The 107,416-nt window shown below is 50.6% G+C and overlaps 2 protein-coding genes across 8 annotated transcripts; both read right to left on the bottom strand.

The window, feature by feature from the left end:
• Positions 1–16,152: 16,152 nt before the first annotated feature.
• On the bottom strand, positions 16,153–35,301 carry LOC137352880 (hepatic and glial cell adhesion molecule-like). Its single transcript, XM_068018731.1, has 6 exons — positions 34,988–35,301; positions 32,955–33,115; positions 29,536–29,880; positions 23,732–23,989; positions 18,888–19,009; positions 16,153–17,816 (listed from the first exon to the last, which is right to left on the bottom strand). Exons 1-6 carry the CDS (start codon positions 35,299–35,301, stop codon positions 17,811–17,813), a joined length of 1,206 nt encoding a protein of 401 aa, XP_067874832.1. The 3' UTR covers positions 16,153–17,810.
• Positions 35,302–37,868: 2,567 nt separating this feature from the next.
• On the bottom strand, positions 37,869–81,622 carry LOC137352728 (hepatic and glial cell adhesion molecule-like). Of its 7 annotated transcripts, none has more exons than XM_068018478.1 (6): positions 81,555–81,622; positions 49,554–49,701; positions 44,118–44,462; positions 42,858–43,127; positions 40,654–40,779; positions 37,869–40,557 (listed from the first exon to the last, which is right to left on the bottom strand). In XM_068018478.1, the coding sequence occupies exons 2-6, from the start codon at positions 49,609–49,611 to the stop codon at positions 40,520–40,522; spliced, it is 837 nt and encodes a 278-aa protein (XP_067874579.1). In that variant the 5' UTR covers positions 49,612–49,701; positions 81,555–81,622; the 3' UTR covers positions 37,869–40,519. The 7 variants fall into 7 exon arrangements, with proteins under 7 accessions (XP_067874579.1, XP_067874578.1, XP_067874577.1 ...); XM_068018477.1 differs by lacking the exon at positions 81,555–81,622 and adding an exon at positions 81,440–81,541; XM_068018476.1 differs by lacking the exon at positions 81,555–81,622 and adding an exon at positions 72,097–72,179.
• Between the last annotated feature and the right edge of the window lie 25,794 nt (positions 81,623–107,416).

The following is a 107,416-nucleotide window of genomic DNA, read 5'->3' as shown; positions in this document are numbered from 1 at the left end:
CTCTCTCTTCCTTTAAGATGCTCCTTAAAAACCAACCTCTTTGACCAAGGGTTTGGTCACTGACTTAATATGCACTTTTGTGGCTTGATGTCATACTTTGTTTCATAATTTTAGATTTAGATTTAGAGATACAGCACTGAAACAGGCCCTTCGGCCCACCGAGTCTGTGCCGAACATCAACCACCCATTTATACTAATCCTACACTAATCCCATATTCCTACCACATCCTCACCTGTCCCTCTATTTCCTACCACCTACCTATACTAGGGGCAATTTATAATGGCAAATTTACCTACCAACCTGCAAGTCTTTTGGGCTGTGGGAGGAAACCGGAGCACCCGGAGGAAACCCACGCAGACACAGGGAGAACTTGCAAACTCCACACAGGCAGTAGCCAGAATTGAACCCCGGGTCCCTGGAGCTGTGAGGCTGCGGTGCTAACCACTGTGCCGCCCCTGTAAAGCATCTTGGGAAGTTTTATGATGTTAAGGGTGCTACATAAATATAATTTGGTTGTTGTGACTGTCTATTGCAAGGTGAATTCTCTAAAACACTAACAGGTTTCGCCAGTCTCTGACTGTTTTAATGGCTCTTGTAACTTTATTACTGAGCCCTTCCTTTATCTCCCGATTAATTTATTATGTTCATCAAGGGATGGATAAGAGGAAATAAAAGGGGGCGGGGGTTGTGCTGTTATGTGTAGAAATTCACCTAATAATTTAATCCGGTTATTTACAAGGCCTGTTATTCCAGGATAGGATATAAAACAACATTTTAACCTGTGGATTATACCTGAAAAAATAAACAGTCTGGCAATAAGAGAGATAGCAGGAGGGATGTGAAATTAGACAGCAGTTCAGCACAGCTCTCTGGGGTAGAGAATTACAAAGATTCACAAGCCTTTGAGTGAAGTAATTTCTCCTCATCTCAGACCTGAATGATCGGCCCCTTATCCTGAGACTGTGTCCCCGTGTTCGAGATTCCCTAACCAGTGAGAACAATCTCTCAGCTTCTACCCTATCAAACCCTTTCACAATCTTGTATGTCTCAATTAGATCACCTCTCATTCTTCTAACTCCAGAGAATATCGGCCCAATTTACTCAGCCTCTCATCATAGGACAACCCCTTCATCCCAGGGAGCAATTTAGTAAATCTTCACTGCACTGCCTCCAGTGCAAATATATCAAAGAACAAAGAACAGTACAGCACAGGAAACAGGCCATTCGGCCCTCCAAGCCTGCGCCGATCTTGATGCCTGCCTAAACTAAACCTTCTGCGCTTCCGGGGACCGTATCCCTCTATTCCCATCCTATTCATGTATTTGTCACGATGCCTCTTAAACGTCATTATCGTACCTGCTTCCACCATCTCCCCCGGCAGCAAGTTCCAGGCACTCACCACCCTCTGTGTAAAGAACTTGCCTCGTACATCCCCTCTAAACTTTGCCCCTCTCCCCTTAAACCTATGTCCCCTAGTAACTGACTCTTCCACCTGGGAAAAAGCTTCTGACTATCCCACTCTGTCCGTGCCGCTCATAACTTTGTAAACCTCTATCATGTCGCCCTCCACCTCCGTCGTTCCAGTGAAAACAATCCGAGTTTATCCAACCTCTCCTCATAGCTAATGCCTCCAGACCAGGCAACATCCTGGTAACCTCTTCTGTACCCTCTCCAAAGCCTCCATGTCCTTCTGGTAGTGTGGCGACCAGAATTGCACGCAATATTCTAAGTATGGCCTAACTAAGGTTCTGTACAGCTGCAGCATGACTTGCCAATTTTTATACTCTTTGCCCCGACCGATGAAGGCAAGCATGCCGTATGCCTTCTTGACTACCTTATCCACCTGCGTTGCCACTCTTCAGTGACCTTGTGGACCTATACGCCCAGATCTCTCTGCCTGTCAATACTCCTAAGGTTCTGCCATTTACTGTATACTTCCCACCTGCATTAGATCTTCCAAAATGCATTACCTCACATTTGTCCGGATTAAACTCCATCTGCCATTTCTCCGCCCAAGTCTCCAACCAAACTATATCCTGCTGTATCCACGACACAAACCTCCCGTCTCTTTCACCCCATCGACATATCCTTCGATTCCTTTCCTCTCCCTGTGTTTTTTGTAGCTTCCTCTACGTGAAGACCCGTGCTATTCCGAATGAATCCATTCACACTCCTGTGCCAGTTCCGTCGCCTCACCTTGTACTCTTCCTTGGGCCATTTGTCAGAGCCGCTGGGTTTCCTCGACCTGAAGCTCCACTGTCGCAAGGAAAAAAATTTAAAATAAAATATCGGAGAGGGAAACTAGATTCGTCACAAAACGCTTCGGGACAAAATGAAAGTCGTTTACACTTTGCTCCTTCCTCTTGCTTGTTTTCAGTCTTCTGCAACTAAAATACAAGAAAACATGTTAAATAAACCTAGACTTCAAACAATATTGATACAGAAAGGATGTAATTGCACTAGAGAGGGTACAGAGGAGATTTACGAGGATGTTGCCAGGACTGGAAAAATGCAGCTATGAGGAAAGATTGGATAGGCTGGGGTTGTTCTCCTTGGAACAGAGAAGGCTGAGGGGAAATCTGATTGAAATGTACAAAATTTTGAGGGTCTTGGATAGAGTGGAGGTGAAGGACCTTAGCAGAGAGGTCAGTGACGAGGGGGCGTAGATTTAAAGTGATTGGTAGAAGGATTATCAGGGAGATGAGGAAAAAGTTTTTCACCCAGAGGGTGGTGGGGGTCTGGAACTCAATGCCTGCAAAGGTAGTTGAGGCAGAGACCCTCAACTCATTCAAAAGGAGTCTGGAAATGCACCTCAAGTGCCGTAAGCTGCAGAGCTACGGACCAAATGCCGGAAGGTAGGATTAGAACAGATGGATCGTTTCTTGGCTGGCACAGACACGATGGGCCAAATGGCCTCTTTCTGTGCCTTAAACTTTCTATGATGCTATGATAATTTTGCTTCACTTACCGTTTTGGAAGGTATTCACCTGAAGGATTTAAGACTTTTCAATCCTAGTTATAAAGGAATTAAAAGGATGCGTTCGAAACATTAGAATAATTGTCTCCTCAAGGAGCTGGATCGACTGGAAAATATTCATTCTGCAAAGGAACAGTTAAAACTGACTGGTCAATGCAACAGGCTGAAAAATGTGAACCTCATTCACGAAGAGGGAGAGGAGAGGGGGGGTGGAAGGAGAGGCCAGAGAGTGAGAGAGGGAGAGGAGAGTGAGGCAGGGAGAGGAGAGTGGGGAAGAGGTGGGTGAGGGGAAAGAGAGGTCACTGGGAGGGAGGGAGAGGAGAGTGGGGAAGAGAGAGGAGAGTGAGGGGAGAGAGGAGAGTGAGGGAAAGAGAGGTGAGCAGGAGGGAGGAAGAGGAGAGTGGGGACGAGAGAGGAGAGTGAGGGGAAAGAGAGCTGAGCTACAGGGAGGGAGAGGAGAGTGGGGAAGAGAGAGGAGAATAGGGGGGAGAGGAGAGTGAGGGAAAGAGAGGAGAATAGGGGGGAGAGGAGAGTGGGGGAGGGAGAGGTGAGTGAGGGAGAGGAGAGTAGTGGAGAGAGAGATGAGTAGGAGGGAGGGAGAGGAGATGGCAGATGTGGAAGAACACAGGAACATTGGAAATAGGAGCAAGAGTAGGCCATTCAGCCCCTCGAGCCTGCTCCGCCATTCAACTTGATCCTGAGTTATAAGAATGCTTCACGATCATGACCTTCCTTGAACAGCGGAGCAGGCCTAAAGGGCCGAATGGCCTTTGGCTGCTCCTGTTTTCTATGTTAATGTGGAACATGCTGGCACATGGATTGACTGAGATGGATAACGCAGATGAATGTAGGCGAATCTGGGTATCTTTATGAGTGAGACAGAAATGGAAGGGTGTGCTGATAGAGTGAGGTTAATTCAGCTGGTTGGAGACCAGCGTGCCGAATAAACATCGACGCAGGCCAGTTGGCGGAATAGTAATACCCTCCGAGGTGCCCCAGCAAGGGACTCGACTGGGATTCGAACTCGCCGACGAAGGAAAGGGAAGGGCAAGAGGGAGCAAACAGTGGGGGCTTAGATCATTTATGAGATCTGTAAATCAATAAAGCCGTGAGATAGAATCCCTGCGAAATACTTCCACAGTTCAGAGTTAGTTTGCAGTTCTGATGAAGGGTCACTGACCTGAAGCGTTAATTCTACTCCTCTCTCCCTCAGGCGCCCGACTGACCGAGTATATTCAACAGTTCCTGTTTCATCGCAGATTCTCTGTTCCCTGTTGATTAATACATCACAGTCAGAAAAGGAAGGAGAAGGGGGAAGAAAAATAGGAGGAGTGCGAGAGGGGCAGAGTCGGCGATGGAGCTTAAAAAGTGACTTGAGTGCAGGTGTCCCCAACGGGACACGTTGCTCTCTCTGAAAAACCACTTAATAATTTCAAACTACTCCGATCATTTATCAGAGCTGTAAAGTTAGGCTCAACAGCTCAGCGAATTGCTGTGACATTTGAGAGGTGAAAAAAAATCTATTAAAAGGTAGGTTTTCGAAGCAGATAGCTAAATGAATCACAGAACTGTTACAGTGCAGGAGGCGGCCATTCGGCCCATCGTGTTTGCACCGGCTCTCCCAATGAGCAATTCACGTAATGTCATTACCCCCGTCTTTCCCTTCTAACGCTGCACATTCTTCCTTTTCACATAACAGTCTAATTCCCTTTTGAGTGTTTCAATTGAACCTGCCTCCACCAACTAACTTAAGTGGGGCTGTACTCAGTTAAATCCAGTTTCCGATCCGCGTTACGTGTCATGGATGTTTACCCAAATATCACGGCAGCTATGACAAAAACTGCCAGAACACTCAACCCCACAACAATGTGTTTGCGATGTGCCCTGTCGTCTCCTCGACACCACGCGCAATTGTCGCCTGGGAAGCAGGTGGAAGATAATAAGCTTTGAATTGTCAAGGTGGGGCAAACAAAGCACAAACACTGCCTCCTTTTCAACGATGTGGTCGTTTATGAACGGGGGACACCGAGTGGAACTGTCTCCTATTCAGCTCTATAAAGAAACAGCAGAGCTGCAAGAAAGCATCAATAGCATAACGTCCTGACTGAAGGATGAGTTGGGTTTGTCCACCAATTGTTACTGCAACTTGCAGTGGTCAGTGTTACGACTTACATCAGTATCTAACAAACTAGCCACGGCGTTAGAGATAATTAATTTTAATCTAAAACTTTGCGGGGAGGACAGCACAAAGGCAAAATAGTGCGGGTGGTGGAAATAGGTGGGATTCAGAGCTCCTTCTGCAGCCGAGAGGGGAAGGTAGCTGAGGCGCTATAGCGCCCCCCACTGGAAGAAGGATGCCACTACACCGTGACATGTTGACATGGGCAATTACCATTATAAATGCAGAGAGGTATTGTGGAACTGCTTTTTTAGGAGTTGGGCAATCTTGAGTTTATTCTGGCAGTCGCGTTGCATTCAACAATTTCTCACCTGCAAGTGTTTCTTCCATTTGCTTATTACTTACCGGACAGATTAAACTCTCTCTGCAACTCAATAATGTCATCCTTAACAACACATTTGTACCATCCACAGTCAGAATCGTTTAGCTCAGTTATTCTCAGGACTGTGCCATCTTCGGATATTGACTGCCCGCTGCTGCTGATCAAACTCTCACTGTTCATTTTATGCTAAATTGTGGTTCAGCTCCCTTTTCAATCTTACATATTACGGGAAGATTAACGCCTCGTTCGATTTTATCTGGGTGTGATTCGATGCTGGCTATTGAAACAGCTTCTGCAAACAACAAAATGTCTCAATGAAAAGCACGGAACCTCTTTAATTTGCCAATGCATCGAGGAACGTTAAAAAACAATTCTCAGCCAACGCACCGAGAACAAAAGAGTCACTGAGATTCCCAACCCGACACCCGGGGGGTTTTTTTTTTTTTAAACCGGCTTGTTCCTGTTTTTTTTTGCTCTTGATTTTCGGTGCTGGTTCGGGAATGAATCAGGAACACATTCAGTATGTTCAGCAACAGAAAACTGGAACAGTGGGAGCAGCCTCTCAGATCCTCCAGAAACGGTGTTAGAGATAGAGTAGGGATTGAAAAACTGCAGTGGATGTTTCTTCAAAATATCACATTTGAAAAAGGTGCTCAGAAAGCGGATTAGAATGGGTTTAAGGGGAGATTACTTTGGGAAGACAACATCGATCTGATGGGCTCCATCTATGCTTGTGGTGCTGAAAAGTTTTATAACACTGAAAATCGAGATATAAAATTATAGCAAGTCTTCACACTGTATCTATCTCCCTGTCCTGGGAGTGTTTGATGGGGACAGTGTAGAGGGAGCTTTACTCTGTATCGAACCCCCATACTGTACCTGTCCAGTGTCGAGGGAGCGGTGTCTGTTGGATGTGCGGGGGGAGTGGGAGGAGGTGCTGTGGAACCACTCTGGGCCGCCGAGGTGAAGCTGGCGGCCGGGAGGTTGGGGCAGTTCTTACGAACATGCCCCACCCCCTTGCAGACGTGGCACCGCGCCCCGTCCGAGGTCCAAAAGACGCGGTAGGCCGTCCCCTGGAACTCCACATTAAATTGGCCCTCCGTGTCCTCCTCCCGCGCCAGCTGCATAAATAACTGGCGGCGGAAGGAGTAGACATGTTGGAGGCTGTGCTCCCGAAGACCAAGCCGGACTGGGGTGATCCCCGACCTCACCTCCCCCAGATGGTGCAGGTGGGGGAGGAGGAGCTCACTGGGAATGAAGGGTGGGACGTTGGACAACATTATCCGATGCGCAGTGGCCCCCAGAGGGTCCACTGGCAGAAAGGTCCCCCCCACAGTGAGCCCTTTACTCAGGGCCAGGGACACCGCCCGCTCAGTCTTCAAAAAGAACACAGCCTTCCCATACATCTTTGAGGCCGCAACAATGGCCGAGGGGCCGACAACCACGGCCATTGCCTTAACGCAGGCCTCAACAGACATGTTGGGGTGGGGATAGCTCTTCACCCCATGGCTGCATGTCAATAATTTAAAGGGTGACGGGGCCACGTGGGCAGCCACAGAAGCTGCAGCTGCGTAGGTAGTAGAGGGCCCCGCCACCGGTGATGAAGGGCTTGCCATGGGTCTAAGAGCTAAACCCACCCCAAATTGTGGACTTGCACACTAAATAACAGCGACTCACAGAAAAATTTGAAAAGACAAACAAACAAACAACAGGTTAGTGGAGAGGCTGAGGTAAGAGAGGAGAGGCAAAGGCAGGCTGGAAGGGATGACTTGCTTTCTGGAGGTGGTGCTCACAGTACACTTAAAACAAACAGTCTTTGAAGTTGGTCTTCCGGTCTTCTGGTTGGGGGAGTCGTCTTCACCTGGGTCAGCTGAAGCTGCCCAGGCACTATCTATCCCCTTCCGTCTGTTTAGCTGGGCAGCTTCAGCTGACCCAGGCTTGGCAATTGGGGTGGGGAGGGAGCTTCCCTGTGTGCTTTTGCAGCAGCACAGATTCCTGCTGAATTGGCCGCCCCACCCCTTGTTGTTCCAGCCACTTGTTCCTCCCCCAACAGTCCAAAGTAAATTACTGGTGTTCAGCACCCACCTCCAGACAAAGCCTTGTTTCCAAAAAATGTCTCTTTCTTCTCTTTAATGGAGACTGTTGTTGGAGTTTTCCTCTGCTTGTTGGTAGCTGCTCTCCCTTGCTCAGTGCAGCTCCTCTCTCCACCTCTGCAACCTCCAACTGCCACCAGCACTCTCAGCTGCACCTCGTTGAGGCTCTCAACACTCAGGCTTCCCAATCAGAGAATAGCCACCCCTGTTTTTTTTTTCAATTCAGCCTAGGTAGAGGCCTCTGACCTGATAGGGCACTGAGTGGGTTGAGCTGAACTCAGGCCCAGACTGATGAGCTGATTGTCATCTCTCTCTGCAGGCTCTGAGTGTCTAATATAAAGAAGCTGCTGACTAGCTTCAAATGTCGTCATTATTTTCTTTGTTTTTACACTGTAGAGAGAGTTTTACTCTGTATCTAACCCCGTTTTTTTTTTTTTTTTTTTTTTTTTCGTGTTGTACCTGTCCTGGGAGTGTTTGATGGGGACAGTGTAGAGGGAGCTTTACTCTGTATCTTACCCCCGTACTGTACCTGTCCTGGGAGTGTTTGATGGGGACAGTGTAGAGGGAGCTTTACTCTGTATCTAACCCCGTACTGTACCTGTCCTGGGAGTGTTTGATAGGGACAGTGTAGAGGGAGCTTTACTCTGTATCTTACCCCCGTACTGTACCTGTCCTGGGAGTGTTTGATGGGGACAGTGTCGAGGGAGCTTTACTCTGTATCTAACCCCGTTTTTTTTTTTTTCTTTTTTTTCTTTTTTTTTTGTGTTTGATGGGGGACAGTGTAGAGGGAGCTTTACTCTGTATCTAACCCATTACTGTACCTGTCCTGGGGAGTGTTTGATGTGGACAGTGTAGAGGGAGCTTTACTCTGTATCTAACCCTCGTGCTGTACCTGTCCTGGGAGTGTTTGATCGGACAGTGTAGAGGGAGCTTTACCCTGTATCTAACCCCAGACTTCCGTGTTTTCCATCAGTACTCCTTAATTCCCCTTCCCCCTCTCCTCCCTTCCTGTCTACTGGTAAACAGCAGGATCAAGCGGGAATTGTATCTAATCTGCCTGGCGGGGAAAACGGGAAAGTTTAGGCCTGATTTTAACTCCGTCTGGGTGAATGGTGTTGAGTGAGTTAAAATCACGCCCAAATATAAGAGGGTTTTACACTGCGTCCGATGATTACCCTCCAATTCAGCTGAGTTGTGAAACCAGCGCCACATCCGATCCTGTTAGTTTCCCAATGGACTGGTTCGGTTAAGACTGCACCTAAATATACAAAAGGCAAATAAGACTATCACCCAGTAGATCAAACAAGGCAAGTGTTGATTAATGACTCACTGTAGGATTTCACTGTCATCTGAGTACGTTCCGTCCAGCCACTGCTCTGGGTCAGAAGTAGATTATAAACCCCTACGTCCTTGGGGCTAAAGTTCCGTAGGGTCAGAGAAATTGTATCATTTTGCAGTATGCACTCCGTTTGCCCTTTATAAGCTCCACACCATTCAGCATTTTCCACGATACGTGTCTCCTTATTTCTGGTGCATGTGCCACTATCGATGGTGTCCAGTTGAAAGGTGGCATCGAAGATGACATCCTTCCCCTGCTCAGCAAATCCTTATCCTGTGGCACGTAAATCGGTGCCATCACGGTGCCAGGAGAACACAGAGGATCTGAGACCATTCAATCTCTTCTTCAACACCCACTCCCAGGAAACCATGCTATGCAAAATGAGGATTTTGAATTAATCTGTTGGAAACTTACACGGAACTTTCAAAATGAAAAGCCAGAATACTACAGTCAACTTTTACTAAGACCTTGCCCCAGCTAAACAAAATGGCCACCGCCATTCGCATTTGAGCACCTTGCACATTCCAAGGCATCAAAGTGGAGACGCATGTCTGATTAGTCTTTACCCAAAACAATGGCTTGCCCTGTTGTTGGAACTACCTGAGATTGCTTTCATTAGCAAGACATTCAGAACCATCCTGGGGCGTTAACATTTGAAATGGCCAACACCTCCAGGGGTAACCATGTAGGCCTGAGAGACTGAAACTCCTAAACTTGAATCTCATTAGAAGGTACCAGAGAATACACTGAAACAGTCATGTGACTGTCTGCCCCTCTCTGTGAGTTTCCCTTGTACAAGGCAAACAAGCCAGGACTCAAACTGTGCAGATGCCAGAAGGGCTGTCTCAGTCTCTTTCACCACTCCACCCCTTCTCTCTTTCCAGAGGGCCTGGTGGGGCATGCGAAGCTGGTTGCTAGACCCAAGACAAAGACACCGAGAAGGAAGCCCTCTGCTCTACTGCCTCCAAGAACAACTACCACCCCAGAACTTCAGGACCCCGAATTCAGCCAGAAGACAATGGAATCACCCAACCCCACAGACTGGGCATTAAATTTTACTTACCCACTGTTTTTTTCTGGTTTGCACTTGCTGCTGTTCAATATTCAGTATATTAATACCTAATCTGTACTAATGCTTTGTCTTTCAACACACCATTAACATATTGTTTGCCTTTGCTCCGTGACCTTTTGGTCAGCTATGTGGCCTGGTCCAATCTACACCTCCTTTGTTATCTCTTGCCCCACCCCCACCTCACTTGCTTATAACCTGTGACTTTTCTAATATTTGTCAGTTCCGAAGAAGGGTCACTGACCCGAAACGTTAACTCTGCTTCTCTTTTCACAGTTGCTGCCAGACCTGCTGAGTGGTTCCAGCATTTCTTGTTTTTATTTCAGATTTCCAGCATCCGCAGTATTTTGCTTTTATTATATATTATATTAAATTTTACTTGTTCTGGACTCTAATCCATAACAAACCAGTCCTCATTGCACTGTAATCTATTTGTGTGCATGTCATTCTCTTGTGTGTTTGTGTGTGCGAAAGTGTAGCGTAATTTTATTATTTCATCTAGATCTGTTTTGTTTTAAAGTACAATAAACTCACCTTTTTCTTGTTTAAACTAAAGAAAACCTGTCTGATTGGTTCTTCTACGATCTCAACAAAGGTAAAAGGTAAAACACTCACTGAAGTGATAAGCACATCCACTGTTTAAAAAGGAAACACACCTTGCTGCAGTCAAATAAGAGGAAGGACAAGACAGGAGCTTTGTGGGTAAAAACCTGGTCATCAGGTGCGAGGCGCTCACGTTGTTGCTGTATATGGTGCAGGTCTGGCCCATACCCCACTCCTCCGTTGTGGCGGTCACCCAAGCCATTTTCCGCTTTATCTGGACGTACAAAATGGACCTGGCTCGGAGAGACACGATGTTCAAACCTCTGGATAAGGGCGGGAAAAGTGTACCCAACATCTCCCTCATCCTGATGACCACCTTCGTGTGCGGCTGCATCAAGCTGTGTGTAGACCTTCAGTACGCAAACTCCAAGTGTCACTACGTGCTGAGGTTCTATCTGTCCCCAGTGTTGCGAAGGATGGACCTGGTCACATTGCCGCGGAACGCTCCATCCAGTTGGGCCGTGCCGTACCACCTATCCTTCGTGGAGCAGTTTCTACGGGAAAACACCTTTGACCACCGATCCATCAGGCAGTGGTCTGCACGGAATGTCTTCAAGGCCCTACGGGAAAAGGAGACGGTGGATCCTGTCGGATGGTTCCCCGAGCAGACCGCCAAAGTCATTTGGCGGAATGCCTCATCACCAGAACTTTCAAACAAGCACCAAGACGTGGCTTGGCTGGTGGTGAGAAGTGTCCTCCCTGTCAGATCCTTCCTGTAGGCCCGGAGTCTCGCCCCCTCCACACGCTGCCCTCGAGGTGGCTGTGGTGGGGAAGAGACGGTTGCCACCTCCTTCTGGAATGTGTCTTTGCAAAGCAGGTGTGGAAAGAGATGCAGTGGTTTTTGTCGAGGTTCATCCCAAGCAGCTCTGTAACACAGGAGTCTGTGCTCTACCGGCTGTTCCCAGGGACGCACACCGAGACAAACATCAACTGCTGCTGGAGGACCATCAATTCGGTGAAAGACGCCCTTTGGTCTGCCCGAAACTTGCTGGTCTTCCAGCGCAAAGAGTTGTCCACCACCGAATGTTGCAGACTGGCACATTCCAAGGTCCAGGACTACGTGCTGAGGGACGCACTAAAGCTTGGGGCAGCCGCAGCAAAGGCTCAATGGGGAAAGACCACAGTGTAAGGTCCTCCCACCAAGCTGGACTGAGGGGCTGGAACCCGTGAGAAACCCCTCGGGCTGTATACACCAAATATGGCTTTGCTGTTAAATGTACATGGCATGTAAAATAGAATGGAGGGGTTGTGAGGCAACTCACTCTTGTATTGAAGAAAACTGATTTCCTTTGCAATTTCTGAAATGTCAACTTGGTGATGTTTTGAACTGTTTTGTAATGCATTTATTTTACAGATTTTTATGAATAAAGTATACTTTTGAAAAAAAAGACAAGAGGGGAACTTTGCGACCCCCCCCCCCTCCTCGCCTGGCCGTAACACCCACCAATTCAAGGATTGAATCGGAAGACCTTGTGAGCCCGTTCAGAGACACACAAACTCTGACCAATTTGTGGCAAACTGTCCTGGTGTCACTGTGTAAAATGACTGGACCGGTTTTCTTTAAGCCAGCTGTTTTTAACTCTGCGTGCTCCATCTCCAGGGAATCCTGGGCACGGATGTAACTCTGGGAGGAACGGCCAGCAGTCAGCCTAGTGCCTGGACATACGAGCATACGTATTAGGAGCAGGAGTAGGCCACTCGGCCCCTCGATCCTGCTCCGCCATTCAACAAGATCATGGCTGATCTGATTGTAACCTCAGCTCCACATTCCCGTCTACCCCCGGATAACCTTTCACCCCCTTTGCTTATCAAGAATCTATCTACCTCTGCCTTAAAAGTATTCAAAGACTCTGCTTCCACTGCCTTTTGAGGAAGAGAGTTCCAAAGACTCACAACCCTCTGAGAGAAAGAAAATTCTCCTCATCTCTGTATTAAATGGACAACCCCTTATTTTTAAACAGTTCTAGATTCTCCCACAAGGGGAAACATCCTTTCCACATCCACCCTGTCAAGACCCCTCAGAATCTTATATGTTTCAATCAAGTTGCCTCTTACTCTTCAAAACTCCAGCGAATACAAGCCTAGTCTGTCCAATCTTTCCTCGTATGACAGCCCACCCATTCCAGATATTAGTCTAGTAAACCTTCTCTGATCTGCTTCCAACACATTTACATCCATCCTTAAATAAGGAGACCAGTACTGTACACAGTACTCTAGATGTGGTCTCACCAATGCCCTGTATAGCTGAAGCATAACCTCCCTACTTTTATATTCAGTTCCCCTCACAATAAACAACAACATTCTAATTAGCTTTCCTAATTAGGTGCTGTACCTGCATACTAACCTTTTGTGATTCATGCACTAGGACACCCAGATCCCTCTATTTGGTGTTTTCCTAGGGGTCGGGGGAGTTTTCAGTTGTTTACTCATTGACGTCATGCAACCTTTACACACTCATCCCTTGACACAGATGTCAACTTAGGCCTCTTTTTGAAATTAAAAATGCTACCCTACCAGTCCTGGCTGCATTCCTTTCACAGGCCGTGTCCTTTCCTCACTTTGACCGTTACATTGCACATTAGCACTGCTGATGGAGGTGGGCAAAGACAACAGGAAGTGACATCAGACAGCGATGGAGTGAGGTTAATGTGCGAGCTCAGGGTTCTTGATGCATCTTGGGATTTGGGACTGGCCGACACAAAGCAGTCAAGTTAATGGGGATTTATCTGACCGTGCCATCACCTCGGAAGGAGAGAGTAGACTGGGGAGGGGGGAGTGAAGAGAGAAGAGGAGAGAGAGGAGGGCATGGAGGGGGAGGTGAGTGGGGGAGGGAGAGGTGAGTGGGAGAGAGAAAGAGTAGGGGGGGAGCGAGAGAGGGGAGAGTGGAGACTTGGGAGGGAGAAGTGAGTGAGGGGGGGAAGAAGAGGTGAGTGGGAGGGTGAGAGAGACGAGAGTGGGCGGGGAGTTATCTGACTGCAACATCGATAGAGAGAGAGAAAGAAAGAGAAAAGACTGGGGAGAGGTGTGGGAGAGAGGGGGGGGGAGAGGCAGAGATAGAAGAGTGGGGTAGGGAGAGAAGTGCTGGGGGAGAGAGGAGAGTGGGGGAGAGAGAGGAGAGTGGGGAGGGGAGGAATGGAGGGAGAAAAGAGTAGGAGCGAAGGAGAGAGAGTGGGGGGGCGGAGGGATAGAGGGGAGAATGAGGGTGGAGGGATTGAGGGTGAGGAGAGTAGGAGTGAGGGAGAGGAGAATAGAGGGGGTGGAAGGAGAGAGAGGAGAATGAGGGGAAAGAGAGGAAGTGCGAGCAAAGAGAGGTGAGTGGGAGGGAGGGAGAGTGGGGAAGAGAGAGGAGAATGAGAGGTCACTGGCAGGGAGGGGAGGAGAGTGGGGGAGACAGAAAAGAGTGAGGGAGGGGAGAGTGGGATAGAGAGAGGAGAGTGAGGAAAGGAGAGGAGAGTGGGGATGGGAGAAAGGAGAGTGAGAGAGAGAGAGAGAGAGAGGCAAGTGAGGAAGGGAGGAGAGTAGGGGAGAGAGAGGTGATGGGAGGGAGAGGAGAGGACAGATGTGGAGGAACACAGGAACATTGGAAATAGGAGCAGGAGTAGGCCATTCGGCCCCTCGCGCCTACTCCACCATTCAACTAGATCATGGTTGATCTATCTCAACGCCATTTTCCCACATTATCCCCATATCCCTTGATATCTTTAATATCTCGAAATCTAACGAACTCTGTCTTGAATTTACTCAATGATTGAGCTTGCACAGCCCTCTGGGATAGAGAATTCCAAAGATTCACCACCCTCTGAGTGAGTGAAGAAATTCCTCCTCATCTCTGTCCAAAATGGCCTACCTCTTATTCTGAGACTGTGTCCCCTGGTTCTAGATCCCCCAAACCAGGGGAAACATCCTTCCTGCATCTACCCTGTCGAGCCCTGTAAGAATTCTGTATGATTCAATAAGATCACCTCTCATTCTAAACTCTAGAGAATACAGGCCCAGTCTCCTCAATCTCTCCTCATAGGACAGTCCCGTCATCCCAGGAATCAGTCTGGTGAACCTCCGCTGCACTCCCTCTATGGCAAGTATATCCTTCCTTAGATAAAGAGACCAAAACTGTACACATTACTCCAGGTGCAGTCTCACCAAGGCTTTATACAATTGCAGCAAGACTTCCTGTATTCCTGTACTCAAATCCTCTTGCAATGAAGGCCAACATACCATTTGCCTTCCTAATTGCTTGCTGCACCTGCGTGTTAGCTTTCAGTGACTCATTAACCAGGTCCCTTTGGGCATCAACACTTCCCAATCTCTCACCATTTAAGAAATACTCTGCATTTCTGTTTTTTTCCTACCAAAGTGGATAACTTCACATTTTTCCACATTATATTCCATCTGCCTTGTTCCTGCCCACCCACTTTGCCTGTCTAAATCCCCCCGAAGCCTCTTTGCATCCTCCTCACGGCTCACACTTCCATCTAGTTTTTCTGTCATCAGCAATGGATATATTACATTTGATCCCCACACCCAGATCACCAATTGTGAAGGGAGAGAGACATAGACAATAAATGGCAGCCTTGCCGGTCACATCCATCCTCCTGGATGAGTAAAAGTAGAATAAGCATGGACTTAAAAGGCAAATATCATCACAGCAGGAGGAGGCCACTCAGCCTCGCACATCCCCTCTAAACTTTGCCCCTCTCACCTTAAACCTATGTCCCCTAGTAACTGACTCTTCCACCCTGGGAAAAAGCTTCTGACTATCCACTCTGTCCGTGCCGCTCATAACTTTGTAAACCTCTATCATGTCGCCCCTCCACCTCCATCGTTCCAGTGAAAACAATTCGAGTTTATCCAACCTTTCCTCATAGCTAATGCCCTCCAGACCAGGCAACATCCTGGTAAACCTCCTCTGTACCCTCTCCAAAGCCTCCATGTCCTTCTGGTAGTGTGGCGACCAGAATTGCACGCAATATTCCAAGTGTGGCCTAACTAAAGTTCTGTACAGCTGCAGCATGACTTGCCAATTTTTATACTCTGTGCCCCGACCGATGAAGGCAAGCATGCCGTATGCCTTCTTGAGTACCTTATCCACCTGCATTGCCACTTTCAGTGACCTGTGGCCCTGTACGCCCAGATCTCTCTGTCTGTCAATACTCCTAAGGGTTCTGCCATTTACTGTACTTCCCACCTGCATTAGACATTCCAAAATGCATTACCTCACATTTGTCCGAATTAAACTCCATCTGCCATTTCTTTGCCCAAGTCTCCAACCGATCTATATCCTTTTTTTGCATTCATTTCTGCTGTTGTGTTTTATATATCTTAAAGATTCAATGTTGGGCTCGGAATCCGTCAGGTAAATCTTGTTTCTTATCCTGAAACGTGTTCACAATTGAATTGGGAAACATGTCAAGAGTCGTTTCCATTCTAACATTCCTGCCTGGTGGAAACTTTGCTGACACAGGAAATTGATGTTTTGAATGGGTTTGCAGGTTTGAATTGGGTAAGAATTAGATTTATGTGTTTTTTTCAAAAAAATATACTTTAATCATAAAATTTGTCAAAGTCCATTACATAAAGTGCAGTACAGACCAGTTTCTTTCAGGACATGAGGTGCTCCATTACATTTGTCATTATAGGTTATATTTACAAAATACATTTAAACACTCTCTGGTGTATACAGCCCGAAGGGTTTTATATGGGTTCCAGCCCCTTGGTTCACTATGGCGGGAGAACCTTACACAGTGGTCTTTCCCCATTGAGCCTTTTACAGCGGCTGCCCCAAGCTTCCTTCCGTCCCTCAGCACGTAGTCCTAGACCTTGGAATGTACCAGTCTGCAACACTCGGTCGTGGTCAGGTCTTTGCACTGGAAGACCAGCAGGTTTCGGGCAGACCAAAGAGCGTCTTTCACCGAGTTGATGGTCCTCCAGCGGACGCACTCCCTTCCAGTTGCGGACGCACTCACTTCCTGCAGTGTCACACTTCTTGTTGCAGTCACACTCACTTCCTGTAGTGTCACACTCACTTCCTGCAGTGTCACACTTCTTGTTGCTGTCACACTCACTTCCTGTAGTGTCACACTCACTTCCTGTCACATGTTCCTCGTCATGCTTTGCTGCCAACTTCCTGATTTTTTAGGAATTAAGATGTCCTCTGACGAATGATGATTATTTAATGAAGGATTAATTATTGGTATATAAATAAATATCTGACATACACATATCAAAAATAAATAATTTATAGATGCTCGAGTTCAGTGTTCAAAAATCCATTGTTGATGGGAGTGTTTTCAACTCCATCCCATAACATCCAGTCAGAGACCAGCTCGGAACTGCCCCAATGCCTATAGAAGAGATGAAAGTCACTATACAAATGAAGAACAAATCACTAGGTGATGGAATCCACAATGAAATCTTTGAGCACAGAGGAGAAGAACTAACATTATCGATCCAAACCCTCATCCTACAGATCGGGAATGAAGAGGAAATCCCGAATGATCTCAAGGATGCTCTGACTGTGACAATCTTCAAGAAGGGGGACAAATCCAACTGTGGGAATTACAGAGACATCTGGCTGCTCTCCATTGCAGGGAAAGATCACTACAAGAAGCCTTCTGAACCGACTCGTTACACTGACCGCAGAGCTACTCCCCGAATCTCAATGTGGGTTTAGGCCATCAAGCGGAACTGCTGACATTGACCTCAGCTCCCCAAGGCCCGGGCCGAACCAGACGGAGGCAGGGTCTGCGGGAAGGGCCCCAGCATTGGAAAGAACAAGCCAGGACCCGAACTAATAATCCACGACCAGACATCCCACAAGACAACAAATGCTCTGCGTGCCATAAAGTCTGTCGATCCCAAACTGGCCTCATCTTTGGATTCACGGAAGACAATCACCCTCGCTTGCGAGGGATAGCCAATTATATGCGACACGTCCACATGACGGTGGGTTGTTCGTGGCAGCCTGCACCATTTGGTACGTCCCTCAACCAGTCCTCTCAAAATCGATCTCGTCCCCCCCCCCCACCTCTTGCAGCAGGCTGCCTTCTGTCCCTGTTTGTCCCTCTTGTTCCATCATTCTTTCTACTGGGCTTTGAGAAGATACTGTGGGTGATGCTGGCTGACCCGCTGAGACGTGTGACACGTGACGGTCAACGTCCTCGAGTCTTCCTGCGGTAACTTGCCCGGCTGCGGTCCGTCCTCAAGTCAAAGGCCTTTCGATTGCTTTGCCTATAGCTGCACAAGGGATAATGGCGGTTAGTTCATGTCTGAGTGATAAAATTCTACCCTAATGTCAAACCGCTTCTATCTATTCCAGTCCTATAACTCGCCCAAGTTGGAATGCCTGAGTGTCAGGGGGCAAGTTATAAACAGTGCAAAACTGCTCAAGATTAACATTGCTTTATTGTTGGACAACTTCAGATCACCAACGCTCCCATATTTATTTTTGGACGGTAGCTGTTGCGAATGTCAATCTCTTAGGCGAGGCGGTGGTGCAGTGGTATTGTCACTGGACTTGTAACCCAGAGACCCAGGATATTGCTCTGGGGACATGGGTCCGAATCCCACCACAGCAGAGAGCGGAATTTGAATTCAATTAATAAATCTGGAGTTTAAAAGCGAACAGCTAGTCTAATGATGGCCATGAAACCACTGTTGTAAAAACCCATCTGGTTCACTAATGCCCTTTAGGTGAGGAAATCTGCTGTCCTTACCCGGTCTGGCCTACATGTGACTCCAGACCCACAGTCAATGTGGTTGACTCTTAAATGCCCTCTGAAATGGCCGGGCAAGTTACTCAGTTGCATCCAACTGCTACGACGCCAATAAGAATCCTCTTTCCATTCAGGAATGGGGAATCTGGGCTGCTTTGCTTGGATCGAACATCAGCGGTGACACTTCCAGTGCTACCCTGCCTGAGAGCTGGCAATTCCACACGGAGCGGGGCTTGGATCCAAAAGAATGCCCTCGCATTTTTATTGTGTCTTTCAGAACACCCCGAAAACGCTTTGCGGTCAAAGGACGTAATTCTTCAGCCCTTGTTGCCTCGTCAGGAGAAGGCCGCAGAGATAGCAATAGAGAAATAACCAATCTGCTTTATCGTCACAACCTCTGACCTCCAGGTCCCAATGGCTCAGTCGTCGCCCATCCCCCAACAACCCATCCCCCTTCCATTCCAGGACAGGCCTTTTTCCCAAGTGATCCATGCAGGGAAAGGTGAGCTCCTGTAGATTTAGTCTCAGAGATTCACTAGTCTCTCTGGACATTATTTCCATGTGTACAATGATGGTTGTAAAAGATACTCACCTTCAGATAAATACAGAGACTGAACAACAGAACAGCAATAATCCCAATCACTATCAGACACGTGTAAAAGTATCTTCCTCGAGGATGGCCTTGTGTTCTGCAAGAAAGCATCCCATCAGCCTCTGAAACCATAAGAAGAAATCACCTTTAGAATTCCTCTGTGAGGGACACCAGAACAAGGGGGGCCATCAATATAAGTATATATGTGAGTGACAGCGGGCTTCCACTCTTTGATTGACAGCTATCCTGTACACCTACACCTAAGGGGAGGGTGGGGGGGGGGGAAAGAGCAGGAAGCGGGTTAACACACAGCCAGCAGTGCAGCACAACAGGGAGGGTGCACGGGGAGGGAGAGAGGGGGAGAGAGAGAGAGAGAGGAACATGGGGCAGGTCATACAACTAGTGTGGAAGAGAAAAATCTTTACTCACTAAAATCAACACTTTGGACAGAAAGGAAATTGAAACTTGTCAAGAACTACAATCTTTCTTTGCGAGTCGTGGAAAGACTTGTACATAATAGAGAAAGGTTTAACAGCTTCCTGAGATAAGCACATTAGGCACAAAAATCAAAACTTCTCAGAAACAAATCCAACTTTTATGGGCATTCATAAAATCAGTTGTACATTAGAGAAAATTTACAACTTACTGAGACAAACATTTCAGCAGGGAGCGAGAGAGACAGAGAGAGAGAGAGCAGAGAGAGAGAGACAGAGAGAGAGAGAGAGCAGAGAGAGAGAGCAGGGAGTGAGAGTGAGAGAGAGAACAGGGAGTGAGAGAGAGTGAGAGAGAGAGAGAGCAGGGAGCGAGAGAGACAGAGAGAGAGAGAGAGCAGAGAGAGAGAGCAGGGAGTGAGAGTGAGAGAGAGAACAGGGAGTGAGAGAGAGTGAGAGAGAGAGAGAGCAGGGAGTGAGAGAGACAGAGAGAGAGAGCAGGGAGTGAGAGAGACAGAGAGAGAGAGAGAGCAGGAAGTGAGAGAGACAGAGAGAGAGAGAGAGCAGGGAGTGAGAGAGACAGAGAGAGAGAGCAGGGAGTGAGAGAGACAGAGAGAGAGAGAGAGCAGGAAGTGAGAGAGACAGAGAGAGAGAGAGAGCAGGGAGTGAGAGAGACAGAGAGAGAGAGAGCAGAGAGAGAGAGCAGGGAGTGTGAGAGACAGAGAGAGAGAGAGACAGAGAGAGAGAGAGAGAGAGAGCAGGGAGTGTGAGAGACAGAGAGAGAGAGAGACAGAGAGAGAGAGAGAGCAGGGAGTGAGAGAGACAGAGAGAGAGAGCAGGGAGTGAGAGAGACAGAGAGAGAGAGAGAGCAGGGAGAGAGAGAGACAGAGAGAGAGAGAGAGCAGGGAGAGAGAGAGACAGAGAGAGAGAGAGCAGAGAGAGAGAGCAGGGAGTGTGAGAGACAGAGAGAGAGAGAGACAGAGAGAGAGAGAGAGCAGGGAGTGAGAGAGACAGAGAGAGAGAGCAGGGAGTGAGAGAGACAGAGAGAGAGAGAGAGCAGGGAGAGAGAGAGACAGAGAGAGAGAGAGAGCAGGGAGAGAGAGAGACAGAGAGAGAGAGAGAGCAGGAAGTCAGAGAGACAGAGAGAGAGAGAGAGAGAGAGCAGGGAGTGAGAGAGACAGAGAGAGAGAGCAGGGAGTGAGAGAGACAGAGAGAGAGAGAGAGCAGGGAGGGAGAGAGACAGAGAGAGAGAGAGAGCAGGGAGAGAGAGAGACAGAGAGAGAGAGAGAGCAGGGAGCGAGAGAGACAGAGAGAGAGAGAGAGAGCAGGAAGTCAGAGAGACAGAGAGAGAGAGAGAGAGAGCAGGAAGTGAGAGAGACAGAGAGAGAGAGAGAGCAGAGAGAGAGAGCAGGGAGTGAGAGAGACAGAGAGAGAGAGAGCAGGGAGTGAGAGAGACAGAGAGAGAGAGAGCAGGGAGAGAGAGAGACAGAGAGAGAGAGAGCAGGGAGTGAGAGTGAGAGAGAGAACAGGGAGTGAGAGAGAGAGAGAGAGAGAGCAGGGAGTGAGAGAGACAGAGAGAGAGCAGGGAGTGAGAGAGAGAGAGAGAGAGAGCAGGGAGTGAGAGAGAAACAGAGAGCGCAGAGACAGAGAGACACAGAGAGAGCAGGGAGTGAGAGAGAAACAGAGGGCGCAGAGAGAGAGAGACAGAGAAAGCAGGGAGTGAGAAAAACAGGGCGAGAGAGAGCAGGGAGTGAGAGAAACAGAAAGAGCAACGAGCGAGAGAGAGACAGAGAGAGAGAGTAGGGAGTGAGAGAAACAGAAAGAGCAGCGAGCGAGAGAGAGACAGAGAGAGAGTAGGGAGTGAGAGAAACAGAGAGAGCAGAGAGAGAGGGACAGAGAGAGAGCAGAGAGAGCGAGGGAGAGAGAGAGAGCAGGGAGTGAGAGAAACAGAGAGAGCAAGGAGAGAGAGGGACAGAGAGAGAGAGCACAGAGTGAGAGACACGCAGAGAGAGCACGGAGTGAGAGAGACACACAGAGAGCAGAGAGAGCAGAGAGAGACACACAGAGAGCACAGGGAGTGAGAGAAACAGAGAGAGCAGGGAGTAAGAGAGACACAGAGAGAGAGAGCAGGGCGTGAGAGAGAAATAGAGGGCGCAGAGAGAGAAGGACAGAGAGAGAGCAGGGAGAGAGAAAGACACAAAGAGAGAGCAGGGAGTGAGAGAGACAGAGAGAGAGAGCAGGGAGTGAGAGAGAAACAGAGAGCGCAGGGAGTGAGAAAGACAGAGAGAAAGAGTAGGGAGTGAGACACAGAGAGAGAGAGAGAGAGCAGGGAGTGAGAGAGAGAGAGAGAGAGCAGGGAGTGAGAGAGACAGAGAGAGAGTAGGGAGTGAGAGAGACAGAGAGAGAGAGAGCAGAGAGTGAGAGAGACAGAGAGAGAGAGAGCAGGGAGTGAGAGAGACACAGAGAGGGAGGGCAGGGAGTGAGGGAGACACAGAGAGAGAGCAGAGAGTGAGAGAGACACACAGAGAGAGCAGGGAGAGAGAGACACACAGAGAGAGCAGGGAGTGAGAGAGAAACAGAGAGCGCGCAGAGGGGCACAGAGAGAGAGGGGTGAGAGACAGAATGAGGGTGAGAGATACAGAGAGAGAACAGAGAGAGAGAGAAACAGAGATTACAGAGAGAGAGGGACACAGAATGAGGGGGAGAGAGACAGTGAGAGGTGGGGAGGGGAGAGACAGAGAGGGAGAGAGGGGAGAGACAGAGAGGGAGAGGGCAGGGAGAGAGAGCGAGATGTGGGAGAGACACAGAGGGAGGGTGTTAGGTATAGAGAGAGGGGGGGAGACACAGAGACAGGGAGAGATTTGGGGGGAGAGAGAGAGAGAGTGGGGAGGAGAGAGACAGACAGAGAGGGAGAGATAGAGTGGCGGGAGACACAGAAAGAGAGGGGGGAGAGAAGCACAGAGAGAGGGGCGAGAGAAACACCGAGAGAGGGGGGGGAGAGAGACAGAGAGGGAGGGAGGGAGAGAGACACAGGGGGGAGAAACAGAGTGAAGGAGAGAGACAGAGAGAGGGGCGAGAGAAACACAGAGAGAGGGGAGGAGAGAGACACAGAGAGAGGGGAGGAGAGAGACACAGGGGGGAGAAACAGGGAGCGAAGGAGAGAGACAGAGAGAGACAGAGAGAGACACAGAGAGAGGGGAGGAGAGACACAGAGAGAGGGGAGGAGAGACACAGAGAGAGGGGCGAGAGAAACACCGAGAGAGGCGGGGGGGGGAGAGAGACAGAGAGAGAGGGCGGGAGAGAGACACAGGGGGGAGAAACAGAGAGTGAAGGAGAGAGACAGAGAGAGGGGCGAGAGAAACACAGAGAGAGGGGAGGAGAGAGACACAGAGAGAGGGGAGGAGAGAGACACAGGGGGGAGAAACAGGGAGCGAAGGAAAGAGACACAGAGAGACAGAGAGAGACACAGAGAGAGGGGAGGAGAGAGATAGAACGAGGGAGGGAGAGAGACAGAACGAGGGAGGGAGAGAGACATGGCCTGGGGGGAGAAACAGAGAGAGGAGAGAGAGAGGGAGGGAGCGACAGAGACACACAGAGAGGGGAAAGAAAGAGAGGGGGAGAGAAATAGATACAGATAGGGAAGGGAGAAAACAAGTCAATAAACTAATCTCATTTAAAGCTTCTTCAGAAAAATGCACATCAGTTGTTTTGATTATTAGTAAGATACATTTTTAATACCTTTAACTTTCTGAAATTGTCTCACTGGCCCCGATGTAGGATAAAAATTGTAATGTGTCCCCCCCACGTACGTAGGTTGGACAACCCTCAAATAGAAGGATATGTTGAGTGTGATGGAAGAGGAGAGTTGTGTGCAGCAGAAACTGAGTTGAATGGGATGTGTCTGCATCGCAAATTCAACTGAATGCAACGTAATCATATCTCCAAATATCTCAACACAGAAACACATGACCGAAAATGATCAGAAATAGATAAGCCTACTGAGGGATTGTACGTGAGGAGGAGGGCAGCAAAGTGGAGTAGAGAAGGAGGCAAGGCGAGGGGAGTGACGAATTGGGTGCGACTAAGATTGAGTTTGCAGACCCCCTCAGCTGGGAGGGAAGAGGAAGGCGGAGGCTAGGTATAGTGTCAGTGTTACAGTCCTGGGAAAGAGTGAGTTAAAGTGAGAGGAACTCACTGTGAGTCAATCGATTACAATGTGTAGGATGACGAGAGAGAGAGCAATGTATGAACTAACTTTTTATTTGACAGTACAGTCAGCGAAGCCTGACCTTGTTTCAAACTCTCTCGCTAGATAATTCTTACAGCTTTCAGCTGATATGAAACCAACAGTCTGGAGTGTCGCAAAACACTTTGCAAAGATTTCGATCAGTCACGATAACTGACGCTCCTTACCCGTTATCGAACGGATCACTGATTCTTGGTTGAGCTTGTTTGACACGAGACAGGTGTAAACCCCACAGAGTGCTGTGTCCTGTGACAGGAGGGACAGATCCTGACCGTCGTCTGACACCACAGACACGTCTGTTTCAGGAAGCTGCTTGCCGTCTTTTAACCAGTGGTAACTGCGCTCGGTCCCATTTCCCGCTGAGCAGCTTAAAGTCACATTGAGGGGCGTTCGGAATGTTGTGATACTGGGCCTCGAGACCTCTTCTGCAGAATAAGGAGAGGGAAATGTTTACAAACTGTGAATGTCCGTTGTAACCACTGGCTGCAGTGATACAGCTCACCCCGGCCAAACCTGCTACAAAACTCTGCTGTCTGTGTGCTAACTCACACCGCGTCCCGTTCACCCTATCAACCCCCTTACTCACTGACCTACACTGGCTCCCGTTCCGGTAACACCTCCATTTAAAAATTCTCATCCTGCTTTTCAAATCCCTCCATGGCCTCCTCACCCCCTCCCTATCGCCGTAACCTCCTCCAGCCCCTACATCCCTATCTATCTCTGTACCCTCCTCCAGCCCCTACAACCCTCCCTATCTCTGTACCCTCCTCCAGCCCCTACAACCCTACCTATCTCTGTACCCTCCTCCAGCCCCTACAACCCTCCCTATCTCTGTACCCTCCTCCAGCCCCTACAACCCTCCCTATCTCCGTAACCTCCTCCAGCCCCTACAACCCTCCCTATCTCTGTACCCTCCTCCAGCCCCTACAACCCTCCCTATCTCCGTAACCTCCTCCAGCCCCTACAACTCTCCCTATCTCTGTACCCTCCTCCAGCCCCTACATCCCTCCCGATCTCTGTAACCTCCTCCAGCCCCTACAACTCTCCCTATCTCTGTACCCTCCTCCAGCCCCTACATCCCTCCCGATCTCTGTACCCTCCTCCAGCCCCTACATCCCTCCCTATCTCTGTACCCTCCTCCAGCCCCTACATCCCTTCCTATCTCTGTACCCTCCTCCAGCCCCGACATCCCTCCCTATCTCCGTAACCTCCTCCAGCCACTGCAACCCTCCCTATCTCTGTACCCTCCTCCAGCCCCTACAACCCTCCCTATCTCTGTACCCTCCTCCAGCCCCGACAACCCTCCCTATCTCTGAACCCTCCTCCAGCCCCTACAGCCCTCCCTATCTCTGTAACCTCCTCCAGCCCCTACAACCCTCCCTATCTCTGTAACCTCCTCCAGCGCCTACAACCCTCCCTATCCCTGTAACCTCCTCCAGCCCCTACAACCCTCCCTATCTCCGTAACCTCCTCCAGCCACAACAACCCTCCCTATCTCTGTAACCTCCTCCAGCCCCTACAACCCTCCCTATCTCTGTAACCTCCTCCAGCCCCTACAACCCTCCCTATCTCCATAACCTCCTCCAGCCCCTACAACCCTCCCTATCTCCGTAACCTCCTCCAGCCCCTACAACCCTCCCTATCTCTGTAACCTCCTCCAACCCCTACACCCCTCCCTATCTCTGTAACCTCCTCCAGCCCCGACAACCCTCCCTATCTCTGTAACCTCCTCCAGCCCCTACAACCCTCCCTATCTCTGGAACCTCCTCCAGCCCCTACACCCCTCCCTATCTCTGTAACCTCCTCCAGCCCCTACATCCCTCCCTATCTCTGTAACGTCCTCCAAACCCTACAACCCTCCCTATCTCTGTAGCCTCCTCCAGCCCCTACAACACTCCCAATCTCTGTAACCTCCTCCAGCCCCTACAACCCTCCCTATCTCTGTAACCTCCTCCAGCCCCTACACCCCTCCCTATCTCTGTAACCTCCTCCAGCCCCTACACCCCTCCCTATCTCTGTACCCTCCTCCAGCCCCTACAACCCTCCCTATCTCTGTAACCTCCTCCAGCCCCTACAACCCTCCCTATCTCTGTACCCACCTCCAGCCCCTACACCCCTCCCTATCTCTGTACCCTCCTCCAGCCCCTACAACCCTCCCTATCTCTGTAACCTCCTCCAGCACCTACAACACTCTCTATCTCTGTAACCTTCTCCAGCCCGTACAACCCTCCCTATCTCTGTAACCTCCTCCAGCCCCTACAACTCTCCCTATCTCTGTAACCTCCTCCAGCCCCTACAACCCTCCCTATCTCTGTAACCTCCTCCAAACCCTACAACCCTCCCTATCTCTGTACCCTCCTCCAGCCAATACAACCCTCCCTATCTCTGTAACCTGCTCCAGCCCCTACAACCCTCCGTATCTCCGTAACCTCCTCCAGTCCCTACACCCTCCCTATCTCTGCAACCTCCTCCAGCCCCTTCACCCCTCCCTGTCTCTGTAACCTCCTCCAGCCACTACACCCCTCCCTATCTCTGTAGCCTCCTCCAGCCCCTACAACTCTCCCAATCTCTGTAATCTCCTCCAAACCCTACAAACCTCCCTATCTCTGTAGCCTCCTCCAGCCCCTACAACTCTCCCAATCTCTGTAACCTCCTCCAGCCCCTACACCCCTCCCTATCTCTGTACCCTCCTCCAGCCAATACAACCCTCCCTATCTCTGTAACCTCCTCCAGCCCCTACAACCCTCCCTATCTCTGTAACCTCTTCCAGCCCCTACACCCCTCCCTATCTCTGTAACCTCCTCCAGCCCCTACAACCCACCCTATCTCTGTAACCTCCTCCAGCCCCTATAACTCTCCCTATCTCTGTAACCTCCTCCAGCCCCTACACCCCTCCCTATCTCTGTACCCTCCTCCAGCCCCTACAACCCTCCCTATCTCTGTAACCTCCTCCAGCCCCTACAACCCTCCCTATCTCTGTAACCTCCTCCAGCCCCTACACCCCTCCCTATCTCTGTAACCTCCTCCAGCACCTACAACCCTCCCTATCTCTGTAACCTCCTCCAGCCCCTGCAACTCTCCCTATCTCTGTAACCTCCTCCAGCCCCTACAACTCTCCCTATCTCTGTAACCTCCTCCAGCCCCTACAACTCTCCCTATCTCTGTAACCTCCTCCAGCCCCTACAACCCTCCCTATCTCTGTAACCTCCTCCAAACCCTACAACCCTCCCTATCTCTAACCTCCTCCAGCCCCTACAACCCTCCGTATCTCTGTAACCTCCTCCAGCCCGTACAACCCTCCCTATCTCTGTAACCTCCTCCAGTCCCTACAACCCACCGTATCGCTGTAACCTCCTCCAGCCCCTACAACCCTCCGTATCTCTGTAACCTCCTACAGCCCGTACAACCCTCCCTATCTCTGTAACCTCCTCCAGTCCCTACAACCCTCCATATCTGTGTAACCTCCTCCAGCCCCTACACCCCTCCCTATCTCTGTAACCTCCTCCAGCCCCTACACCCCTCCCTATCTCTGTAACCTCCTCCAGCCCCTGCAACCCTCCCTATCTCCGTAACCTCCTCCAGCCCCTACACCCCTCCCTATCTCTGTAACTTCCTCCAGCTGCTACACCCCTCCCTATCTCTGTAACCTCCTCCAGCCCCTGCATCCCTCCCTATCTCTGTACCCTCCTCCAGCCCCTACAACCCTCCCTATCTCTGTAACCTCCTCCAGCACCTACCACCCTCCCTATCTCTGTCACCTCCTCCAGCCCCTACAACCCTCCCTATCTCTGTAACCTCCTCCAGCACCTACAACCCTCCCTATCACTGTAACCTCCTCCAGCCCCTACAACCCTCCCTATCTCTGTAACCTCCTCCAGCCCCTATAACTCTCCCTATCTCTGTAACCTCCTCCAGCCCCTATAACTCTCCCTATCTCTGTAACCTCCTCCAGCCCCTATAACTCTCCCTACCTCTGTAACCTCCTCCAACCCCTATAACTCTCCCTATCTCTGTAACCTCCTACAGCCCCTACAACCCTCGCTATCTCTGTAACCTCCTCCAAACTCTACTACCCTCCCTATCTCTGTAACCTCCTCAAGCCCCTACAACCCTCCCTATCTCTTGTAACCACCTCCAAACTATACTATCCTCCCTATCTCTGTAACCTCCTCCAGCCACTACAACCCTCCCGATCTCCATAACCTCCTCCAGCCCCTACAACCCTCCCTATCTCTGTAACCTCCTCCAGCCTCGACAACCCTCCCTATCTCTGTAACCTGCTCCAAACTATACTATCCTCCCTATCTCTGTAACCTCCTCCAGCCACTACAACCCTCCCGATCTCCATAACCTCCTCCAGCCCCTACAACCCTCCCTATCTCTGTAACCTCCTCCAGCCACTACAGCCCACCGAGATCTCTGCCCTCCTCCAATTCCGGCCTCTCACCCATCCCCCGATTCCCATCGCTCCACCATTGGCGGCCGTGTCTTCAGCTGCCTGGGGCCCTAAGCTCTGGAATTCCCTCCCTAAACCTCTCCGCCTCTCTCCCTCTCCTTGATAAGTAAAGCTTATAACTTGGAAGATAAGAATGCAAGTAGGGCAAAGGAACAAAGAGATGTCGGGATACAGAAACCGAAAAGTAGCAAGGCCGCTGAACAAAACCATTCAAAATAAAACAAACAAAGCTCTTGGGCCTATTTCTGGGAGGATACGATTCAAAAGCCGAGAAGTTAAACTCACCTTTTGCTGCAACTTGTTTGGAGCACAGATGCAGGACCCTGTGTTGTTCTGCTCTCCGGATTACAAAATGGAAAGAGAGACAGCGGAGAAAGTTCAAAAAAAGATTTCCCAGGATGATCGCGGAATTGCGTGGATATCGGGAATGGCTGAACAGGTTGGGCTTTTATGGAAAAGAGAAGGCTGAGTGGTGACTTTAAAATCATGTCAGAGTTTTGTAAGACAGAGTGACTCCTGACCGCGCAGCGGCCTGCCGCATCATCAGAGTGCGCCAAGCTGCCCACATGCACAGCTGCATCTTTTCAGGACTTAGTGGCGCAGGCGCAGGGTGACGTCATCACGCTCTCCCCCCCCCCCCCCCCTAGTGCTCCGCCATTAATAAGACCATGGCTGATCTGATTGTGGCCTCAACTCCACTTTTTCTCCTTCCCCATCCCCCCCCATAACCCTTTACTCTCTTGTCGATCAAAAATCTATCTAACTCAGCCTTGAGTATATTCACTGACCCAGCCTCCACTGCTGTCTGGGGAGAGAATTCCAAAAGTTAACAACCCTCAGAGAGAGGAAATTCCTCCTCATCTCCGTCTTGAAAGGGAGAGCCCTTATTCTGAAACTGTGCCCCCCCCCCCCTCGTTCTAGATTCCCCCACGAGGGGAAACATCCTCTCAGCATCTACCCTGTCAAAGCCCCCTCAGAATCTTCTACCTTTCAATAAGATCACCTCTCATTCTTCTAAACTCCAATGAGTGTAGACCCAACCTGCTCAACCTCTCCTCGTCAAACAACCCCTTCATCCCAGGGATCTGCCCAGTGAACCTTCTCTGAACTGCCCCCAATGCAAGTACATCCCTCCTTAAATAAGGAGACCAAAACTGTATGCAGTACTCTAGGCGTGGTCTCACCAACGCCCTGCACAGTTGTAACAAGACTGGCGTGAATAGCAAGAAAGACATATCCTGTATTGAACCAGACGAGGAACAGCAGCTCAAGATTGAACCACAGTGTGGCAGGTGGATTCTCGTCACTGAGCCAGTCCTGAACTGTGCACAATACAGTCCCGGAAAGCGATGACCCACGTACCTTAAATGAAAGTTGGACAATTCAATGTGGGCATGACAGTCACAGGCTGAAACTGAGAGCCATTGGGAGGCCAAAGGTGCCGGGACATAGGCAGGCGAAACGAAAGAAGAACCGGGGGAAATCAGAGGCAGGCACAGCAAGATCCCAACTCACCATAGACCCGCACCCGCGCGGCTGCCGTCTGCTCGGAGCCCTCGTTGTCGGTCACTATGATGCGATACATCCCCCTATCCTGGGCAGTGAAGTTGAGCAGGGTCAAGGAGCCATTCTCCCTGTGGAATTGGATCCTTTTCTCGTAAGCAGGGGACAGGTATATCTTGCTGCTCTCCATGATGTACTGGAGTATCCTGAGAGAGACCCCATTCTGCACCTTCCAGGTCACACTGTGGATGTCAAGCCAAGTCCCCATGGTGTAGTGAGCATCAAACTGGAGGGCACGTCCGATGAATCCGTAGAGCTGTCCATCTTTCAACTTCACCTGCAAACCATCGGCGGCTCCTGGAGACCAAGTGAAACAACCGATTTAGAGCGAATGGCAAAAGAACCAAAGGTGACATGAGAAAATTAATTCTTTTTTACACGGCAAGTGGTTGGGATCTGGAATGGACTGCCTGGGAGCGTGCAGGAATGGACTGCCTGGGAGCGTGCAGGAATGGGCTGCCTGGGAGCGTGCTGGAATGGGCCGCCTGGGAGCCTGCAGGAATGGGCTGCCTGGGAGTGTGCAGGAATGGGCCGCCTGGGAGCCTGCAGGAATGGGCCGACTGGGAGTGTGCAGGAATGGGCTGCCTGGGAGTGTGCAGGAATTGGCTGCCTGGGAGTGTGCAGGAATGGGCTGCCTGGGAGCCTGCAGGAATGGGCTGCCTGGGAGCGTGCAGTAATGGGCCGCCTGGGAGTGTGCTGGAATGGGCTGCCTGGGAGTGTGCAGGAATGGGCTGCCTGGGAGTGTGCAGGAATGGGCTGCCTGGGAGTGTGCAGGAATGGACTGCCTGGGAGTGTGCAGGAATGGGCTGCCTGGGAGTGTGCAGGAATGGGCTGCCTGGGAGCATGCAGTAATGGGCTGCCTGGGAGTGTGCAGGAATGGGCTGCCTGGGAGTGTGCAGGAATGGGCTGCCTGGGAGTGTGCAGGAATGGACTGCCTGGGAGTGTGCAGGAATGGGCCTCCTGGGAGTGTGCAGGAATGGGCTGCCTGGGAGTGTGCAGGAATGGGCTGCCTGGGAGTGTGCTGGAATGGGCTGCCTGGGAGTGTGCAGGAATGGACTGCCTGGGAGCCTGCAGAAATGGGCTGCCTGGGAATGTGCAGGAATGGGCTGCCTGGGAGTGTGCAGGAATGGGCTGCCTGGGAGTGTGCAGGAATGGGCTGCCTGGGAGTGTGCAGGAATGGACTGCCTGGGAGCCTGCAGGAATGGACTGCCTGGGAGCCTGCAGGAATGGACTGCCTGGGAGCCTGCAGGAATGGGCCGCCTGGGAGTGTGCAGGAATGGGCCGCCTGGGAGTGTGCAGGAATGGGCTGCCTGGGAGCGTGCAGGAATGGGCTGCCTGGGAGCGTGCAGGAATGGGCTGCCTGGGAGCGTGCAGGAATGGGCCGCCTGGGAGTGTGCTGGAATGGACTGCCTGGGAGCGTGCAGGAATGGGCTGCCTGGGAGCGTGCAGGAATGGGCTGCCTGGGAGCGTGCAGGAATGGGCTGCCTGGGAGCGTGCAGGAATGGGCTGCCTGGGAGCGTGCTGGAATGGGCTGCCTGGGAGCGTGCAGGAATGGGCCTCCTGGGAGCCTGCAGGAATGGGCCACCTGGGAGTGTGCTGGAATGGGCTGCCTGGGAGTGTGCTGGAATGGGCTGCCTGGGAGCCTGCAGGAATGGGCCGCCTGGGAGTGTGCTGGAATGGGCCTCCTGGGAGCCTGCAGGAATGGGCTGCCTGGGAGCGTGCAGGAATGGGCCGCCTGGGAGTGTGCTGGAATGGACTGCCTGGGAGCGTGCAGGAATGGGCTGCCTGGGAGCGTGCAGGAATGGGCTGCCTGGGAGCGTGCAGGAATGGGCTGCCTGGGAGCATGCTGGAATGGGCTGCCTGGGAGCGTGCAGGAATGGGCCTCCTAGGAGCCTGCAGGAATGGGCCGCCTGGGAGTGTGCTGGAATGGGCTGCCTGGGAGTGTGCTGGAATGGGCTGCCTGGGAGCCTGCAGGAATGGGCCGCCTGGGAGTGTGCTGGAATGGGCCTCCTGGGAGCCTGCAGGAATGGGCCGCCTGGGAGTGTGCTGGAATGGGCTGCCTTGGAGTGTGCTGGAATGGGCCTCCTGGGAGTGTGCTGGAATGGGCCTCCTGGGAGCGTGCAGGAATGGGCCTCCTGGGAGCCTGCAGGAATGGGCCGCCTGGGAGTGTGCTGGAATGGGCCTCCTGGGAGCCTGCAGGATTGGGCCTCCTGGGAGCGTGCAGGAATGGGCCTCCTGGGAGCCTGCAGGAATGGGCCGCCTGGGAGTGTGCTGGAATGGGCCTCCTGGGAGCCTGCAGGAATGGGCCGCCTGGGAGTGTGCTGGAATGGGCCTCCTGGGAGTGTGCTGGAATGGGCCTCCTGGGAGCCTGCTGGAATGGGCCTCCTGGGAGTGTGCTGGAATGGGCCTCCTGGGAGTGTGCTGGAATGGGCCTCCTGGGAGCCTGCAGGAATGGGCCGCCTGGGAGCCTGCAGGAATGGGCCGCCTGGGAGCGTGCTGGAATGGGCCTCCTGGGAGCCTGCAGGAATGGGCCGCCTGGGAATGTGCTGGAGGCAGGTTCAATGAAGGCTTTCAAAAGGGAATTGGCCGATGACCTGAAGAGAAAACATTTTACAGGGCTGGGGCAAAAGGGGGAGTGAGACTAGCTGAGTTGCTATTTCAGAGAGTCAGCATGGATCCGATTGCCGAATGGCCTCCTCCGGTTTGGTAACCATTCTCTGACTCGGTGTTATTAAAGGGACCGGTGGATTGATTAATTTTGAAGCATTTTTAATGGGATGTAGAGGAATGGCGACAGGCCAGGAGTTGATGCCCATCCCCGGGGTCTGCCTGGGAGTATTAAAGGGTGGCCAGCACAGGGTAGACGGGCCGAATGGGTGAAAATTGCCTGCTGTGCGCTTCGCCCGTCTTCCATCTCTGTTGGATTCACTCTCGCCAGTTTTGCGATGCCGCCCCCAGTCGAATTTCACCCAATATCTGTCGCCCACCGATAACAGTGGGGCTGGAGTTGGGACTGATAAAATTTGATGGGTGCCACAATCTGGACTTTGGGAGGGCGGTATCTGTCCCGTGTATACACCCCATGTCACCCGATGTCAGCCTCTGAGTCAGACAGTGATAACTGACAAGGCTGCCTCGCTGCAATTTAGAGTGATCTTTGAGTTTGATCCGACCTCCAGCTGAGAGAATCCCTCACCGAAACCCAGCATTAAATCCACGCACAGAAAAGTTATTGAAAGCAAGAGGGGAGAGGAGACATAACTGCAGTGCAACATTGCAGTTCAGGGCACCCTGACAGAAGCAGGGCAGAAAAAAGTCACCAGTCACCCAAAAGGAAAATGCCTGGCCCTTTTCCAAGTCTCACAACATACCTGCCAAGAGGAACAGCAGCACCACATCACCTTGTCTGAGCAGCATTGTGGAAATTCCCAATGCCTCCAACTCCCACCAGCAGCGAAACGGCAGCTCTTCGACCTTGGGTGGCTCACAGGGGGAAGAATCGATCCCTCTCTCACCACACCGGGGTTGCAGACTGGGAGAATTCAGGGTGTTACTCAGAAGCTAAACTGCATCTTGATTGCTTAATGCATTTGTTGCGTGTCATAAAACGATGAAGCTGTCACCATAATTGAACTAAAGTACAGAGAGCAGACAGTGGTTGTGGGGGAGGTGTTTGGATGGCATGCCAGTCTGGGATAATTACATCTCCCACGGGATTCCTCACGCGATTTCCAATTCAGCCTCCCTGACGTTTGGTATGCAGGATCAGTTGTCTCTTGCTTTTTCCCGAATGACACGTTTGGATTTGAAACGCTGCTTCTGTTTTACTTGTATTATGTAATTCGCCCCTCCAGACAGGGCCTCCCTTCCTGGATCCAGACAGTTTAAATAACCCTGAGAAATCTTCATCCATCTCTCATCACAGATAAGCCGTCAAGTGCTTCACCCCCAGATTCCCAGAGACTGGTGCGCCACTGTTGTTGTGTTATATTGAGGGACCTGTTACACTGAGGGTCCTACACTGAGTGATGCTATATTGAGGGACCTGTTACACTGAGGGTCCTACACTGAGTGATGTTATATTGAGGGACCTGTTACACTGAGGGTCCGACACTGAGTGATGTTATATTGAGGGACCTGTTACACTGAGGGTCCTACACTAAGTGATGTTATATTGAGGGACCTGTTACACTGAGGGTCCTACACTGAGTGATGTTATATTGAGGGACCTGTTACATTGAGGGTCTGACACTGAGTGATGTTATATTGAGGGACCTGTTACACTGTGGGTCCTACACTGAGTGATGTTATATTGAGGGACCTGTTACACTGAGGGTCCGACACTGAGTGATGTTATATTGAGGCACCTGTTACACTGTGGGTCCGACACTGAGTGTTGTTATATTGAGGGACCTGTTACATTGAGGGCCTGACAGAGTGATGTTATATTGAGGGACCTGTTACACTGAGGGTCCGACACTGAGCGATGTTATATTGAGGGACCTGTTACACTGAGGGTCCTACACTGAGTGTTGTTATATTGAGGCACCTGTTCCACTGAGGGTCCTACACTGAGTGTTGTTATCTTGAGGGACCTGTTACACTGAGAGTCCTACACTGAGTGATGTTCTATTGAGGGACCTGTTACACTGAGGGTCCGACACTGAGCGATGTTATATTGAGGGACCTGTTACACTGTGGGTCTGACACTGAGTGTTGTTATATTGAGGGACCTGTTACACTGTGGGTCCGACACTGAGTGTTGTTATATTGAGGGACCTGTTACACTGAGGGTCCTACACTGAGTGATGTTATATTGAGGCACCTGTTGCACTGAGAGTCCTACACTGAGTGATGTTATATTGAGGCACCTGTTGCACTGAGAGTCCTACACTGAGTGATGTTATATTGAGGGACCTGTTGCACTGAGGGTCCTACACTGAGTGATGTTATATTGAGGGACCTGTTACACTGAGGGTCCTATACTGAGGGGTGTGTAATGCAAGGTCTCAGGGAGGTGTTGTGTTGGTTCTATTCCTGGGTGGGACATTATAGAGACTGTTATTATCAGTGTATTTTATGCCCGGTATATTGTGTGCTTTCTGTGTCATTGGAACAATCACAAATTGCAGAGAGGAATCCGATTTCAGTCTGTCGACGTGTTTGAAAAGGTGTGGTACAAATATCTTTCTCATTATCCTGCATGTATCGGCAAACATTTTCCAGGGATAAGGATAAGTTAATGTCTAAGCAGGAGTGACACGCATTCCTTTCGTGTTTACATATCTTTTCAATCTTATCTGCTATCGTTAAAAGGCATTCAGTTTCAGTTTCTTGCTGATCAGCGTCAACGTTTGGTTATTTGCACTCTGACCTCTGCGTCACGGGGGGGGTCATGGTTCACATTCCACTGCAGGGCCTGACAGATAACCGAGGCCGAGGCTCCCCGGAGGCGTCGGGTGGCATGCGACATTGACAGAGGTGCTGCCTTTTGGGAGAGGAGGCGAAGCCCCCTCTGCCTCTTAAATACCCCACGGCCAACACTCGTCCCTCCATCACAACGTTTCCCCCGGAGCTGGGAAGGCAAGGGAACGGACCGCGTTCCTCCTCCTCATCGGTCATGTCCCTGGGGAAAGCGTGTTTAAGTTCATCGATAACAGACCCATGAAAGCCTTGGGAGATGTTTTGCTGTGACACGGGCACTACATTATTGCTCATTGTTGCTGCCACTTAGGAGACTACACATCTGAGGCAGGTCCTGATACACAGACTGCCTTGTTCAAAGACAGCCAGCTGATAAATCTCGATCCTGTAAAGGACTGCAGCTGAGGAGAATTGGAGGGGCTTGATTTCCGAGGCTCTCTCTCGAATACAAGGTGGCATGGTTTCCTGGACTGATGTGAACCCACCATCAGCTCTTGGAGTTGGATACCAGACTAAAACAACAACAACTTACATTTAGGTAACGGCTTTAACGCACTAAAGCATATCAAGGCTCCTTATGGGAGTGATTAGCAAACATATCGTGATATTAGAACAGATGCTCACTCAAAGAGGTCGGTTTTTAAGGAGCGTCACAAAGGAGGGGAGAGAGAGGCGAAGAGGTTTAGGGAGGGAATTTCAGGGCTTAGGGCCCCAGGCAGCTGAAGGCACGGCCGCCAATGGTGGAGCGATGGGAATCGGGGGATGGGCAAGAGGCCGGAACTTTTCCTCGGATGGTGATGGCAAACACGAGGGGACATAGCTTTAAGTTGAGGGGTGATAGATATAGGACAGATGTCAGAGGTAGTTTCTTTACTCAGAGAGTAGTCGGGGCGTGGAACGCCCTGCCTGCAACAGTAGTAGACGCGCCAACTTTAAGGGCATTTAAGTGGTCATTGGATAGACATATGGATGAAAATGGAATAGTGCAGGTCAGATGGTTTCACAGGTCGGCGCAACATCGAGGGCCGAAGGGCCTGTACTGCGCTGTAATGTTCTAAATTGTTCTAGAATGCAGGGATCTGGGAGGGTTGTAGGGGCTGAAGGAGGGGACAGAGATAGGGAGGGTTGTCGGGGCTGGAGGAGGTGACAGAGATAGGGAGGGGTTGTAGGGGCTGGAGGAGGGTACAGAGATAGGGAGGGTTGTAGGAGGTTACGGAGATAGGGACGGTTGTAGGAGGTTACGGAGATAGGGATGATTGGAGGAGGTTACAGAGATAGGGAGGGTTGTAGGAGGTTACGGAGATAGGGATGATTGTAGCAGGTTACAGAGATAGGGAGGGTTGTAGGAGGTTACGGAGATAGGGAGGGTTGTAGGAGGTTACGGAGTTATGGGATGATTGTAGGGACTGGAGGAGGTTACAGAGATAGGGAGGGTTGTAGGAGGTTACAGAGATAGGGAGGGTTGTAGGAGGTTACAGAGATAGGGAGGTTGTAGGAGGTTACGGAGATAGGGAGGGTTGTAGGAGGTTACGGAGATAGGGATGATTGTAGCAGGTTACAGAGATAGGGAGGGTTGTAGGAGGTTACGGAGGTAGGGAGGGTTGTAGGAGGTTACGGAGTTATGGGATGATTGTAGGGACTGGAGGAGGTTACAGAGATAGGGAGGGTTGTAGGAGGTTACGGAGATAGGGAGGGTTGTAGGAGGTTACGGAGTTATGGGATGATTGTAGGGACTGGAGGATGTTACGGAGATAGGGAGGGTTGTAGGAGGTTACGGAGATAGGGAGGGTTGTAGGAGGTTACAGAGATAGGGAGGGTTGTAGGGTTTCAGCAGCAGATGACTTGAGGCAGGGGTGGAGTCTGGTGATGTTACGGAGGTGGAAATTGCCGTCTTTATTCATGGAGCGGATTTCGAGTCAGCAGCTCATCTCAGCGTCAATGAGCACACTGAGTTTGTTTACAGTCTGGTTCTCAGGCAGTTACCAGAGTGGGAGATGAGGTTTGTGGCACAGTGTCAAACCCACATTCAGCCCTGGAGTGACTCAGGTTTCTGCAAGAATCACAAGTTCAGGCAGCAGAAGCTATGAAGAACCAGTCCCTTTGTATCAGGCTTGGCTCAGTGGGTACAGCAGACTTGCCTCTGAGTTCGATAATTGTCGGGTTGTGCCCCCAACCTGGACACTTCTCGTTCATTCTCGGGGCATCGCTGGCATGGCCTGTACGAGGACAGGCTATCACAGCTCAGCTGGGTGCCAGCTGGACTCAGTGGGTAACCCCACTTTGGAAACTTAACCACATGAAGCCACGGCTGACACCGCATTGTCAGTGCTGAGGGAGTGTTGTGCAGTCTTTCAGACGAGATGTTAAACTCAGGCCTCACCTGCCCGCTGTGGTGCGTATCAAAGATCCCACGGCCAGGACTTAACAAAAGAGCAGGGGGGGGGCTCCCCCCTCGTGTCCTGGCCCTTTCATCAAAACCAGATTATCTGGCCATTATCACATTGCTGTTTGTGGGATCTTGCTGTGTGAAAACTGACTGCTGCCCTTCCTCAATTACAGCAGTGACTGCGCTTTAAAAACTACCTCATTGGCTGTAAAGCGCTTTGATACACCCAGGGGTTGTAAAAGGTGCTATAAAAATGCAAGCCTTTGTTTTTTGTTCTCTTCCTCATGTGCAGAAGGTTAAAGCTCAATCGATTTAGAATTTTAAAGCGATTAAAGGCCATCAGTCCTTGAACTCACTGCAGCCCATCTTCGGGAGGTGCTAGTTTATTGGCCGTTTGATATATCCAAGAAACTGCAAGGACAGGATACCAGCATCTGCATAAAACTGAATATTAAATATTGACGCTATAACAACACAACGTCATTCACATAATTTATAATAACATATACATGATAGGCATACAGAAGTTAAAGTGCAGTGGCTTCAGATTACAAAACAGCAATATCATTAAAGAAATCCATTTCTGTGCAAAAACAAACACATCCTGAGATAATCAGCACACTCAGTCCCCTCCCACCTGCCTTACTACTGGAAACAAAGCTGCTCGGACTCTGCTTGTATCAGTTTCCTGTTGGATCTGAAGTGTTGGCACAGTGTCGTGTGGGACCGGAGACACAGGCCGTCCCTCAAGAGGTTAAAAGAGCTAACAACCTCTCTTCCCAAGGGCCCTTGGAGAAGTGACTGTGCTGTTCCCACAATCCATCAACTCAAAATTACCCACTTTATTCAACTCAATTTATATACTTGCTATTGTTGGAAATGAACTCAAGGAGGGTAGGTTTTCACCTTGCGTGCTGGTCAGCGGGCACCCAATGGGAATGTACTTCAATCCAGCCATCACGTTAGTTCACATTATTAAGTCAAGGTCATACCCCTATTATCTCTCAGTTACCTGTGACTACTATAACCAATACATCTCCATAGCCTCGACATTAACAAAACCATTACATGGCAAACAACACCAACTTGCATTTATATAGGGCCCATCATTGTTGGAAAACAACCCAAGGTTCTTCACAGGAGCTCAAATGTGACAGCGAGGCGCGTAAAGTGATATTAGGACGGGCGACCAATAGCCTGGTCGCAGAGGTAGGTCTGAAGGACAGAGAGGTGGAGGGGCGGAGAGGTTCAGGGAGGGAATTCCAGAGCTTAGGGCCCCAGGCAGCTGAAGGCACGGCCGCCAATGGTGGAGCGATGGGAATCGGGGGATGGGCAAGAGGGCGGAATCGGAGGAGCGCAGAGATCTCGGAGGGTTGTAGGGGCTGGAGGAGGTTACAGAGGTAGGGAGGGTTGCCGGGGCTGGAGGAGGTTACAGAGGTAGGGAGGGTCGCAGGGGCTGGAGGAGGTGACAGAGATCGGGAGGGTCGTAGGGGCTGGAGGAGGTGACAGAGATAGGGAGGGTTGTAGGGGCTGGAGGAGGTTACAGATATGGGGGGAGGAGGGGTGGGACCAAAACCATGGAGGGAATTGAAAACCGAGACGACAATTTTAAAATTGCCACTACACTTCTGGACCTAATGCTCAACCAGTTATCCTAACAGCGACGAGACACAGGCTAAAGCACTGAACTAGTACTCGGTGGGAACTGAAGGTGGCATAAATGAGGTTTCAAGATCTGAGAGCCATTTTATAACATAGCTATAAGCGGCGACTTTAATTCGGGTAGGGGGCACAGAACTGGAGTCTCCCTGTGCAAGCTTCAGGTGCACTGGGATCAAGGACCTCCGCCCACTTGCAGCAGGTACCGAGAGCAAACTGCCTTCAAAAAGGAGCTGGATAAAAACCCAGAGCTGGGAGGAGTGAAGGTTTCGGGAAAGAAAACGTGCATGGAGATGATTGAATCATGACCATTCAAGATCAGGTCAACAGTGTTGTTCCGTCACCTTGAGCTGTCTATAGGTTTCTAGTTCAGTAAGCCCTCCCTGTCCCACGCCCGAAACCTCTGTCCTTCCCACTGTGACCTCCGGTCATCTTCCCTCTCTCTTTGCTGAACATCCAACCATCCGTACCCCTTCTCAACTCTCACTCTTATTGCGTCACATCCCTCCTCATTTCCAAGCTGCTACTTAAGATCTTCCTTTGTCAGTCATGTCCCTGACCCTCCACCCTAACCCCATGTGCATTGTCCAATCTTGCCTTTGTGCAAAGCAGTTCTGTGTGCATAATGTGTAACTCCTCGATGGTTCCGCTGTTGAGGTCACCGGTGTCGGAAGGAATCCCCGACGGTGCGTGGTCTGTGGTCAGAGAAAGGGCTGGGGGGGGGGGGGCCGAATGGCCTCATCTTCTTCAGCCCATAATGTATTAATACTGCCGTGAAAGTTACTGACATTTCCTAATAAATATGGAAAAGGTCTGTGGGGTACCAAACAATGCTGCAAAGCAGGCTTTCACCAGGCCTGGGGTCTGCAATCTTTCAGAAGCAAACTGGCTTAGAATGTCTCTGGATCTTGTTCCACTTCCAGCACTGAAGGGTGCAAGGAATCAGCAAGGTAAGGGGTGCAGCATCACTTGGGGTAAGTGTGCAGCAAGGTAAGGGTTGCAGCATCAATTGGGGTAAAGTGTGCAGCAAGGTAAGGGTTGCAGCATCAATTGGGGTAAGTGTGCAGCAAGGTAAGGATTGCAGTATCAATTGGGGTAAATGTGCAGCAAGGTAAGGGGTGCAGCATCAATTGGGGTAAGTGTGCAGCAAGGTAAGGGGTGCAGCATCAATTGGGGTAAGTGTGCAGCAAGGTAAGGGTTGCAGCATCAATTGGGGTAAGAATGCGGCAAGGTAAGGATTGCTGTCTCAATTGGGGTAAGTATGCAGCAAGGTAAGGGTTGCAGCATCAATTGGGGTAAGTGTGCAGCAAGGTAAGGGTTGCAGCATCACTTGGGGTAAGTATGAAGCAAGGTAAGGGTTGCAGCATCAATTGGGATAAGTGTGCAGGAAGGTAAGGGTTGCAGCATTGGGCTAAGGGTGCTTCCATGGTGTATTCACACAGTCGCTTGGTTCTCAATGACCCTTTATTATTTTGACCTTGCGCACTGGAGAGCGATTTTACTGACTGCAAGAGATAGACAGAGGAAAGGTTATTCATACAGAATCTCATTCCACGTAGCTCAGTATTTATTTGGGGATTATTGTGTGAAGAGATATTCACCTTTTGTAGAATATATTGCCAGGCCCATCAGCAATGTAGCCAAGATCACAAGTGAGACAAGTAACAGGTAATAATGTCTCTTCTTTATGCTGAGTCGCAGTTCACACTGGGGGAAACCTGAGGAGGCTGAAAGCAGAAGAATTGGAATCAATAAGGTCTTCATAGAGTCTTTGTTAGCACAGTCTTAACAGCAAGTGCATACAATGATGTCAATGAACAAAAACACCTATCTGCACAAACATACATGCACAACATGGTTCTGAGTTGGAAGATTGTGGGTTTAAGACCCATTCCAGAAACTTGTACACAAAATACTAATTTGACGTTATCAGTGCCAGTTCTGAGGGAGTGCTGCACTGTTGAAGGTGCCATCTTTCAGGTGGGGTTACAAGATCCCACGGCCACTATTTGGAAGAAGGGCGTGTTGGGGGGGGGGGGGGTGGTGGTGGGGGGGAAGTTCACTTGGTGTCCTGGGGCCCATATTCATCCCTCAGCCAACATCTCTAAGACTGATTGGTCATTATCACATTGACGTTTGTGGGATCTTGCTGTGCGCAAATTAGTATTTCTTACATTACAACGGCCACTCCACTTCAGAAAAGTACTTCATTGGCTATAAAGTGCTTGGGGGACATTCTGAGGTGGTGAAAGGCTCAATAGAGACACCAGTTCTTTCATTTAAGCCCTGAAACTAGCCTGCCGTTTAAGGGGTAGCTTGACAAACGCATGTGGGAGAAAGGAATAGAAAGACATATGATCATTTCACACTTCCCCACAATATACTCCATCTGCCAACTTCTTGCTCACTCACTCAAACATGTCTGCACCGCCCCCGCAGCCTCTTTGCATCATCTTTTTACAATTTATATCAATGACTTGGTTGAAGGGACCAAAGGTATGGTTGCTACATTTGCTGATGACACAAAGATAGGTAGGAAAGTAACTTGTGAAGAGGACATAAGGGGGCTACAAAGGAATATGGATAGGTTAAGTGAGTGGGCAAAGACCTGGCAAATGGAGTATTATGTGGGAAAGTGGGAAATTGTCCACTTTGGCAGGAAGAATAGAAAAAAAATCATATTATCGAATTGGTGAGAGATTGCGGAGCTCTGAGATGCAGAGGGATCTGGGTGTCCTAGTGCATGATTCGCAGAAGGTTAGTATGCAGGTACAGCAAGTAAGTAGGAAAGCTAATAGAATTTTATTGTTTATCGCGAGGGGAATTGAATACAAAAGTAGGGAGGTTATGCTTCAGTTATACAGGGCATTGGTGAGACCACGTCTGGAGTACTGTGTACAGTACCGGTCTCATTATTTAAGGATGGATGTAAATGCGTTGGAAGCAGTTCAGAGAAGGTTTACTAGACTAATACCTGGAATGAGTGGGTTGTCTTATAGGAAAGGTTGGACAGGTTAGGCTTGATTGAAACATATAAGATTCTGAGGAGTCTTGACAGGGTGGATGTGGAAAGGATGTTTCCCCTTGTGGGAGAGTCTAGAACTAGGGGTCACTGTTTAAAAATAAGGGGTCGCCCATTTAAGACAGAGATGAAGGGAAATTTTTTCTCTCAGAGGGTCGTGAGTCTCTGGAATTCTCTTCCTCAAAAGGCAGTGGAAGCAGAGTGTTTGAATATCTTTAAGGCAGAGGTAGATAGATTCTTGATAAGCAAAGGGGGTGAAAGGTTATCGGGGATAGGCGAGAATCTGGAGTTGAGGTTACAATCAGATCAGTCATGATCTTGTTGAACGGCGGAGCAGGATCGAGGGGCCGAGTGGCCTACTCCCGCTCCTAATTCATATGTTCGTATGTTCTTCACAGCGTCCTGTCCCACCCAGCTGTGCGTCATCGGCAAACTTGGATACATGGAACTCGGTCCCTTCATCTGAGTTGTTGATACAGATTGTAAATGGCTGAAGCCCAAGCACTGATCCTTGCGACACTCCACGAGTTACACCCTACCGGCCCACAAATGAACCGTTTATTCCGCCTCTCTGCCCGTTAGCCAATCCAGAATGCAAGCGAATATACGGAAGGATATCCTGACAGGGTGAGATGAAGAGGGGTGGGAGAAGGTACATCTGGAGAAGGAATAACAGGACGGAATATGATGTAATTATCCATCCACAGTGATTTAAGAAATTCCTATTCCGGATGACAGTGTGGAAAGTTTGATTATACACAGTACATTATAACAAGCTGCCACCTGATAGGTTCAGACTGTGCGTCTGCTTGTTGAGTAGATTGGTCACTGAACAGGTGTAGGTGCCACAGTCATCCAGACTGAGCATGTGCAGAAGCAGTCTCTGTCTCGTATTCCAAAGGGCCAATCCGCCTGTCGCCGTGATATTCTCCCCATCCTTTGTCCAAGAGAATTCCGGCTTTGTGCCACTTTGCACTGAGCAACTTAGAGTCGCGTTGCTCCCGGAGCCGGTTTCATTGGCTGTCATGGTAACCGAAACTCCTGCAATGGGTTCTGGGAAAGGGAGCACAGTGACGTGAGTAGGGAGCAGTTATGCAACTGAATTCATTCTTTACCGAATCGCATTCTTTTTACGAGGATCGATCAAATCATTTTGCTATCAAGGTGAGGATGAACATTTGGACCTGGGGAAAGTTGCTGCTACTGGGCCTCTGGAGCGAGCCTCAAGCACTCCTCGGACAGGTACAGCACGGGGTTAGATACAGAGTAAATCTCCATCTACACTGTCCCCATCAAACACTCCCAGGACAGGTACAGCACGGGGGTTAGATACAGAGTAAAGCTCCCTCTACACTGTCCCCCATCAAACACTCCCAGGACAGGTACAGCACGGGGTTAGATACAGAGTAAAGCTCCCTCTACACTGTCCCCCATCAAACACTCCCAGGACAGGTACAGCACAGGGGTTAGATACAGAGTAAATCTCCATCTACACTGTCCCCATCAAACACTCCCAGGACAGGTACAGCACGGGGTTAGATACAGAGTAAATCTCCCTCGACACTGTCCCCATCAAACACTCCTATGACAGGTACAGCACGGGGTTAGATACAGAGTAAATCTCCCTCCACACTGTCCCCATCAAACACTCCTATGACAGGTACAGCACGGGGTTAGATACAGAGTAAATCTCCATCTACACTGTCCCCATCAAACACTCCCAGGACAGGTACATCACAGGGGTTAGATACAAAGTAAATCTCCATCTACACTGTCCCCATCAAACACTCCCAGGACAGGCACAGCACGGGGGTTAGATACAGAGTAAAGCTCCCTCTACACTGTCCCCATCAAACACTCCCAGGACAGGTACAACAAAATTCAGATGTCCTGCAAACCCCGCACCCTCCCCCCACCCCCCCCCCACCCCCGTTCCCCGCCCCACAAATTGGACCCCAATTCTGTCCCACACAAACACCTGCCACAACTGCCCTCACTCACCAGACTCGGCCAGCTCTGTCTACACCATGAACACCTACTCACCGTAGACGGTCACCTCTGTCGAAGCTTTGTCCTCTGCCCCATCGTCAGCAGTCACTGTGATCTGATAGATGCCTTGGTCACTCTCTGCAAACCTGGAGAGGACAAGAGAGCCAGTCTCACTGTCAAACCCGATCCGGTGGCGATATGGTGTGGACGGCAGTGTTTTGTTTTTGCTGACGATATATTGCAGGATTCGAGTGGGGCGCTCCTTTTCCACTTTCCAGGTGATACTATGGAGTTTGTTTGATGGCTCCACGCGGTAAGTCGCCTCCAGATAAATGGACCGGCCGCTAATGCCGTAAATGGTTTCCTCCTTCAGATGCACGTTCAGACACAACGCTGCAGCTATAGCATGAGGAGATCAAAGTCGACATTAAAGCAATTCCCCCAGCACCCAGGTTTCTCCCCAATACCAACATCTAACGTTTTTCTTCGCGTTATGAAAGTGCTTCCGTTTTTCAACATCTTTTTGAGGACTCGGGTTTTAAAATTGTGGAAATGGATTCAGTAGGAGGACTGAAGAGATTCCATAGACTTTAAAATAAAGGTCACTTAAAGGACTTTCGGATTTGGTTTAGAAACACGCTTATTGGAAGTCACATGTCTTCAGCTAAGTAAACAGCAAGAGCCTTGGTGACTGGGGTGAGTTGTTCACAGAGAAGTGACAGGTCAGGATTTATGGTGGTCAAGAGTTGGTTTCGTTTTGGATACTCCACCTCTCCGAGAAACTCTGAGAATCCAGTGTGACAGCTGAAACCCCTGATGCCACATTTCTCCTGGAAAGCCTGCCAGACTAATCCTTGACATCGTCTGAAGGGAACTGCTCCAGAAAGATCCGGTGACAGCCTTCTATGCATATTTGGGGTGTTAGAATAAAGGGACAACTGATATCATTCCATGTCCTCTCCTTTACCTTCAAGAACTAACGAGTATTTGGCCAAACTATTTTTTTGTCCTTTTTTGTAATGGGATCTCTGCAGAGAAAACTTCTTTATTTTTTCTTTTGTGTGTGTGTGTTGGGCTAGGTTAGAAGGGAACTTTCATATTTCAATCTGTGTGTTAATGTTTTGCATCTTTACTGAATAATTCTTGTTTTATAATAAATTAATAATTTTGTTGTTTATTAAAGAAACCTCATTGGTGGATTTTATTCTGAAATAAAAACAGAGTATATAATTGGCCATATGGGTAACTGGGTAAACATTTAAATATATGTTGTGACCTGTGGAGAAGTGGAACTAGAAAAGACAGTGCACTCCTCCAGCCTTGGTTTTAAAATTTACTCTCGGGATGTGTGCATCGCTGGCAAGGCTAGCATTTGCTGTCCATCTCTAGTTGCTCGTGAGAAGTGGGTGGTGGGGCGTCACCTTGGCCTGCTGGTCATGGGTTGATATAATTGGGCCCAGTTCAGAGGGCAATTGAGAGTCAACTGCATTGTTTTGGGACAGGCCAAGACCAGGAAAGGATGTCAGTCTTTTCACATTCTGACTGGCCATGGGAAGGCGGGACATGGTGATGATGGACATGTTGAGTGACCAATAATGGGAGAGGTCAGGGCAGGGTGGTTGGATCATGTGATCAAACCTCCAGGAATACATCCAACCAGAGCTGACAACTTAACAGAAGCACAGGAAAATCCTTTGTGCTGGGGAAATGGAGGTTCCTGCTCCCAATCTTCGGCCAGTGATTCTGACTGGAGATGCTAAACATGCAAACTTTGGCATGTCAGGAGAACGGTCAGTAAAAAAAGCCCCCTCCAGTTGTGCAATAAGATAACAGGACCCAGATCTCAGAGACAACTGATAGAGGGAGGCAGACACACAGTACATCATTACCCCAGACACAATCACACAAACCGGAGAGAAATGATCGAACAGGAGCAAAATCCATTAAAAAGAGTACAAAACTCCAGAGGTGAGTTAGAGACTGGCATCTAATCGAGGGGTCCGGGTGGGGGGGGGGTTTATATATAGAATAACAGATACACGGGAGTGAGTTACAGACTGGAATCTAATCGAGGTGTTCGGGGGGTTTATATATAGAATAACAGATACCCGGGAGTGAGTTACAGGCTGGAATCTAATCGAGGGGTGCAGGAGTTTTATATATAGAATAACAGATACCCGGGAGTGAGTTACAGACTGGAATCTAATCGAGGGGTTTGGGGTGGTTTATATATCGAATAACAGATACCCGGGAGTGAGTTACAGGCTGGAATCTAATCGAAGAGTTTGAGTGGTTTATATACAGAATAACAGATACCTGGGAGTGAGTTACAGACTGGAATCTAATCGAGGGGTTCAGGGGTTTTATTTAGAATAACACATACCCGGGTGTGAGTTACAGACTGGAATCTAATTCAGGGGTGCAGGAGATTTATATACAGAATAACAGATACCTGGGAGTGAGTTACAGACTGGAATCTAATCGAAGGGTTCAGGGGTGTTATAGAGAATAACAGATACCTGGGAGTGAGTTACAGACTGGAATCTAATTAAGCAGTTCGGGGGGTTTATATATAGAATAACAGATACCTGGGAGTGAGTTACAGACTGGAATCTAATTAAGCAGTTCGGGGGGTTTATATATAGAATAACAGATACCTGGGAGTGAGTTACAGACTGGAATCTAATTAAGCAGTTCGGGGGGTTTATATATAGAATAACAGATACCTGGGAATGAGTTACAGACTGGAATCTAATCGAGGGGTTCAGGGGTTTTATTTAGAATAACAGATACCTGGAAGTGAATTACAGACTGGAATCTAATGGAGGGGTTTGGGGTGGTTTATATATCGAATAACAGATACCCGGGAGTGAGTTACAGGCTGGAATCTAATCGAAGAGTTTGAGTGGTTTATATACAGAATAACAGATACCTGGGAGTGAGTTACAGACTGGAATCTAATCGAGGGGTTCAGGGGTTTTATTTAGAATAACACATACCCGGGTGTGAGTTACAGACTGGAATCTAATTCAGGGGTGCAGGAGATTTATATACAGAATAACAGATACCTGGGAGTGAGTTACAGACTGGAATCTAATCGAAGGGTTCAGGGGTGTTATAGAGAATAACAGATACCTGGGAGTGAGTTACAGACTGGAATCTAATTAAGCAGTTCGGGGGGTTTATATATAGAATAACAGATACCTGGGAGTGAGTTACAGACTGGAATCTAATTAAGCAGTTCGGGGGGTTTATATATAGAATAACAGATACCTGGGAGTGAGTTACAGACTGGAATCTAATTAAGCAGTTCGGGGGGTTTATATATAGAATAACAGATACCTGGGAATGAGTTACAGACTGGAATCTAATCGAGGGGTTCAGGGGTTTTATTTAGAATAACAGATACCTGGAAGTGAATTACAGACTGGAATCTAATGGAGGGGTGCAGGAGATTTATATATAGAATAACAGATACCTGGGAATGAGTTACAGACTGGAATCTAATGGAGGGGTGCAGGAGATTTATATATAGAATAACAGATACCTGGGAATGAGTTACAGACTGGAATCTAATCGGGGGGGTTCGGGGGGGTTTATATATAGAATAACAGATACCCGGGAGTGAGTTACAGACTGGAATCTAATCGAGGGGTGCAGGAGATTTATATATAGAATAACAGATACCTGGGAATGAGTTACAGACTGGAATCTAATCGGGGGGTTCGGGGGGGTTTATATATAGAATAACAGATACCCGGGAGTGAGTTACAGACTGGAATCTAATCGAGGGGTGCAGGAGATTTATATATAGAATAACAGATACCTGGGAATGAGTTACAGACTGGAATCTAATCGGGGGGTTCGGGGGGGTTTATATATAGAATAACAGATACCCGGGAGTGAGTTACAGACTGGAATCTAATCAAACAGTCTATAGAACAGCAAAATGCTGTCCTAATAAATGTTAATTATGTGTTGAGGATTTGTATGGAGAAATTGCTCAGTATGTACAATAAACTGTAATTGGGAGAGGTAACTAGACCAGGGAAGCAGCTGCTGTCGTGTACAAACAATGGAACTGAACAGGATGTGTGGCCTCTTTGCTATAGATCCTGCAGACGGAAGAATTTGATTCGGCTGGATTATAATCAGATGATCGAGGCACGGGGGAAGATTAAAACAAGTTTCTCAAGGATGTTAGCAGAGCTGAGCAAATACTGAATAGGCTAGTGCTGTTTTCTCTGAGGAACAGAGGTCTGAGGGGTGTCAATCAATAGTTATTTCAATCAAGAAGGAGTTTGAGCAGGTAGATGTGGAGATGTTTCCAATTGTGGGGGAGACCAGCACTGCAGGTATGACAGTCACTAATAAATCCAATGGGGAATTCAGGAGAAATGTCTTTCCCCAGAGAGTGGTGAGAATGTGGAACTCGCTCCCACAGGGAGTGGTTGAGGTGAATAGTATCGATGTAGTTAAGGGGGAAGCTGGATAAACACGAGGGAGAAAGGAATAGAAAGATATGGTGATGGGGTGAGCTGGAGAAGAGGTGGGGAGGAGGCTCGTGCGGAGCAGGAACACCAGCACGGAGCAGATGGGCCGAATGGCCTGTTTCTGTGCTGGAAATTCGATGTAATGCAGCTGCCCCTGTATTTCGACTGCTGTCTGATCTGACTGGGCTCTCCCAGTCTCCTGCTTCGCCTCCCCGCACACCACCCACCTCCATCCACCCCACCCCCCCCCCCCCCCAACCAACACCAGCAGGGCACGTGAGCAACCGGTAAATTCATCACTCTGCTGTTCGTGGGATCTTGCTGTGTGCAACATGGCTGCCAAGGCCACCTGCATAGCACCAGCTGGTTGCATGCTCGCCTCCGTGTTACACGCCCCACTCCAGAGTCTGAACACAAAAATCAAAGCGGACACGTCGGTGCAGCACTGAGGGAGTGCTGCCCTGTTGGAGGTGCCGTTTTTTTGGTTGCGATGCGATACCGAGACCCCCATCTGCCTGCTTGGGTGGCATTATCTGGAAGAAGAGCAGTGGGGGGAGTGGAGGAGGGCGGGCAGGGGTGGGGGGGTGTTCTCCCCTGTGTCCTGGGGCCAATATGTATTCCCCCAACCAACAGAGATTATCTAGTCATTGTCACACTGCTGTTTGTGGGATATTGGCTGCCTCGTTCCGACATTATAGCAGTGACTACACTTCAAAAGTACCTCATTGGCTGTAAAGTGCTCGAGGTCACGAAAGGCGCTATACAAATGCAAGTCTTTCATTTCTATCTCAACTCCTGTCACCTGGTTACGAACTACTTGATTTAAGGTGGTTTTGAAGACTTTCATTCATCTTGGATGGATTACCCCGAAGTTTGCTCCTTTTGATAGGAAGCACACACAGCTCTCTGAATGGAGTCTGGACAATGCACTGATCTGACCTTGTCTGCTTCCCCCACTTGCCTGTGTGAGGGGGGGGTTGCCGATGAGTTATCATACCTGCCCAGATGAGCACGATGCTGATTATCGCTGAGGGTCTTGTCCTTCTTACATCCATGTGTTAATGAGCAGTCGAGAGATGGTGAAATCACGTTGAATTAGATTCCCCATTTGTCCCCATCCAGTCTGCTTTCTACGCTGGCAATTCCTGTGAATATCACAAGGCAATGATCAGCAGGATATTCTTTCAAAGTTTCAGGAGAGCTGCCGGAGAGGATTGGCACAGAGAGGCCAATGGCTTGCAGAACGCCGGGAGGGGGGCTTTTCACCGGGGACTGGCTGATCTGGAGGTGGGTGGGGGGGGAGGCGGTGGAGAGAGAGATAGAGAGGGGAGAGAGAGAGACAGGGAGGGAAAGAGGCAGAGAGAGAGAGAGAGAGGGGAGAGAGAATATGATATAGGAAGAGAGGGGGAGAGAGTGAGGAGAGGAAGAGAGGGGGATTGAGAGAGAGGAGAACATGAGAGACAGAGAGAGGGAGAGAGAAGAAGACGGGGGAAAGAGAGAGATAGGAGAGGAAGAGAAAACAGAGAGTAAGAAATCTGTGAAGTAGTCAAACAGAAGATAATGGTGCCCAGTGCTCATATGAGTTTATTTAACCAGTTTCTCTTATGCACAGACCTTTAGTGTAAACTTCAGCACAAACTGGTTAAAAACTCCCGTGAGCTGGGAGTGCACGTGGGAAATCAGTACCCTCTAAGACGCTAACAGTCGAATTTGAATCAGCCCTAACCCAGTGCAGTTTAGTCCCTGCGAGATTTTAACACTGACAGTCTCCTTCTCGATTGCACCGGGAGTTTATTAACTGGCACTTAAAAACGGTCTTTCGGATGAGACATTAAACCGAGGCTCCCGTCTGCCCTCTCCGGTGGGTGTAAAAGATCCCACGGCCGCTATTTGAAAGAAGAGCGGTGGGGGGGGGGGGTGGGGGGGGGCGAGGGGGAGTTCTCCCCGGTGTCCTGGGGACAATATTTATCCCTCAAGCAACATCACTAAAAAAAAAACCAGATGAACCGGGCACACCGCATTCCCACTCCAAGGTAAAAATGGGGGCTTTAGTGTGGGCAAGGACCTCCACCTGTCCAGCGCACTGAGCCACTTTGGAAATCTTTGTACTCACTTCTCCTTCAGTCCGGTGACCCTCGTCTGCTGTTATTCTTGGTCGAAATAATCAGAGGGTGGGAGACCCTCAAAAGGCAACATTCTCTAAGTGCAAGGAAATTATTCCTGAACTGAGGCAAGCACAGGAGCATCTACCACTGGCTTTCCAAGCTGCTCATTTATTATCAGACCAGTTATATATTCACTGAGAACTAACTGATACTGAAAGGGTGAGTACTTAAAGGAAAGTGAAACCGAAAGCAGCATGGTCCAGGCTGATTCCAGGAGATGGGTTTGGTTGACAGGAAATCAGCAAAACAAACAAAAAAACAGGGATTTTAGTCACTCAGTTCCTTGGGGCTAGGATGGAAGAGGCTGTTAAGTCAAAGGGGGAGATATTGGGCAGAGAGTGAGAGAGCAGGAGGTGATTAATAGCCTGGCCAAAGAGGTGGGTTTTTGAGAGAGTCTTTAAGACGGAAAATGGGGGACAGGGGAATAGGGAGGAATTTCATAGTCCGGGGCTGCCCATCTTGGGGTTAAGGGAGGGGGTTGTAGAAGGTGATGGAATGAGACAAACAGAGGTTTTATTGGGAGTGTTTGAGGTTGCAATCCTCGTGCAGTCTCCCTCTCACCCTCGCCCCCTCCCACTCTCTCTATCTCACTCACCCTCTCACTCTCCCCATCTCTATAATCCATTCTTTATTCCCCTCTCTATCTATTGCACTCTCTCTCACTCCCTCCCTCACCCCTCTCTCTGCCCGCTTCGCTCGTACCTCCTCACCTTCTTTCCCCCTCTCTCTCCAAATCTCCACCTCACTCCTTTATCTCTTGCTGTCTCAGTTCTCCTCTCCCGCTCTCTTTCTCCACCGCGCTCCCCTCTCTCTTTTCTCTTTCTCTCTGTCTCACACCTTCCCTCCCACTTTCCCCCTCTCTCTCCCTCTCTGCCACCCCCACTCCCTCTCCCTTTCTCCGCCTCTCCATTTCTCTCGTGTCTCATCCTCTCTCTCTTTCCCCCTCTCTCTCACTCCCTCCTGCTCTCCTTATCCCTCTACCTCTCTCCCTGCCCTTTCTCTCTTCCACTTTTTGTCTCTCACTCTCTTTTTCTCCCATGCTCTCTGTCTCTCTCCTCTCCTCTCTCTACCCTCTCTCTCTCTACCTCTCGCTTCTCTCTTTCTCTCTCTCTCCCACTCTCCCCCTCTCTGCCTCTCCAGTTTGCTCATCTCTCACTCCCTCTCTCTCACCCCCGCACTCTCTCTCTTCCTCTCCTTCTGTCTCTCATCCCCCCTCTCTCTCTCTCTCTCTCTCACTCCCTTTCTCTCTTTCACCTGCAGTCTCTATATGTTCCCATGACTCTGCCCCTCTCCCTATCTCAATGTCTGAATGTGCCTGTTTTCACTGCAGTCTGGTCACACCCAGCAGGACACATAGATCAAAGTCAAAAGGAAACTGAAACTTTATTTTTATTCATTCATGGGATGTGGGCATCGCTGGCTAGGCCCGGCATTTATTGCCCATCCCTAAATCTCCTTGAGAAGGTGGTGGTGAGCTGCCTTCTTGAACCGCTGCAGTCCATGTGGGGTAGGTACACCCACAGTGCTGTTAGGAAGGGAGTTCCAGGATTTTGACCCAGCGACAGTGAAGGAACGGTGATATAGTTCCAAGTCAGGATGGTGTGTGACTTGGAGGGGAACTTGCAGGTGGTGTTCCCATGCGTAACCTCCTCCAGCCCCTACAACCCTCCCTATCTGCAACCTCCTCCAGCCCGTACAACCCTCCCTATCTCTGTAACCTCCTCCAGCCCGTACAACCCTCCCTATCTCTGCAACCTCCTCCAGCCCCTACAACCCTGCCTATCTCTGTAACCTCCTCCAGCCCCTACAGCCCTCCCTATCCCTGTAACCTCCTCCAGCCCCTACAGCCCTCCCTATTCCTGTAACCTCCTCCAGCCCCTACAGCCCTCCCTATCCCTGTAACCTCCTCCAGCACCTACAACCCTCCCTATCTGCAACCTCCTCCAGCCCCTACAACCCTCCCTATCTCTGTAACCTCCTCCAGCCCCTATAACCCACCCTATCTCTGTAACCTCCTCCAGCCCCTACAACCCTCCGAAATCTCTGCACTCCCTCCAATTCCGGCCTCTTGCCCATCCCCCGATTCCCATCGCTCCACCATTGGCGGCCGTGCCTTCAGCTGCCTGGGGCCCTAAGCTCTGGAATTCCCTCCCTAAACCTCTCCGCCTCTCTCTCTCTCCTCCTTTAAGACGCTCCTTAAAAACCGACCTCTTTGACCGAGCTTTTGTTCGCCGGTCCCTAATATCACCTGACGTGGCTCGGGGGGGGGGGTCAAATGTTTCTTCGATGACACTACTGTGAAGTGCCTTGGGATGTTTTGTTGCATTAAAGGCACTACATAAATGCAACTTGCTGTTGTTATGTTTGATCTCCTGAGTGCCCTGGGGACTGGTCTCCAATTCCTAGAGACTCCCGGACAATCCTGGACGCCGTCCTTCCGGGATCTGGAGGAAGACGTTAGTCAGACCTTCTGGCATGTTGAGGTGGTGCGAGAATGCGAGGGGTCAGTATTGTAAAGAACGTTAATTTCCTGCAAGATCGTGCCCTTATCTTGTATCCTGTTCCTGTGCTGACTTTAACCTCACACCGTGCACACAATCCAGATAGATGCACCTCCGTGTTTATATTTACTGAACAATTGTCCAGTGATGCCCAGATAAGGTAAAGAGTTTGAGGAGCTTAATGCAGTGAGTCACGATCTGCGAGGCACTGGGCGAAAGCAGGTTCGATGGTAACTGGCGAAGGTAAACACTTGGAAGGGGAAAAAAAACCCCCCGCAGGGCGAAGGGGAAAGAGCGGATGGGGAGGGTGGGTGGGCACAGGCAGGATGGGCCGAATGGCCTCCTTCTGTGCAGTGTCAGCCTCCGACTCGATGAGGGACATCATCAAGTGCTTCTCATCCGAGTATTTTGCTGGCCATTGTGCAAAGAAAGGTAATAGTTCACATCCAGGCGCCATGCGTGTTGAGGTATGAAACACGCCTCACAGCTGCTCTCTGATTATCGCGACTACAAACCGCACCCCCTTCCTCCGCACCCGCAGTCTTGTGTTTTCCTGGGAAAGGCAGAAAGTCAGAAGGAAACCTCACATCACATGCCCAATGACAGTGATTATTACTCATTTTATATCTGCTAACCAGCGACATGATTAGTCACATCTGGAGTCCCGAGTGGGTAATGATTCATGTACTGGTTAGATACAGAGTAAATCTCCCTCTACACTGTCCCATCAAACACTCCCAGGACAGGTACAGTACTGGGTTAGATACAGAGTAAATCTCCCTCTACACTGTCCCATCAAACACTCCCAGGACAGGTACAGTACTGGTTAGATACAGAGTAAATCTCCCTCTACACTGTCCCATCAAACACTCCCAGGACAGGTACAGTACTGGTTAGATACAGAGTAAATCTCCCTCTACACTGTCCCATCAAACACTCCCAGGACAGGTACAGTACTGGTTAGATACAGAGTAAAGCTCCCTCTACACTGTCCCATCAAACACTCCCAGGACAGGTACAGTACTGGGTTAGATACAGAGTAAATCTCCCTCTACACTGTCCCATCAAACACTCCCAGGACAGGTACAGTACTGGTTAGATACAGAGTAAATCTCCCTCTACACTGTCCCATCAAACACTCCCAGGACAGGTACAGTACTGGTTAGATACAGAGTAAATCTCCCTCTACACTGTCCCATCAAACACTCCCAGGACAGGTACAGTACTGGTTAGATACAGAGTAAATCTCCCTCTACACTGTCCCATCAAACACTCCCAGGACAGGTACAGTACTGGTTAGATACAGAGTAAATCTCCCTCTACACTGTCCCATCAAACACTCCCAGGACAGGTACAGTACTGGTTAGATACAGAGTAAATCTCCCTCTACACTGTCCCATCAAACACTCCCAGGACAGGTACAGTACTGGGTCAGATACAGAGTAAAGCTCCCTCTACACTGTCCCATCAAACACTCCCAGGACAGGTACAGTACTGGGTTAGATACAGAGTAAATCTCCCTCTACACTGTCCCCATCAAACACTCCCAGGACAGGTACAGTACTGGGTTAGATACAGAGTAAATCTGCCTCGACACTGTCCCATCAAACACTACCTCCTCGTCCTCGCCCTCGTCAGCCGGCCGGACACGCCCTGGCGGGCCGCGTTGCCCTCTGGCGGCGAGGGGAAACCCCGATGGAGGTCTCTCTCCATGGGAGTCTTCCCCCTTTACATTGGGGACCTGGGGTGGAGGGTGCTGCACAGAGCAGTCCCGTGCAATAGGCTTTTAAGTAGGGTCACGGACTCCCAGGCCGCCTGTACTTTCTGCGGCCTGGACGAGTCCGTGTTCCACGTTTATACGGAGTGTGCGAGGTTGCAGCCCCTCTTTGAGTATCTGAAGGGGCTGCTCATCAAATTCTGGCTGCACTTCAGTCCCACGCTCCTGATCTTTGGGCACCCGGCGCGGAGGGGCTTGGGCCGGGAGGAGGATCTCCTCGTCGGTCTGCTCCTGGGCCTGGCCAAGGTGGCAATTCACAGCTCCAGGCTGCAGGCCGTCGGGGGGGTCCATCCTCCCCGATTGCCTGCCCCTCTTTCGCGGTTACGTTCGCGCCCGGGTGTCCCTGGAGAGGGAGCATGCGGTGTCCGCCGGTACGCTTGAGGCCTTTCGCGACCGGTGGGCACCGCAGGGACTGGAGTGCATTGTCGACGCCGAGAATGGCATTTTAATTTGAGTTTTTTGTTTATTTATCTGTTTTTAATAAAGTTATTTTAAAAATATGTATATAAAGGGGGCCTGAGGAATAAAGGCTCCCTCGATATGAAATATATAAAAGGGGTCTGGGGTATAAAGGCCACTTTCAAAGAAATAAAAAACGGGGTTTGATACAGAGTAAAGCTCCCTCTACACTGTCCCATCAAACACTCCCAGGACAGGTACAGAGTTACACCCACCCAACCATGACTACTGTGGCTTGCATTAAGGCAATGGCTGAGGTTGTCGCTCCATTGAACATTGTCACAGCCTCAAAGATGTATGGGAAGGCAGTGTTTTTCCTGAAGACCGAGTGGGTGGGGTGCCCCTGGCCCTGAGCAGGGATCTCTCCTGCCAGTGGACCCTCTGGAGGCCACTGCAGTGTGCGATTCTGTTAAACGTCCCACCTTTTATTCCCGATGAGCTCCTCCTCCCCCCCCCCCCCCCCGCACCAACTGGGGGAGGTGAGGTCGGGGATCACCCCGCTCGGTTTTCAGGAGAATAACCTCAGACATGTTTACCCCTTCCGCCGCCAGCTATTCATGCAGTTGGCGTGGGAGGAGGTCACGGAAGGCAATTCTGCTGTTCAGTTCCAGGGGACGGCCTACCCAGTCTTCTGGACCTCAGACACCGCTCAGGCGGTTCCAGAGGCTGTGGTTTTCACGGCCTCCGGCGGGGTAGTGAGTGCCTGTTCGGGTGGAAGGAAGGCGCAGAGGAAAAATAAACATCAAGAGGCGCGTCCCCTGGACACCATGACACAACCCGAGCCTGAGCTCAGCCCAAGGCCCGATCCCGGGGAACCCACCTGCCCCAGGGCTGGGCTCAGGCCCAGGGTAACCAGGCAAAAGGGGGTGCGGAGGTGGAGGACTCTGATGACATGGAGGTCTCTCAGCCTCTGCGCCCTAGTGTGAAAAAGATGAGAAGGCACCCCTCCATGGAGGTAACACAGGGCCCTGAGGTGCAGGGCCCATCTGCTGGAGGGGAGCTGTCTCCTGTTTCAGGTCCCCAGATTCCCCCTGCCAACTCCAACATGAAGGCTGTAAAGTCTGGGCAGGAGCTCCCTACCCCTCAGGATGGAGGGGAGGGAGAGACCCCTGTACATATGGCCCCTCCTGAAGGAGTAAGTGGATCCCTGCTTGTGGTGGGGCCTCCAATCTCCGCCTCCGGTCATGGCTCCGACTGGATTTCTGGATTCAGGAATTACCGCCTCCCCTGTGTCGTTCATCGGCCTGGGGACGGGGGTGGAGGGGGGTCCTGAACTGCTGGGGCCCATAGTCTCCAGTTCCATCTTAGAACCCAGAGAGGACTCCTCCGCCAGCGATCCTGGGGGAGAGATCGTGACGGAGGCGGGACCAGCTGGCGCGGCCGGGACGTCCGCCCCACAGTGTGTGGTGGGCGTGTCGGTCGCTGGCGGTGACGACCCGGAGGAGGACGGGGATTCGCTGTGGGGCACGGAGGACGACATTGATTCCATCGCCAGTGAGGTGGTGGAGTCCCTCGTGCCTCCCACCGAATCTCCTCTCATCCTCACAGTGGAACTCCGGGACTTCCTCGCGGCTTGCAGGGGTTGCCGCGATAAAGTTCAGCTGGCCCTCGGCTGGGGGTTGAGTCTGGCGCTGATCATTCAGTCCGTCCGTGCCGCCCTCAAGAAAGCGGGCAAGGGCGCGGACGTGAAACTGGTTGAGAGGCGCCGGTTTAATGCGTTCCTCAATGGGTTGCTGGGGGAGTGGAAGGCCAGGTGTACTTCCGCTCCCTGCTCACGGTGACGGGATCAAAGTACTTTTGACATGAAGATAACCATAGCCAGCCTCAACATCAACGGCAGCTGGGGGTCTCACCGCAGATTTCACAATCTCTCAGTCCTCAGGGAAGGGAGATACGCGGTGAGCTTTGGGACGGAGAATTGAAATGGTAGGCGACCGGGAGATCGGGGTCACGCTTGCAAACTGAATGGAGGTATCCGGCAAAGAGGACACCCAATCTGCGTTTGGTTTCCCCCTTACAGAGGTCAGTCTATCTACTATGTGAGCTGGGTCTACTCCCCAAACCTGGAGTTGGTCAGATTTGAAACAAAAAGGATTTAGATTTTTTTCTCATGATGTGAAGCCCCGAACCATAACATCCCTTTTATTCTTGTCCCCTTGACTGCTTTCTCATAACATTCTGATACCTCGTTGCTATTGGTTTTGTCCGCATTCGCACAGATTCCTGGACATATCAAATATGAGTCAGAGCGAAACGAAGTGGACTGGTTCCGGGGGATTTTCTAGTTTTTTGAGAACTTGAGCTAATTGAACTGGTGGAAACCCACGGACGGTTATGTGGAACTGATTGTGGTAGCATCGTGTGTATGTTACTGGTAATCTGAAGGCTTGGAGTAATAGTCCCCGATGATCCAGGAGTTCAAATCCCACAGGAGGCTACTGTGGAGGAGTTTGTCTACAAATCTTTGAAGGCAGGAGGACAGGATATGAAGGAAAAAAAAAACATTCGTTTAGCCCTGACTGGAAGGTCGTGTCTCGTTCTGGGTGTCAACAACTTGACGATGGATGTGAAGGCTTTGGAGAGGGTCCCGAAGAGATTTCCGGGAATGGTTCCTGGGATGAGGGGGTTACAGTTATGTGGAGAGACGGGAGAGGCTGGGGTGGTTCTCCTTGGAGCAGAGGAGGCTCGGAGGAGGTTTGATAGAGGTGCTCAAAATCAGGAAGGGTTCATCGAGGTTAAATGAAGAGAAACTGTTTCCAAGCTGGCTGAGGGATTGATCACTAGGATGGAACAGATTGAAGGTAAATGAGATAGAGACAGAAGGAAACGCTTTTTTACACAATGAGCAGTGAAGATTTGGAACACGAACACAAGAAATAGGAGCAGGAGTAGACCATTCGGCCCCTCGAGCCTGCTATCCCATTCAATACCATCATGGCTGATCTTGGGCTTCAATTCCACTTTCCTGCCCACTCCCCATATCCATTGATTCCCTGAGAGACCAAAAATCTCTCTATCCCAGCCTTAAATGTATTCAATGATGGAGAATCCACAACCCTCTGGGGTAGAGAATTCCAAAGATTCACAACCCTTTGAGTGAAGTAATTTCTCCTCATCTCAGTCCTGAATGATCGGCCCCTTATTCTGAGACTGTGTCTCCGTGTTTTAGATTCCCTGACCAACAGAAACAATGGCCAGAATTTTACGCCGCCCCAAAAACCCACCCTCGCCTGACCAGCGCACAACCGATTCCCCTGGTGAGGCAACTCAAACTTACCTTCAGTCCTGGCTCCTTGGTATCCTCCTCGGCCGGCTGGGCTGCAGTCCCAGCAGTGGCCACCGCTCCGGGTGGCGCTGCTGAGACTAAGAGCTGCCAGCCCGCTGATTGGCCGGCAGCTCACTGAGGCGGGACCTCCTCCCTCAAGTGGGTGGAAGTCCCGCCTCGGGCCAATTAAAGCCTGGGGATCTGTAAAATACGGGACGGATCCCCAGGCTGGGCGGAAGCGGGTTCGTCACCGACATTTACAATGGAGTCGGGCTCCCGTCCACCCACTGTAAAGATCCGGGCAATATCTCAGTTTCTACCCTATCAAGCCCCTTCAGAATCTTGTATGTCTCAATGAGATACCCTCTCAGTCTTCTAAACTCCAAAGAATATAGGCCCAAGTTACTCAGCCTCTCATCATAGGACAACCCCCTCATCCCAGGGACCAATTTAGTAAATCTTCACTGCACTGCCTCCAGTGCAAGTGTATCCTTTCTTAAACGTGGAGACCAAAACTGCACACGGTATTGCAGATGTGATCTCACCAAAGCCCTGTACAATTGTAAATAGACTTCCTTATGCCTGTACTCCAATCCCCTTGCAATAAAGGTCAACGTACCGTATGTAGAGCTTGATGAGTTCGAGATTCAATAGCCACCTTCAAAACACATTAGATAAATACTTGAAGGAGAAAAGAATTGTAGCAATGGGGGTAGGAGCAGGGGAGTGGGACTAACTGGATTGCACTTCAAGAGAGCCAGCACAGACTCGATGGGTCAAATAGCCTCCTACGGTGCTGTGTTATTCGATGCTTTTGCGAGCTGCAAAGCTGCACACACAGGGTACGGTGGTGTGGTGGCTATGATGCTGAGCCAGTAAGATCGAGGGTTGGGCTAATTATTCATTGAATATTAAAAACGATTAAGCTTTCAGTGCCAGTCTGACGCCAGTTACGTAGGTTGTACATCCCAAAGACTGGCCAATCGTATCAAACAACATGTCCCTTCGGCTGTTTGCAACAGGCAAAGTACTCACCGTACTCAACCAGCCAGTACTTGTAGAACTCAGAACACAATGTCTAACGTTAGATGTGATTCCTCGATTGGACATCACTTACTGAACAATCCCAAGTCTGTTAAGAATTACACTAACAACCAATTTAAGATCATCAGTCAGGCGCGCATTGTGCCTCACTTACACTTCCTAGAAGCTACATATATTCATACGCAGTGACCTGTCCTCTGCAGGTAAAAGTAACATGAACGGGCTTTGCACCTTTTTTTGAATTAAACAAAAGCGTGGGGGGACAGTAGTTCTCCAGTGCATTCTCCATGGCAACGTCCTGACCAATCAGAGTCAACTTGCCAACCAATCAGCACCCCCCACCTTTCTCATGCAGTATCAACTGTTGCTCCCATTGAAATTTGGCATTCTTGCGTATGTCCTGATGAGTGCAAGGCGCAATGCTTCTTTTTTTTTGGCAATACTCAAGTTCTGTACTGCCAAGCCACTAATTCAGTGAATGCCAGTTCAAAGCCCAGCAGGGTAGTCTGAGAGTTTGAGTTAAGTTCAAAGTTCAAGAAAACACCGGTGCTCGTTTGAAGTGCGCGCGAAGTTGTTGGATTGTCATACAAACCCAACTAGTTCACGAATGTCCACTTAGGGAGGAAATCCTCCCGTCTTAACCCAATCTGGGCCGATAGGTGACTCCATACCGATGCTCAGCATGGTTAACACTTAACTACCCCCTGAAATGGCTGAGAAAGGCACCCAGTTGTATCAAATCAGTGCCGGTGGTTCAAGAAGGTTAAATAGAACTGGTCGTTATAACACACGCTCCAACACAGCCCGCAGTCTGAGAATTTTACAGTGCTCTGTACGTAACCTGTAACAAAACAAAAAGCCAGCCAGCCTAATCCCTACATACTTGGTCTGTAGTTCTGTAGGTTTTGGAAATTCAAGTGTATATCCAATTCTGAAATGGGATGAGTGTTTCTGCCTCTATCACCCTTTCAGACAGTGAGTTCCAGATCCTCACCATCTCTGGGAGAAAACATTTTTACTCAACTCCCCTCTAATTCTTCCACCAATTATTTTAAATCTATACCAAGCCTCCTCTGTTCCAGAGAAAACAACCCCAGCCTGTCCAATCTTTCCTCAGAGCTAAAATCTCCAGTCCCGGCGCAGCATTATTAATCTCTCTAGTGCGATCACATCCTTCCTGTAATGTGGTGACTCGAACTGTACGCGGTCCTCTAGCTGTGTTCTATCTAGCATTTTATACAGTTCTGGCATAGCCTCCCTGCTCTTATACATCGACCAATAAAGGAAAGGATTCCGTATGCCTTCTTCACCACCTTATCTCCCTGTCCTGCTACCTTCGGGGATCTGTGGACATCTGAGGCCCCCCCCCCCACCCCCGCTCCTCGACACTTTCAGAATCCTACCATTTATTGTATATTCCCTTGCCTGGTTTGTCCCCAAATGCATCACCTCACGCCTCTCCGGATTGAATTCCATTTGCCACTTCTCTGCCCAGCTGACTAGTCCGGTGATATCTTCCTGCAGTCGACAGCTTTCTCCCTTGCCAATTTTCATATCATCTGCAAACTTCTTAATCATTCTCCCCTGACATTTTAGTCTTTCGGTCTAAACTCATTGATTCTACAGAATGAAGGAGAGACAGAGACAGACAGGAGACAAATAGATAGAACGAAGAGGAGATCGAATGAGATAGAGATCGGCAGGTGGATAAAGGTGGACGTAGAGGGAGGGAAGAGAGAGAATAGCAGAAGAGAACAGCAAGCAAACAGAGGGAAAGAGAATGACAGGTATAGAGAGAGAGAATGAGAGATGGGAAGAATGAGCAGGGGATAGAAAATAGCTTCTTGTCCTCCCCGTAAATCAGCTCCTCCAATTAAACAGATACAATTGCTGAATGATGCTTGTGTTCAGATCCCTCCAGGTCCTCGCCCCCACTATCCCTATCTCTGTAACTGCCTCCAGTCCCGCAACCCGCCAAGATATCGGCCCTCCTCCGCTTCGGGCCCTGGAGCCCCAATTTCTGTTGCTCCTCCATTGGCAGCCTGGGAGCCCTATGTTCTGCTGTCGTTGAAGCCTCGGAATGGGCTAAGCAACACATTGACAAGCCACAGGCCCCTCCGCCACCAACAACAACTTGCACTTACAGAGCACCTTTCACAACCTCAGGACATCGCAAAGTCCTTTACAGCCAATAAGGTATCTTTGAGGTGCAGTCACTACTAAAATGTATTATAATTACCAGCTTTATTTAACAGCGGATTTGAGTGCCTTGTCATTCTGACACAAGCCCATGGATCCGACAGTACAAAGGTCTACTCAAAGACTTTTCAGTGTTCCTTTATCTTATCCCCAGGTAACCCTTGGAAGGACCTTGAAAAATAATTCGACCTTTGCTGAACACCCTCCAATGCAGCCCCTTACCCTCAGCTCTGCGGCAGCCTCGGAGGGTCTCTGCTGCATGATTTCCCAAACCTGCTCTCATGACTTCCTGCCAGCCGGTCTGATACAGGACGAGAGAGCTCTGACCTTAATGGGGCACGGGTGACCCTGGAAGTTCCACGCGGTTCAAATCTCGCCCAATCAAAATCCGCAGTCCCAATCCGCTGAATGTAACTGGCGGACTTCATGATTTCCCAGTGCCCGGCGTGCAGTCACCTCCCAAGTGCGGGATCCCGGGAGCCGTGGACCCGCGGAATTTTCTGTGAGCGGGCTTTGCAAAATGAACACACTTCTTCCGTTTTTAGAGGCGAGCAGATGTTTTCTATCAGCAGTGAGGACACAGCTGTAAGGATGTGATAAGAGGCAGCTGTAAAGCTGTGGGTTTAAAATTAGATGCGTCACTGTAGACTGACAGCCAGCGCCTCTGATCCCTGATCTGTACCCGCAGTGAGCCGTGCAGTACGAGACCAAACTGCTTAAGGCACATCCGAAATATTGCAAAGATTTCATTGGTTATTGGAAATAATTTATCAATCGCTCCGAACTTGTTCTTTTAAAGAGCTTTGTGGACTGACTCACTGTCTGCCACACTGTCGACTAAGCCACATTTACTTCATTGATATATCATTAATCTAAACCTTCGTTAACTCACTTCACTGATACAGAAACCGTCCCAAACACTCCCAGGAGGAGGATCTGCTCCTGGGCCTGGCCAACGTGGAAATTCACAGGTCCAGGTTGCGGGCCGTCGGGGGGTCCGTCCTCCCCAATTGCCTGCCCCTCTTCCGCGGTTACATTCGTGCCCCGGGTGTGCCTGGAGAAGGAGCATGCGGTGTCCGCCGGTACGCTTGAGGCCTTCCGCGACCGGTGGGCACCGCAGGGACTGGAGTGCATCGTCGACGCCGAGAATGGCATTTTAATTTGAGTCTTTTGATTATTTATCTGGTGTTAATAAAGTTATTTTAAAAATGTAAATATGTATATAAAAGGGGGCCTGAGGAATAAAGGCCCCCTCGAAAAAGAAAAAAAGAAAGAAAAAGAAAAACGGGGGTTAGATACAGAGTAAAGCTCCCTCTACACTGTCCCCATCAAACACTCCCAGGACAGGTACAGTACGGGGGTCAGATACAGAGTAAAGCTCCCTCTACACTGCCCCATCAAACACAAAAAAAAAAAAAAAACTGGGATTGGCTGCTCTCTGATTTGGAAAAAAAAAATAAAGAAAAAAAAAAAAAAAAAAAAACGGGGGTTAGATACAGAGTGAAGCTCCCTCTAAATAAGAAAAAAAAAAAGAAAAAAAAAAAAAAAAGAGTAAAGCTCCCTCTACACTGTCCCCATCAAACACTCCCAGGACAGGTACAGTACGGGGGTCAGATACAGAGTAAAGCTCCCTCTACACTGTCCCCATCAAACACTCCCAGGACAGGTACAGAACGGGGGTTAGATACAGAGTAAAGCTCCCTCCACACTGCCCCATCAAACACTCCCAGGACAGCTACAGCAGCCTGGCGACAGGGGAGATGCCCCTCTCGTGACGCAGAGAATTTGGCGTCCTGCTGCCGAAGAGGGGCGATCTCCGCCTGCTTAAAAACTGGCGTCCGGTCTCCCTCCTCAGCACGGATTATAAGATCTTTGCCCGGGCTATGTCTACCCGCCTGGGCTCCGTGCTGGCCCACATGATCCACCCCGACCAGTCCTACACGGTCCCGGGCCGGTCCATCCAGGACAACATCCACCTGGTCCTGGACCTGATCCATCTTTCCCAGAGGACTGGTCAGTCGGTCGCCTTTCTCTCCCTCGATCAGGAGAAGGCGTTCGACAGGGTGGATCACGATTACCTTTTCGGGACTCTGCGCGCTTTCGGACTTGGGCCGCATTTCGTGACCCGGGTCCGACTTTTATACGCCGCCACAGAGTGTCTAGTCAAAGTTAACGGGTCCTTGACGGCGCCCCTTCGATTTGGGAGAGGAGTGCGTCAGGGATGCCCCATGTCCGGCCAATTGTATACCATCTGCGTGGAGCCCTTCCTGTGCCTGCTTCGCAGGAGGTTGACGGGATTGGCTCTGCGTGAGCCGGCCATGCGGGTCGTCCTCTCGGCTTACGCCGACGACGTGCTCCTCGCAATCACAGATCCCGTTGACTTGCGGAGGATGCGCGACTGCCAGCAGACCTTTTCTGCCGCATCCTCCGCGAGGATCAATTGGGAGAAATGTTCCGGACTCCTGGTGGGTCAGTGGCGGGTGGACTCCCTGCCGGAGGAGATGACACCTTTTGCGTGGAGCACCACGCACCTCCTCTATCTGGGAGACCACCTTAGCCCCGCTGAGGAAGCCTGGCCGGCAAACTGGCAGGAGTTGGAGGCGAAAGTCACCGCTCGGCTGGGGCGCTGGACAGGACTGCTCCGAGTGCTTTCCTACAGGGGCCGAGCGTTGGTCATAAACCAACTGGTGGCCTCCATGCTGTGGTACCGGTTGGTCACTTTGGCCCCGCCCCCTGCATTCGCCACCAAGATCCAAAAGAAACTCGTCGATTTCTTCTGGGGCAAGAGGAAACACTGGGTCTCTGCCGCGGTCCTGAGTCTCCCGATCGAGGAGGGCGGTCAGTCGCTGGTGTGCGTCCGCACCCAGGCTGTGACTCTCCACCTTCGGACCCTGCAGAGATACCTGTACGTCGAGCGTCCTCCCAGATGGTGTGCGCTGGCGACGTGTTTTTTCCGCCAGTGTCACTGCCTTCAAGACGACACGCAGCTCCCGGTGGAGTCCGTTAGCCGCGCCTCTCTGAGGGAGTTGCCTGTCTTTTACCGGGATCTTTTCCGAGTCTGGAACATGGTCGCCTCCAGTCAGGGCGCTCCCCCGCCGGCGGAGGAGAGCGCCTCGGCTGTCCGGGCGGCCGACTCCGGGGACGTTCCGGCGGATGGAGGAGTAGCCGAAACCCCCGGGACGCCCTCACTGCGGGTGGCGAGGGAGCTCGGGAGTGCGGAGCGATCCCAGCCGAGCTGACCCCCACTCGGCCGGAACTGCTCATCGGACCCAGGCCCCGAAACCCTCCTCGGGAGCCGGTCCCGCACAACCCGAGCTGCCTCTCGGAAATGCCCTGCGTGCCATTCCAATCGGCGCGGAGGGGTTTCCTGTACGGGCTGCTCCTGCACACTCTCCACTTCCTCGCCCTCATCAGCCGGCCAGACACCCCCTGGCGAGGGGAAACCCTGATGGAGGTCTCTCTACGCGGGAGTCTTCCCCCTTTACATCGGGGACCTGGGGTGGAGGGTGCTGCACAGAGCAGTCCCGTGCAATCGGCTTTTAAGTAGGTTCACGGACTCCCAGGCCGCCTGTACTTTATGCGGTCTGGACGAGTCCGTGTTTCACGTATATACGGAGTGTGCGAGGTTGCAGCCCCTCTTTGAGTATCTGAAGGGGCTGCTCCTCAAGTTCTGGCTGCACTTCAGTCCCACGCTCCTGATCTTTGGGCACCCGGTGCGGAGGGGCTTGGGCCGTGAGGAGGATCTCCTCGTCGGTCTGCTCCTGGGCCTGGCCAAGGTGGCAATTCACAGGTCCAGGTTGCGGGCCGTCGGGGGGTCCGTCCTCCCCGATTGCCTGCCCCTCTTCTGTAGTTATGTTCGCGCCCGGGTGTCCCTGGAGAAGGAGCATGCGGTGTCCGCCGGTACGCTTGAGGCCTTCCGCGACCGGTGGGCACCGCAGGGACTGGAGTGCATCGTCAATACTGAGAATGGCATTTTAATTTTAGTTTTTGGTTTATTGATCTGTTTTAATAAAGTTATTTTATTAAATGTATATAAGGAGGGGGCCTGATGAAAACAGGCCACCTTCAAAAAAAAGGGGGGAATAAAATGGGGTTCGATACAGAGTAAAGCTTCTTTTACACACTCCAATCAAACAGACTCACAGCGCCAATTTAGAAAGCTGCTCGGTGTCCCATTTCAACATTCCTTTGATGGCTGTGACATAGAGTCAGTACTGAGGGAGCGCCGCACTGTCGGAGGGTCAGTACTGAGGGAGAGCCGCACTGTCGGAGGGTCAGTACTGAGGGAGTACTGCACTGTCGGAGGGTCAGTACTGAGGGAGAGCCGCACTGTCGGAGGGTCAGTACTGAGGGAGTACTGCACTGTCGGAGGGTCAGTACTGAGTGAATGCTGCACTGTCGGAGGATCAGTACTGAGGGAGCGCCGCACTGTCGGAGGGTCAGTACTGAGGGAGTACTGCACTGTTGGAGGATCAGTACTGAGGGAGTGCTGCACTGTCGGAGGGTCAGTAGTGAGGGAGTGCTGCACTGTCAGAGGTGCTGTCTTTCAGATGAGACATTAAACCGAGGCCCCCATCTGCCCTCTCAGGTGGACCTGAAAGCTCACACAGCGACTAGTAAGAGATGAACAGGGGAGTTCTCTCTGGTGTCCTTGGCAATATTTATCCTTCAGTCAACATCACAAAAGAAAACACGTCATCGAGTCAGTTGGAGACCACAGCAACCTGCTGTGTACAAAACCTGCTTCCTACATTCCAGCATTGAATACACCTCAAAAACGACTTCATTTCTCGTGTCATGCTTTGTGATGTTCTGAGGGTGTGTATGGTACTATCAATCTATGTAGATCTTTCACATTCTTTAACTGATTTTCATCAGCGTGCCTGAGGTTTGTTAAATGAGAGCTGGATCTTGGTATTTGCTGATATCAGATGCAGAAATGTGTGACTGTGATCAAAAAGTGGGGTCAAAACAGATTGAAATACTGCCAGACGGGCTCTGAAACTCAATGTGCTCATTGATGACTTATATCACAATAAAAATTCCTTTTGTTTTTACTGGACTTCAGGAACAGGCCTGTTTCAACATTCAATATGGTCATGGGTGACCTGTATCTCAACTCCATTTACTCTCCTTTGCTTGACATAAATCTACTGGTTTCGGTCTCGAGCGTTCCAATTGACACACAGAATCTACAGCTTTCTGGGGATAGAGAGTTCCGGGTTTCCACTCCCCTTTGTGTGAAGACTTCCTGATCGTTTAGCTCTCGTTTTAAGATTTTGACTCTAATCCTGACTTGCCCCAGCTGAGGAAATAGATTCTATCCACTGGCCTGAAATCATTTCTCATCCAAAACAGCATGGCTTGATCAAACTCCAATCTTCAGGAGGCCTGGGGAATACAGGTCAGGCTTACACAGGCTGGCATCAGGATTGTGAAACTGGCAGACCGGAGAGAGGGAGACCCTTTTCTACAAATAACGATATGGAAACCATCGACAAGATGCACCCTTCGACAGCACCTTCTACAACCCTCCCTATCTCTGTAAACTCATCCAGCCTCTACAACCCTCCCTATCTCTGTAAACTCATCCAGCCCCTACAACCCTCCCTATCTCTGTAACCACCTCCAGCCCCTACAACCCTCCGAGATCTCTGCACTCCTCCAATTCCGCCCTCTTGCCCATCCCCCGATTCCCATCGCTCCACCATTGGCGGCCGTGCCTTCAGCTGCCTGGGGCCCCAAGCTCTGGAATTCCCTCCCTGAACCTCTCCGGCCTCTCTCTCTCTCTCTCCTCCTTTAAGACGCTCCTTAAAAACCGACCTCTTTGTCCGAGCTTTTGGTCACCGGTCCCTAATATCTCCTGAAGTGGCTCGGGAGGGGGTGGGGGGGGGGGCGCAGATTATGTTGGCTAAAGCGCCTGTGGAGTATCTTGGGACGTTTTACGACGATTGCCTTTGATTAACAAAAATCGATCAATCTGAGATTTAAAATGAACAATCATCAATTGCCATTTGTGGAAGAGAGTTCCAAACCTCTACTACCCTTTCCTTGTCAAGTGTTTGCTCATTTCGCTCCTGGGTCCTGTTTTTCTTTATTCATTCATTTCACGCCACGAGTTTTTGAGATTAGCTTTTCAATTCCACATCTTAATTCATTCGCTTTTTATTGATTAATTGAATTGAAATTCCCCCGGCTGACATCGTGGGGTTTTGAACCCATGTCCCCAGGGCATTATCGTGGGCTCCTGGATTACTAGCCCAGTGACATTACCACTGCACCACTATCGCCCCCTGTAGCGCAGTCGCCAGCCCGAGTCAGAAGGTTGTAGGATTAAAGTCCCACTCTGGGACTTAACAGCACATGAATCCAGGCTGACGTTCCAATGCTTTACTGAGGGAGTGCTGCACTGTTGGAGGTGCCGTCTTTCGGATGAGACATTAAACCGAGGTCCCGTCGGCCCTCTCAGGTGGGTGTAAAAGATCCCACGGCCACTATTTGGAAGAAGAGCGGGGTGAGGTGGGGGTGGGGGGGGGGGGTTCTCCCCAGGGTCCTGGGGATAATATTTATCCCTTAACCAACATCACTGAAAATACAGACGATCTGGGTCATTATCACATTGCTGTTTGTGGGATCTTGCTGTGTGCAAATTGGCCTCCACGTTTGCTACGTTACAACTGTGAGCACACTTCCAAAGTACCTAATTGGCTGTAAAGCATTTTGGGTTGTCCTGTGGTTGGGACAAGTGTTAGATCAATGCAAGCCTTTCTTTTTAATCTGTAGACTCTGTCCCCGTCTAGTCCAAGACGCTACAACCAGTGGAAATAGTTTCCCTCTATCGGCCCTATCTGTTCCCCTTCAGATCTTGAAACCTTTGATCAAATTACCCCTTAATGTTTGAAATTCCAGGGAATACAACCCTAGTTTGCATTATCTCTCCTCGTAGAACAACACTTTGTGTCCAGTCATCATTCTCGTAAATCTATACCGCACATTGTCTCACGGGAATGGTGCCTTTTGACTGTTTCATAAATTCATGCCCAGTCACAATGCACTGAGTGTTGCGGTCAGACTTCAAGGGAAAAATGCGTATTTTACTATTCTCAATTCTTGCGAAGGAGGAAAGAAATTGAGAATTGTTGAAAATTGAGACATTTTGTTGAAGCCATTCATCTTGCACTCATCAGGACAGTTCACAAGAATACCAATGTAAGGGAAAGCAGCACATTTTATACTGCATGAGAAGAGAGTGCTAAATGTCTGTTTTCAGCAATACTTTACTATTCCTTTAATAGCCTCACCCCAACGTGACATCAGTTCCACTGACTTGAACCTCTTGCGAGTCTCCTCCCATGGTTCACTCTGCCAATGGCGGTCGTGCCTAAAGCCGCCTGTGAGGTACACGTCAGCCGAAATCGAACAGAATGACAAAACGGGCTTGAGGGGCTGAATGGCCTCCTCCCTTTCCTATGTCTCCAGACCTCCCTCCCGCAAACCTTTCTCCTCTCCAGCTCCATAGTCTCCACACGGATTCGCACCAGCTCCCTTCCCTGCCGTTAAAACCCACTCCTCTTTGGTCAAGTCTGTGGGACCCGCCATCCTCATCCCTCTCCAATTCGGTCAATTTTTTTCTCACGCCTCCCTGAAGCCCCTCGGGACGTTGGTCCACGTTTAAGCTGCTGGATGAATGTCAGTTGTGTGTTACAAAGTATTTCCAGCGCAGAACCAGGCCACTCGGCCCATCTGGCTCCGTGCTGGCGTTTCTGCTCCACTCGAGCCTCCTCCCACCCTCTCTCCATCTCACCATATCCTTCTGTTCCTTTCTCCCTCCTGTGTTTATCCAGCTTCCCCTTAAATGCATCGATACGATTCACCTCGACCACTCCCTGTGGGAGCGAGTTCCACATTCTCAGCACTCTTGAATTCCCCATTGGATTTATTCGTGACTCTCTGATATTGATGGGTCCTGAGTTCTGGTTCCCCCCCCCCCCCCCCACAGCAAGTAGAAACATCTTCTCTAACCTCTAACCTATTGATCTCCTTTGTAATTTTAAACACCCTAGTGAGGTTAACCTACAACCTTCTCTTTTCTGAAGCAGAAGAGTTTCAGTCTGTTGAATCCTCCCTGTAGCTATGACCGCTCAGTTCTGTCACAAACCTTGTGAAATCTTTTTTTTCTCTGTTTTGATAATATGGAGAGCAGAACTGTGCACAGTGCTCCAAGTGTGGTCTAACCAATGTAACCACCCTTTTCGTCGTCAACCAGCTCTGTTTACATCGTGCTGGTTCTGATTCTTTGGATGCCGTCACTGCAGTTATTGATGGCTCTCTGAGTAGAACAACAATTTCATTTATGTAGCACCTTGAACCTCCCACGGCACTTCACAGGAGCAAGTATTCAAACGACATTGGACACTGAGCCACACTGGGGGAATATTACCCAAACACTGCGAATACTGGAAATCGGACAAGTAAATAACTTAAGAAGGGTGTCTGGAGGAGACAGGAGTGGCAGGAGTTCTGAACTGCTACCATCCAAAAGCAAAGGGGAACAAATGAGACAGAAACGAGAGAGGACGAAAACCAAACGGGCAGCGAGAAACAAAACAAATCACAAAACTAAACCAACGCATCCTGCTGGACTTAACATTACATTGGATATAGGGCATGAAAAGAAACAAGACACAGTCTATTCAGTCCCAGCAGGTCACCTTGGCTAAACACTGGGTTCAATCATTTTCAATCGTAACCTCTGCCCCCTTTCGGTTTTCTTGACTGGTTCGTTTTCCCTCTCGTTGCCTTTTCTTTGTGTTTTTTGGACAGCTGCTATTTCAGATCTTTTGTTTCTTTACCTGTCCCATTACCACTCCCTTTGGCCTTACACCATGAAGCTGTAATCTCTCCTGCCCTCCACCCTGTCTCAGACCTTCCCTTTTGCTCCTTTTCCCACTCTTCCCCTCCCCCCTTTCACTTGCTCAGAACCTATTACATTTCCACTTTCTCCCAGTTCTGATGAAAGGTTAACCTGAGACGTTAACTCTGTTTCTCGCTCCACAGACACTGCCAGACCTGCTGAGTATTTCCAGCACTTTCAGTTTTTTATTATTAAGAGGATGTTAGGGACAGGCGACCGAAAACTTGGTCGGTTTTAAGGAGGAGAGAGAGAGAGAGAGAGGCAGAGAGGTTTAGGGAGGGAATTCCAGAGCTTAGGGACCCCAGGCAGCTGAAGGCACGGCCGCCAATGGTGGAGCGATGGGAATCGGGGGATGGGCGAGAGGCCGGAATTGGAGGAGCATAGAGATCTCGGAGGGTTGTAGGGGCTGGAGGAGGTTACAGAGATAGGGAGGGTTGTAGGGGCTGGAGAAGGTTTCAGAGATAGGGAGGGTTGCAGGGGCTGGAGGAGGTTACAGAGCTAGGGAGGGTTGCAGGGGCTGGAGGAGGTTACAGAGATAGGGAGGGTTGTAGGGTTTGGAGGAGGTTTCAGAGATAGGGAGGGTTGTAGGGTTTGGAGGAGGTTTCAGAGATAGGGAGGGTTGTAGGGTTTGGAGAAGGTTACAGAGATAGGGACAATTGTAGGGTTTGGAGAAGGTTTCAGAGATAGGGAGGGTTGTAGGGTTTGGAGGAGGTTTCAGAGATAGGGAGGGTTGTAGGGGCTGGAGAAGGTTACAGAGATAGGGACGATTGTAGGGTTTGGAGGAGGTTACAGAGATAGGGAGAGTTGCAGGGGCTGGAGGAGGTTACAGAGCTAGGGACGATTGTAGGGTTTGGAGGAGGTTTCAGAGATAGGGAGGGGGCGAGGAGGCCACGGAGGGATTTGAAAGCAAGGATGAGAATTTTTAAATGAAAGCATTGCCAGACCGGGAGCCAGTGTAGGTCAGCGTGGAAGGGGGCGGTGATAGGGGAACGGGACCTGGGGTTAAGACACGGGCAGCAGAGTTTAGATTTCCAGAAGGTGCAAAGAGCGTCAGAATAGTCGTGTCTGGAGATAACAGCTGCATTGGGTGAGGGTTACAGTGGCAGATGGGATGAGGCACAATGGCTCTCACTATACTGAAACATCATTAAACACAGTTTCCCCCCCTCTCTACAATCCAGCCTCAGTTCCAACCCCATTGACAAGTCGAACTTACCGAGTGATGTCCCGCGGTGCCTAGTCAGGGATGTGAGAAAGATAACTGCTTGCTCCGTGTCCCCTCCGTTAACAGGGGAAAGGGTGGGGACTTTCTGACCTGTCAGATCACCATTTACAGTAATTAACAAGGAACAGGAACTAAAAATCGCCTCTTTAAGCAGAACGGTTATGTGTTGAAGTTTGGTGTAAAAATGTGGACTGTTGGAGTTTCACTGAAACATTTGGAATATGATATCGCCGGGCCTCTGTGGGGGGGTGGGGGGGGTGCGGAGGCGGGGTATGCGATTCTCGAATCTTCTATTCCTTGTCGTTTGAAGCTACCACATCCCATGAGGACCCTTCACTCGTTGCAGCCCATTGTTTAGACTCTCTTTCTTTTTCTTTCCCCTCTCTTCTCCCCACTTTGCACTCTGCATTTCTCTCTCCGTTGCGCATCTCTCTTCACTCATCCTCGCTTCCTCTCTCTATTCCTCTCTCTGCCTCCTCCCTGTCCCTCGCTTGCTCTCTCTCTCTCTCTCTCTCTCTTTCACTTCCCTCTCTCTTACTCCTCTCTCTCTTAACTGCCCTGCGAAGCAGCCTGGCAAGACACTCAATCATATCAAAACCGCAAGAGGAAGGCAGACTCCCACCCTATGAGAGACGGGCAACAAAGGCTGGCCTTGCTATTGGACGAGGTGTTTGGGGGGGGGGGGTGGGGTTAGGGAGGGGTTCTCCCACCAGTGTCCAACTTCTATCCCTCAACCAACATCACTGAAAACAAAACAGATCGTCTGGTAATTACCACATGCTGCTCGTGGGAGTTTGCTGTGCGCAGACTGAGGACTGCAACAGCGACTGCACTTCATAAAGTACTTAATTGTCTGTAAAGCTCTTGGGGATGTCCTGAGATTGCGAAAGGTGCTATATAAATGGAAGTTCCCCCTTTTCTACATGTGGGCATGCATCGCAGCTCAGAATGGGGGAGGTCATGCTTGGTGCGCGTCGCAAGAGCGTCCTCTGGTTAACACTGGAGATAAACTGTAGTCATGAGTTGATATCAAACATCCCACACAATGTGAGAATGAGATAGCCAGTATTAATAGCTGCTGATTCATTCCCGCAGTTGAAACTAAGGGCTGAATATTCCCGGACCCATGGTGGTGAGATTGGAAACGGGAAGGGAGGTGGTTGGGTGTGCCGGAATAATAGTTGGGGGGTTGTGGGGGGGGAGGAGCCGTGTTGGGAGGGGGCCCTGACACATTCCCGCCCGTCAGCTACAGGCTCCACAGAGGCCACCAGTTCATTGGCTGCAGACTGAGCGTTCATCCAACGTGGAAGACCCAGGCTCCATTGATGGGACCACACCGTCGGTGCAACGCCCCCCCCCCCCCCCCCGCCCCCTAGCCTTGGAGGAGTTTTCCCCCCAGTCCCACGGGAGGCCTCCTACCCCGTCTAAAATATGGAATTATTTTTACCTGCTCAGGTCGCTGGCCCTGTGATTGGGCTGGCAGCGTCAGGAGCCCGCAAGGCGGCGAGCTCGGAGGCCGCGTCTCCGGGGAAATAGCTCCGCCCATCCAGGTCCCGGCAAGTGTGTGGGCTCGGGATCCCCATTTGATCCGAACTTCAGGGTCCCTGTTACATTCACGCAACATGTAGTGAACTTTTTTTTAAAAAGTGGACAATGTGCTTCAAAATGGCCGCCGTAGGTATTCAAACTGTCTTACAGTCTGGCAAGGGCAGGGGATACATTCCAAAGAGGTGTCAATTGCACCCATCCTGAACATCAGAAATAGGAGCCAGGAGCAGGCCATTCAGCCCTTCCAGCCCACTCCGCCATTCAATGAGATCATTCTACTTCAACACCATTTTGAACATGTCACCTTCCAAATCGGTTCTCACTTTTCCTAGAACTCCATGTTTAAATCCTTCCAATCAGGTTTCCGCTCCTGCCACATCTCTTATCAAAGTCACAAATGACATCCTATGTGACTGTGACAAAGGTAAACTTTCCCTTCTCGACCTGTCTGCAGCCTTCGACACGGTTGACCACACCATCCTCCTCCAACACTCCTCCACTGTCGTCCAGCTGGGTGGGACTGCTCTCACCTGGTTCCTCGTCTATCTAATCGTAGCCAGAGAATCGCCTGCAATGGTTTCTCTTCCTGCTCCCACACCGTTACCACTGGGGTCCCTCAAGGATCTAACCTTGGCCCCTCCCATTTCCCATCTACATGCTGCCCCTCGGCGACATCATCCAAAAGCACAGCGTTAGTTTACACACGTACGCTGATGACACTCAGCTCTACCTCACCACCATTTCTCTCGACTCCTCCACTGTTACTAAATCATCAGACTGCTTATCCGACACCCAGTAAGAGGTGAGCAGGATTTTCCAATGAAATATTGTTTTTGGGCCCCGCTCCAAACTCTGTTAACCAGCGACCAACCGAGAGACACTTTTGATTTGGATGGGTTCTTCTGAAACAAATAAGGTGTGAGACAGCCACATCCTGGGCCATTGTGTGGTCACCATAGGGAGGAAGATCGATGTCTGCCAACAGAAGGAAGGTGGGAGAGACTTTTAGCTTAAAAGGTAGCTCTCTGAAGAGAGTGAGAAAGAGAGAGAGAGATTGCCAACCCAGGACAAAACATCACCAGAGCATGTCCAACTGGGAGAAAATCCAACAAGTCCTGCTGTGAATTCTACACTTCAACTGGTACAACAGAGAACTGGAAGTGACCCCTGTCTTCAGACTGACATTTTAACCAGCAGAGAAACCTACAAACTCCCTCGGCTGGCACCTAGAGAGAACATGACCTCCGAGAAGATTGGACAGGTTTACCGTGAACCCCTTACCCCTTTCCCTCCCTATCTGCCTCTTCTTGTCTGTGTGCATGTGCGAGCGAACGTGTGAGTGGGTGCAGTTGCGAGAATTTCGTGAGCTGGCACATTACTAAACAAATAACTAATCTTCTGTTTGAAAACTACAAGAAAACCTGTCTGTTTATTTGACAAATAAATAGGGGTTGAAACCCTAGAGGACAATAACACTTGCTGCGGTCAGGTGAGGCGTGAACAGTGGGGGATCACCCACGACCCCTCACCACCTGTCTTTTCATAAACTGTCCCTTTCTCTATCCTCATCTTCTAATATTCGATCCCCCAAGTTAAAGTCTGGCCAGATCTGCTCCTTCAACCCAGGATCTCTGGCTGATTTCTGTCCCACAGCAAAATCTCCAAATTACACAGAATCGACAGCACAGAAATTCAGTCCAACTGCTTTACACACCTTGCGAGCTTTCTCACACTCTGACTCCCTGTTACCACCCTAACCGCCCCCTGACTTCACTCATCATATTCCACTGATCCAGGCCGACATTCCCAGTGTCAGTACTGAGGGAGTGCCGCACTGTCGGAGGCTCGGTACTGAGGGAGTGCCGCACTGTCGGAGGCTCGGTACTGAGGGAGTGCCGCACTGTCGGAGGCTCGGTACTGAGGGAGTGCCGCGCTGTCGGAGGCTCGGTACTGAGGGAGTGCCGCACTGTCGGAGTGTCAGTGCTGAGGGAGTGCCGCACTGTCGGAGGCTCGGTACTGAGGGAGTGCCGCATTGTCGGAGGCTCAGTACTGAGGGGGTGCCGCACTGTCGGAGGCTCAGTACTGAGGGAGTGCTGCACTGTCGGAGGCTCAGTACTGAGGGTGTGCTGCACTGTCGGAGGCTCAGTACTGAGGGAGTGCCACACTGTCGGAGGCTCAGTACTGAGAGAGTGCCACACTGTCGGAGGCTCAGTACTGAGGGAGTGCTGCACTGTCGGAGGCTCAGTACTGAGGGTGTGCTGCACTGTCGGAGGCTCAGTACTGAGGGAGTGCCACACTGTCGGAGGCTCAGTACTGAGAGAGTGCCACACTGTCGGAGGCTCGGTACTGAGGGAGTGCCGCACTGTCGGAGCTCGGTACTGAGGGAGTGCCACACTGTCAGAGTGTCAGTACTGAGGGAGTGCCACACTGTTGGAGGCTCAGTACTGAGGGAGTGCTGCACTGTCGGAGGCTCAGTACTGAGGGAGTGCCGCACTGTCGGAGGCTCAGTACTGAGGGAGTGCCGCACTGTCGGAGGGTCAGTACTGAGGGAGTGCCGCACTGTCGGAGGCTCAGTACTGAGGGAGTGCTGCACTGTCGGAGGCTCAGTACTGAGAGAGTGCCACACTGTCGGAGGCTCGGTACTGAGGGAGTGCCGCACTGTCGGAGGCTCAGTACTGAGGGAGTGCTGCACTGTCGGAGGCTCAGTACTGAGAGAGTGCCACACTGTCGGAGGCTCGGTACTGAGGGAGTGCCGCACTGTCGGAGGCTCGGTACTGAGGGAGTGCCGCACTGTCAGAGTGTCAGTACTGAGGGAGTGCTGCACTGTCGGAGGTGTCATCTTTCAGGTGGGGTATCAAACCGAGGCGCTATCTGTCCTCTCAGCTTGACTCAAAAATCCCACAGCCACTATTTGGAAGATAAGTGGGTCGAGTGGGGTGAGGGAGGGGGGGAGTTCTCCCCGGTGTCCTGGGGACAATATTTATCCCTCACCCAACATCACTAAAAAAAATAAACAGATTCTCTGGACCAGTATCACATCGCTGTTTGTGGGATCTTGCTGTGTGCAAATTGGCTGCTGAGTTTCCTACATTACAACACTGATCACACTTTAAAAAGCATTAAAAGCTGTAAAGTGCTTCGGGGCGTCCTGAGATCTTGAAACCTAGATGTTAGGAAAGATATTATTGCCATAGAGGGAGTGCAACGAAGGTTCACCAGACTTGTTCCCAGGATGGTGGGACTGTCCTATGAAGAGAGATTGGGGAAACTGGGCCTGTATTCTCTAGAGTTTCGAAGAATGGGAGATGATCTCATTGAAACCTACAAAATACTGAAAGGGATAGACAGGGTAGATACAGCCAGGATGTTTCCCCTGGTTGGGGAGTCTAGAACCAGGGGACACAATTTCAAACTAAGGGGGAAGCCACTTAGGACAGAGATGAGGAGAAATTCCTTTACTCAGAGGGTTGTGAATCTTTGGAATTCTTTACCCCAGAGGGCTGTGGAAGCTCAGTCATTGAGTATGTTTAAAGCAGAGATTGACAGATTTCTAAATACAAATGACATAAAGGGATAGGGGGATAGTGTGGGGAAAAAGGCATTGAAGTGGATGCTCGGCCATGATCGTATTGAATGGCGGGGCAGACTCGATGGGCTGAATGGCCTACTCCTGCTCCAGTGTTTTCAGGAGGTCTCTCCAGTGCCTTTGTGAGTCATGACCTTTACTGAATTGCACAAGGAAAGCCGGAATCAATTAACTGACGCTGTTGTTACTGGAAGCACATCTTAAACAATCAATACTATTTAGTGTGACAGTGCATCTTTGAAACGTCATTGAGGAAAAGCCCCTGCCGCAGAAGGGAAACAGATTCCGCATAACGTATTAATGCTGAGGCATCTCAACTATCAGGAAGTTTGAAGTCCCCAGCTGTGACTGTAAATACTTTTCCAAAGAAATTTACAGAAATAACCAGAGTTCTTCCTGGTTGGCTCGGTTCCAAGCCCAGAAAAGCACTTGAATGCTTGGCTGGCCTTTGTACCTGGCAACCTGACAAAGATCCAAGTGCCAAGATTCCTGCCTGCCTGCTAACGTGCTTCCCCGTTCAAGTGCCAGATTTAGAATCAGAGAAGGTACAGCACGGGAGGAGTCCATTCGGCCCATCGTGCCTGTTCCAGCTCTTTGAAACAGCTATCCAATTCGTCCCACTCACCGCCCCCCCCTCCACCCCTCCCCCGCTCTTTCCCCCATCACCCTGCAAATTTTTCCCCTTCAAGTATTTCTCCAATTCCCCCTTTTTAAAGTTACTATTGAATCTGCTTCTGCCACCCTTTCCAGGTCACAACTTGCTGCGTCAAAATATTTTTCCTCATTTTGCCTCGGGGGGGTTCCTTGAATCTTAAATCTCTGGTGTCTAGGGTTCTCTTTATCTACTCTGTCAAAACACTTCATGGTTTTGAACGCCACTATTAAACCGCCTTGAACCTTCTCCAGTCTGAAAAGGTACAATCCCCACATCTCCAGGCTCTCTACATAACTGAAGTTCCCCATCTCTGATACCATTCTGGCAAATCTCTTCCGTACCCTCTCCAAGGCCTTGAGATCCTTCCTAAAGTGGGGTGTCCAGAATTGGACATAATCCTCCAACTGGGGCTGAAGCATGAAAAGATGCTGTTAAGAACCTCATAAACAACCTCTCTGGCACTGAGAATTAATTTTACAAGTGTGCGGCCTCATTCCTCCAGGTTTCAATAATTGTTGGAGGTTTGAAAGAAATTAAAAATTAAAATAATTTGTTTTATTACTTTTTCTTTCCATCTCCTCTATGTCTCTTAACCCCGTTCTCCTTCCTTATGACATTGATTATCAGTTGAATTAAATATTCTAGCTGACAATTCCTGGTTTAGATTCTACGGGCCTCAGTGAGGCTCAGTCAGACAGGTTGAAGAGACCCACTGCCGCTTGCCCTGCTCCTCTGTGGAGGGTGCGGCGTTGAAATGGCTCCCCAATTGTGTAGGATTACATCGTATACATAGCATGAAACAGGCCATTTAGCCCAACCAGTCCCTGCTAGCATTTTTGCACCACTCGAACCTCTTTGCGTCTTTCCTCATCTAAATGTATCACCGTAATTCTCTATTCCCTTCTCCCTCCTATTTCTTGCCCATGAAATGCATCAATACTATTCACTTCAAGCACTCCCTGTAATAGCCAGTTCCAAATTCCAACTGCCGTGCAAAAGGTTACAAAAGTCAGTGGGCAGTGCGCATTCACTGCTGAATGCGAAACCTGGGCCTATTTGGTCGACTTTCAAGGCATAATTCGAACAAAAGTCAACAGGCAGTTCAATGGCGGGCTAAATCAGGGGAGGTGGGAATCGGGAGAACAAACCCAACTTACCCAGACATTCAAATTGCCCCCTTAGTGGTTGCGGGGTGAGCAACGGGGCAGAAAAACTCCCTTGTCAGCAGTGCCCACATCGCAAGACCGTTAAAAAAAAAACATAATTGGAAATTGGTGTTCTCATGTTACAATGGGCTTCCCAACCAATAGAAAGTCCTGCATTTATATAGTGCCTTTCACCTCTCCCCCACCGCCACCCACCTCAGGACATCACAAAGCGTTTTACAGCCAATGAAGTACTTTTGAATTGCCGTCCCTCTTGGAACGTCGGAAACGCGGCAGGCAATTTGCGCACAGCAAGATCCCACAAATGCGATGATGACCTTTTTTTTTAGTGATGTTTGTTGAGGGGTAAAAACTGATCCAGAGTGCTGTGCAACATCATCCCATTTTTTGTTTAATCACTCCTGCATTCAACCCTATCCCCCCCCCCGCCTCTTTCCCAGCCTCTGTATTTGCTTATAACCTATTACATCCCTGACTTCTTCCCAATTCTATTTTTATTGCAGCATTTGCAGCATCTGCTGAAGTTTGCTTTTGTTGCAACAGAGAAAACTCCCCTGAATCTCTTCAAAAAGTTCCCAGGGATCTTTTCCGTCCCCTTGAGAGGGCAGATGGGGCACTGCATCCAAAAGACAGCAAGTGCTCCCTCAGCACTCCTGCTGTTGGGAAGGGAGTTCCAGGATTTTGACCCAGCGACAGTGAAGGAACGGCGATATAGTTCCAAGTCAGGATGGTGTGTGACTTGGACGGGAAATTGCAGGTGGTGGTGTTCCCATGCATCTGCTGCCCTTGTCCTTCTAGTTGGTCGAGGTCGCGGGTTTGGAAGGTGTTGACGAAGGAGCCTTGGTGAGTTGCTGCAGTGCATCTTGCAGATGGTACACACTGCTGCCACTGTGCGTCGGTGGTGGAGGGAGGGAATGTTTGTGGATGGGATGCCAATCAAGCGGGCTGCTTTGTCCTGGATGGTGTCGAGCTTCTTGAGTGTTGTTGGAGCTGCACCCATCCAGGCAAGTGGAGAGTATTCCATCACATTCCTGACTTGTGCCTTGTAGATGGTGGACAGGCTTTGGGGAGTCAGGAGGTGAGTTAATCACCGCAGAATTCCTAGCCTCTGACCTGCTCTTGCAGCCACAGCATTTATCTGACTGTTCCAGTTCAGTTTTTGGTCAATGGTAACCCCCAGGATGTTGATGGTGGGGGGGGGGGATTTCAGCAGTGGCGATGCCATCGAACGTCAATGGGAAATGGTTAGATTCTGTCCTGTTGGATATGTTCATTGCCTGGTGCGAATGTTACTTCTCAGTCCAAGCCTGAACGTTGCCCAGGTCTTGCTGCATACAGGACGCAAATCACTGGAGTGGGATTTCGACCCACAACCATCTGACTCAGAGGCAAGAATGCTACCCATTGAGCCACCGAAAGCACTGACTCTAAACTGCGAGTGCACCTGTGCACCATTATCTGCACAAGACACGCTGGCGTGTTAAATCACCATTGGACCAGGTGACAGAAACCACCTAGTTTCAGTAACGGAGTACCGTATCCTAACAAAACAGCGTTGGAAGATCGCAGGTGCAAGAACAAGCAACAACGTGCATTTGCATGGCGTCTCTAACAGAGTAATGCGTCACAAGGTGCTCCACAGCAGCATAAATCGGACACAATTCGACACTGAGTCACACGACCCATTCCAACACTCGCCGGCTCTGCTCGGGCGCAGCCCAACAGGCTTCATCACATGACCTCCAACTGCCCTGACGCTGGCCAACCGACGCATCAATCCTTGCGCCGTCCCGCCTTCCCTCAGCCAATGGGAAAGCCAACGGCCTCTCTGTTACCCAATTAGACGATGCCTGTCTGTCAATCAAACTTACCCACCATCTCCAACATTCTAATGAGAATAACCCTGCAACTGAACACATGAATGAGGAGCAGGAGTAGGCCACTCGGCCCCTCGATCCTGCTCCACCCTTTAACAAGATCATGGCTGATCTGATTGTAACCTCAACTCCACATTCCCGCCTACTCCTGGATAACCTTTTCCCCCCCGCCCCCCCCTCTTGCTTATCAGGAATCTATCTACCTCTGCCTTAAAAATATTCCAAGACTCTGCCTTTCGAGGAAGAGAATTCCAAAGACTCCCGACCCTCGGCGAATCCTGTGAATAAAGAGTTAACAGTCTTCCTGAAGAAAATGAACAATTTTCTCCAACACCCTTGGCATTTTTCTCCCAAGGATTTTGAGGGCGCCAACACTCCTGGAGACCCATGTTCAACGCCTGGGGATCCCAGGGCACTGCTGCAGGGTTGACAAAGCTCAGAGAGCCGGTGGCTGAACCTACATAGTTCAGCTAGCCGAGCACTGTTTAAAGTTCCACCTTACCTTAACCTGGTAGGGACATTGCCTGGCTCCTATCACACAAGACAGCTGCTCCTTGTGCTGTTCCTGCAACTGGTTTGACAACATCAAACACACGTTTTGCTCTCTTAAAACTCACCCGTGGAAGCAATGCAGGACTTTTCACGGGTATTTTGCAGTGGTGGAGTCCCAGACTGGAACAGGAAGTGGTGCATCAGCTGTTTGCCGGGCCAACCAACCACAAATTCCCCAAATGTCAGTCCAAGAACTGACTTTCTCTTTATCTCTGGATTCACACCAATGCTCCTCTGTCTGTCTGTCTGTCTGTCTGTCTCTCCATCCATCCACCCACCCCAGAACAATAGACAAACTCCCCTAGTGTTTACAAAGTCAACACAGGAGATACTGGGACTTTCCACAAGTAAACAGGTAGATGCACAGGAGAGCCTTTGAAGTCATGCCGAAGTGTGAGCTATTAAAGGGACAGGCTGGAAGCCTGAAACGAGCCAGAGTGACTCGGCTCTGCCACATTCTCTACCCCCATGAAGTTGGCATCAATTTTCATTTGGGATACCCAGTCTGTTGGCATTATTTATGAGGGGCCAGGGGTGGGAAGTTTTGCCCTGTGTGCTTGGAAGCTATATTTAGCCCACAACCAACATCAGGTTACTGAAAAAGAGATGATCGTTATTGCTTTTTGCGGGATCTTGCTGTGCGCAGGGGGCGCCAGTGGAGAAAAAAGTTCAGAAAGAGAGTTCCCCCCTCCCCCCTCTTCCACCTTTAGTCTCCCAGGAACCAATATTTAGTCCTCAACCCAACATCACCCAAAAAAGATGCACAAATTATCAGGTCATTGTCACAGTGCTGTTTGTGGGATCTTGCTGTGCGCTCAGGCTCCATCGGAAGAAGAGCGGGGTTGGGGAGTGGGGGATGGGGGGGGGAGTTCACCCCCTCAGTCTTCTGGGAACCAACATTTAGCATTCAACCTGCATCATTAAACAAAAGGCGCACAAGTTATCTGGTTTGTGGGATCTTGCTGCGCACACGGGCACCATTGGAAGAGGAGCGGGGAGGGTGTGGGGTCTGGTTGAGTCTGGAGCTGATCATCCAGTCCATCCGTGCCGCCCTCGAAGGTGGGGAAGGGCGTGGGCGTGAAACTGGTTGAGAGGCGCCATTTTAATGTGTTCCTCAATGGGTTGCTGGGGGAGTGGAAGGCCAGGTGCACTTCCACTCCCTCCTCACAGTGAGCTGTTGGTGACAGGTTTCAAGTACCTTTGACATGAAGATAACCATAGCCAGCCTCAACATCAACGGCAGCAGAGGGGTTCACCGCAGATTTCACAATCTCTCAGTCCTCAGGGAAGGGAGATACGCGGTGAGCTTTCTGTAGGAAACCCACACCGTTCCGGGAGACGAAGCCACCTGGCTCCTGGAGTGGCAGGGTGGGGTCTACATGAGTCACCTCACCTCTTTCTAGTGGGGTGGCTATCTTGTTGGCCCCAACTTTTCATCCGGAAATCTTGGGGGTCAAGGAGCTAGTGCCAGGCCGCTTGCTCCACCTCGCCATTCGCCTGGGTAGCGTGCCGCTCCACTTTGTGAACGTGTACGTGCCCAGGCCTGGCGCGTTGCAAGCGCGCCTCTTTGAAGAAGTGTCCGCTCTCTTGAGCTCCATCGATAGCGGCGAGTGCATCATCCTCGGGGGGGATTTTAACTGCACCCTCGAGGTGGGGGATCGCTCCGGTCCCCAGCGCGGCCAAGCGTCGGTGGAGAAGTTGAGAGGACTGATCAGCTCCCTCAACTTGGTGGACGTCTGGCGGAATCTCCATCCCGACTCCAGCGCCTTCACGTGGAGGTCTGGAGGAGGGGGGTCGCGAATCGACCGCCTCTACTTTTCGCAGGCGTACATCTCCCGCGTCTCGGCGGCCTCCATGCGGCTGGTGCCGTGCTCGGACCACCGCCTGGTGTGGGCGGAGTTCACTCCACTCCGCACGCGGGCGGGGTCCGCATACTGGCACTTTAATAACCAGCTGCTGGAGGACGAGCGATTTCGGGACTCGTTCTGTCGATTCTGGGCCGACTGGAGAAGGAAGCAGGGGGGCTTCCCCTCCTTGAGGCTATGGTGGGATGTGGGCAAGACTCACATCCGCGTCTTCTGTCAGGAGTACGCGAAGGGGTCAACCAAGAGGCGAGAAGCCGAGATCGGGCGCCTTGAGAGGGAGGTGCTCGACTTGGAGTCCCGCCTCGGTCATGCCGTCGTGGACCCGGCTCTGTGGCAGGCGTACAAAGAGAAGAAGGGCGCGCTGAGGAACCTGCAGCTCACAGAGTCCCGAGGCGCGTACGTGAGGTCGCGGATCCAGATCCTGGAAGATTTGGACCGCGCCTCACCCTTCTTCTACTCGCTGGAAAAATGGCGGGGGGGTCCGTAAGCAGCTCGTTGAGCTGCTGGCCGACGACGGATCCTCCATCACGGATCCGGAGGGAATGGGCCTCCTGGTCCGTACTTATTACAGTGCGTTGTTCTCTCCGGATCCGTCCAGCGAGGATGCGCGCAGAGTTTTGTGGGAGGACCTGCCGCAGGTCAGCCCGGAGGGAGCCGAAGGATTGGAGGCTCTGCTCACGTTGGCGGAGCTGACTGGCGCCCTCCACCAGCTCTCAAGGGGCAAATCCCCAGGGCTGGATGGGTTGACCGTGGAGTTCCTCAAGGCTTTCAGGGACGTCCTGGGGGACAATTACGCGTGGGTCCTGGGGGAAAGCCAGGCGACTGGGGAGATGCCCCTCTCGTGGCGCAGGGCGGTCATCGTCCTGCTGCTGAAGAGGGGCGATCTCCGCCTGCTTAAAAACTGGCGTCCGGTCTCCCTCCTCAGCACGGATTATAAGATCTTTGCCCGGGCTATGTCTACCCATCTGGGCTCCGTGCTGGCCCACATGATCCACCCCGACCAGTCCATCCAGGACAACATCCACCTGGTCCGGGACCTGATCCATCTTTCCCAGAGGACTGGTCAGTCGGTCGCCTTTCTCTCCCTCGATCAGGAGAAGGTGTTCGACAGGGTGGATCACAAATACCTTTTCGGGACTCTGCACGCTTTCGGACTCGGGCCGCATTTTGTGGCCCGGGTCCAACTTTTATACGCTGCCACAGAGTGTCTAGTCAAAGTTAACGGGTCCTTGACGGCGCCCCTTCGCTTTGGGAGAGGAGTGTGTCAGGGATGCCCCATGTCCGGCCAATTGTATACCATCTGCGTGGAGCCCTTCCTGTGCCTGCTTCGCAGGAGGTTGACGGGATTGGCTCTGCGCGAGCCGGCCATGCGGGTCGTCCTCTCGGCTTACGCCGACGACGTGCTCCTCGCAATCACAGATCCCGTTGACTTGCGGAGGATGCGCGACTGCCAGCAGACCTTTTCTGCCGCGTCCTCCGCGAGGATCAATTGGGAGAAATGTTCCGGACTCCTGGTGGGTCAGTGGCGGGTGGACTCCCTGCCGGAGGAGATGACACCTTTTGCGTGGAGCACCACGCACCTCCTCTATCTGGGAGACCACCTTAGCCCCGCTGAGGAAGCCTGGCCGGCAAACTGGCAGGAGTTGGAGGCGAAAGTCACCGCTTGGCTGGGGTGCTGGACAGGACTGCTCCGAGTGCTTTCCTACAGGGGCCGAGCGTTGGTCATAAACCAACTGGTGGCCTCACATTGTGGTACCGGTTGGTCACTTTGGCCCCGCCCCCTGTATTTGCCACCAAGATCCAGAAGAAACTCGTCGATTTCTTCTGGGGCAAGAGGAAACACTGGGTCTCTGCCGCGGTTCTGAGTCTCCCGATTGAGGAGGGCGGTCAGTCGCTGGTGTGCGTCCGCACCCAGGCTGCGACTCTCCGCCTTCGGACCCTGCAGAGATACCTGTACGTCGAGCATCCTCCCAGATGGTGTGCGCTGGCGACGTATTTTTTCCGCCAGTGTCACTGCCTTCAAGATGACACGCAGCTCCCGGTGGAGTCCGTTAGCCGCGCCTCTCTGAGGGAGTTGCCTGTCTTTTACCGGGATCTATTCCGAGTCTGGAACATGGTCGTCTCCAGTCAGGGCACTCCCCCGCCGGCGGAGGAGAGCGCCTCGGCTGTCCGGGCGGCCGACTCCGGGGACGGTCCGGCGGGCGGAGGACTAGCCGAAACCCCCAGGATGCCCCTCACTGCGGGTGGCGAGGGGGCTCGGGAGAGCGGAGCGATCCCAGCGGAGCTGACCCCCGCTCGGACGGAACTGCTCATCGGACCCGGGCCCCGAAACCCTCCTCGAGAGCCGGTCCTGCACAACCCGGGCCGCCTCTCGGAAATGCCCTCCGTGCCATTCCAATCGGCGCGGAGGGGTTTCCTGTACAGGCTGCTCCTGCACACTCTCCACTTCCTCGCCCTCGTCAGCCGGCTGGACACGCCCTGGCGGTCCGCGTTGCCATCTGGCGGCGAGGGGAAACCCCGATGGAGGTCTCTCTACGCGGGAGTCTTCCCCCTTTACATCGGGGACCTGGGGTGGAGGGTGCTGCACAGAGCAGTCCCGTGCAATAGACTTTTAAGTAGGTTCACGGACTCCCAGGCCGCCTGTACTTTCTGCGGCCTGGACGAGTCCGTGTTCCATGTTTATACGGAGTGTGCGAGGTTGCAGCCCCTCTTTGAGTATCTGAAGGGGCTGCTCCTCAAATTCTGGCTGCACTTCAGTCCCACGCTCCTGATCTTTGGGCACCCGGTGCGGAGGGGCTCGGGCCGGGAGGAGGATCTCCTCGTCGGTCTGCTCCTGGGCCTGGCCAAGGTGGCAATTCACAGGTCCAGGTTGCGGGCCGTCGGTGGTTCCGTCCTCTCCGATTGCCTGCCCCTCTTCCGCAGTTACGTTCGCGCCCGGGTGTCCCTGGAGAAGGAGCATGCGGTGTCCGCCGGTACGCTTGAGGCCTTCCGCGACCGGTGGGCACCGCAGGGACTGGAGTGCATTGTCGACGCCGAGAATGGCATTTTAATTTGAGTGTTTGTTTATTTCTGTTTTTAATAAAGTTATTAAAAAAATATAAGTGTGTATATAAAGGGGCCTGAGGAATAAAGGCCCCCTCGACATAAAATATATAAAAGGGCCACAAAAAAAAAAGAAAAAAAAAGAAAAAAAAAAACGGGGATTAGATACAGAGTAAAGCTCCCTCTACACTGTCCGCATCAAAAAAAAAACGGGGTTAGATACAGAGTAAAGCTCCCTCTACACTGTCCGCATCAAAAAAAAAAAAAACGGGGTTAGATACAGAGTAAATCTCCCTCTACACTGTCCCCATCAAACACTCTCAGGACAGGTACAGTACGGGGGTTAGATACAGAGTAAATCTCCCTCTACACTGTCCCCATCAAACACTCCCAGGACAGGTACAGCACGGGGGTTAGATACAGAGTAAAGCTCCCTCTACACTGTCCCCATCAAACACTCCCAGGACAGGTACAGTACGGGGGTTAGATACAGAGTAAAGCTCCCTCTACACTGTCCCCATCAAACACTCCCGGGACAGGTACAGCACGGGGGTTAGATACAGAGTAAATCTCCCTCTACACTGTCCCCATCAAACACTCCCGGGACAGGTACAGCACGGGGGTTAGATACAGAGTAAAGCTCCCTCTACACTGTCCCCATCAAACACTCCCAGGACAGGTACAGCACGGGGGTTAGATACAGAGTAAAGCTCCCTCTACACTGTCCCCATCAAACACTCCCAGGACAGGTACAGCACGGGGGTTAGATACAGAGTAAATCTCCCTCTACACTGTCCCCATCAAACACTCCCAGGACAGGTACAACTCTGCCTGCAGTCTGCTGAATGGGCTGAATCTGCAAATAAAAAAGAGAAAAAAAAACAAAAAACGGGGTTGGCTGTAAAAAGAAAAGGGATTAGGTACAGAGCACCCTGACCTGTGCAATGTCCCCATGTCTCTCGCCAATTAATCTTGCAGCATTTGCTTGTTAAATTTAAGATTTCAATAGCTTTGCGTTACCTTGGCCTTGTTGATTTACTTTGTGTGGTATTTCAAATTAGTCATTTTCAAATCAGCTTGTCAGTTTTTGAGTTGAGATGAATCATCCAGGAATGTTTCAGAAATAGATTGAGAAAGGCAATTAACCTTTCCATCTCACCGTAGTCGGCCCAAGGCTCTTTAGACAGCACCTTCTAAACCCGCGACCTCTACCAACTAGAAGGACAAGGGCAGATATTGCATGGGAACACCACCACCTGCAAGTTCCCCTCCAAGTCACGCACCATCCTGACTTGGAACTATATCACCGTTCCTTCACTGTCGCTGGGTCAGAATCCTGGAACTCCCTTCCTAACAGCACTGTGGGTGTACCTACCCCACATGGACTGCAGCGGTACAAGAAGGCAGCTCACCACCACCTTCTCAAGGGCAATTAGGGATGGGGCGTAAATACTAGCTGCGATCACATTCCGAGAATAAATATCTTTTTGTCAATGTCTCGAGACGGCCCCTGGCAGGTGAGACTGAACAAGAGATCTGAAAGGACGGGACGTGCTGGTTCTGGAATTGTGCCTGGCTGAAGCTGGTTCGTGTTTGAGAGCCAAGGTTTTGCACAGTGACTGCGGTGTTTGTGAGTGACTGCAGGTTCACTGTCCTGCACGAGTTTCAGCTACCTGCTGAATCATTAACTCCCACTCTCACGGCAATCATGTGGGAACTCTGTCAGAAACTGTTTCAACATCAATAAAGTTGGAGGAAATGGTCAGGGTGCGTCGGACCGCACTTCAAGCCAATTGATGCTGCCAGGTTAAACCTCGTGCTGAAAACCTCAAGGCGAGGCTGAATCAGTGCCATGCACTTCCTATGTGTTTCTGGGAACTACATTGCATGTCGATTCCAATAATTGTAATTACGTGCAAGTCAGTGAGAATCTGTCTATACGTGCGTGTGTGGTTTTTTTTATTCCTTCTTGAAATTTGAGTGTCGCTGGCCAGGCCAGCATTTATTACCCATCCCTAATTGCCCTTGAGAAGGTGGTGGTGAGCTGCCTTCTTGAACCTCTGCCGTCCGTGTGGGGTAGGTACACCCACAGTGCTGTTAGGAAGGGAGTTCCAGGATCTTGACCCAGTGACAGTGAAGGAACGGCGATATAGTTTCCAAGTCAGGATAGTGTGTGACTTGGATGGGAACTTGCAGGTGGTGGTGTTCCCATGCGTCTGCTGCCCTTGTCCTTCTAGTTGGTAGAGGTCGCGGGTTTGGAAGGTGCTGTCGAAGGAGCCTTGGTGTGTTGCTGCAGTGCATCTTGTAGATGGTACACACTGCTGCCACTGTGTGTCGGTGGTGGAGGGAGTGAATGTTTGTGGATGGGGTGCCAATCAAGCGGGCTGCTTTGTCCTGGATGGTGTCGAGCTTCTTGAGTGTTGTTGGAGCTGCACCCATCCAGGCAAGTGGAGAGTATTCCATCACACTCCTGACTTGTGCCTTGTTGATGGTGGACAGGCTTTGGGGAGTCAGGAGGCGAGTTAATTTACTGTCGCAGGATTCCTCGCCTCTGACCTGCTCTTGTAGCCACGGTATTTATATGGCTACTCCAGTTCAGTTTCTGGTCAATGGTAACCCACAGGATGTTGTTATTGGGGGATTCAGTGATGGTAATGCCCAGGGATAGGCACCAACATGTTGCACCACAGACTTTTGACAAAATTATTGACTCAGCCACGGACAGGGGGACAATTACTCTGTATATAAAGAGTATAGTCAACCTAATGCCATCAAAAGACAGTCCGATTTCAAACACATTTCTCCCTGTTTAGTGAGAGAGCTGGCATTGTTTTTGCTTGACCAAGTATTCAATCTCTGCCATCACACCTGATTTAGCAATGCAGACAATTTGGATAGATGTCTATTTGTCAGAGTGGAATTGATCTCTTTCTCCCTTTCTCTCCATCCCTCTCCCTTCTCCCTCTCTCTTCTGTGTCCATCTCTCTCTCCTCTCTATGTCCATCTCTCCCTCCCTCTCTCTCTCTGTCTATCCCTCTCCTCTCTCTCTCTGTCGATCCCTCTCCTCTCTCTCACAGTCCATCCCTCTCTCTTCTCCGTGTCCCACACTCTCTACCTCCTCTCTCTCCCCCCTCTCCCCCTGCATCACTCACCCCTCTCCCCTCTGTGTCCCCCTCCCTCTCTGTGTCCCTCCCCCTCCACCTGTATTCTCTCTCCCACCCCCTCCTTTCTGAGTCCCTCCCTATTCCCTCTTCCTCCCACTCCTCTCGCCTTTTCCCCCTCCCTCCCCCTCCCCCTCCCCCTCCCCTTCCCCTCTCCTTACCCCTCTGCTTCTCCTCCTCTCCCTCCCCTTCCCCCCTCCCTCCTCCTACCCCCACTCCCTCTCCTACCCCTCCCTTCTCTCACCCCTTCCTCGCCCCTCCCCCTCTCTTCCCCCCCTCCCACTCTCTCCCCCTCTCCCTCCCCCTCTCTCTCACTTTCTTCCTCTCTTCCCCTCTCTCACTCCCGACTTTCTCCCTCCCCCTCTCTCCCTCTCCCTCTCTTCCGCCTCTCTCTCTCTCACCCTCCTCTCTCTCCCTTTCTCCACCCCCTCCTCACCATGCACCAGGAGCGGAAACACATTGCCGCTCGGCGCCTGTCCCCTCACTCCGAGAGAAAGCAGGGATTTTGGAGAGCTGACAATGTGGACTGTCTGCCTAAAAAATAAACAGCTCGCTCTGGCTCAAAGAAGACTTTCCTTTCCAGTTTTCTCATTGCTCTCCCGTGAGCTGTCCTATCTGTTCTACTCCCACCACCCCTCTCCAGGACTAAATCCCACAAGTCAGACAGGGGGAGGGAGCAGCTGATTGACAGCTCCGCTAGCACCGGCCCATGCATTGTTCCCATTGGTCAGTGCTCCCTGCTTGACAGCACCAGTCTCCCCCAATTCCCCGATGATCCCGATCCTTTGTAATTACTTTTGCTGCTGATAATGTTAAATGTCTTTCTCCAAGCTTTCAATATTGTCTTATTTTTTACCACGGATACTGGTGTCCGTGTACGGACATGTTGATGATCCCCTGGTAATGCTGCTGAACATCAAGAGGAGATGGCTAGATTCCCTTTTGTTGGAGATGGCCATTGCCTGGCACTTGTGTGGCCATTAATGTTGTCCAGGTCTTGCTGCATGTGGGCAAGGACTGTTTCAGTACCTGAGGAGTTGCAAATGATGCTGAACACGGTGCAGTCCTCGGAACATCCCTACTCCTGACCTTACAACGGAGGGCAGGTCATTGATGGAGCAGCTGAAGATGGTTGGGCCTCGGACACTACCCTGAGGAGCTCCTGCAGTGGTGTCCTGGGGCTGAGATGATTGACCTCCAACAGCCACAACCATCTTCCTTTGTGCTCAGTTAGATTGCAACTCCCTGATCCCACTAATAGCAACTCCCTTTTGCCAAATACTCAACTCCAGTGATTAACCATGTTCCCCACACGTTAGATTCAACATACCCTTTATCTGTATATGGAGAACAACTCCTGAATCTACTCACACTCCTCCTATTTGAACTGATATTTAATGTTTTAATGAGTGTTTTTGTCACATACAAACATACGAATTAGGAGCAGGACTAGGCCACTCGGCCCCTCGAACCTCCTCCACCATTCAGTAAGATCATGGCTGATCTGATTGTAACCTCAACTCCACACTCCCGCTTACCCCCGAATAACCTTTCACCCCCTTGCTTATCAAGAATCTATCTACCTCTGCCTCAAAAATATTTAAAGACTCTGCTTCCACTGCCTTTTGAGGAAGAGAGTTCCAGAGACTCATGACCCCCGAGAGAAAAAGAAAATGTTGTAATTATTAATGTGGCCTTCATCATTTTAACACAATTGGCAATGCTTTTATTTCTCAGACGTTATGTGTCTGTGTGATAGAGCTGCACAGTTTAACATACACACTCAAAAGAAAAACCAGGAACATTTATATAAGTAAGGATGGCTGTGTTTCTTTCCTCAGGAATATCAGGGAAAGAGTTGGGTTTTTACAGAAATCCAAACTGTTGTTTTTTATTCCAGATTTCTATTTAAACTGAATTTAAATTCTCAACCTCTGGATTATTATCCCAGACCATTGGATTCCCAGTCCAATAACATAACTACCTAGTAAAAACGGCTTATTGTGATTGTTTTCCAGGGTTCCCGGTTCCCACTTTATGTCAGGAGGTTGGGCAACATCCGGGGAAATTGAGGACTGTTTACGTCCTTCCAATTACGTCGTCATAACCAACAGGACTGGGCTCAGGATCTGCAATCTATGTAATCTAGCTAATCGTCACTGGAGGATAAGATGTAGTGCTTTCTCTTCCTCAGCCCCACCTCTGGTGTCCCCAAGGATCTATTCTTGGACCTTTCCTATTTCTCATCGATGTGCTGCCCCTCGGTGACATCATCCGAAAGTACAGTATTAGTTTTCATGTGTACACGAATGACACACAGCTTGACCTCACCACCACCCCTCTCAACTCCTCCACTGTTGCTAAATTATCAGACTGCTTATCCCACATCCAGCAGAAATTTCCTCCGATTAAATATTGGGAAGACTGAAGCCATTCTTTGCGGTCCCTGCTTCAAACTTCATTCTCCAGCTACCGGCTCCGTCCCTCTGCCTGGCAACAGTCTGAACCAGTCTGTTCACAACCTCGGTGTCACATTTGACCCCGAGATGAGCTTCCGACCTCATATTCGCCCCATCACTAACACCGCCTATTTCCGCCTCCGTAACATCACCTGACTCCACCCCGTCTCAGCCTCATCTGCTGCTGAAACCCTCATTCATGCCCGAGTTACCTCTCGACTTGACTATTCTAACACACTCCTGGTCAGTCTCTCACATTCTACTCTCCATGAACTTGAGGACATCCAAAACACTGCTACCCGTGTCCTGACTCACACCAAGTCCTGTTCCCCTATCACCTCCTGTGCTCCCTGACCTACACTGGCTCCCAGTCAAGTAACGTCTTAATTTAAAAATTCTCATCCTAGTTTTCAAATCCCTCCACGGCCATCACAACCCTCCCTATCTCTGTAACCTCCTCCGGCCCTCACAACCCTCCCTATCTCTGTAACCTCCTCCGGCCCTCACAACCCTCCCTACCTCTGTAACCTCCTCCGGCCCTCACAACCCTTCCTACCTCTGTAACCTCCTCCGGCCCTCACAACCCTCCCAATCTCTGTAACCTCCTCCAGCCATCACAACCCTCCCTACCTCTGTAACCTCCTCCGGCCCTCACAACCCTCCCTACCTCTGTAACCTCCTCCAGCCCTCACAACCCTCCCTACCTCTGTAACCTCCTCCGGCCCTCACAACCCTTCCTACCTCTGTAACCTCCTCCGGCCCTCACAACCCTCCCAATCTCTGTAACCTCCTCCAGCCATCACAACCCTCCCTACCTCTGTAACCTCCTCCGGCCCTCACAACCCTCCCTACCTCTGTAACCTCCTCCAGCCCTCACAACCCTCCCTATCTCTGCAACCTCCTCCGGCCCTCACAACCCTCCCTATCTCTCTAACCTCCTCCAGACCCTACAACCCTCCCTATCTCTCTAACCTCCTCCAGCCCCTAGAACCCTTCCTATCTCTGTAACCTCCTCCAGACCCTACAACCCTCCCTATCTCTCTAACCTCCTCCAGCCCCTACAGCCCTCCCTATCTCTGTAACCTCCTCCAGCCCTACAACCCTCCCTGTCTCGTAACCTCCTCCAGCCCCTACAACCCTCCCTATCTCTGTAACCTCCTCCAGCCCCGACAACCCTCCAAGATCTCTGCGCTCCTCCAATCCCTACAACCCTCCCTATCTCTCTAACCTCCTCCAGCCCCTACAGCCCTCCCTATCTCTGTAACCTCCTCCAGCCCTACAACCCTCCCTGTCTCGTAACCTCCTCCAGCCCCTACAACCCTCCCTATCTCTGTAACCTCCTCCAGCCCCTACAACCCTCCCTATCTCTCTAACCTCCTCCAGTCCTACAACCCTCTCTATCTCTGTAACCTCCTCCAGCCCTACAACCCTCCCTATCTCTCTCACCTCCTCCAGCCCCTACAACCCTCCCTATCTCTGTAACCTCCTCCAGCCCTACAACCCTCCCTATCTCTCTCACCTCCACCAGACCCTACAACCCTCCCTATCTCTCTAACCTCCTCCAGCCCTACAACCCTCCCGATCTCTCTAACCTCCTCCAGACCCTACAACCCTCCCTATCTCTCTAACCTCCTCCAGACCCTACAACCCTCCCTATCTCTCTAACCTCCTCCTTCCCCTAGAACCCTTCCTATCTCTGTAACCTCCTCCAGACCCTACAACCCTCCCTATCTCTCTAACCTCCTCCAGCCCTACAACCCTCCCTATCTCTCTCACCTCCTCCAGCCCCTACAACCCTCCCTATCTCTGTAACCTCCTCCAGCCCTACAACCCTCCCTATCTCTCTCACCTCCACCAGACCCTACAACCCTCCCTATCTCTCTAACCTCCTCCAGCCCTACAACCCTCCCGATCTCGTAACCTCCTCCAGCCCCTACAACCCTCCCTATCTCTGTAACCTCCTCCAGCCGCGACAACCCTCCAAGATCTCTGCGCTCCTCCAATCCCTACAACCCTCCCGATCTCTGTAACCTCCTCCAGCCCCTACAACCCTCCCTATCTCTGTAACCTCCTCCAGCCCCGACAACCCTCCCTATCTCTGTAACCTCCTCCAGCCCCTACAACCCTCCAAGATCTCTGCGCTCCTCCAATCCCTACAACCCTCCCTGTCTCTCTAACCTCCTCCAGTCCCTACAACCCTCCCTATCTCTGTAACCTCCTCCAGCCCCTACAACCCTCCCTATCTCTGTAACCTCCTCCAGCCCCGACAACCCTCTCTATCTCTGTAACCTCCTCCAGCCCCTACAACCCTCCCTATCTCTGTAACCTCCTCCAGCCCCGACAACCCTCTCTATCTCTGTAACCTCCTCCAGCCCCTACAACCCTCCAAGATCTCTGCGCTCCTCCAATCCCTACAACCCTCCCTATCTCTGTAACCTCCTCCAGTCCCTACAACCCTCCCTATCTCTGTAACCTCCTCCAGCCCCGACAACCCTCCCTATCTCTGTCACCTCCTCCAGCCCCTACAACCCTCCGAGATCTCGACACTCATCTAATTCTGTGCATCCCAATTTTAATCGCTCCACCTCGGCCCTAAGCTCTGGATTTCCCTCTCTAAACCTCTCCGACTCTCCACTTCACTTTCCTCATTTGAGACTCTCTTTAAAACCTGCCTCTTTGACCAAGCTTCTGGTCATGTGACCTAATATCTCCTCTTGTGGCTCGGTGCCGTGATTGGTAGGTCTGCATCCTTCCAACTACAAAAGACGACGGACAGGCAGCAAACAATCATGTACGGCAGTTGTGACAGAACCTGCCTCTCAAGGACTGGCCTTCACAGCCATCAGCCAAGGTGCACCAAGAGAAGACAACTAGCAGGACAAATTCACAAATGCAGCAGTCCTCTCAAAGTCTCTCTCCAGCTAGTGACTCCCAAGAACGATAGTCGACATTTAGGGCCTTCATGTCACGTGTATAAGCATCCTTGAGGCGGAGCTTTGGATGCCCCACTGGTCATCTGGCCCCGGCGACCTCACCATACAGAAGGTCCTTGGGTCCCCTCCCATCCTGTGGACGAGTCCGATCCACCGAAGCCACCTCTGTTTCATTAGTGCCAACACACTTGGGAGCTCTGCCTTTGAGAGGATTGCTGCATTTGTCCTGCTAGGTGTGGCAATCAGGTGAGGAGGGGTCAAAAGGCTCCACTCTTGTCCGTCTCCCTGTTTGACCGCAACAGGGTTTATTTCTTTTGAACAGTGAAGGTGCTTACCAATTCAGTGAGTGTTTAACCCTTTATGTGCTACGATCATAAAAGAACCAATCGACAGGTTTTCTTGAGTTTAAGCAAGAGGTTAGTTTATTGTAATATAATCCAAAACCTGATCTAAGTAAAATAATAAACTATGCTCCAACTTTCACACACACACGTTAATCACACACACACACACACACACACACACACACACAAATAAGTTACAGATTGGAGGAGAATAGATTGGTTGAATTAGAGTCTGGATCAATCAAAAAACAATATGCAGTCTGTGGAGTCTGGTAATTCAGTGGTCTTCCGGACAAACCCGTGGTCCTGAAGTTGCTGACCGGTAGAGTCGTCACCTGGTTCAGGGTTGTCTTGGGGACAGTGAAGCAGATGGTTTTCTTCCCGGGCTCTTTGTCTGCAGCAATGATAGATTTGAATATTTTGCAGCCAGCAGGCAGGGTTCGAACTTGCAAGGTCGCCTGGAGTGAGAGAGAGGGAGCCCCCCCCCCCACCACTTGGGTCCTGCACTGATCCAACTCAGATGCTTGTCTGTCTGTAGAGAGACGCAACTGTAAGTTTTTACACAGATGGAGAATCTGTCACATGAAGGCCCAGTGTGGACTCTCTTTTGCACTCGAATTCGATCAAGTCAAAGAATTCCAATCTCTCTCAGGTCCCATTGTTTCAGTGTTAATGTTTCAAGATTGACTTTAATGTCTTCTTAATGAAGGCGAGACAGGTAACTCACTCAAAATTCACAGGCCATTGCTCTGGTTGGAGATTTACCAGACCAATATCTCAACCTCAATTCATTGGGATGTAGGGTATTTGGATGCAAATTGCGGTGAACATTTTAGCAGCTGGCTGTGACCTTTTATCAGTTTTCTGTCTCCTGCTTTTTTTTAAAAGTTTAATTCAGGTTTCCAACTTATCAGTTGGATAGGTGGCAAGTAACATTCGTGTCACACAAGTGCCAGGCAATGACCATCTCCAACAAGAGAGAATCTAACCATCTCCCCTTGACATTCAATGGCATTACCATCGCTGAATCCCCCACTATCAACATCCTAGGGGCGACCATTGACCAGAAACTGAACTGGAGTAGCCATATAAATACCGTGGCTACAAGAGCAGGTCAGAGGCTAGGAATCCTGCAGCGAGTAACTCACCTCCTGACTCCCCAAAGCCTGTTCACCATCTACAAGGCACAAGTCAGGAGTGTGATGGAATACTCTCCACTTGTCTGGATGGGTGCAGCTCCAACAACACTCAAGAAGCTCGACACCAACCAGGACAAAGCAGCCCGCTTGATTGGCACCCCATCAACAAACATTCACTCCCTCCACCACCGGCGCACAGTGGCAGCAGTGTGTACCATCTACAAGATGCACTGCAGCAACGCACCAAGGCTCCTTAGACAGCACCTTCCAAACCCGCGACCTCGACCAACTAGAAGGACAAGGGCAGCAGATGCATGGGAACACCACCACCTGCAAGTTCCCCTTCAAGTCACACACCACCCTGACTTGGAACTATATCGCCGTTCCTTCACTGTCGCTGGGTCAAAATCCTGGAACTCCCTCCCTATCTGGGAATTCCAAGCACATGCAGATTACTGCTGTTAAATTCACAAAAAATTTCAGCTGTTATCCACCAGGGATATTTACTGTGAGTCTGCTTTGTGGTATTTTCATCAATGGTTAAATAAGAAATCAGGTATTAATTGAATCTCCCCATGACTCAATGAGCAAGTGCCTGCCGGATATTTCACTGAGCAAGAGGGAGCAGGTACAGCTTAGATTGCTCCAGTGCTGATCTGAACTCGGACAGGCGGATTCCGACGATTGGCGTCTGGGTCCGTGGAGTGAGGGGGCGGGGAGTGTGTGTGAACGTGCATTTTCTCAGGGAAGGGGGAGACAGGGTGAGGAACTGGGGTAGGGGTCCCTTCTCCCTGCTCAGGGCCACCAACAACAGCACCAAGAGGGTTTGAAGGCTCCGTGTTTTATGTGTGTATTCAGTTACCAGTTCCAGATGTTCGGTTAAAGAGAGGGAAGTGCTTTCTGTGGTTTCAGGTTCTATTTTCTTAAAGGGGAAATGTACATCTTTTTTCTTGATTCTTCTCCATTTCAATTTGCTTCCCTCTCTCCCTCGCTCCCCTCTTCCCTCTTTTCCACGCTCCCCCTTCCCCCTCTCCCTCACTCCCCTCTTCTCTCTCTCTCTCCGCTCCCCACTTCCCTCTCCCCCACACCCCTCTCTCCCTCACTCCCCTCTTTCCCCGTTTCTCTTTCTCCCTTCTTTCCTCTCTCTCTGATTTCCCCCTTCTCTCTCTTTCTCCCTAACTCCTCTCTTCTCTCTTTCTCTCCCGATTCTTTCTCCTCTCTCTTCGATCCTCTCTTCTCTCTCTCTCTCTATCTCCCCAGCTTGATCCCCTCTTTCTCCCCTCTCTCGTGATCCCCCTTCCCTGTCTTTCTCCCTAACTTCCCTCTTCTCTCTCTCTCTCCCGATCCTCTCCTCCCTCTCTCCTGATCCCCTCTCTCTCTCTTCCCCCCTGCTCGATCCCCTCTTACCCCCCCCCCCTCTCCTGATTGCCTCCTCACTTTCTGTTCCTGATCTCCTCTCTTTTTCTTGGTGGCCTCTCTCTCTCTCTCTCTCCATTCTGTTCTCTTCTCACTCCCTGGTCTCTTACCATTCTAGTGCGCTCTTTCTCTCTCTCTCTCTTTCTCTCTTCTCTTGAGTCATCTCTTTTTCTCTCTATCTCCCCCAAGTCCCCCTTTGCCATGTTGGGAAGGTTCTACACAAGCCTGCAGCCCACCAGTACCTCAACTTCTTGTGTGTGTCCAGCTTTGACCGCGATTGGCAGCAGACTATTCCACCATGACGGCCCACCTAACTTACACACAGAGGTCTGAGCTCTGCTGTGATGGCCCACGCAGTTGAATGGCCCTGCCAACCCTCAGTCCCTGCAAGGGTTAGCCAGAAGCATGATGTTCACACCAGCACCCAGATGCCAGCGATCTCTGCATTTATTCTCCGTGAGCTGCTTTCAGACAGTGGGCCGTGACTGTTTACATAGAATCTACGACACGAAACAGGCCCTTCGGCCCAACACATACGTGGCAATGTTTATGCTTCCTCCTTCCCTATTTTATCTAACCCCAACGGCTTCTATTCCTTTCTCCCTCATGTGTTTATCCAGCTTCCCGTTAAATGCATCGATACTATTCACCTCAACCACTCCCTGTGGGAGCGAGTTCCACATTCTCACCACTCTCTGGGGAAAGAAGTTTCTCCTGAATTCCCCATTGGATTTATTAGTGATTCTCTTATATTGATGGCCCCTTAGGTCTCATCTTGCCCTCAAGTGGATACACCTTCTCTACGTCTACCCTATCGAAACCCTTCCATAACGTTCAAGACCTCTAACAAGTCAGCCTTCAGCCCTCTGCTTGGTGAAAAGTATAGTATAAGGGTTTGAAAGGGTTAATGTCTGGGACACTGTAAGTAACGTCACCCACTAGGATGACGTAAAAGATCACATGTGAAGGAGACTTGAAGAGAAGGAGAAGGAGACGTCTGGCCATCAGAGGAGTTTGATATGTTTAAGTAAAGTGTATGTAGTTCCTCATTATGTCATAAATTGCCATGATTCAACCTTCCAAAAGACTCAGAAATCTGTGCGAGCCGGACTAACTCAAACACACGACAAAACGAGCCAAACGCCTGGTTCAGTCTTTCCCCATGGGCATAACCTCTCAGTTCAGGGGCAGGATTTAGGCTCAACCCAATGGCGCCAGGCCGATTAAAGCAACCGGCGCCGGGGTCCCCGTCCCTTTAAAGACGGGGATCCCCGCCTCCAAGAGCTGCCAGCCAATCAGAGGGCCGGCAGCTAGGTCGTATCGGCAGCGCCACCGGGAGCGGTGGCCGCTGCCGGTACTGCAAGAGGCCTTGGACTCGGTTGGGGGTGGGGGGGGGGGGTCCAATGCTGGAGCCCGGACCTCAGGCAAGTGAGGCGGGGTCGCTGGGGCCTGTCAGGAAGGCCCCAGTGATGGGGGTAGGGGGAAGGGTGAGCATTGAGTGCCCAGGGAGGTGGATGGTTTTTCGCTAGTGGGGGGGGGTAATCCATGGGCCACAGATTGCCCACAGAGGAGGGCCCGTCCCCCCCCCCTCCCCAAGCATGGAGGGAGGTCACCTCATTTGGGGCCTATCCCAGCCCCAAATAAATTCCAATGCGACGGGAAGACCTCAGGCCCCCAACCCTTGCCCCCTTCTCGATTCCAAGCCACCACCTCCACCCCCCCAGCTTCCTAGCCCATCTCCAGGGACCCCATTAAATTCAGCCCCTGGTGTAATCCCAGTGAATTTATTTCTGCACCTTCTCCAGTGCCTGTCTATCCTTTTTTACAATATGGGGAGCAGAACTGTGCACTGTTCTCCAAGTGTGGTCTAACCAAGTTTAATACAACCTCATCGCTCTACATCTCCATCCCTTTGGAAATAGACCCCAGTGCTTGGTTTCCCTTTCTAAATGGTATTATTAAGCTCTACTTTTAGTGATCTATGAATCGATAGCCTCTACTCCTCTACCCCATTTAGACTCTTATTAGTACAACAGAGTGACAGTCGGACCCAACCACGCACTGGCTCGTCACTCATTGGGTAGGAGAATGGGCAGCTGGGCAATGCCCGTGCCTGTGGAGCCAAGCCCGCCCGCATCTCGGGCAGCAGGGCAATCCAGGCGGTATCACAGCCCACACCTGTTGTAGGCCTTGGCCAGTATTCGGTTCCGGTGAAGCCAATTGGACACCCCGGCGAGGAGGAGGTGTGACCAAAGTGCCTCTGCGTTTCGTTAAATAAATTTCTTGAGGATTCATTTTTTTGGAAGATTGAAGAAATGTTAAACTTTGGGGTTTACGAAGGGGGTTTGAAAAACAGTCCCTGGAATTTTTTTTTAGAAGCGGCACTGAGAGGTCATGTGAGGAAAGCAAGACTTTCCGGGAAACCACATGACTTCCAGCAGCAACAACAAGCCTTTCTGGGAAACCACCTGATTTCCAGCTCCATAAATAGCAGAGAATTTGGACACTTGAAGAAGTTGTTGACAAAGAAGTGACAGGTTAAGATTGTTGGAGGTCAAAAGGTTGACCTCCTGTTGTCGGTTTCGCTTTTAAATTGTTTTGAGTTGGCATTGAGCTGTATAAAAAGGGAGAGAACTTCTAAGGAGAGAAGAGAATTCCCAAGAAAGAAGGGAAGACCACAACCCTGCTCAGCTTTCCAGCACCTCTCTAAAGGACCCTGAGAAGTCCACTGTGTCAACTGCCTTTGAAGAAAAACCTGCTAAATTAATTCTCAATGCTGCTTGAAAAGAACTGTTCTAAGTGATCCCAGTGACCTGTCTATGTGTACTCGGAGGCCAGACTGTATGTCAGTTTTGAAACACAACATATCTCATCTGCTGTTTCTTCAAGAATGAGCAAGTATTCAGCCTAAGTGTTTTTTTTGCCTGTAATAGAGCTCTAAAAACAGAAAAATCCCTTTATTTTTCTGGTTAACCAGTGTATGTGTGTGTGTGTGAGTATGAGGGGCTAAGGTAAAAAGGGAACTTTAATATTTCAATCTGTGAATTTATGCTTTATTTCATTACTGGTTAAGACTTGTTTTATAATAAGCTGATAATGTTGATGTTTATTAAAGAAATCTAGTTGGTGTATTTTATTCTGGGATAAAAATAAAGTCTATGATTGGCTGTATCGGTAAGTGGGAAAAAATTTAAATACATGTTGCGACGCGTGGGGAAGTGAAACTAGGTCGTAACAGAGGGAAGAAAAGGGCAAGCAGGATTGGCACTGACGCCATGCCCTGCACACCTTGTCTTCAAGGCCAACTATCGTCAATGACAACTTGCATTTATATAGCATCTTTAACATCATAAAACATCTCGAGGTGCTTCACAAGAGCGATTATCAGCCAGAATTGGGTACAGAGCTGTTATTATTTGCCGTTTTGCCAGATATTTGATATATCTGATTTATCTCAGAGCAATGCAGAGATGACACTCGTTCTAAATCAACAACAGGCTTATTTACAGTACTTTAAAATATCTCAGCACTTACAAGATTTCAGCACAACGTCTTTCAGAGCACTCTTGTGTTTGCTAGAACATTCCAGCCTGTCTCTTTAGTTTCAGTTTCATAAACTCTTAAGCTCCACCCGTAGGCTTAAGCAACCAGGCACAGTGAACACTGATCACTGGACAGACTAATACAATCAAACCATTGAGCGCAATAAGAGCCACCTTAGGAGATAGTAGGACAGGTGACCAGAAGGTCAGTCAAACAGGACATATCAAATGGGAGCCATTCGGCCCCTCGAGCCTGCTGTACCGTTCAATACGACCATGGTGGATTTACCATCTCGGTTGTGCCTTTCTGCACTATCCCATAATGCCTTGATTCCCTTACTGTCCAAAACCCCATCAATGTTTGACTTGAATATACTAAGAGTAGGTCTTGAGGAGTCTCTTAAGGGAGGAGAGAGAGCGGAGGAGAGGCTGAAGGAGGGAATTCCAGAGCTTAGGGCCCAGGCAGCTGAAGGCACGGCTGCACGCTAGAAGAAGGTTTTTCATTCTGTGTCAAATTGGCAAACGTTCTGTCGTATATTTTATATGGTAATAGTATGCGAAAGTAACTAGAGGTACGATGGAGGCTTCCTTTTCTAACGAAACAACCAGAGACTGGGGGAGGAGGGTTGTGAGAGGGTAGGTGGAGGTGGAAAACTCAGCTGGTGTAGGGATTCAAAACCGGTCGTAACAGACCAGCGGCCTCTTGTACACCAAACCCACCCCACCCGATTTTCTCTTCACCAAAGACTAGGCTTGTATTCCCTTTCGCGTGATCGAATCGAGGGGTTTAAGATGATTAAAGGATTCGATCGGGTCGATAGAGAGAAACGATTTCCTCTGGTCGGGGGGGAGAGAGTCCAGAACAAGGGGGCAGACCCTTAAAATCGGAGCCAGGCCGTTCAGGGGTGATGTCAGGAAGCATTTCTTCACACAAAGGGGAGTGGGAATCTGGAACTCTCTTGCCGCAAAAAGCTGTCAAGGCCGCAGGGTGAATTGGAAATTTCAGACCTGGAATTGATGGATTTTTTGTTGGGGAAGGGGATTAAGGGTTACAGAACCAAGGTGCGGGGAGATGGAGTTAAGATACAGATCAGCTGTGAACTAATAAAATAGTGGAACAGGCTCAAGAGGGGCTGAATGGGCCTCCTCCTGCTCCTGTGTAACAGGCTCGAGAGGGGCTGAATGGGCCTCCTCCTGTTCCTGTGTAACAGGCTCGAGAGAGGCTGAATGAGCCTCCTCCTGTTCCTGTGTAACAGGCTCGAGGAGCTGAATGGGCCTCCTCCTGTTCCTGTGCAACAGGCTCGAGAGGGGCTGAATGAGCCTCCTCCTGTTCCTGTGTAACAGACTCGAGAGGGGCTGAATGGGCCTCCTCCTGTTCCTGTGTAACAAGCTCGAAAGGGGCTGAATGAGCCTCCTCCTGTTCCTGTGTAACAGACTCGAGAGGGGCTGAATGGGCCTCCTCCTGTTCCTGTGTAACAGGCTCGAGGGGGCAGAATGGGCCTCCTCCTGTTCCTGTGTAACAGGCTCGAGGGGGGCAGAATGGGCCTCCTCCTGTTCCTGTGTAACAGTCTCGAGGGGGGCAGAATGGGCCTCCTCCTGTTCCTGTGTAACAGGCTCGAGGGGGCAGAATGGGCCTCCTCCTGTTCCTGTGTAACAAGCTCGAAAGGGGCTGAATGAGCCTCCTCCTGTTCCTGTGTAACAGGCTCGAGAGGGGCTGAATGAGCCTCCTCCTGTTCCTGTGTAACAGGCTCGAGGAGCTGAATGGGCCTCCTCCTGTTCCTGCGTAACAGGCTCGAGAAGGGCTGAATGGGCCTCCTCCTGTTCCTGTGTAACAAGCTCGAAAGGGGCTGAATGAGCCTCCTTCTGTTCCTGTGTAACAGACTCGAGAGGGGCTGAATGGGCCTCCTCCTGTTCCTGTGTAACAGGCTCGAGGGGGCAGAATGGGCCTCCTCCTGTTCCTGTGTAACAGGCTCGAGAGGGGCTGAATGGGCCTCCTCCTGTTCCTGTGTAACAAGCTCGAGAGGGGCTGAATGGGCCTCCTCCTGTTCCTGTGTAACAGGCTCGAGAGGGGCTGAATGGGCCTCCTCCTGTTCCTGTGTAACAGGCTCGAGAGAGGCTGAATGGGCCTCCTCCTGTTCCTGTGTAACAGGCTCGAGAGAGGCTGAATGGGCCTCCTCCTGTTCCTGTGTAACAGGCTCGAGATGGGCTGAATGGGCCTCCTCCTGTTCCTGTGTAACAGGCTTGAGAGGGGCTGAATGGTCCTCCTCCTGTTCCTGTGTAAATGCTCGAGGTGGGGGGGGATGAATGGGCCTCCTCCTGTTCCTGTGTAACAGGCTCGAGAGGGGCTGAATGGGCCTCCTCCTGTTCCTGTGTAACAGGCTCGAGAGGGGCAGAATGGGCCTCCTCCTGTTCCTGTGTAACAGGCTCGAGGGAGGCTGAATGGGCCTCCTCCTGCTCCCGTGTAACAGGCTCGAGAGGGGCTGAATGGGCCTCCTCCTGTTCCTGTGTAACAGGCTCAAGAGGGGCTGAATGGGCCTCCTCCTGTTCCTGTGTAACAAGCTCGAGAGGGGCTGAATGGGCCTCCTCCTGTTCCTGTGTAACAGGCTCGAGGGGGCTGAATGGGCCTCCTCCTGTTCCTGTGTAACAAGCTCGAAAGGGGCTGAATGAGCCTCCTTCTGTTCCTGTGTAACAGACTCGAGAGGGGCTGAATGGGCCTCCTCCTGTTCCTGTGTAACAGGCTCGAGGGGGCAGAATGGGCCTCCTCCTGTTCCTGTGTAACAGGCTCGAGAGGGGCTGAATGGGCCTCCTCCTGTTCCTGTGTAACAAGCTCGAAAGGGGCTGAATGAGCCTCCTCCTGTTCCTGTGTAACAGACTCGAGAGGGGCTGAATGGGCCTCCTCCTGTTCCTGTGTAACAGGCTCGAGAGGGGCTGAATGGGCCTCCTCCTGTTCCTGTGTAACAGGCTCGAGAGGGGCTGAATGGGCCTCCTCCTGTTCCTGTGTAACAGGCTCGAGGGGGCGGAATGGGCCTCCTCCTGTTCCTGTGTAACAGGCTCGAGAGGGGCTGAATGGGCCTCCTCCTGTTCCTGTGTAACAGGCTCGAGGGGGCGGAATGGGCCTCCTCCTGTTCCTGTGTAACAGGCTCGAGAGGGGCTGAATGGGCCTCCTCCTGTTCCTGTGTAACAGGCTCGAGGGAGGCTGAATGGGCCTCCTCCTGTTCCTGTGTAACAGGCTCGAGGGAGGCTGAATGGGCCTCCTCCTGTTCCTGTGTAACAGGCTCGAGAGGGGCTGAATGGGCCTCCTCCTGTTCCTGAGTAACAGGCTCAAGGGGGGCTGAATGGGCCTCCTCCTGCTCCGATGTCACCAGCTACTCGAGTAGAAATGTAAAAGTTCCGGTTTATGGTTTAAGTAGGTGTGAGATTCAGTTGGATAATCATCATTTATTGTGCCAAACAGTTCAATGCCTTTACACGTCGCATGGCGGAAAGCACGACTGGAGACTGTGTAAAACCTGTGGAATTTTTTCCCGATGTGTCGCTCGTTCAATTTTCAGTGAACTGTGAGAGATAAAAATCCTAATGCGCCCACGCTCGCGACGTGCTCGGTGGGAATGCCATCCGTTGCAGTCCACATCGCAGCCCACAATCTTCCATTCAGGACAGAGTTTAACCGGCTGGGAATGTCGGCACTGCCAGTGTCAGGGACAGGCACGGTGGGATTTAACACTCCCAGCATTGACAATTCCATATCCAATTCGGAAGGCCTTCATTGCAAGGAGATTGGGGAACAAGAATAAAGAAGTCTTGCCACAATTGTGCAGGGTTTTGGTGAGACCACATCTGGAATACTGTGTTCAGTTTTGCTCTCCATATCGAAGGCAGGATATACGTGCAGTGGAGGCGGTGCAGGGAAGGTTCACTGGATTGGTTCCTGGGATGAGGGGGTTGTCCGATGGTGAGAGGCTGAGTAATTTGGGCCGATATTCTCTGGAGTTTAGAAGAATGAGAGGTGATCTCATTGAGACATAGAAGATTGTGAAAGGGCTTGACAAGGTAGACGCTGAGATATTATCTCCCTCATTATCCAGATTCCCCTCAGATGCATATATGTTATTCACCTCAGCTATTCCATGTATTAGTGAGTTTCAAGAACTCGATGGGTAAAGACATTTCTCTTGAATTCCTTATTGGATTTATTAGCGACTATTGTATATTGATGGCCCCTAGTTCTGGTCTCCCCGCCACAAATGGAAGAATCTTCTCTATGTCTACCCTATCGAACCCCCCCCCGTTCATAATTTTGTATTGGTTTGTCCCTCAGTCCGAGCCTGTCCAACCTTCCTTGCTAGTTCTGGTATCAAGCTTGTTTGCACTTTCTCCGGTGTCTCTATATCCTTCCTGGAATGTGGAGACTGGAACTGTGTGCAGTACCCCAACTATAGTCTAACAAAAATTCGAGGAACATAGGAGCGGGAGTAGGCCATTCAGCCCGTCGAGCTGACTCTGCTATCCAGTTGGATCATGGCTGATCGTCGACCTCAAATGCAACTTTCCCGCGCGATTGCCATATTCCTTGATGTCATTAGAATCCAGGAATCGATCGATTTCAATCTTGAACTTGCTCAATGATTGAGTCCTCAGGGGTAGAGAATTTCACAGATTCACCACCCTCTGAGTAAAGAAATTTCTCCTCATCTCAGTGTTAAATGGCCTGCCTCTTATTCTGAGATTATGTTTTTAAAAAATTCATTCATGGGATGTGGGCGTCGCTGGCCAGGCCAGCATTTATTACCCATTCCTAATTGCCCTTGAGAAGGTGGTGGTGAGCTGCCTTCTTGAACCACTGCAGTCCGTGTGGGGTAGGTACACCCACAGTGCTGTTAGGAAGGGAGTTCCAGGATTTTGACCCAGCGACAGTGAAGGAACGGCGATATAGTTCCAAGTCAGGATGGTGTGTGACTTGGAGGGGAACTTGCAGGTGGTGGTGTTCCCCTGCATTTGCTGCCCTTGTCCTTCTAGGCGGTAGAGATCACGGGTTTGGAAGGTGCTGTCGAAGGAGCCTTGGTGAGTTGCTGCAGTGCATCTTGTAGATGGTACACACTGCTGCCACTGGGTGTCGGTGGTGGAGGGAGTGAATGTTTGTGGATGGGGTGCTGATCAAGCGGGCTGCTTTGTCCTGGATGGTGTCGAGCTTCTTGAGTGTTGTTGGAGCTGCACCCATCCAGGCAAGTGGAGAGTATTCCATCACACTCCTGACTTGTGCCTTGTAGATGGTGGACAGGCTTTGGGGAGTCAGGAGGTGAGTTACTCGCCGCAGGATTCCTAACCTCTGACCTGCTCTTGTAGCCACGGTATTTATATGGCTACTCCAGTTCAGTATCTGGTCAATGGTAACCCCTAGGATGTTGATAGTGGGGGATTCAGTGATCGTAATGTCGTTGAATGTCAAGGGGAGATGGTTAGATTCTCTCTTGTTGGAGATGGTCATTGCCTGGCACTTGTGTGGCGCGAATGTTACTTGCCACTTATCAGCCCAAGCCTGGATATTGTCCAGGTCTTGCTGCATTTCTACACTGACTGCTTCAGTATCTGAGGAGTCACGAATGGTGCTGAACATTGTGTAATCATCAGTGAACATCCCCACTTCTGACCTTATGATTGAAGGAAGGTCATTGATGAAGCAGCTGAAGATGGTTGGGCCTAGGACACTACCCTGAGGAACTCCTGCAGTGATGTCCTGGAGCTCAGATGATTGACCTCCAACAACCACAACCATCTTCCTTTGCGCGAGGTATGACTCCAGCCAGTGGAGGGTTTTCCCCCTGATTCCCATTGACTTCAGTTTTGCTAGTGCTCCTTGATGCCATACTCGGTCAAATGCTGCCTTGGTGTCAAGGGCAGTCACTCTCACCTCACCTCTGGAGTTCAGCTCTTTTGTCCATGTTTGAACCAAGACTGTAATAAGTTCAGGAGCTGAGTGGCCCTGGCGGAACCCAAACTGAGCGTCACTGAGCAGGTTATTGCTAAGC

The sequence above is a fragment of the Heterodontus francisci genome, chromosome 39 (genome assembly GCF_036365525.1).
Source record: "Heterodontus francisci isolate sHetFra1 chromosome 39, sHetFra1.hap1, whole genome shotgun sequence".
Lineage (NCBI taxonomy): Eukaryota > Metazoa > Chordata > Chondrichthyes > Heterodontiformes > Heterodontidae > Heterodontus > Heterodontus francisci.
This window is presented reverse-complemented; position numbering and strand designations above follow the sequence as displayed.

Excerpts from the sequence above, each read along its gene's own strand:
- LOC137352880 (XM_068018731.1), bottom strand. The coding sequence starts at position 35,301 with ATGAGCAATAATGTAGTGCCCGTGTCACAGCAAAACATCTCCCAAGGC. Across the intron at positions 29,881-32,954 it reads GCTGCTGTTCCTCTTGGCAG|GAGCCGCCGATGGTTTGCAG; the intron begins GTATGTTGTGAG and ends CTTGGTCTCCAG. Across the intron at positions 23,990-29,535 it reads CGCGCGGGTGCGGGTCTATG|AAGAGGTCTCGAGGCCCAGT; the intron begins GTGAGTTGGGAT and ends CTTATTCTGCAG.
- LOC137352728 (XM_068018478.1), bottom strand. The coding sequence starts at position 49,611 with ATGGATGTAAGAAGGACAAGACCCTCAGCGATAATCAGCATCGTGCTC. Across the intron at positions 43,128-44,117 it reads GACAGAGGTGACCGTCTACG|AACCCATTGCAGGAGTTTCG; the intron begins GTGAGTAGGTGT and ends TCCCTTTCCCAG. Across the intron at positions 40,780-42,857 it reads GCACAGTCTGAACCTATCAG|CCTCCTCAGGTTTCCCCCAG; the intron begins GTGGCAGCTTGT and ends TTCTGCTTTCAG.